Here is a 144,179-nt window from a genome sequence, read left to right on the forward strand (position 1 = left end):
TCAATTGAGTTGAGATAGTGTGATTGTGAAGGCCAGGTCATCTGATGCAGCACTCCATCACTCTCCTTCTTGGTCAAATAGCCCTTACACAGCCTGGAGGTATGTTTTGGGTCATTGTTCTGTTGAAAAACAAATGATAGTCCCACTAAGCTTAAACCAGATGGGATGGCGTATTGATGCAGAATGCTGTGGTAGCCATCCTGGTTAAGTGTGCCTTGAAGTGTGCCTTAAATACATCACAGACAGTGTCAACAGCAAAGCACCCCCACATCATCACACCCCCTCCATGCTTCACGGTGGGAACCACACATGCGGAGATCATCTGTTCACCTACTCTGCATCACACAAAGACACAGCGGTTGGAATCAAGAATCTCAAATTTGGACTCATCAGACCAAAGAACAGATTTCCACCAGTCTAATGTCCATTACTCGTGTTTTTTGGCCCAAGCAAGTCTCTTCTTTTTATTGGTGTTCTTAAGTAGTGGTTTCTTTGCAGCAATTCGACCATGAAGGCCTGATTCATGCAGTCTCCTCTAAACAGTTGATGTTGAGATGTGTCTGTTACTTGAACTCTGGGAAGCATTTATTTGGACTGCAATCTGCAGTTAACTCTAATGAATTTATCCTCTGCAGCAGAGGTAACTCTGGGTCTGGGTCAACACAACGGATTGTCTCAAATGCATTAAGAAGGAAATAAATACCACAAATGAACTTTTAACAAGGCACACCTGTTAATTTAAATGGATTCCAGGTGACTTCCTCATGAAGCTGGTTAAGAGAATGCCAAGAGCGTGCAAAGCTGTCATCAAGGCAAAGGGTGGCTACTTTGAGGAATCTCAGATATAATATATTTTGATTTGTTTAACACTTTTTTGGTTACTACATGATTCCATATGTGTTATTTCATAGTTTTGATGTCTTCACTATTATTCTACAATGTAAAACACTAAAATGAGTAGGTGTGTCCAAGCTTTTGACTGGTACTGTAAATGATACATTCATGCAGAACAATGACATTGAAATACAGTTGCACCAGTAAAAGAAAGAAAAACAAGTCTTCTCTCATCTTTTGTGGAAAGACACATTTTGTATTTTTTTCCTCCTTCAAAATCCTTTTAGCAGGAACATGAAAGGAGTTTATGTAATGGAATAGTGTCGCATATCAGTATCCCTCCAGCTACTTAGAGCATGCATATTCTTAAAAATACCTTCCATGCCAGGGTGTTTTCTAAAACACATTTAATTTAAGATAAATTGTTCAAAGACGCAATGCTTTTAAATGCCTTCATCTGAAGAACATTTGCTACATTACAGGGGTTTTCATCAAAAGTGCATTTCATCATCTAGACTTCTTCTTCTTCTTCTTCCATCTGTTCCCCGTGAAGGGGTCCTTTCAAAAGGCCAACATGACACAGTCAGCCGAGGGGGCCTTGAGACAAGCATCGACTGGCTGCATGGGACTGAAGAGGGAGATGTGAGGAAGGTCTGGTGTTTCTTCAACTTCTCTATGGTTAGGAGGCTTGTAGGGTGGAAAAATAGGGGTTTTCCAAAGCAGAACCAGTGTGTTGCCAGTGAGTATGTTAACTCTAGTGTTATTTTAGTGTCTATTTTAAGTTGGAGGGTTATTTCATTACTTCAGGGTCTCCAGAGCAAATTAGAGCCTTTTTGAATACCTCACATTCATAATGGAAATTGTTGAAAGAATGTCCTTCTGGGGGACCTTTTTGAACGGTAAAGTATGGATACGGATGTACTCAGGGAAAGACAATTGTTCCAGATTTTTTTTGTTGACCAAGTTTGTGAAGGCTATTAAGTAACAGTTAACTTGAGGCCAAGTAAATACTCTGAGTTGTGTAGGCTTAGCTCCCTTACGGAATAATATGTCTGCACAGCGCAACGAGGGAATTGGATGACACATGCTGTATGCTCAGTGATATGACACATGATAAGACCAAGGAGCTAGTGGTAGATTTGAGGACAAATAAATGTGTCTTTAATCCCATTTCTATTCATTTTGAAGTGATTGGCACTGTTGACTCTTGTAAGTACTAGGGTGTACTAGTGGGCAACAAACTGAACTGGAAGGAGTACTCTCACAGTGTCTACAAAGCAACAAAAACAATCCAGACTGTACTTTTTAGGGAAGCTTGGATCTTTTAATGTATGTGACAAAATGCTTTGTATGTTCTATAGCAGTGACAGGGCGACAGGGTAGCCTAGTGGTTAGAGCGTTGGACTAGTAACCGGAAGGTTGCCAGTTCAAACCCCCGAGCTGACAAGGTACAAATCTGCCGTTCTGCCCCTGAGCAAGGCAGTTAACCCACTGTTCCTAGGCCATCATTGAAAATAAGAATTTGTTCTTAACTGACTTGCCTAGTTAAATAAAGGTAAAAAAAATTAAAAAATGGTGAGTGTAGTGACCTATCCCTATGTGCTGGAAAGGGAATTTAGCTAAGTAGGACTTAAAACTAGCTTTACAAAATCCTTAACAAAGCCACTGCTACAATTGGCTGCAGCCTAGACATGTTCATAAAAAGGCCGCCAGTAAAAACAGACACGATCATGGACAATGACACACACCCACTCCACGACACTTTAACGCAACACAGGAGCAGCTTCAGTGGCAGGTAACATCCTGCCCAGATGTTCCACAGAGAGGTTTAGACGGTCCTATTTACCCACACAGCTATGAGGCTTTTTAATGAGTGTAATTGATTAACCGTCTATTGGGAAATGCTGCTTCCTGTTTTCCTTCCAGAGTAGGATGGAAAACAGCACTGGAATCAGACTATTCAATTTGGGATACTATGGTTGGTGCGTGTGCCTTTTGTTTTTTAATCATGTGTTGGTCATCGTTACGTGTCCTGTCATTGCGTCCTGTCAAGTCATTAACGATGCATGAGAAAATAATTTCCCAAATTGGGATTAATAAAGTAATACTCTAAACTCTCTACTTTCCCCAGGCCAATGTTTACTGCCTCTCTTGGGTAATAAATATGGATATAATCCTCGTTTCGAGGTCTACATTTTGTATGATCTCAAATCCTACTTAATTACTTCTCACTATGATTAAAAAATTAAAAATAAGATTTAAACATTTTAATATGTACCATCCATCATTTGTGACATGCCAGCCCAACAGCGGGTGGATGACTCTAGTTCCTTCTTCACAGTAGGGCAGTTGGAAAAATTATCGTTTTCTTTTCTTTTCAGAAATGCCTTGTTGAACATGTGAACTTTATGTGCCTCAATTACAAACGTATATGTGATCCTTAAATATGAATAAAAATGTTAAATGATTAGCCTAGTTTAGCCAAGGAAAAAGCACTGAGCTGTAAAGAAGAAAGACAGGGTCTTTCCTGGCTAGCCATGATTGGCTGAGATAATGGAGAGGTTGACCAGGCTGATGGTTGATCTTGCATTTACATGTTAATTCTTGAAGAGATTGGTGGTGCTATGGTTTAAGAGGGTGTGAATGATCCTGAATGGGCATAAACAAAGAGCTCTCTAGCACTCAGCAAAATCTTTCAAGGGCATTTTTCATCTACTTGTCTCCTAAATGGGATAACGTTGAATCAACTTTTAAAGCAACATAACCTTTCCACGCTTCCTCCAATCACAGTGTATGGAATACCATTTTGGAGCTCTGAATTTGAATTTCTGTAATCCGTCAAAACAAGCCTTTCGGATTTTTCAACCCAAATCCCAGTTCGGATGAGCCGTAACATTTACATGTTCACCCTGTAAGATAATTAACAATGCATTTACTTACACATTACATGGTAATACGTGTAAGTTATAGAGGCTAAATATAAAAGCCTTCCACTTTTCATTATAGAGTAAACATTCGATTTGATGAGTGGGTTTAAACGACGAGATGACCATTAAATCGTGATATATTACCCTGTACTAAAGAAAATGTTAAAAAGCACGCTGCAAACCCTTCTCGATCATAACTATCAAGTGTTCTAGTTATTATACACTGTCATGTGATAAGATTTCTCTAGAAGGCAACTTTCCCTCACCGTGCTGCACATAATTGAATTAGGAACTTTCACAGTATACCAACTCCCCCAATAAAGGCGTGCATAATCAAGATGTATTTTCTCACATTAACCAATAAAACGTAAAGAAGAAAGAAAAAACATGAATAAAGTGTTGACAAATCAGTCCGTGTAGCTGGTTGAGTGGACTGATTTGTCACGGTAAACTTATGAGGGGAGATGGAGAGTGTTAGAGCCTATGCGCACAAGAGATAAATAGAGAGAGAGAGAGAGAGCGGGAGAGAGAGAGAGAGACATTGCGGAGACTGACTCCTACATCCATCATCCACTATTCTAGTCTTCACCGACATGAGGTAGGTGTGAATATCATCCCGAAGACTGCAAAATGAATCTGTGCTTTCTGTCCAAACCGCAGGTGCCACTAGATGCAGGTGTGGTTTAAAGAAAGACATCCAAGGTTTTGGTGAATTCCATCAACACGTTTCGGGTCGTTCAACGCATCAACATCCATCCCCATCTCGTGTTCCTCTATACTTCGTTCGTTTATTCGTATAGAGGTCCTTTGTCAATGCGTACTTCAAAACATGTAGCTTTTCCTCTGAGGAATTATTTTACTGGAGGATCGCGCAATACATTTATTGGGATCTTTCCTTGTTTGGCGGTAAGTGATATAGAAAGCTTTGATTGAGCACGTGAGTGGTCCCTATTTGTTTCTAATGTGCTGGTCTTTTTTTCTACAAGTAGCCTGACATGCGGAGTTGAGAATGGTTATGGGAATGTTAAACCAGCAAAAATGTTTTACTTATTCATCAAACTACTGAATTGTATTCAACCAGCGCTAGGCTACAGCATGCAGGATCTTCATCTGAGCCAGTTTGCAAACAGAAGGAAATTAATCCTGCAGCAACAGGAAATGTGAATTAACATGTGGATTATAAGGAATGGATATATTTTTTGTTAAGGCAAATCAAGTCTGAAATTTCAATGTGGAAATGACAAACTTCAGAAACCTTTATTAAAACTCGAATACACCACACGTTTGCATTTCCTGCTTTGCAGAAAAATTCGCAGCAACAAAAGAGTGATCAAATTATCTAAATGAGCAATAAAAAAGCAGAAGTATACTGGATTTTCGATATTTTGACAATCGTTCTAAATATTATCCTTAAATCGGATACATACTTAGCAGTATGGCAGGTATGCAATTCTGACTCTACAGGTCTCGTTCTATTCTGAACAGACCACTTCTATTTGTCATAGCTGTTAACAGAGCTTCCTAACGATACTTCACATTATCCTCTCTGTCTTAAACATTCTGTTCTGTGAGCTCTGGAAATGACAGGGAATTTGACAGCCTGCTTAGAGGTCTTTTAGAGGTGGTGTTCTTGCAGAGGGATTCTTGTTATAATCCTTGCATCCATAGCCCAAGATGTACTCTTAAGGAGCCTACCATTGGTCCAAGGACCTTATATGTTATTTTCAGAGGTAGACTGCCAAATACTCCATCTAAAGCCAAATCGATTCTCCATTGCAATACGGTTGTAGAAACATTAATCTCTTTACTTTCATATCACATCAAAATAAATGCAAAATATAGTTATTAGGTACACCCATCTAGTACTGGGTCGAACCCCCCTTTGCCTCCAAAACAGCCTGAATTATTTGGGGAATGGAAACGTTACTCAATTGGCATCAAGGGACCTAACGTGTGCCAGGAAAACATTCCCCACACCATTACACCACCATCAGCCTGTACTGTTGACACCAGGCAGAATGGGGCCATGGACTGCTTATGCCAAATCCTGACTCTGCCGTCAGCATGATGCAACAGGAACCGGGATTCGTCAGACCAGGCAATGTTTTTCCACTCCTCAATTGTCAATTGTTGGTGATGGTGTGCCCACTGGAGCTGTTTCTTCTTGTTTTTAGCTGATAGGAGTGGAATCCAGTGTGGTCGTCTGCTATAATAGCCCATCCGTGACAAGGACCGACGAGTTGTGCTTTCTCAGATGCCGATCTGCACACTCTAGTGTTGTACTGCACCGTTTTTTGCCTGTTTGTGGCTTGCCTATTAGCTTGCACGATTCTTGCCATTCTCCTTGGACCTCTCATCAACAAGCTGTTTTCGCTCCATAAAAAGGCCACTGACTGGATGTTTTTAGTTTGTCGCACCATTATCAGGAAACCCTAGACACTGCCGTCCATGAAAAGCCCAGGAAGCCGGCCATTTGTGAGATACTGGAACCAGCGTGCCTGGCACAGACGATCATACCACCACGCTCAATGCTGCTTGGGTCACTTGTTTTGCGCATTTTAATGTTCAATCGAACAGTATGGCCAAGTGTCTGTAGGAGCGAACCCTTTTCAGGAATTGGGCGGTGACCTAATAAACTGGCCACCTTCTTCACAGTTGCAGATTGCAGTTTTGCTCAATGACAGCACATTTCTGGTGGCCTTCTTCCGTTACGCACAGTTGTTCGGAGCATGCTAGATCGCTAATTATCACAGGTGGTCCCTCAGTCTTCCGTCTGTCTTCCACAAACAAAAACGATGCGTGTAGGCCAGTGACAAACAATTTAAATGTAAAGCCTTTTTAAATTCAGGCTGTAACACAACAACATCTGGAAAAAGTCAAGGGGTGTGAAAAACTTCTGAAGGCACTGTACCATGCAATCACCTTATCATGGAAATGTTGTATTCATGAGTTGTTACTGATTGTGTGTTTTGTCTGTTTCTCTGCTCAAGATGGCAGGTCATTTTAAGGCAAGCCGGAACACAGAGTGAGTCGCCATGGCGGCAGGAGTGGCTGCATGGCTTCCCTTTGCACGGGCAGCAGCTATTGGCTGGATGCCTGTGGCCAACTGCCCCATGCCCATTGCTCCTAGAGACCACAGAAAGAGACATGACGAGCTGATCATCCTGAACGTGAGTGGACGACGCTTCCAGACCTGGAGGACCACACTGGACCGCTACCCAGACACCCTGCTGGGAAGCTCAGAGAAACAGTTTTTTTACGATGAGGAGACAAAGGAGTACTTTTTCGACCGGGACCCAGACTCCTTCCGCAGCATTCTCAACTTCTACCGGACGGGAAAGTTGCACTATCCTCGCTACGAGTGCATCTCGGCCTATGACGAAGAGCTAACTTTCTTCGGCATCATTCCGGAGATCATCGGCGACTGCTGCTACGAAGAGTACAAGGACCGGAAGCGGGAGAACGCGGAGCGTCTCCAGGATGACCAGGATGACAACAAGGACTGCAAGCTGCCCAACATGACATACAGAGAGACCATGTGGAGGGCCTTTGAGAACCCTCACACCTCCACCATGGCCCTTGTGTTCTACTATGTCACCGGCTTCTTCATCGCCATCTCAGTCCTCACCAACGTGATAGAGACGGTACCTTGCGGTGCCACGCCTTCACAGAAGGATATGCCGTGTGGCGAGCGCTATACCATCGCCTTCTTCTGCATGGACACAGCCTGCGTCCTCATCTTCACTGTGGAGTACCTCATGAGACTGTTCGCCGCACCCAGCCGCTACCAATTTATGCGCAGTGTGATGAGCATCATAGACGTGGTAGCCATCTTTCCCTACTACATCGGCCTGGTGATGACAGACAATGAGGATGTGAGTGGGGCCTTCGTCACGCTCAGAGTGTTCCGTGTGTTCCGCATCTTCAAGTTCTCCCGCCACTCGCAGGGCCTCAGGATCCTGGGGTACACGCTGAAGAGCTGCGCCTCCGAGCTGGGCTTTCTCCTCTTCTCCCTCACCATGGCCATCATCATCTTCGCCACGGTCATGTTCTACGCAGAGAAGGGGTCGTCGTCGACCAAGTTCACCAGCATTCCAGCCTCCTTCTGGTACACCATTGTCACAATGACCACGTTGGGGTAAGTCCTCCCTATTTCCCTCTTTCCCTCCCTGTCTCACTTCCATTCTCTCTCTCTCTCTCTCTCTCTCTCTCTCTCTCTCTCTCCCTCTCTCTCTCTCTCTCTCTCTCTCTCTCTCTCTCTCTCTCTCATTCTCTCTCTCTCATTCTCTCTCTCATTCTCTCTCTCATTCTCTCTCTCTCATTCTCTCTCTCTCATTCTCTCTCTCTCATTCTCTCTCTCTCTCATTCTCTCTCTCATTCTCTCTCTCTCTCATTCTCTCTCTCTCATTCTCTCTCTCTCTCATTCTCTCTCTCTCTCTCTCTCTCTCTCTCATTCTCTCTCTCTCATTCTCTCTCTCTCTCATTCTCTCTCTCATTCTCTCTCTCTCATTCTCTCTCTCTCATTCTCTCTCTCTCTCATTCTCTCTCTCTCATTCTCTCTCTCTCTCTCTCTCTCTCTCTCTCTCATTCTCTTTCTCACTCGCGTTCTCTTCCTCGCTTTTTATCTTTCTTCCAATCTCTTTGCTTTTTCCTCGCTCTCTCTCCCTCTCATTCTCTCAGCAGTTTGGGTTCTCTCTCTCTCCACTTGTGTGGTTCATAAAACAAATTGTGTGTTCTGCATTGGAATGATGCATGCTGTCCCCAAGAGATCTCAAGATGGTTCACAAATGTTATCTTCAAATCAGGAGCTCTCACAAAACCTTATTTGGCATCACCAAATCACAAATATTGATTCATGTTGGGAGTTTTGGTATTCTATAAAAGTTAAGAAGTCTTCTGAAGAGGCTTTAGTTAGTTATACAACTATAATTCACTTCAACATGATGAATGCACCTTAAAAAGTTGATTAGCAGATTTGATCTGATGCCAAAATGCTTGCCTGTGTTCTACTGCAAACGTAATACCTTGGTCTATTGTTTGGATGTCCTGGATATGTTTTCTGCTGTGTGGTGGAAAATGGAATATGGATAAATGCCAACAGCTTCCTCACTTCTTCAATAGACTAGTGGGTGTATGTATGATGCTGCTGCCCATTTGAGTAATGGTGGAGAGCCACCACTACATTTACAGTACCTACCTGACCTACTAGTATAAACTCTAATGGCAAAGTGTTTACCTCACTGTGGGCTGGCCGAATGCAGTAGCTCCTGGGAAAGTGTGTGTGTATGTATGTGTGTGTGTGTGTGTGTGTGTGTGTGTGTGTGTGTGTGTGTGTGTGTGTGTGTGTGTAAGCACGCATGTGCCTGTGCTCCTGCGGGCATTTGTCCATGTGTGTGCGCTTGCCTGAATGTTTTGCAAGGGTAGCAGGAGATGTGTGTTCCTTTTATGTCTTTGTCTAGTGGGTGTTTTGTTTCTAATGTTATTTAAAAAATGTCCGTAATCTGGTATGCTCTGGGACACATAATCACAGAAAACAATGATTGTAATAAGAATTGGGATCCTGAATGCCGGTGAAAGGGTTTTTGTTTTTCCTCACTAGATTAACGATTGGTTTTAATTTTTTAATTCTAAAAAAATAACTGTACATTATTTTCAAATGTTACATCTATAGGTACAGTATGTAGATGTAATACTTTTTACAACTATTTTCCTTCTATTTATACTTTATCTGTTTCTGCCAGCTTCTCTTTGGGCTTTATCCATCTCCACATTCTGTTAGTCAAGGAGAATGACCTCTGACAACCAATGTCTCCCTGGTAGACTGGTGCTGTTATAGCCTGTCTGATTCTTCACTGGCCAGCTAATACAGTGACCTTGACGCTTGTTTCGCCAAGCAGCCAGGAAGTCTCTCTCCAGGAAATAGTGCCAGGGGAAATAGTCGTTCAACCCTGTTCCTGTTCTGTTCTCTTCTGTACCCACCAGTTGCTTCATGAGTGATTCCTCAAGAAATAAGGTAAAAAATATACCAAAATGTGTTGGTTCCCCTCCCCCCCAAAATATCCATAGAATGGTCCTTTGGAGGACTGATTGTTGACATATATTTGACAGTTGTATCTAAAAGCATAAAAACATTTAAAAGGATATGACTTTAATTTGGCATATTTTTAAATATATTGTTGGACCTAATATACCCTACGGGCATACCAACGTTACAGAGTGGGATCTCTGCTAGTTTAAAAATTGTGTCCCATTTAATACTGAAATATTGTAGCCAATCACATCCCTCCTTTTACTTGTATCATTGCTTATCCTGCAAATCACCAGCAGAGGACAAGCATTTTGAATACATTTTCGAATCAAACCAGATTGTATTTGTCACATGCGCCGAATACGATAGGTGTAGACCTTACAGTGAAATGCTTACTTACAAGCCCTTAACCAAAAATGCAGTTTTAAGAAAAATACAAAAAAAATAAAAAAATAAATAAAAGTAACAAATAATAATAAATAACTAAAGTTTCCGTCCCGGAGCAAGCACCAACTAGCCTGGGGCTAGCCCATGCTAGACCCATCTCCTGGCTAGGGCTCCTGGGCTACTCCTGAAGCCCTCTCCTCGGCTACAATATCCAGACCCCTTCTACTGTCGGTACGGGGCACGGAACCCCGCTGATCCTTCACGACTGGAATACCGACATAATCTGCCCGAGGATCCCAACAGACCCCTCAGGCGCGAAGTCCCCTGAAGGCCCATTCTGCTAACCGCGGCCTGCTAGCTATCTATAGCATATTGGACTGTTAGCTGATCCACTGGCCAGTTTCTTGCGACTACTATACCCATTTGGCCAACTGGACTTGGACCCCTCTGCTACTTGGAACCCTACTAATTCCACGACTGGTCTATCGATGTCACAGCACGAGGAGGCAAAAACAGACTTTTCCCCCATCCCTCTAAGGCCCTTATGCTAGCTTACTAGACCCGGCCTGCTAGCTTTCTAGCACAGGCCTGTTAACTGTCTGAATCGCCGCGTAACCAGCCAGCCCAACCACCACTGGACCTATATGATCACTTGGCTACGCATGCCTCTTCCTAATATCAATATGCCTTGTCCATTACTGTCCTGGTTAGTGATTACTGTCTTATTTCACTGTAGAGCCTATAGCCCTGCTCAATATGCCTTAACCAACCATGTTGTTCCACCTCCCACATATGCGATGACATCACCTGGTTTAAACGTCTCTATATCTCTCTCTCTACATTACTCAATGCCTAGGTTTACCTCCAATGTACTCTCTTCCTACCATACCTTTGGCTGTACATTATGCCTTGAATCTAAGCTATCGTGCCCAGAAACCTGCTCCTTTACTCTCTGTTCCGAACGTGCTAGACGGCCAGTTCTTAAAGCCTTTATCCGTACCCTTATCCTACTTCTCCGAACTGCAGTGCCTAGCTCCACTCCTACTCCCCAGGTGCTCTCATTTGTTGACTTCAGTAACCAAAAAAGCCTTGGTTTCATGCATGTTAACATTAGAAGCCTACTCCCTAAGTTTGCTTTATTCACTGCTTTAGCACATTCTGCCGGATGTCTTAGCCGTGTCTGAATCCTGGCTTAGGAAAACCACCAAAACCCCAGAAAATTCCATCCCTAACTATAACATTTTCCACCAAGATAGAACTGCCAAAGGGGGTGGTGTTGCAATCTACTGCAGAGATAGCCTGCAGAGTTCTATCCTACTATCCAGGTCTGTACCAAAACAATTCAAGCTTCTACTTCTAAAAATGCACCTTTCCAGAAACAAGTCTCTCACCATTGCCGCTTGCTATTGACCACCCTCTGCCCCCAGCTGTGCCCTGGACACCATATGTGAATTGATTGCCCCCCATCTATCTTCTGAGCTCGTGCTGCTAGGTGACCTAAACTGGGACATGCTTAACACCTTGGCCATCCTACAATCTAAGCTTGATGCCCTCAATCTCACACAAATGATCAATGAACCTACCAGGTACAACCCCAAATCCGTAAACACGGGCACCCTCATAGATATCATCCTAACTAACTCGCCCTACAAATACACCTTTGCTGTTTTTAACCAAGATCTCAGAGATCACTGCCTCATTGCCTGCATCCGTAATGGGTCTGCGGTCAAATGACCACCCCTCATCACTGTCAAACTCTCCCTAAAACACTTCTGCAAACAGGCCTTTCTAATTGACCTGTCACTACTGATAAATCCACAATAATTGAGAATATCAATATGCATTTTTCTACGGCTGGCCATGCTTTCCACCTGGCTACCCCTACCCCGGTCAACAGCTCTGCGCTCCCCACAGCAACTCGCCCAAACCTCCCCCACTACTCCTTCACCCAAATCCAGATAGCTGATGTTCTGAAAGAGCTGCAAAATATGGACCCTTACATATCAACCGGGCTAGACAATCTGGACCCTCTCTTTCTAAAATTATCTGCCGAAATTATTGCAACCCCTATTACTAGCCTGTTCAACCTCTCTTTTGTATCGTCTGAGATTCCCAAAGATTGGAAAGCTGCCGCGGTCATCCCCCTCTTCAAAGGGGGATACACTCTGGACCCAAACTGCTACAGACCTATATCTATTCTACCCTGCCTTTCTAAGGTCTTTGAAAGCCAAGTTAACAAACAGATTACCAACCATTTCGAATCTCACCGTACCTTCTTCGCTATGCAATCTGGTTTCAGAGTTGGTCATGGGTGCACCTCAGCCATGCTCAAGGTCCTAAACGATATCATAACCGCCATCGATAAGAGACATTACTGTGCAGCCGTATTCATCGACCGGGCCAAGGCTTTCGACTCTGTCAATCACAGCATTCTTATTGGCAGACTCAACAGCCTTGGTTTCTCAAATGATTGCCTCGCTTGGTTCACCAACTACTTCTCCGATAGAGTTCAGTATGTCAAATTGGAGGGTCTGTTGTCCGGACCTGTGGGCGCCACAGGGTTCAATTCCTGGCCCGAATCTCTTCTCTGTACACATCAATGATGTCGCTCTCGCTGCTGGTGATTCTTTGATCCACCTCTACGCAGACGACACCATTCTGTATACCTCTGGCCCTTTGTTGGGCACTGTGTTAACTAACCTCCAGATGAGCTTCAATGCCATACAACTCTCCTCCGTGGCCTCCAACTGCTCTTAATTAAATGCAAGTAAAACTAAATGTATGCTCTTCAACCGATCACTGCCCGTACCTGTCCGCCCGTCCAGCATCACTACTCTGGACGGTTCTGACTTAGAATATGTGGACAACTACAAATACCTAGGTGTCTGGTTAGACTGTAAACTCTCCTTCCAGACTGACATTAAACATCTCCAATCCAAAATGTAATCTAGAATCGGCTTCCTATTTCGCAACAAAGCATCCTTCACTCGTGCTGCCAAACATACCCTCTTAAAACTGACCATCCTACCAATCCTCGACTTCGGCGATGTCGTTTACAAAATAGCCTCCAACACTCAACAAATTGGAAGCAGTCTATCACAGTGCCATCCGTTTTGTCACCAAAGCCCCATATTCTACCCACCACTGCGACCTGTATGATCTCGTTGGCTGGCCCTCGCTTCATACTCATTGCCAAACCCACTGGCTCCAGGTCATCTACAAGTCTCTGCTAGGTAAAACCCCACCTTATCTCAGCTCACTGGTCACTATAGCAGCACCCACCCGTAGCACACGCTCCAGCAGGCTTATCTCACTGGTCACCCCCAAGCCAATTCTTCCTTTGGCGGCCTCTCCTTCCAGTTCTCTGCTGCCAATAACTGCAAAAATCTCTGAAGCTGGAGTCTCTTACCTCCATCACTAGTTTTAAGCACCAGCTGTCAGAGCAGCTCACAGATCACTGCACCTGTACATAGCTCATCTGTAAATAGCCCATCCAATCTACCTCATCCCCATACTGTATTTATTTATTTATCTTGCTCCTTTGCACCCCAGTATCTCAATTTGCACATTCATCTTCTGCACATCCTACCATTCCAGTGTTTAATTGCTATAATGTAATTACTTTACCACCATGGCCTATTTATTGCCTTACCTCCCTTATCTTACCTCATTTGCACATGCTGTATATAGATTTTTCTACTGTATTATTGACTGTATGTTTGTTTATTCCATGTGTAACTCTGTTGTATGTGTCGTACTGCTTTGCTTTAGCTTGGCCAGGTCGCAGTTGCAAATGAGAACTTGTTCTCAACTAGCCTACCTGGTTAAATAAAGGTGAAATAAATTAAACCGTTTTTAAAAAGCAGCAGTAAAATAACAATAGTGAGGCTATGTACAAGGTGTACTGGTATGGAGTCAATTTGCGGGGGCACCGGTTAGTCGAGGTAATATATACAAGTAGGTAGAGTTATTAAAGTGACTATGCATAGATAATACACAGAGAGTAGCAGCAACTTAAAAGAGGGGGGCAATGCAAATAGTCTGGTTAGACATTTGGCGCTCCAGTACCGCTTTCCGTACGGTAGCAGAGACAACACTCTATGACTAGCGTGGCTGGAGTCTTTGACAATTTTTAGGGCCTTCCTCTGACACTGCCTGGTCCTGGATGGCAGGAAGCTTGGCCCCAGTGATGTACTGGGCAGTACGCACTACCCTCTTGAGTACCTTGTGGTCGTACACCGACTGTTGCCATACCAGGCAGTGATGCAACTAGTCAGGATGCTCTCTCTGGTGCAACTGTAGAACCTTTTGAGGATCTGAGGACCCATGGCAAATATTTACAGTCTCCTGAGGGGGAATAGGTTTTGTCTTGCCCTCTTCACGACAGTCTTGGTGTGCTTGGACCATGTTAGTTTGTTGGTGATGTGGATACCAAGGAACTTGAAACTCTCAACCTGTTCCACCACAGCCCCGTCAATGAGAATGGGGGCATGCTCGGTCCTCCTTTTCTTGTAGTCCACAATCATCTCCTTTGTCTTGAGCACGTTGAGGGAGAGGTTGTTGTCCTGGCACCACACTGTCAGGTCTCTGACCTCCTCCCAATAGGCTGTCTCGTTGTTTTTGGTGATCAGGCCTACCACTGTTGTGTCATCGGCAAACTTAATGATGATGTTGGAGTCGTACCTGGCCGTGCAGCCATGAGTGAACAGTGTGTACAGGAGGGGACTGAGCACACACCCCTGAGGGGCCCCCGTGTTGAGGATCAGCGTGGCGGATATGTTGTTACCTACTCTTATCTAGAGGCGAAAGAAACGCATGCCTGTTTAGGCAAGGTGCTGGCTAGCGGAGTAGAACACTTGAAAAATGAAATGAGAGACGCACACTCTAGGAGCTCAGATGCAATAATTTTATAACCAACGTTTTGACAGACAAGCTGTCTTCATCAGGGTATACCGTTACCACCTGGGGGCGGCCCGTCAGGAAGTCCAGTATCCAGTAGCAGAGGGAGGTGTTTAGTCCCAGAGTCTTTAGCTTAGTGATGAGCTTTGAGGGCACTATGGTGTTGAATGCTGAGCTGTAGTCAATGAACAGCATTCTCACATAGGTGTTCCTTTTGTCCAGGTGTGAAAGGGCAGTGTGGAGTGCAATAGAGATTGCATGAACTGTGGATCTGTTGGGGTGGTATGCAAATTGGTGTGGTCTAGGGTTTCTGGGATAATGGTGTTGATGTGAGCCATGGCCAGCCTTTCAAAGCACTTCATGGCTACAGACGTGAGTGTTACGGGTCGGTAGTCATTTATGCAGGTTACTTTAGTGTTCTTGGACACAGGGACTATGGTGGTCTGCTTGAAACCTGTTGGTATTACAGACTCAGACAGGGAGAGGTTGAAAATGCCAGTGAAGACACTTGCCAGTTGGTCAGCGCATGCTCGGAGTACACGTCCTGGTAATCCGTCTGGCCCTGCGGCCTTGTGAATGTTGACCTGTTTAAAGGTCTTACTCACATCGGCTGCGGAGAGCGTGATCACACAGTTGTCCGGAACAGCTGATGCTCTCATGCATGTTTTAGTGTTACTTGCCCCGAAGCGAGCATAGAAGTTATTTAGCTCATCTGGTAGGCTCGTATCACTGGGCAGCTCGCGACTGTGCTTCTCTTTGTAGTCTGTAATAGTTTGCAAGCGTCGGAGCCGGTGTTGTTATTGTTATTGTTTTTCTTATTGTGTTACTTTTTATTATTATTTAGCTCAGTGCGGATGCTGCCTGTAATCCATGGCTTCTGGTTGGGGTATTATGTACTAGAGGTCGACCGATACTGATACCGATGATTGGAGGACCAAAAAAAGCTGATACCGATTAATCGGACGATTTTTATATATATATAAATTTGTAATAAATGACAATTCTAAAAATACTGAATGAACTAGAGGTCGATGATATTACTAGATATTATCTAGCGTGTCCTATGTTGCATATAATCTGACTGATCATACAAGCATACAAGTATCTAAGTATCTGACTGAGCGGTGGTAGGCAGAAGCAGGCGTGTAAACATTCATTCAAACAGCACTTTCGTGCGTTTTGCCAGCAGCTCTTCGTTGTGCGTCAAGCATTGCGCTGTTTATGACTTCAAACCTATCAACTCCCGAGATGAGGCTGGTGTGACCGAAGTGAAATGGCTGGCTAGTTAGCGCGTGCTAATAGCATTTCAAACTTCACTCGCTCTGAGCCTTGGGGTGGTTGTTTCCCTTGCTCTGCATGGGAAACGCTGCTTCGATGTGGTGGCTGTTGTCGCTGTGTTGTTGGTTCAAGCCCAGGGAGGAGCGAGGAGAGGGACGGAAGCTATACTGTTACACTGGCAATACTAAAGTGCCTATAAGAACATCCAATAGTCAAAGGTTAATGAAATACAAATGGTATAGAGGGAAATAGTCCTATAATTCCTATAATAACTACAACCTAAAACTTCTTACCTGGGAATATTGAAGACTCATGTTAAAAGGAACCACCAGCTTTCATATGTTCTCATGTTCTGAGCAAGGAACTGAAACGTTAGCTTTCTTACATAGCACATATTGCACTTTTACTTTCTTCTCCAACACTTTGTTTTTGCATTATTTATTATTTCATGATCTACTTGAGGCTAAATTGATTTTATTGATGTATTATAGTAAGTTAAAATAAGTGTTAATTCAGCATTGTTGTAATTGTCATTATTACAAATATATATTTTTTTAAATCGTCCGATTAATCGGTATCGGCTTTTTTGGTCCTCCAATAATCGGTATAAGCGTTGAAAAATCATAATCGGTCGACCACACTTTTATTTTAACTTAATATATTATATAAATAAAATCCATTTAGTCTCAAATAATGTTCAATTTGGTTTAAATAATGCAAAACACAGTGTTGGAGAAGAAAGTGAAAGTACATTATGTGCCATGTAAAAAAGCTCATGTTTAAGTTCCTTGCTCAGAACATAAGAACATAAGAACATATGAAAGCTGGTGGTTCCTTTTAACATGAGTCTTCAATATTCCCAGTTAAGAAGTTTTAGGTTGTAGTTTTTATAGAAATGATAGGACTATTTCTCTCTATACCATTTGTATTTCATATACCTTTGACTATATGATGTTCTTATAGACACTTTAGTATTGCCAGTGTAACAGTATAGCTTTATATAGCTTTTGTACAAACAAACATTTTGTACAAAATAAGTTACAAACAACGCGAAAAAACAAACAAAATAGCACGGTTGGTTAAGAGCCCATAAAATGGCAGCCACCCCTCCGCCTCCATTTCTTGTTTGTTTTCCCATATGCTCTGTTGCTAATGCTTACAATTGGATCATACTCTAAATTGCAGCAATCCCACTCTGGATGAACTTGTGGATACCATTTTTATGTCTCTGTGTCCAGTATGAAGGAAGTTTGAGGTAGTTTCGCAAGCCAATGCTAACTAGTGTTAGCGCAATGATTGGAAGTCTATGGGTATCCGCTAGCATACTATTTTTGCCAAAATCCCGAAGTATCCCTTTAAAGTTACACTTTTTTGGGGATATATGGTATTTGAGTTGCCTGTCTAACAAATCCATTTGCTCCCCTCCAAATGTTTTTTAAATTAAAGTTAATTGATGCACACAATCTTCTATAATTTACTCTAAGTGAGGCTTCCCATTATTACAGAATGGATCACCACAGAAACTCAGTAGTCATTCAACCATCTTGTTCCGACACAGCGTTTCTAAAGCCTGCCACTTTGCTCACCTGCTGAAGGGGCATATGCTCAGGTGATGAGGTCATCCATTTCCCATCTGTCTTTTTATGTAAGAACCATGGATGTAAACCAAGCAACCATCTACCCCCCAAACACAAGTCACCAGTAAATCTTCCAATTTAGGTGTTCAGATTAAGATTTGTGGAAGTAGAGATAGTGTTGTCTTTTTAATTTATTTCCCTTATCTTGGAATTACATGTACAAAGAATGTATATGCGGTCATTCTCTGGCAAGCTAAAATCAGGGCCTGTCAGTAGGCTATGCTGGAGGACCCCTTCGGCATACCATCAGCTGTGGTAATACAGTATACTGTATGTGTGGTAAATATTCCTCCCCTTCCCAACTCCGTTATCAATACCAGAAAGACCTTTACCGGGCAAACATGACTATTAGTGTCTACAGTTTAAGGTTTAAGGTTGAATTTATTTGCACCAAATCAAATAATCAAATAAGTGATAAGCAACGACACTGATAAAAACAAATAAATAAATAAATAAAAAGCGGTGTGCAGGTGTGGTTGGAAGCCCAAGGGCATATATAAAAATCACACCACAAAAAAACTACATACAAAACATAAGTAAAAAATATCAGAAAGGTTTGTTAAAACAGATTTTTTAAAAACACTAATCATAAAAGTACAAATGAATCGAACACAAAGAACTGAAAAACGGTATATGCATGTGTGGATGTGAGTGTGTGAGAGTTGGGCTATAAGGAGATTACTGAGTTGACATTGAGGGATGATGAGGTTTTGGCAATGTGAAGATATGAATTCCAGAGTAAGGTACCTCTGTATCTGATAGAGAATTGACTATGTGAGGTGTGACAGAGGGGAGGCTAGAGGTTATCGCAGTGTCTTGTGTTATATAGATGGATTTCAGAATTAGCCTGGAAGAATCCATTGAAGGGTTTAGGTAAACTGTCTGGGAGGTATGAGCATTTGTAGATGAAAATGCATAATTTGCTGGACATTAATGTTGTAAATAGACAAGATATTGTTTCTTAAACAAAGGTGTAGATGGAGCCAGGTAATTAGAGGAGATGGCTAGTCTTGCAAATGTATTTTGTATGATAAGTAATTTGTGGAGGTAAGAGGCGTGTGTACTGGCCCAGACAATATTACAGTAAATTAGATATAGGTAAATTAAGCTACAGAATAGAGTTAGGAAGCAAGCCTGATAAACCACACCGCAAATATTTCTGATGATACCAACAGATTTCATCACTTTGCTGCAGACAAATGGAATATGATCTTTCCAGTATCATTTTTCAGCAATTAGAACTCAGAGGAATCTAGTGGATGCGACTTGTGACTTAAAAATAAAAAAAATTGTGGATACAATAAAGATTTTACATGAAAGATAATTTGTTTATCTGGAACCAATCATACAATTTGTCCATGCCTGGGTTGGCTTCATTAATTAGTCAATCAAAATAATTTTATGATAAAATCAAATTGGTGTCATCAGCAAGAGAATGGGAAGTACGGTGGAAGACACAGCAGCAAGGTCATTGATATAGGGATAGCAAATGTCCAATTATCGAACCCTGTTAGACACCACAGGATATCTTGACCCTGGTAGATGCACAGACATTTGCATAAACAAATTGTTGTCTATCATAAATATAACTATATAACCAATTATATGTATAAATCATGAAAAAACGAAATATTAGAAAGTAATATTTCCTGATCAACCGTGTCAAACACTTTGGATAAATCTAAAAAGATGCCAAGAGCATGTTCATTGTTGTTAAGGGCTGTAAATATTTGACCCACATGTTGCAAAAGAGACATATCTGTGGAGTAGTTTTTACGAAAACCTATTAGTGCTCATATAGAATACAGTGTTGATTTGAAATGTTTCAACATTCTCTTATACACAAATTTTTCTAGTATTTTAGAAGAATACCAGTTTGCATAGATTTGGTGAAAATATACGTTAGAGGCTCAGTGATCGAGGAAGACACTGATTTCACTACAGGCACCAATCTCATCATGACCTGCTGCTGATATCTTTTAAGTTACCAATTACCTCCATCACATGGGCTCCTGAGTGGCGCAGCGATCTAAGGCACTGCATTTCAGTGATAAGAGGCGTTACTACAGACTCTGGTTTGATTCCAGGCTGTGTCACAAACGTCCGTGATTGGGAGTCCCATAGGGTAGTGCACAATTGGCCCAGTGTTGTCCGGGTTAGGGTTTGGCCGGGGTAGGCAGTCATTGTAAATAAGAATTTGTTAACTGACTTGCTTAGTCCAATAAAGGTGAAATAAAAAAACATCAGGACGATCAAACTGGAGAAGACAACGGAAATGTCCCTTAACGTAATCCAAGGGATTTCCATCAGTTTCCTCAATTCGCAAAAAATGTTATTAAATTCACATGAAATAACACCAGGATCACTATAGTTCTTATTTCCAACAATATATTGAGATGGGATAGTTGTAGATCCCATTTTCCTATTCAACAGTTGATTGAGGATTTTGTCTATATTATTTAAGGATTCTGGAATTTCTATTATTAAAATATATTTTTGGGGATCTCCCCGAAGTAGGTGTGTAAATTTGTTCTTATACTTTTTGTAATTTGCAGAATTCAGAGGAAAGGGATTTGTGAGAAACTTTTTATAACATCTTGTTTTTTTTTTAACTGAGGGTTTTTTGAGGACGGTTTTAAACAAAGGTTTCCAGAACCCTTCTGCTGCTCTCTTTTAACTAAGGGAATGCAATGGTGAAGTACAGAGTTGATCAACATCTTAAAGCGCTCACAATGACTTTTCTTAAATATTGTACATGTAATGCTACTAATCTTTCCCACCTGTTCATTCCCAGCTGCCAACGAGAAGTGGAAAATTGTGAGGTGGTCAGAAATGTCAGTATAAAGTATACCTGCATTAGGCACATTATTCAAAGAATTTGTAAAAAATATGATCAATAAGGGTGGCACATGAATTGGTCACTCTTGTGGGCTTATATATGAGGGAATACAGATAGATGGAGTATAAAGCATTCAGCAAGTCAGATATCAGTGAGTGATTCTCACTTTTAAATACATTTATGTTACAATCACCCAACAGAAAACATTGTATCATCATTATCAATCAAATCCAAGGTTCATGCAAGGATATCAATGAAACTACCAAATGTCAGAATCGGCTAGCCGATAGATGCATCCAATGACCACTTTCTTACGCAAGAAAAGGAATAGGAGTGCCTTTCTATGAAAGGAGATTCAACACCAATGTCATCAGTTGTGAGTGTGAGGTCCCTCTCTCACAAAGAGTTGAAAACGTTTACGATCAAAAATGGACACTCCTCCTCCCACTCTTTAGGTTCTACAGTGGTGAACAGCATGATAAGGGGCCATGTCATAAAGCGAGGTTGTCTCTTCAGTCGACCATGTTTCTGAACGGGCAACAATGGGAAATTCACGACTGAGAGAAGACAGACAATGAACAAGGTGGTCATGATTTTTTAGGAAAGACTGCGGACGTTCAAATGAAAGGTTGAAAACAAGCTTGTTCTGGAATGAGATACTGCTATACAGGTTGTTCAATTGCGTAACACTACAGCAATCACAAGTGATATAATTATTTCTAGTAAGTTTCAGGAAATGTGAATCTGGATCAACACAATCATTATATTTATTGTTCGCTTCATTAATATCTAACGGGTTAAAGATCTCATTATCAGGGTTTGACATCTTCCCAACTAAGAGAGATATACAGCCGGGAATTGTATATACAGTCGGAACTGAAACATTGAAATGCGTGCCTCCCATACAGCCATACATGTGTGTTAGTTTTATCAATAGGAGTGCACTTCCTATGGTATGCACATTGAGACAGTCCACGTAACACCACTGCGGACTTCAGAGGGTTATGCCATGTAGAGCAATGTGTGTTTTTTGGTCATGAGGTTAGGGGAAACAGATGAACAAATAGAGTAAATATGCATGTATGGTTGTGAGTACAATCAATGTACTATAGCTGAGTCACTTGCCATATACCTACGAGAGGGAGGGTGAACGACCAGCTGATTGTACTTCAGGTACGTGATATTGCCTTTCTTTTGTTCTTCAATTAGTCGTGGCAGCAGTTTCTTTCTTCTTAGACGTACTTTTTTTCTGAGAAGTCTTCATTGATGAAGATTTTGGTTCCCTTCAGGCACTTGGCTCTCCTGAGAATCTCCTCATCTTTGAACCTGAGCAGTTTCACCACTAGTATGGATCCCAGATTGGACCCAGATTTTCTATTGAAGGAGACATTTTTATTTTTTAACAACCAAATCTCTATTTTTGATGTAAATGGTTTGTCATAGAAGGGTCCAGACACCTTTTGGGGGATTTCCCTTCTTTTCTCATCCTCGTTGTGCAGTATGTTGGCCAAGAAAAAAACATGAACAACGGCTCCAAAAACATCAAAATACGTCCTTTTAGAACTGGCAAAATCTCCCAGTATCATGATGCAGGACTTTTGATGTTGTACACATGAAATTGTGTCATTCCAAACTTTATCCGCAGCGTTATATTACATTGATTTGTGCCTTGAGTGATACTTCGCCGTCCATTCTACAGGTAGTTCCAAAATAAAGGAGTTGATGAGCGATACAAAGTATATTGAAAGCAGGTGCTTCCACACGCAGGTTCCATACTCATGTAGAATCTATGCCAAGGCGCATTGAAGCTGTTCTGGGAACTCGTGGTGGCCCAACGCCCTATTAAGACACTTAATATTGACGTTTCCTTTATTTTGGCCTGTAGCAGCAGGCTACACGGAGTATGGAACAGCTGGATAGGGGAAGCGGTTCGAGTCGTACAAAAGGGAATATACTGCTGCGGATAAAGTTTGGAATTGCACAATTTCATGTTTACAACATCTAAAGACCTGCCTCACAATACTGAGAGCTTTTGCCATTTCTAAAAGGACATAATTGGGTGTTTTTGGAGCGTTTTTCAGGACCCCCATACTGCACAATGAAGATAAGGAAGTGATTCCGCTGTTTTTGGGTGTTGATCAAGTGAAATCACAAAAAAGTGTTATATATATGTTATATATATATATAACATCCCATTTACATACAACATTTAGATGTGGTTGTAAAAAAGAAAACGTAGCCTTTTAAAGAAGCAATTTGTGTGTGTACTTGTGTGTGTGTGTTGTGTGGTGTGAGTGTGAGAGAGGGAGATTGCGGAGCCTGACTCCTACGACAGCGATGGAGGGCTCTGTTCTACAGTGTGTGAATGGAACCATTACATCACTGAGTAGGAAGGGGCCCAGTCTGGTTAATAATGCTGTCACTGATACCCTCTCTGACACCATTATTGGAAGACGTAGTAGGCGATGTGTGATTATCATGTGTGATTATCATATTTACCAACCAGACTGTATTACGTTTGTCTCTCCATTTTGCTCTGTTCAGTTTCCTACACTGTGAAGGGGTTAATATCCATACAGTGCATTCTGAACGTATTCAACCTTAAGTCTTCTTGGGTATGACGCACACCTGTATTTGGGGAGTTTCTCCCATTCTTCTCTGTAGGTCCTCTCAAGCTCTGTCCGGTTGGATGGGGAACATTGCTGCACAGCTATTTTCAGGTCTCTCCAGAAATGTTCGATTGGGTTCAAGTCCGGGCTCTGGCTGGACCACTCAAGGACATACAGAGACTTGGCCCGAAGCCACTCCTGCATTGGGTCATTGTCCTGTTGGAAGGTGAACCTTTGCCCCAGGTCCTGAGCACTCTGTGCTTTGCTCTGTTCATCTTTCCCTTGATCCTAGTCTTCCTATCCCTGCCGCTGAAAAACATCCCCACAGCATGATGCTACCACCACCATGCTTCACCGTAGGGATGGTGCCAGGTTTCCTCCAGACGTGATGCTTGGCATTCAGGCCAAAGAGTTCAATCTTTGTTTCATCAGACCAGGGAATCTTGTTTCTCATGGTCTGAGAGTCCTTTAGGAGCCTTTCAGCAAACTCCAAGCAGGCTGCCATGTGCCTTTTACTGAGGAGTGGCTTCCATCTGGCCACTCTACCATAAAGGCCTGATTGGTGGAGTGCTGCAGAAGTGGAAGGTTCTCCCATCTCCACAGAGGAACTTGGTCACCTCCCTGACCAAGGCCCTTCTCCCCCGATTGCTCAGTTTGGCCGGGCAGCCAGCTCTAGGAAGAGTCTTGGTGGTTCCAAACTTCTTCCATTTAAGAATGATGGAAGCCACTGTGTTCTTGGGGACCTTCAATGCTGCAGAAATGTTTTGGAACTCTTCCCCAGATCTGTGTCTTGACACAATCCTCTCTCGGAGCTCTATGGACAATTCTTTCGACCTCATGGCTTGGTTTTTGCTCTGATATGCACTGTCAACTGTGGGACCTTGTGTAAACATGTGTGTGCATTTCTAAATCATGTCCAATCAATTGAATTTACTACAGGTGGACTCCAATCAAGTTGGAAACAGGATGCACCTGAGCTCAATTCCGAGTCTCATAGCAAAGGGTCTGAATACTTATGTAAATAATGTATTTCTGTTTTTTACTTTTAATACATTTGCAAAAAATGTCTAACCTATTTTCACTTTGTCAGGGGGCTAGTGTACAGGGGGCTAGTGATGGGGGAAGGATGTGAGGGAAGGTAAGGCTGGATAAACACACCTCGGCTTCAGAGGAACAGGGCTGTTAAATCAACTTCAGGTGGCTGATAAAAGGATCTCAATTGAATTCCAGCAAGAGCTACTCCCAGCTGCCTGCCGGATAGATAGATTCCCTGGCATTGGCAGCCAGCAGCAGCAGCAACGGGACTGGACCCAAAAGATTGATGGGGATGGAGGAAGCCCTTTCTCTTCTCTTCCCCCTCTCTCCCATCCCCAAGTGGTTCCCAGGGGGGAGTGTGGCTTTTTTGGGCCCATCAACAGTGTGATATCTGTTTAAAAATGCAATCTGATGGACCCGCGAGTGGAGTGGGGAGAAATCGTTTTACCTGAGCACAGATGACGAGGCACAGGCAGGCCAAGCACAAGAGGTTCACTGGGTTGTGTCATTGACTCCCCAAAACAATAACCCAATAATGAGTGCTATATTAATAATAAGGTGTGCTGTGAACTACACCATGACTCTGGTGTTATAATTAGCCTGATTCTCCCAGTTGTAAAGTCCTGAACCAACGTACTCTGTGGCAGAGCATCGGAAGTGAGAGGAATGTTGTTATGCATGTAGGTCATGTTCCCATCTGCCTTAATCACTGGCTATATATAATCTGCTTCAGAGAGACGTTTAGCCCTCTCTCCTGTGTTGAGTGTCTTTCTGAGACATTTAAAGCAACAAGGTATCACGTCTCACTTCAGTATTCAACATTTGTCCAGCGGGAGGATAAATGCAAAATTTTGACAGTTAAGTTTGGGCATTCATTGCGACTGGTTAAGGTAAGGTTTATGGTTCGGGATAGGGTTAAACCAGAAAACAATTAAATCAGTGCCTGATTTAATTGGGACTGAATCTGCAATCCTCGGAGCCGGATCCCACTTGATGGTAGTAGAGCCCAACAGTGGAGGTGTCATAATACCCATAAAACCTAGCGGTCAAACAGGGAAATGGTTCTAATTGTTTTTCCACCCTTCATTTTTCCCATAGGGTATTTTAGAAACACTTAAAGTTAGGGCTGTGTTTCTTGTAGGCTTACCCTGGCGTGGAGTTTTGATAACCATGTAAATCTCTCTGGTGACTATTATCAATATACAGTATGCGGCTCTATTTATTCTCAGATTCGAAAATGCTAATTAGCATCAAAGTAGACATCATGCAAGAATACAAATCCCTGCCAGCTCCTGCACATCATCTCTATCGGACGCCTTCGCTAACAAGTATTGTGTTAATTTAAAACTTGCAGAAGACAGTTTCACAGAATTGTCCATTTAAAAGACATTTTGCCAATTTATTCATTACAAAATTTAGCTCACATTAGATATTTAATCCAGAGATTCTTACGTTTGCCTCAAATTCGTCAGTCTCGTCCAGATCATCATGGCGTTTGTAGTTGTTTATGACACAAAAGCTGAAGAACGTACGGACATCCAGGTACTTTCCACAGGTGCTGGGGTTGTAGGCCAAACTCATGGAAAACAGGAAGGAAACCGCTGCACACTGCTCCTCATGCTCACAGGTGATATTTATTTACAACAACGTTTTTGACCCTTAGGTCTTCATCAGGCATCCATATACCAGGTGGGGGTGGAATGTCCTATATATAGGGGCAGTTCAGTGACATCACTTCCTGAAACAGGAGGTTAAAAAGGTATGACATAGGTTTCACAATATTAGCATGCAATGTATCAAAATATATGAGCATACACAAGGAATGTAATATACATGCACATACAATATTCAATTAGATTTGGACATATTGAAACTATAAAAAAGGTTTCAAGTCAAACTCCTCGTTAAGGCCAAGAGGAGACAGTGTGTTGAGCCTGTGGATCCAGAAAGATTCCCTTTGAAGAAGTTTCCTCTCAATGTCCCCTCCACTGCTTGATCTCTTGACCATTTCTATTCCAATGTATCTCAGAGAACTAATAGGATGTCCAGCCTGTACAACATGAACAGCAACCGGATTTGTTGTCTCACCTGTCTGTACATTGCTGCGGTGCTCACTGATCCGTGTCTTAAGGCTTCTATGAGTTTTCCCTACATAAGACAGACCACAACGACATTTCAACATGTAAATAACATTGGCGGACATGCAGGTAAAATTATCTTAAATCTTTGTCCTGTGTAGGGGGGTTGTGGGTAAATTAGTTGCACTTATACATGAAGCTGCATTGAGCATATTGGCCACATTTGTAATTAACCTCCGTAAATTTCCCTTTTCTCTGATGGGTAATCAGATATAACCACAATGTCTCTCATGTTTGGGGGTCTTTTAAATATCATATGTGGGGGATGTTTAAAAATGGGTTTAAATTGTGGGTCAGTATCAATAATGTACCAGTGCTTCCTGATAATGATCTTAAATGCCTTCCCCAATGGTGAGTTTCGGGTGAAGCATGATGGGACATGATCTGCTTTTTCTTTAACTTTTGGTCGAAGGCCTTCCAACTGTGTTAGTCTTTCAAAACGATCATTGGCATGTTTTACCCAATTGTCTTTGTACCCCCTTTCCTTAAACCTTTGTGTGAGGTCCGTGGTCTGTTTCTAATAAGAAGCATCAGAGCTGCATATTCTTCTGATGCGACTGAATTGACTTATAGGGAGACTTTTAATGTGGACGTGGATGAAAGCTGTCACCTCTAAGGAGGTTATTCTTGTCCGTGGGTTTCCTAAAGAGATCTGTAGAGAGGGAGGTTTTGTCCTTAACTATCACATCAAGAAAACTGATTTGTGATAGGTCATAGTTAATGGTGAAATTAAGGTGTTCATTCATAGCATTTAGATAAGCATGGAATTCTAAAAGTTGTGTCCCTGGATAGATCACGAAAATGTCATCCAAGTATATCAGAATTAGGAGAATATTGGAGAGAAAAGGGTTAAGGTCTGGATTCAGCACCACCTGTTTTTCAAACATTCCTAGATATAGGTTAGCATAATTAGGAGCCTTAGAGCTCCCCATCGCTGTCCCTTTGGTCTGGAGGAAAAAGTCTCCTCTGAAGAGAAAATAGTTGGAGGTTAGTACCAGTTCAGCCCTGTCCACAATACAATTGGTGCTGGGTAGAGCATTAGGGGGACGCTCATTGAGGTAGAACATGAGGGCCTCTAGGCCTCCCTGATGGGGGATGTTAGTATATAGACTGGTAACATCAAAAGTACACCAAATACAATTTTCAGGTAACTGGTTTCAAATCAGTAGACTCTCTATTAGAGGTCGAACGATTTATGATTTTTCAACGCCGATAGCGATACCGATTATTGGAGGACCAATAAAGCCGATACCGATTAATCGGATGATTTTTAAAAATGTTTTATTTGTAATAATGACAATTACAACAATACTGAATTAACACTTATTTTAACTTAATATAATACATACATCATATTAATCATACAATCAATTTAGCCTCAAGTAAATAATGAAACATGTTCAATTTGGTTTAAATAATGCAAAAACAAAGTGTTGGAGAAGAAAGTAAAAGTGCAATATGTGCTATGTAAGAAAGCTAACGTTTCAGTTCCTTGCTCAGAACATGAGAACATATGAAAGCTGGTGGTTCCTTTTAACATGAGTCTTCAATATTCCCAGGTAAGATGTTTTAGGTTGTGGTTATTATAGTAATTATAGGACTATTTCCCTCTACACCATTTGTATTTCATATACTTTTGACTATTGAATGTTCTTATAGGCACTTTAGTATTGCCAGTGTAACAGTATAGCTTCCGTCTCTCTCCTCGCTCCTCCCTGTTCTTAACTGACTTGCCTAGTTAAATAAAGGTCTAAAAAATACTGATTTCCGATTGTTATGAAAACTTGAAATCGGCCCCAATTAAATCGTCCATTCCGATTAATCGGTCGACCTCTAGTCTCTAGTATACGTGGGGAGGGAGATCGCCCAGGGTTTCACTAAATGGTCTACAAAGGTAGAGATATTTTCTGTCAGAGATCCGTTACTACACACAATGGGCCTGCCTGGCATAGGTGGTGTCATGCTCTTGTGAATTTTGGGTCGAGCGTATATGACAGGTGTGGTTGGGCAGTCAACTTTCATATACTAATATTCTGTCTTTGTAATTTCCCCATCATTCAAAGCTTTAGACAAGTTGTCATGGATCAGAGACTTGAATTGATTAGTAGGGTCCTTTGGGAGTCTTTTGTAAAATGCATCATCGCTAAATTGTCTCAGAATTTCCTATTCATAGTCTGCTGCATTTAGTATCACTAATGCACCTCCTTTGTCTGCAGGTTTTATAATGATACTGGAGTAATTTTTACGTTACATAAGAGATTCTTTCAATGCTTTGGACATATTATGGCATACCTTGTATTCTTATTTCTTAGCCAGGAGATTATGTACATCTTTCTCAAATAGGCGGCAATATGTTTCAAGAAAGGGATTTCGTTTGGGTGGTAAAAATGTGTTTTTCCTCTTAAAATATGTATGTTCACTTGTCCTGTCCTCAGGGCGACAGTCAGGTTCATTGTCATTCAGGTTATCAATGGGAAAAACATGAGCACTATTTCCTGTCTGGTTATTAATATTGTTCAATAGATGAACATTTTTCACCATATTTTGCAAATAAATTCATAAAAAAATCCTACAATGTGATTTTCTGGATTTTTTTTTCTCATTTTGTCTATCATAGTTGAAGTGTACCTATGATGAAAATTACAGGCCTCTCTCATCTTTTTAAGTGGGAGAACTTGCACAATTGGTGGCTGACTAAATACTTTTTTGCCCCACTGTAAGATCTCATGTTATCTCTAGTGGACTGTATTGAAGGCATCTCCCGACGTCCTGGGGACCTGGACAAACGTTGAATACTGAAGTTGATCTGGTGTGATCTGGCTGAATTAAAGATGGGATTGGATGGTTGTGGATGACAAGAGAGAAAGGCCAAGAGAGAAGGAAAGGGAGAGAGAGAGAGAAAGAGAGCGAGAGTGGACCGCTCATGTGCTGTGTGAACATTGCACAGGCCCCTTGCTCCTTGTGGCGGGTTGGGCGCCTGCAAGCGGAATTCGGTTGTCAGATTGCAATTGGAAATCATGAAAAGGGAAGTAAAATAAAAAAACTTTAAAAAAGACAAGTGGCATGCCTGAGTTCTTCGTTGGTCGTAGATGTTTTGTTTATGGAAATGAGGTGAATTGCCTTTTTGACCATTGATCCCCACGGCACTGGGACACTGCGCTGAGCGAACGTGACAGCCTTTAGCCAGGGGTGGGGAAAGAAAAGCAATCATCTCATGGTTAGTTATGATGAAAGCCAATGTGGCTAGGGCATGAATGAAGAGGAATCAAAGGGAATGAGTGAGTGGAAATAGAAGGTGGAAGGTGTGGATTGGTCAAAAGCAATCTGTGAATGGCTTTATTTCTTTCATGTCTTCTTGAACGGCATACACCATTGGTAAATGATTCAGTGTATCAATAGCTAGATGAAACACAATGTTTAATAAGCACAAGGAAGAAGTTTCACCTTGATCATTAGGGGGACGGGACAAACTAAATGATCCGTGATGGCAACCTGCCTTCAAATGGAATTAATGGTGCGTTTTGCTGCCCTACAGCCTCGCGGATCAGAATGAGCAAGCCTAGTAGGAAATTAGAAGTATCCCCTTTATCTGGCCAAGAAACTTGGAGCCAATTTCCCAACACAGGGCTTTTTAATGGGGACCTTTCTAACGATGGCTGTGGAATTTAATTTAGCTCAGTCGGCAGTTCATTTAGCACCTAAACTCATTTTAAAATAATTATACATACCGACGATAGCTGTGTCTGACTGGAATCTTTAACGACCTGTGGCCTGCTGCTCTCCATTTTCTCCTCACTCAGGCTTGGCGCTATGGACCTACAACTTGTAAACCTTACCATACACACATACACACACACCTGCTATCCCCTCTGTCACCATATGGTCAGCTGGTCAAAGAAGAGGTCAGCAATTTCTATTAACATGCCAGGACATTTTCGTAGTTGGAAGGTCAACATGATATAGTATTCTACGGTCACAGAATACATCTTGACCATAGTCAGCTGGTAGGTAATACAGTTCATATGCATTGATGTACTTCACAAAGATATAATACCTGTGGTACCAACTGTATATCGAAAAAGCACCAGCAGGTTGGCCTCCTTAGCTACCTCCTCCACCCGTTTACAGTGTCTGAGTCTGTGAGAGACAAGATGGGGTTAATGTATTCAGATTGCTGCTGGAGGTAATGAGGGTTTGCTTTGTGTTGCATGCAAAATTGGGCCAGTCACCAATGGATTTTCAGACCTTCGGTGGGAATGAATGGGCAACGTTTCCCACCTCCTCAAAAGTATATCTGCCGTTGTGAACGTTAGACTCCACTCTGTGAGGCACATCAATCTGCTGATTGACCTTGGTAAAACCAAAATGTCTGTGTACGCTATCCCTGATGCAGTAAAACATTTGAAACATTGAATAATGAAGTAAGCTTTATGCGACATTTTTGAGTGCCAACCCATTGCACCTCATTGTTTGATTGAATGTAAGATCAGCTGTGCTCTCACTAGATGCTTGTTGGCTTGGTGAGACAGACAGAGGTCATGTCAGAGACTGGGATGAAGAAGGGAGTTAACTATACTGTAAACAGCCAGATGGGGACCAATTATATCCCCATTCAGTCAGTTCAGAAGGATACATTGAAATCCAGTGAACTGATATTCAATTTATCAATTGAAATGACCCATTATTTTTCTGTGTGGACTGTTCAATTCATGAAGAACTTCCTTAGTTGAAATTGAATTGAGCCCAACCCTGGCTTTTTCCCTTCAAGATGTTGACGTTACAGCATCAAGCACCTTGAATTGCAGGCTTTGTCCAAAATAGACAGACTATTTTCAGTTGGAGCCTTATCTTTCCAAACAGCTGGCAGGGGTCAGCCCAGGTACAGAGAAGGTAGAAACCTGGTAACCTCCCATCTGCTACAGTATGGATAAGCATAAGGACTGAGCTAGTGAGCTAGTCTGAAGGAAGGAACCTTCAGGTTTCATAAAGATATTGTTGTCAGGTAAACTGAAATAAACTAGATGTTTTGTTGTTTATAGTAAGGATGATAACTGTGTAGTGAGATTTATCAATGTGAAGTGGTAATGAAAAGGACTGATCGTCCTCATAACTGTTGGGTCTCTTTTCGTCTCTCAGGGCCAAATCCTAATTTGAGAAACGCATGCGCAACACACATATTTGTGCACATCTTTGTGCAATTTGTACAAGTTTTGTGAGCATTTTTTAAGTTATGATTTCACTCTCAGATAGATACAATTCCTATTCAAAACAGGACACCCGATAAACCAAATTTCATCTTTCCACAGCCAGCACCTTGAAGAGAACAAATATGCACTGCTATGCACTAGGGCTATTTTCATTTTCCCCCTGTAGATTGAACTATATCAGTGTAATAAAGTTCATAAATCTAATTGCCCAATTTACAAGATTTTTAATACAGTTCCAAAACTCATCCATCCCAAGGGTACATTACATGGATAGGTGATTGTAGTGTGTGCAATTACTTATTGCTTCTCTGCTCAGCCTTGTTTGTGTGTTTACCTCTGCCCCTGGGGCATATGCCTACCTGATGTTATTATATGCTGCCGTCATGTTTATTCATGGTGAGCGTATGGCTTTTCGTTACCATCATAAATACAGCCAGAGATTCATAAGTCCTCTTCATCGGAGTTGGCGTCAAATATCAATTTATATGCAGAATTTTGCATATGTAAAATGTCTTGTTTTTTCCCTCTATCATTCAAATAAAGTGATTTTCTTTTATGGCCAAATGGATATGATGTTGTGGCTCGGTCTCATTCGACCATTCATGGTCAAGTGTTAAGATCTGTGAACAGTAATGGACTTTCTGATTGGATCAGACTAGTGTGCTTGGCCAATCACCATTATTTACGTCCACTCCTGAGCACACATTTGAATTGATAGATTTCTCTATAGTAAACAAAGACCACAATATCTGCCATCTGTCAGTTGGCGCCGGAGATTTTGACTATTAGAATTAGCTGATTAAGTTGTTTTGGATGTGTCTGGTGGTATATTAGTATCCATAGCTATTGCAGTTCAAGTGTTTACAAACGTATTGGATAAGTGCTTGCAGCAAAATTTCAGGACGCTTCCTAACAACAAGCATTTTAGATGGTGAAAGTAGTCTGAGGCTAGAATTCCATCAAACATGCGCTGAGAGAAACCGAGAAAGCAGAGAAAAAAAATGATCAGTATTTACATCACATAGACAGGTTCCTACCGTCCAGGGCCACACGAAGCCTCAATCTGCCATCTCAATATTCTCCACAGTACATTGAAGTAAATCAGCAGCATTTGTTAATGTATATGCCAATTATATAGATATTTCCAGTATGAAACTGTGACCCTTGTGTCTGTGAGGATCACTGAGGCTCTCTATTTTCTCAGGCGAGTTATTCCTCCAGAAGATACTGCTTGGTGGCTTTGTTTGTCATGACACAGTCCTGTGAAGATGCTGTAACAATACCGCTAGCTAGTGCTGCGTGGCTAATGGGTGTCTGGCAGGATCGCTGTGCTGATTAGATCAATCTCCATACAACAGATGAGACGAGAGACGTTCGATTTTTCATCCATGTCGACATTTCTCTGTCTAAGTTTGTTGCCGTAGCCCACAAAAGACTGGCTCATTACTGGGTATGCTCTTCTATCTTTTTTTGTAATGTGGAATATCGAAAAAGATAGTTTGTCTCACATTAGGAAGCTAAGAAAGCCCGACACATGAAGGTACGTCCAATTTTCCATATGAAATCTTGAAAGCTCAATTTCTTTCACATTCTCCCTCACCCAAATTAAAGGTATCATTTGACAAAGTTAATTTGCTGGGCTCCATCCATTCTCATGACTGCTTCAGGGAGCCTGAAGCATGAATTTCTTAGACTACATCTTCTTTGTTTAAAATCACATCTTAGTGGCATTTGCTGCTGTGGGAATGGATAAGCATTTCGCTACACTCGCATTAACATCTGCTAACCATGTGTGTGTGACCAATAAAATACAATGTGATATGTTAATATAAATAACTATTGAGGAGGACACAGGTCTCACTGTCATCTTACGCCGCCTGAAGCTTCAATGCTTTCAGTCTTAACTAGTTGGCTGTTATACTAGATGGCCGCTCATCTGGCAAGCCTGATGGATGAAAAACTGGGCCATAGACGGCAACCTGAAATTCGCTGGTTATTATTTTTTGCTTAATCACAATCTACTTACGTAGGTGGGTAAATCCAATAAAAGTTTGAACGGAGAAGGTCAACACAAAACAATTATGGCACACTGAGGCCCATCACGTTTCCTTCTGGCATTTTAGTTTTTGAAAAACAAATCTAATTTCTATAAAGGCAGCAATGGAAAAGAGACAGACATTGCTTGTAATTTGCCTGTTCTTTATAATAGACTTGCAATTCTGTTTTAGTAAATACTTTCCCCACTCAACCCAATTAGTTACATGACCTAAGTATGGGATCCATGCAGCATGTGGAATGTCCATGAGATGGTCTAAAACCTCAGCTGCCCATTTCCAGCAGTGACGGAGACAAATCTCCCTCTCTCATCTGTGCTCTCATCAGCTGAGCAGTTTCCCTCAATTTCAAAAGTATTGCCACGGACAACCACCTCAGGAAACAATTTGCATGTACTCATAAGGATGAAACCAATTTTATGTGTTCCAGTATTGAGTCATGGTGTCTAGACCTGGGCAGAAAATAGTTGTATTTTTCAGTTTATTTGAAAATACACAAATACTTGTGTAACGGTAACCGTTGCATGAAGAAGGTGTGGACCAAAGCGCAGTGTGGTACGTGTTCATGATTTTTATTTGACTGAAAACTAAAACACAAAGCATGAATAAACAAAACCGAAACAGTCCTGTAAGGTGCAGAAAACACTAAACAGACAATAACTACCCACAAGGCACAGGTGGGAAAAGGCTACCTAAGTATGGTTCTCAATCAGATACAACGATAGACAGCTGCCTCTGATTGAGAACCACACCCGGCCAAACACACAGAAATAGAAAACGTAGAACAAAAAAAAAACAGAATGCCCACCTCAACTCACGCCCTGACCAAACCAAAATAGAGCCATAAAAAGGAACTCTAAGGTCAGGGCATGACAACTTGCAGTAGTCGAATATAGTTTAGAGTTTCAACTAATAGGCAACTATTTTCTTTTTCATTGATATTCAAATATAGGTCTCAGAAAAACAAATCATTTTTTAAAATATTTTGAAACCAAGTAATATTTGAAAGTATTTGAATATATGCAAGTTATAAAAAATATATATACAAAAAAATGTTTGCTGGCTAGCAAATATTTGATGAAGAACCAAAAACTACAACAGTTAGTTGAATTAGTCTAAACATATGATGATCATAAGCACATGGTTTTGAGGGCTTTTAGATGTGAATCTTAATATAGTCTATAGTAGAGGTCGACCGATTAATTGGAATGGCCGATTAATTAGGGCCGATTTCAAGTTTTCATAACAATCGGACATCGGTATTTTTGGGCGCCGATTTGCAGATTTTTTTACACCTTTATTAAACTAGGCAAGTCAGTTAACACATTCTTATTTTCAATGACGGCCTAGGAACGGTGGGTTAACTGCCTCGTTCAGGGGCAGAAAGACAGATTTTCACCTTGTCAGTTCAGGGGATCCAATCTTGCAACCTTACAGTTAGGTTACAACTAGTTACAACTAGTGCAACGCAATAACGACCTGCCTCTCTCATTGCACTCCACAAGGAGACTGCCTGTTACGCAAATGCAGTAAGCCAAGGTAAGTTGCTAGCTAGCATTAAACTTATCTTTACAAAAAACAATCATAATCACTAGTTAACTACACATGGTTGATGATATTACTAGACATTATCTAGCGTGTCCTGTGTTGCATATAATATGACTGGGCATACAAGTATCTAAGTATCTGACTGAGCGGTGGTAGGCAGAAGCAGGTGCGTAAACATTAATTCAAACAGCACTTTCGTGCGTTTTTGCCAGCAGCTCTTCCTTGTGCGTCAAGCATTGCGCTGTTTATGACTTCAAGCCTGTCAACTCCCGAGATGAGGCTGGTGTGACCGAAGTGAAATGGCTGGCTAGTTAGCGCGCGCTAAAAGCGTTTCAAACTTCACTCGCTCTGAGCCTTGGGGTGGTTGTTTCCCTTGCTCTGCATGGGTAACGATGCTTCGATGGTGGCTGTTGTCTTTGCGTTGCAGGTTGAGCGAGAGGGAAGGAAGCTATACTGTTACACTGGCAATACTAAAGTACCTATAAGAACATCCAATAGTCAAAGGTTAAGGAAATACAAATGGTATAGAGGGAAATAGTCCTATAATAACTACAACCTAAAACTTCTTACCTGGGAATATTGAAGACTCATGTTAAAAGGAACCACCAGCTTTCATATGTTATCATGTTCTGAGCTAGGAACTGAAACATTAGCTTTCTTACATAGCACATATTGCACTTTTACATTCTTCTCCAACACTTTGTTTTTGCATTATTTAAACCAAATTGAACATGTTTCTGTAAGGGATTTCCTCTTCTTCCGAAGAGGAGAGGCGAGAAGGATCGGAGGACCAATATGCGGCGTGGTAAGTGTCCATGGTTCTTTTAATAAGAAATAGTACACATTAAAAACTGAATACAAAAACAAACGTGGAATGAACGAAACCCAAAACAGTACCGTGTGGTGAAAAAACACAGACACGGAAACAAACACCCACAAACGCACAGTGAAACCCAGGCTGCCTAAGTATGATTCTCAATCAGAGAAAACTAATGACACCTGCCTCTGATTGAGAACCATACTAGGCCGAAACATAGAAATCCCCAAATCATAGAAAAACAAACATAGACTGCCCACCCCAACTCACGCCCTGACCATACTAAATAATGACAAAACAAAGGAAATAAATGTCAGAACGTGACAGTTTCATTATCTACTTGAGGCTAAATTGATTTTATTGATGTATTATATTAAGTTAAAATAAGTGTTAATTCAGTATTGTTGTAATTGTCATTATTACAAAAAATAAAAAGTTAATCGGCCGATTAATCGACATCGGCTTTTTTGGTCCTCCAATAATCGGTATTGAAAAATCATAATCGGTCGATCCTCTAGTCTATAGGCTACAATTTAAATGGAGGCGGACATGGAATTTCCTCAACATTAGAGTAGACCCCTTTTGCAGCTTCAAAATGAATAACAAATATGTTTTCAGAATGAGTGAGACATAAGGTTATACAGTAACACTTGACATCAAGTTCTTTTACATATGTAGTATACTTATTTATATTTATCTGTACAAAGTATCATTGGTTTTTGGTTTAACTTGATAATATGCACCTGGGGCAATGGACATTTACAGAATGTTCAGGTAGAAATGTATTGTGGAGATCAAATATGATTGTCAGATATATTGGAATAGTGTAGACGGTTGTGTGTGCTCTATTCATTCTATTTCTATCTTCAACATGCAGTTCCAGATTCAGCCCTGCCAGTAGTTGAAGGCAACCAATCCAATAGTTTCTGAAAAGTAGTCACTTCCTGAGATCTGCATTCAAATATTTGTTTTTAAGCAGTTGCTTTCTCAGATCTCTATTAAAACAGTTTAAAAAAGCAGTTACTTAACTTTTTTTGTTCCCAATTTTTAAAAATGTACTTTCCACAAAGCATTGTTAAATCTATAGTTATCCCAGGTCTGATAGGTATGGCTATACCGTATCACTGGAAACATGCTCGTTACACAGATGTCCTAATTGTAAGAAAAAGATCAGCTATGTATGTGTCCGTTCTGTCTTGGTCATACCCCAGCCAGAGCCCTTCCCCAGACACTCGTTCCCAAAAGGGAAGGTAGAGCCAGCAAATACCTGACTGTGTGAACCAAGCACAGGTAGGAATGGGATGAGAAAAAGAACGTCAGAGCGTAGTGGACTTGGGGTGTACCAAATAGCTTTCTGGGCTGGGCTCTGTTAAGCCCCCCTTTTTCCTCTGATCAAGTAAAGGAATACTGTACTGACCGTCCTATAGCTCGATAGAATGAGTTCTATATTAATAGAGCTATGTTGCCATAAGATTGGCAACAAAAAGATCCAGAGAAACCCAGTGGGTTACGGTGGTCTTCAGAGGGAACCCCCGGAAAATCTGTTTCCTTGTTTATCGTTATGAAAACGGGGCATTGTGTCAGCTCTCTTCCCTGCCTTGCTCACGTAAAGTGATAGCACCTCCTGGTGGCAGTACCAAGGAGTTGCCCACGTGAGGCAGTTTTTACTGTTGCTCACGCAATAGACAATTATAGTAGACATGGCCGTAAGGCAAGGGAAAGGGGCAATCTGTCATCCAGCTCCGTACGTCAGAAGAGACCGGAGGGGAAAGCTGACATGCTGACTTCCATCCCTGGCTAGAACCTGAGAAGGTTTAGAGGGGAGAGTCCAAGGGGGGGATGGCACTTGGAGGTAAGAGTGCATATCTTCCATCTTCCCATATGAAAAATGTCATGAAAGTGTGCCTCCACACAGGGAATCGCGCGATGAGGAGAGACGGCTTACGTTAAACACGAGAGACCGGGTAGGGCACACTCCCCCCCTTAAGGAGTTTCGGAGGGAGCAACCTTGCTACGGCCACAGTGAATGACTGTTTAGCTCCAGGTGTGCCTTTTTATTTGTCTGTTTAGCTCCAGGTTTGCCTCTTTTCAAGAGCTAAGCCTGGGTATTGGCAGTATGCTGTGTCACTGAGAGTTTTTGCCCTCCAAGGCCAGCTTGTTTCCCCCTCCCAACTGTGAGGCTGGGGCAAGTTGCAGTGACTAACGGGCTGCCACAGGACCTGGGTTTGCCTGGCAGGCAGAAGCCAAACTTGTTGTGTTAGCTAGCCTGTTTCAAGCCATGTCGTGGACCGGATCACCGCATAATGGTGCCGGCTCAATTATTAAGACCTGGAGACCTGGGACCTCTTTCTTCTTTAAGGTCGCTGCCCCTATCATCGCCTAGGCTTTCTCTGACCTTTTTAACCTGTCTTTCCTCTTTGGCGAGGTTACCATTGCTTGGAAGTCACCCACGGTGCATCCTTTATTTAAAGGGGGATATCAAGCTGATCCTAACTGTTATAGGCCAAGTTCTATTTTGCCCTGTTCATCAAAAGTGTTGGAAAAACTTTCTTGATGTCTATAGTATTCTCTTGGGTATGAAATCCTGGTTCCACTCACGTTATGGATGTTTCACTGCAACGTTAAAAGTCCTAAATGATGTCACCAATGCCCTTGATTGTAAGCAATGTTGTGCTGATATTTTTATTGACTTGGCAAAAGCTTTTGACACGGTAGACCATTCCATTCTTGTGGGCCGTCTAAGGAGTATTGGAGTCTCTGAGGGATCTTTGGCCTGGTTTGCTAACTACCTCTCTCAAAGAGTGCAGTGCATAAAGCCAGAACATCTGCTGTCATAGCCACTGCCTGTCATAGCCACTGCCTGGGAGTACCCCAAGGCTTGATCCTAGGCCCCACGATCTTCTCAATTTACATCAACAACATAACTCAAGCAGTAGGAAGCTCTCTTATCCATTTACATGCAGATGATACAGTCTTATACTCAGCTGGCCCCTCCCCGGATTTTGTTTTAAACACTCTACAACAAAGCTTCCTTAGTGTCCAACAAGCTTTGTCTGCCCTTAACCTTGTTCTGAACACCTCCAAAACAAAGGTCATGTGGTTTGGTAAGAAGAATGCCCCTCTCCCCACCGGTGTGATTACTACCTCTGAGGGTTTAGATCTTGAGGTAGTGACCTCATACAAGTACTTGGGAGTATGGATAGATGGTACACTGTCCTTCTCTCAGCACATATCAAAGCTGTAGGCTAAGGTTAAATCTAGACTTGGTTTCCTCTATCATAATCACTCCTCTTTCGTCCCAGCTGCCAAACTAACCCTGATTCAGATGACCATCCTACCCATGCTAGATTACGGAGATGTATTTATTTATTTCATTTATAGATCAGCAGGTAAGGATGCTCTCGAGTGGCTAGACATCCTTTACCATTCGGCCTTCAGATTTGCCCCCAATGGTCCTTATAGGACACATCACTGCACTCTATACTACTCTGAAAACTGGTCATATCTGTATTCCCGTCGCAAGACCCACTGGTTGATGCTTATTTATAAAACCCTCTTAGGCCTCACTCCCCCCTATCTGAGATACCTAGTGCAGCCCTCATCCTCCACATACAACACCCGTTCTGCCAGTCACAATCTGTTAAATGTCCCCAAAGCACACACATTCCTGGGTCGCTCCTCTTTTCAGTTCGCTGCAGCTATCAACTGGAACGAGCTGCAAAAGCACTCAAACTGGACTGTTTTATCTCCGTCTCTTCATTCAAAGACTCAATCATAGACACTTACTGACAGTTGTGGCTGCTTCTCTACCTTCTTGCCCTTTGTGCTGTTGTCTGTGCCCAATAATGTTTGTTCCATGTTTTGTGCTGCTAACATGTTGTGCTGCTACCATGTGGTTGTTATGTTGTGTTGCTACCATGCTATGTTTTCATGCGCTGCTGCCATGCTATGTTGTTGTCTTAGGTCTCTCTTTATGTAGTGTTGTGGTCTCTCTTGTCGTGATGTGTGTTTTGTCCCATATTCTTATTTAATTTTTAATTTTTAAATCTAGCCCCCATCCCAGCAGGTGGCTTTTTGCCTTTTGGTAGACCGTCACTGTAAATACGAATTTGTTCTTAACTGACTTGTCTAGTTAAATAAAGGTTAAATAAAAAAGAAATTAAATTAAGCACAAAGCACTCAATGCTAGGTAAACTAAATACAAGAGATAAGCTAGCAATATCCAGAATGGTTAGCTAGCTGGGGTAAGCCGTGAGGACTAGCAGCACTCCTTAGACTTAGCACAGGCCGGGTACTCTGTAAAACCTTACAACACTCTTAGGACTGGTTCGAGAGCTGCATGAGCATGTTAGTTTCCCATTGAAGGGTCCATAATACTCCCGTGGGAGGCTTTTGGTGTTAACTAGCTAGTGTCTACCTAGTTGTTTTTTCGGTCTTGAGTCTCTTTTGACCATAACACCATGAGGTGTAGCTGGTCAGTTTAGCCAATGTAATGATTGAACATTAGGTGTACTAAACGAGAGAAGCAAGCTAGCCAGTAGTACCTGAATTTTCAATATTGCTGTGAATTTGCTTTCACAGGTGTGAGCCAGCTCATTCGATGCAGGTAATGGCTAGCTGAAGTGAGCACTGTGTATGAAATTTTATTTTCAGACATTGTTAGTGTGTATTGTTTATGTTTAGGAATTATTTTCAAATGAGTAACACTTTGGTGTGTTTGATTTGTTTTTTGGGGAAATAGTTTTTATTTTATTTTTGTCTCTGTGGCTCTTGATACATGAGCAGCTACCTGTTGAGCCGGTGGCCTGTGGATGTTTCTGCTCCTCTCCTATCTTGAAATATCTTTCTCTTCCTCAGCGGCATTCAGTCTTCTTATCCTGGAATATCCTTGACATCCTTTTTATGAGGTTACTTGATAGCTTCAAATCGCTCTATATATAGTTGATCCCATAATGATGAATCAGTTGGACTGACAGAACTAAATTAGATAAAACAGCATTTTCGACAGGACCACATGCTCACCAGAGGTGTCCATTGAAGGGATGAATATAGACAGATCTCTTTCATTAAAAACCTTCCGCAGCACCTACTTACCCCCTATCGGTTTATAGCACAAGCTACAGTATCACTGACGAGACCTAGTTTCTCTGCAGAATAACAGACAGGGAAAGATTGACACAAAGACACTTTTTTTTCTTAGATAACTCCCTAAGATACGCTGTTTACTGTTCCAATAACTCATGTTGATCCTAAAAGAGCCCGTGTCTGTCGTCTGTGGCTCTGTGTGTTTAGACTGCAGCGTCCCAGCTGGACTGAGGGGTCGTCATGGAGACACAGGGCTGTGCACAGACCTTTTAGGGGGCAGGTGCTAAAAAACAACAACAACAAAAAACGACTTTAATCATTCATATAATCAAAATTCCTAACAATTTTAGGTCGCACTTTATAATAACTCCAGGTAATAACACATTTGTAATGGATTTGTAAATAGTTTGTTGATAATTGATTATTTATTTATCCATTCATTATATAGGTCCTTATAAAGCATTCACTAATTATTAGTTCATAATTTTTTGCATAGCCTCATCTAAAGTGTGGGCTGTTTATACTTTCTAAATGGTTTGAGTGACCAGTGTAATTTCTCACAAAAAGATGGACGCACCTGATACTCCTTCGTGTCTCAAAATAGCCTAGAACATATCAATGCTAAAAGAATAAGCATACCACACAAAGGAAATATTTGATTCACAAAAGCTGTTGTAAAACAACCATTGCAAAGACTTGAGGAAGAGTTGCAATGTGAACGTTTTGCTAATGTTGTCAACCTAATCATAAAACAGGGAGATGGAACCTAGGTGCAGTTAATACAGGTAATGAGTGGAGAACAGGAGGGCTTGTTAAAGAAAAACGAATAGGTCTGTGAGAGTCAGAATTCTTCACCCGGTATCAATAGAAAATATTTATGGAAGTATATTGGGAGACAGTTTAGTGCCAAAAATAAGGGGTTAATATACATGTAAAAACAATTTTAAAAATATGTTTCCTGATCTTTCTTATATTTCTCAGGACAGACACTTCAGAACAAACTTCCTTTAGATTTTGTTCCATGTAGTGACTCTGTTATTCAATGTGTTTGTATGGGTTAATAGTAGTAAGGCCAAATACACATTTTCATCAAATAATTTTGTAAGATTGTTTTTGATACTTCGAGGGGTCTTCAAATTCAAAATCAAATGGCAAAATTATCCTTGGTATGACCTTCTTAAAACAATTCCATATAGCTTAGTAGAACCCCCCTCACCCAGTTTAGGTAGCGCTTAGACTGTTAAGGGCCAAAAAGAAGTGGTTAAATAAATGTACTTTTTTATGTTTCCTGATCTTTCTTATATCTCTCAGATAGGACAGATGCTTCAGAACAAACTTCCTTTTTTAAGCATAGGCCTATTTATTTCTGCAACAACACACTTGTCACAAATTGTAAGAAGCTAGTTACAGTGCCTCCTAAAGACATGATTGGGGAATGGGGAAAAGAGAGTAAGCTATCAGCTGCTCATTGATGTTGATGATTGAGGTAAATCTGCTAGTTAGCTAGCTTTATATATTGGATATATTCTACAAAAATATTCATAATCTTCTAACTCATGATATATTACTGTCTGGCTAGTGACTTGTGTAGATATTTTAGTATTTGTGAACGACCGGCTCGATTCGATCTTATGTAGCAACATTTGAAATTGTGTTTGTTACATTGGATAAAAATAGAGAGATAGAAAAGAGAGTATATATCATACACTACAGTTGAGGAACAATGGGAAAGCAATTCTGCTTAGAAAGTTAATAAACTTGTGACCTCACTTTTGAGAAAATGGCCCTTGAATATTTTGGTACCTACTGGAAAGCTCTTCTTTGTCTACACCCATTCAGCATCGTTCACACCGTTTCAAGCTTTAGCCACACCCATCTCTTTAAGGATTCACATGTGAGCCTATGTACTAACCAATCAAAGATTTCTAGACTAAAGGCTGGCTTATACTACGTGTGTGTTCTTACATTTGATCTGCAGTGCCAGAGTGTGCTCTGGGCGTTCGTATACTCAGAGCGTTGTCAGATTGGCCGTTTGTAAATTCAGAGCGTTTCGCTCATGGAACTTCAGAGTGCAAACTGGACGCTCTGGCCGAAAAGTAGGCTTGATCCGAATGTTCTGGCCTAACAACAGCAGTCAAGCACCCAATCTAACCGGCTAATGTTGGCTAGCTTGCTAGCTACTTCCAGACACAAATGAGAGAACAGCTCACTCTGACCATTTTACTCGCCCTAGCAGAGCTGGTTAGGCTGTTTTTATGTTATCCAGAGCGTTGGTGACTGCAACTGTGCGTCTGGCAACAATTTAATTACGCTTTTTTTTGCCAACGTTTACTGACACCGAACATATTCAACGGTTGTCGAGTGTTTGTAAATTCGTCAGTTATTCTGCGCTCTGGCACACTCAGACAAGAGTGCTCTGAAATCGGAGTAGATAGCCAGAGCAAATTTAGCAGCTATCGACAGATGTCACAGTGACATCATTCACATTCTATTGAAATAGTTACTCTGGAACCATCAGGCACATTCAGGAATCGCCATGTCTTTTTTTCTCCTGTCAGGAAAGATGCACAATGCAATTTTCCTTTCGCTGTTGTTTATGTCATTGGTCATTGTCACTTTTCCCTATTTTTTTCCATGTCTTTTCCCTTTTTTCCATGTCTTTGTCGTTTCCGTGTCTTTTATACATTTCATACATGCTTGTTAATAAATGACTGTGGTTCTAAAGTAAGTGGTCTCTTTAGACAGTGAGATGATGTCATTGATTCTACCTGAAACCTCGACCCCACCTCTCTACAGTATGTATCCATATAGTGAGGTTTAGTAGCCATCTGTTTCCACTGTCTCCAAACACACCTATTTAATGCATGGCTACACAGAGCAAACATATAGCCAGGATATAGCCAAATAAGCAGAAAGCCAGACGGGCATTGATGGCTAATCCTGGAACCTCTCAATGGGTGAGTCATCATGTAACATGGCCACTCAATATGTGCTCATCCACTCAACCATTGATGCACCTGGCTTGCAGCGGATCTGCCGACTCCATTTTGTTCTCCATTTACCCATAGATCAATGTCAACCCATCATCTCTCTCAGGAAGTAAGCCTTGCTGAGTAGCACAGCTAAATGCTAGAGTGAAGACAGGCGACCTTAGCGTCTTCCGATCGTATGAGAGTAATGATGCCGCATTGTGATTTAAGAGGCCTGCTTATTGAAAACATGGAAAATATCTCTAACTCTGACATGCTCTCAACAGTGACTGAAATCATGGATTGGAGCATGCTGTATCAGTTTTGCTGACTTTTGTGAAGCAGTTAAACCAGTGGGATGTGCATGCATTTTCTCCTTCCAGAAGCCTACAAATCCAGAGAGGTAGCAGACACCTGCGGAGGTTCAACAGTGCATAAAAAGTTCAAATAGGTTGTGCTTATATTTGTCCTGTTTCACACATTTACAAGTGTGTAACCTGTACAGTGGGTGGTGTGAAATGTAAATGTTTTTTTTGCATATCCCCCTCCCCTGAGACAAATCTTAGGAGAGTGGGGTCAAGGCCAGGGATCAGCCATTATTGACAGAAACCAATGGCCTGTCCAGAACATTTTGAATGGGGTGGCCAAGGTAGGGCACAGATCCAGTTTAGGGGGTCCATAACATTTTGAAGCTTGATCAATGCACAGCATATTTTTTTAAATATAATTATGGTGGTTCAACGTAATCAATTCTTCAGCTTGGGTTTGGAACATTTCCCTGTTAAAATAAATCATAAATCAATTGAAAAAGTATTGTTACAGTGTTTGCAGTCAAGGTCATGATTTTATATAATAGTACTAGCATACAGCAGTAAATTCACTTGAAAGTGACACCCAGAGTGCGAATTATACCGTGACATTCGGGGGGTATACATTTTTTTTACGGGACCTCCTATGTCTCCACGCTTCTGAGCATGCACAAATATTTGTTATGGTGTTTGTAGTAAAGACGTAAATTAATTGTAAAAATATTTAACATTTTAATGTGTCATGAACACAACCAGTCATGATGTTTTCATCTGACTGGTTGTGTTCAAACAAATCACTTAAAAAAGTAGATTAAGTTACCTGCGCATGTTCATCTACTCCAAAATAAGTTCAGTATCCGAACAGTGCACTCTGAAGTGTGCACCCGCTATTTGAATGGAAACGGACATCTACAATACATGAACAAAAGTATGTGGAAACCTGCTCGTCAAACATCTCATTCCAAAATCATGGGCATTAATATTTGGCTGGTCCTGTGTTTGCTGCTATAAAAGCCTCCACTCATCTGGGAAGGCTTTCCATTAGATGTTGGAACATTTCTGCGGAGACTTGGTTCCATTCAGCCACAAGAGCATTAATGAGGTCGAGCACTGATGTTGGGCGATTAGGTCTGGCTCGCAGGAGGCAATCCCATTCATCCCAAAGGTGTTCGATGGGGTTGAGGTCAGAGCTCTGTGCAGGACAGTCAAGTTCTTCCACACCCATCTCGACAAACCATTTCTGTATGAACCTGGTGCACGGGGGCATTGTCATGCTGCAACAGGAAACGGCCGCTTTCGTCAAACTGTTGCCACAAAGTTGGAAGCACAGAATGTCATTGTGTCACGAACCGGCTCAAAGCCCGTAACAAAAGGTAGACAACGTGGAGATAAGGAGTAACAAAACATATATTTATTAAATAAAGTAAACTAAGTACAATATACAATGTGTGTGTGTAATCAGTAGTGCAAGTGAGTGTTTTGCGTGCACAAATGTGATAATGCAGGGTGTTGAAAGGTGCCAAAGCAAACAACCAAAAACCACCAAGATACACAACAAAATCTATAAAGGTTTCTGCATGGAGAGAGTCTCTTCCATGAATGGGGAAGTGGTGTATTTATCCTGGGACACACCGGGCCCAGGTGTTTCCCATGTAGCTGACGACCCTCCCAACTCCGCCCACCGGCATCCTAATAAGGAAACAAGAACAAAGAGAGAATACGGCAGACAGAGTGGGAGGGTCGTCACACATTGTATGTTGTAGTGTTAAGATTTCCCTTCACTGGAACTAAGGGGCATAGCCCAAACCATGAAAAACAACCCCAGTCCATTATTCCTCCTCCACCAAACTTTACAGTTGGCACTATGCATTGGGGCAGGTAGCGTTCTCCTGGCATCCGCCAAATCCAGATTTTTTCCATCGGACTGCCAGATGGTGAAGAGTGATTCATCACTCCAGAGAACACATTTGCACTGCTCCAGAGTCCAATTGAGTCGAGCTATTCACCACTCCAGCCGATGCTTGGCATTGCGCATGGTAATCTTAGGTTTGTGTGTGGCTGCTCGGCCATGGAAACCCATTTCATGAAGCTCCCAATTAACAGTTATTGTGTTGACGTTGCTTTCAAGGGCAGTTTGGAACTCAGTAGTGAGTGTTGCAACCGAGGACAGATTATTTTTTACGTGGTACGTGTTTCAGCACTCACCGGTCCTGTTCTGTAAGCTTGTGTGGCCTACCACGTCGCGGCCGAGCTGTTGTTGCTCCTTGCTGCACTTCACAATAACAGCACTTACAGTTGACCATGGCAGCTGAAGCAGGGTAGAAATTTGACAAAGTGACTTCTTGGAAAAGTGTTGAAATGTTGAAAGTCACTGAGCTTTTTAGTAAGGCCATTCTACTGCCAATGGTTGTCTATGGAGATTGCTTGGCTGTGTGCTAGATTGTGTACACCTGTCGGTAACGGGTGTGGCTGAAATAGCCAAAACCACAAATTTGAAGGGGTGTCCACATACTTTTTGTATATATAGTGTATTACAAACACCATAAGTGTAATGACATTCCGCCTACGAAGTGGTGTGTATTCATAGAGGTCAAGGAAAGCCAGGCTTACCTAAAAATGTGAATAAAACAAACTTTTTACAATTATTTCTCATTTGTGTCTGTGTTTCATAATTTTACTTCAGTTTGCTAGAGGCTGAATCTATTTCACCAGAGAAAGCATTCGAGTGAGACAAACAGCTCCCCTCTGTCTTAATATCTGTAGCCCATGTATCTGAGGGTGTCTGGACACAAATACTATGAAATGCCATTGATGAGTCTTGCTGTCGGTGTGCGTCTATTCAGAGACAACCAATCACATCTTAACATTTGGGATGGACACACCACTGACGGTGAACCCTGGAGTAATTAGGGTTGTGCCTTACTCAAGGACAGATCAACAGATATTTAACTAGTCGGCTCTGGGATTCAAACTAGCAACCTTTAGGTTATTGGCCCAACACTCTAACTGCTAGGCTACCTGCTGCCCCATCCATAGTCATAAACTAGAGCAGAGCTAATTAGCCATGTGACCTTTAGGGACGTCTAGACTATCATACTGACTGGTCTGTGAACTTTTATTGCTGAGCGCCAGTCTGTTTGAACGGTCATAATTAAGGCCAGCAGTTTCCCCTGACCATGTAACATTAAGGCTGTTTAGTATATGGTGGTTACACAGGAGGACGGGCTCATGGTAATGGCTGGAGCGGAATTAGTGCAGTGGTATTAAATACATCAAACACATGAAGATAGAAACGCACAGTGGTGAGATATTCTGTAGCTAAAGGTAACGTATCAGCCTATTAATTATGAAAATATAATGCCCTATTACTTGGCTATTCAAAATCAAATATACTATAATTGTATGCTATCTCTGTAAGCTGCCCTGCACATTCAATGAACCAACATCATCGCCTAGGCCAGTGTTCACCAACTGGTCGATCTTCAAGGAATTCGTAGTCGATCACCAAACATTTCTGTAGAAAAGCCAACAATAAAGGCTTTACGCTCCTATTTTGTTATTATTCGTGTTGCGCTATTGGGAGTACGTGCACTTGATTCAGAAGCACTGCGCACCGGGTAGGTAAAGTGTTCCCATTTTGAACCATTACATTTGGCTTAAAAGAAAAATTCTGCCAATCCGTGTTAAATGTTGATGAGTGTCATGAGGTGCTGGTGCACTTGACGATGGTGACAGGTGTGCGGGATAATCAGCAGCCTGATGACCTAGAGGCCGGAGAGGGAGTATACGTGACAGGTATGAAGACCAAAACATTCAACGTTGTGAGATGATACCTCCTCCACTGTTTCACCCACTAAAGGTTTTACTGTTCACCATATTTGGACTATCACAGAGAAGTGGTAAGTGTGTTGATATAATCTGGTAAGTGGTAATATGTTAGGAATGATGATTGATTAATGACCTGGATGTAAATTTGGCCAGGGCATCAGGGTTTCAAAGGTGGGTCAAGACACATCATTAAACCAACCTCTTCTGTTCTTAGGACAGAGCACCAATGCGTCACACTCAAAAGTGAGAAAATAACTATTGTTCAACTGTGCAACCATTGAAAATATGATGTCAATGTGCGGGGGCACCGGTTAGCTGAGGTAATATGTACATGTGGATAGAGTTATTAAAGTGACTATGCATAGATGATAACAACAGAGCGTAGCAGCGGTGTAAAAGAGGGGGGCAATGCTAATAGTCTGAGTAACCATTTGATTAGGTGTTCAGGAGTCTTATGGCTTGGAAGTTGTTTAGAAGCCTCTTGGACCTAGACTTGGTGCTCCGGTACCGCTTGCCGTGCGGTAGCAGAGAGAACAGTCCATGACTAGGGTGGCTGGAGTCTTTGACATTTTTTAGGGCCTTCCTCTGACACTGCCTGGTATAGAGGTCCTGGATGGCAGGAAGCTTGGCCCCAGTGATGTACTGAGCCATTCGCACTACCCTCTGTAAGTGGCTTGCGGTCGGAGGCTGAGCATTTGCCATACCAGGCAGTGAAACAACATGCTCTCGATGGTGAGCTGTAGAACCTTTTGCAGATCTGAGGACCCATGCCAAATCGTTTCAGTCTCTTGAGGGGGAATAGGATTTGTCATGCCCTCTTCACAACTGTCTTGGTGTGCTTGGACCATGTTAGTTTGTTGGTGATGTGGACACCAATGAACTTGAAGCTCTCAACCTGCTCCACTGCAACCCCGTCGATGAGAATGGGGGTGTGTTCGGTCCTCTTTTTCCTGTAGTCCATGAAATATCCTTTGTCTTGATCACGTTGAGGGAGAAGTTGTTGTCCTGGCACCACACGGCCAGGTCTCTGACCTCCTCTCTATAGGCTGTCTCATCGTTGTCAGTGATCAGGCCTACCACTTGTGTCATCGGCAAACTTAATGATGGTGTTGGAGTCATGCCTGGCCGTGCAGTCATGAGTGAACAGGGAGTACAGGAGCGGACTGAGCACGCACCCCTGAGGGGCCCCTGTGATGAGGATCAGTGTGGCGGATGTGTTGTAACCTACCCTTACCACCTGGGGGTGGCCCGTCAGGAAGTCCAGGATCCAGTTGCAGAGGGAGGTGTGCTGTCCTTAGTGCTAAAACATTGTATTGCAATTTGCATCCGACTGGCAATTTGTTTTCCTTTTTTGTGTCTTTCAATGCACACATGTCTGGCAAAGTGTTAGTATATCTCTCTCTGTATGTTTTATTGGACAAAGGCTTGCATGGCTCAATATGAGATGATGACTAATTTGCGTTTATGATAGGCCATATCAGCTATCCTTTAAAAAAAAAAAGATTTGGTCATGAAGGCCCCTCGAGACCGCTCTGCACCCACTGTGCTAATACCCTAGCTCCGCACCTGCATGACGCACTCACTCACGTACTGACGCCACACACACAACCACATTATCACACATGTACACATACACCCACCATATGCGCTGGTGCTTTTTATTCTTATTACTATATATCCTGGTCCCTTTTCACCTTACCCCTGCCTACATGTATATATCTACCTCGATTGCCATGTATCCCTTACACATTGATATGGTATTGGTACTCCTTGTATATAGCTTCATTCTTGTGTTTTATTTCTCATGTGTTCTCCTTTTTCTTATTTAAAGAGCTTGTAAGTAAGCATTTCTTCTCTTGTTTTCGGCGCATGTGACCAACCAATTGTATCATATTTTATTTGCCATGCCAGTAGAGCAAAGGGACGACAATAGATTCTTCATGCTGCTTTTCCAAACACACATCGACTTAGTATCAGGACCACAGTGAATCTGGTGGCTCCTCTTCTTTGAATGGTAGGTTCAATGGCAATTGATGAGCTATCTTCTGTTATTTGCATAAATTATTAGTCTTGCCTTGCAGCAATATAATGTACATGCCCAATTAGGCTTTTAAAGGCCGTTTCTATCATGTTATTCTTAAACAACACAATCAGTTTTTGTTTTTCTTTGCTTCAATTAACGTCCCAATAGATTAAAGTGAACTCAAGCAGTTGTAAGCAAATCGGTTAAACGGAGCGCTTGGTTTTTCCTGCATGCGGTGGGAGACACAGCAATTAAAATGGCTTGTATGTGTTAAAAATAGTACTCAGAAAGCAGTTGTGTTTATGTGGGGGATGGATGGGTCCTGTTTCATAGGTGTAGATGAGACACACATTTTACAATTATTCTCACATACTGTATACTGACAAACTAAGTGAACTGATAAATGGTTGCTATTTACATTTCTTACAAATCAGCAATGTGATAAGTGTAGACCTGGGTTCAAGTACTTTGTTTAATTTCAAATACTCTGAGCGCTTGATTGATTGAGTCTGCATGGAATGCCAGATATAAACAGGATTTGTAATTTTGGGAATATTCCATTGGTTCGCTACCACCAGGCAAGCTCAATCAAGCACAGCTAAAGTATTTGAAAGAAAGCAAACACTATTTGAACCCAGATGTGGTATGACTAGACCGTGCTAGGATGATTGGTAGATAGATCATGTGTCTGGGGAGAAGCTGTACTTCTTATGGAGTGAAAAGCACATTTTCAATTAGCGACAGGCAGAGTCTGAAGGACACAGAGTAAAATAATAGATAATGTATGCAGATTGAAAAAGATTACAATGTGTTGATGGAGGAGCCGAGATTAGAGTGGTGGAAATTTGAACGCATGAATGTAGCTCCTGATAGACCCCTGTTTCTGCTCCCCCACCCCTTTGTTGACTGCTAAGTAGGCAGACACGGTAGTATCGGAATCATCTAGTCTAACGACGTGGTGTTTTTCAGACAAAGCAATGTCAATTAGCTCTTCTGTATATTGTGCTCGGGTTTCTTGTGTGAAATCTATTTCACTGTAAAATCCCATGAACTTTGATTCTTATTATCTCTGTCAGATTACCTGAATGGAGCACATTTTACTCTTCTATATATGACTCATGGACGGCCGTTTGGTCTTATTTCAGTAACAGTGAATTATTACAGGTGCAACATGCACAATATGGAAAACATGAGTCATAGAGAATAAGTGTTTTTAGAGATGTCTTTGAATGTCGCCCAGAGGTGTTTCACCACTGTGATGTACAGAATACAGAAATACCTTTTACATCTCATCTAACCTACATAAGACATGGATGGTAGGACATGGGACGGAGTGGCATATCTACCTCACAACCTCCTAGGCACACAACCTAGTAGGGCTGTGACAATACCGGTATTGCAATATATCTTCCATGGCAAAACAGGAAGCAGACCAAACTCTTTGGTCCTTTAAAAACCTACTGTATGTAAAAAAATGGTGTGCTATAGCTTAGAAAATAAATACATATGACTCTGCATAACAACATAATGATGTTTGTTTCCAACATTAGGGCAATATTAGGGCCCTGTAGGGCTAAATAAGTTCAATCCGCTTTCTGTTTTGTTTCCTTGCCACGATACAAATGAGTATTGCAATACTGGTATCGTCCCAGCCCTCCAACCTAGCCCAGCACACCTCATCAGCTCAGGCAGTGGAGTCAGTCTTTGTTCACCAGGAGTTAACTCATCCCTGGGTCCCCCCTGGGCCTGCAGCCACACAGCCAGATGAGGACTTGATCTGAAGCAGCTGCTGGCTTTTGCTTGATGGACCATATTGAACACTTATTGAACCCAGTCGTGTATTTTTAGATAATGAGCATTGAAATAATGTGTATGCATTGAGGATGGACTATTAAAAAGGTGGATGTTATTGTCATGGAACACGTTATTGTAGAGATATAGCATAGGTGTTACCTGCGCACATATTGGAACCTAGGTCTAATACTTTGCATTACTGGCTTGGGACTTAGCATGACTATATCACTAGGTAATATGTTTTGAGTTTGATTGAATCGAGTCGGACCTTGATAGATTTGATCTAAATCTAAGGCGAGTGATCATATGGTAGCCTACACAACGTTCTAATGAAATGCCTTTGCCCTTGTACCTGGCCTCTCTAGTCTAATTGGAAACCGCTCTGACTGAGGATTGGTTCTATTCCATTTTACATGACTTGCGTTACTGAAAATATATTTTATTTATGTCAAAGAGAGAAGAAGCAAATTGGATTTTCACCAAGAAAACAGAAGATGCTTTATCTGATTTGTATCCGAGTACAAATGAACAAAAACGAATCCAGCTTCAAAACTGGAGCCATTATGCACTGGTTTGAGAGGTATGTTTGAGAGGTACCTGGATAATGAGTTTGAGGCTCTCTGTCAGAACATCGGCCCTGCTAGACTTGGTTAAATCTGTTCAATTTACCAATTGCTCCAGTACATCTGTGCCCTTGACCCTGGTCATCACCACTGGCCTCCTATCTCTAATGGACATCCCATGGAGACTGGCTGGTCCCCCTGAGTAATAGGAAAGCTCACTGGTGTTTCTCAGTTCACAGCCATTTCCATCTCTCCATGCATCTCCAGCTCTTTCCTCTCTCGACTACACAATGTAGCACCACATGCTGTACCAAGAGCCAATATATGTACGTGCAATTGGTATGTAGAGCTTGGACTGTAGCAACAAGCTAGCCAAACTAACCATGTTAGCCAGGGTTCTTTAAGTTGTTCAGTCCCGGTAGTTGAAAAATGTATTTAGCTGGTTGTGGATTTCCGTGTTCTGGCTTCAGATCAGTGCAGCTTTGTTTCAGTGCTAGCCAGCAGCCCAGTAATTGCGCGGCCATATAACATCAGTCAGTAACTAAAGCAATTTAAACTGATGCTGTGCAATGCCCATTAAATGACATTACTCAAGCTGACCCCACCTATCATTGGGTTTGTCACATTGCATTAGCGCTAACAGTCTTGTGTTTTGTTGTTAATCATTTTCATCAGAAAGGCCGGAGAAATACACACATGAAATGGAATGGCCCTCAGCTGCCTGTAAACCAAGATTGAATACAAAATAAATGAACAGCTGTGTATAATTTAATAGCACTATGTTTGATGATTAGTTGTTAAAGCAGAAGGAGATGGGTTGACAGAGTGCCTGACAGGCCTGGGTAGTATTAAAATAAAAAGGCCAGGGGTTCCCAAACTTTTATTTGCGTTGTGACCCACCAATCAGCATCTTTGCCCAGTTTTGTTCCTCAACAAGAGGACCTGCTGCAACACCTCATTAGATGTCATGCAGAATAAAGATTTTATTCATTTTGACATTGTACATATAAAGTTTATTTTTTAAATATATTTTTTGCTTGATTCTAACTCAACTTAATTGTATTTTTAAGTCCCCGCCATAAGGGTTGAGCGGTGGGAAAAAAACAGACCAAAGAATAAGTACATAATATCATTGCAGTTTCAAAGCAAATCTGCTGCAATTCAACACATCCTGCCATGGAGCTGAGAGAACATTTAGCAGTTTTTAAGCCAATTTCCTGCAGTTCTAAACATTTTGCCATGGAGCTGAGAGAACATTTTGCAATTTTTAAGCTAATTTACTACAATTCTACACATTTTGACATGGCTAATGCTGTGTTCTTACGCTCAAACATCACAAAATCAACGGAGGCTTTAGGTTTTATTTAGTTGATTGTACATTTTCAAAGATGATGGGCTATTATTGAAAAATATATTATCATTTTAAGAATGTGAAATATCAGAATAATAGTAGAGTGATTTATTTCAGCTTTTCTTTTTCACATTCCCAGTGGGTCAGAAGTTTACATACACTCAAAATACTTTCTATTTCGTTTTAGTTTACACTGAAAGCGTTTTTCCATCACGAAAATGTATTTACATTTATTTTGCAATGCACTAATAATGTCATCTCGCTAACCACCTGTACCCATGCCGCGACCCACAAGTAGGTCCCAACCCACCGTTTTGGAACCACTGGCCTAGGCAACCAAATCGATGCGGTATTATTTGTGTATTGCTTGTTTTAAATCATTCAATCTCAGAAGGGGGAATGTTAAGTGTCTCTCTGCTCTCGCTCTCTCTCTTTCATACAGTTGTAGGATCTTAACTTGATCACCCCTTTGTTGCTCAGAATTGTTCTGCACTGCAGGTAATGCAGATGAGCTTCATGGTTGTATTAACAGTATTGCACTTTTCATGTATCCAAATTTTGGCCAGCTAATAGCCTTACAACCGATCAAGCAACATTTATGGACTAAACAACAATACTGGTCAAATTAAGATTTCACAGAGACTAGTCAAACATTGAACGCTTCAGCTTTCTTAATGATTACATTTTGTTTACTGCTTCTTGGCCCCTTGTATATCATTGTGGAGGCTGTTATTTAATCAACGACACATGGCACTATGCAGAGAGAGAGACCTTCAGACATTTTTCATTCCGCTAGAAATCTGTTTTGTGAAAGAGAACAAAAAGAAACACAGAGATGTTTAAATTAAGTTAATACGTTCCAACCACAACACCACAGGCACCTTGTTTCTCAGGCAGGGATGAATTAAATGTTTATAATATGTTTTATTAATCCTCCACATATAGGATTGCAAAGCTACAGGTAATTTACGATAAAATTACCGGAATCTTCTTTAATTTAGGTAATTAACCGGTAGTCTATGGCAATCTATGGTAACTTTGGTCATTTTTACTTGAATAACTTAAAACAATTTATTCATACATAGTATTCATTTTTTTTAAATATATGTGGCCATATTGTCCATGAGTTAGTCAGTTAGTCAGTGATGGCATTATTTTGAATTAATTTTGCAAGTCTTTCTTTTTTCACAACTGCCACCAAAACATTTACAACAAAGACACATTGACATAGTACAAAAAACAAGTGTGTATAAAAAGATAGTTGAAGTCACATACTGTACACCTTAGCCAAATACATTTAAACGCAGTTTTTCACAATTCCTGACATTTAATCCTAGTAAAAATTCCCTCTCTTAGGTCAGTTAGGATCACCACTTTATTTTAAGAATGTGAAATATCAGAATAATAGTAGAGAGAATGATTTATTTCAGCTTTACCTTTCACATTCCCAGTGGGTCAGAAGTTTACATACACTCAATTAGTATTTGGTAGCATTGCCTTTAAATTGTTTAACTTGGGTCAAACGTTTTGGGTACCCTTCCACAAGCTTCCCACAATAAGTTGGGTGAATTTTGGCCCATTCCTCCTGACAGAGCTGGTGTAACTGAGTCAGGTTTGTAGGGCTCCTTGCTCTCACACACTTTTTCAGTTCTGCCCACAAATGTTCTATATGATTGACATCAGGGCTTTGTGATGGCCAATAAAATACTTTGACTTTGTCCTTAAGCCAATTTGCCACAACTTTGTAAGTATGTTTGGGGTCATTGTCCATTTGGAAGGCCCATTTGCGACCAAGCTTTAACTTCCTGACTGTCTTGAGATGTTGCTTCAATATATCCACATAATTTTCCTACCTCATGATACCGTCTATTTTGTGAAGTGCCTCCTGCAGCAAAGCACCCCCACAACATCATGCTGCCACCCCCGTGCTTCACGGTAGGGATGGTGTTCTTCGACTTGCAAGCCTCCACCTTTTCCCTCCAAACATAATGATAGTCATTATGGCCAAACAGTTATATTTTTGATTCATCAGACCAGAGGACATTTCTCAAAAAAGTACGATCTTTGTCCCCATGTGCAGTTGCAAACCGTAGTCTGGCTTTTTATGGCAGTTTTGGAGCAGTGGCTTCTTCCTTGCTGAGCGACCTTTCAGGTTATGTCGATATAGGACTCTTTTTACTGTGGATATAGATACTTTTGTACCTGTTTCCTCCAGCATCTTCAAAATTTATTTTGCTGTTGTTCTGGGATTGATTTGCACTTTTCGCACCAAAGTACGTTCATCTCTAGGAAACAGAACGCGTCTCCTTCCTGAGTGGTATGACGGCTGCGTGGTTCCATGGTGTTTATACTTGCGTACTATTGTTTGTACATATGAGCATGGTACCTTCAGGCATTTGGAAATTGCTCCCAAGGATGAACCAGACTTGTGGAGGTCTACAATTGTTTTTCTGAGGTCTTGGCAGATTTCTCTTGATTTTCCCATGATGTCAAGCAAAGAGGCACTGAGTTTGAAGGGAGGCCTTGAAATCCATCCACAGGTACACCTCCAATTGACTCAAATGATGTCAATTAGCCTATCAGAAGCTTCTAAAGCCATGACATCATTTTCTGGAATTTTCCAAACTGTTTTAAGGAACAGTCAACTTAGTGTATGTAAACTTCTGACCCACTGGAATTGTGATACAGTGAATTATAAGTGAAATAATCTGTCTGTAAACAATTGTTGGAAAAATTCAGTGTCATGCACAAAGTAGATGTCGTAACCAACTTGCCAAAGCGATAGTTTGTTAACAAGAAATTTGTGGAGTGGTTGAAAACAAGTTTTAATGACTCCAACATAAGTGTATTTAAACTTCCTCATATTAAACTCAATTGGTACATTATTCACTAATATTTAGGATAACATTTTACAGCTTTGTCATTCTATTCTTTATTTTAAATAATCTTATTAGATGTTTTTATATTTTACATATGATAAAGCCACACAGAGGGACAGAGATAATTACAGACACCTGTGATAATATGAAGTACCTAGAAAAGGCCACTAGATATCATCTGATCAAATTATATATATTCCTTGAACGTTACAAGAATTCTGGTAGTTTACTGGTAAACGTTTTTGGGGGGAACTCAGTCGGGGTCTCAACTTACTGTTCAGAGTTAGAATAGTAGAATACACAAGCTGCAATTTCTTAATTTGTTTGTGAATAAGCAGTTCTTCTCTTGTTATGTCAGTCACTGATAGCCACTTACTGTAATTAGCCTACATTTTTTTTATTGGTAAATTAATCTAAGCAGCTACAGTATCTAAACTTGTAGTAATCATGGGTGAATTACCGACCAGGGGCCCAATTGATTTTGTTAGCCACTCTCAAACCGATATCATATTGAAAACTGATCAACAAAATTTCACTTAGGGCCCCCAAAAGGCTTAGGGCCAGCTCTTACTGCATGTGTTGGTATGGATAAGGGTATGAAAATCTGCAAGCCACTGCGGCCCCTCATGATGAGTTCAATTTTTTTTGTGGTTGTCACACCCATCAAAGTTGCCTATCCCTGATTTAGAGACTGCTTGTTAAAGACCTGTTGTTGAGCCTTGGTCCTGACTGTTGCTCTAACGTTTTTCATGTATCTGTAGAGGAGGTGTAAAGCCTCTCAAAGTGGCCTGATGTAATTGTGGAATCTGCTATAATCTCACCCTGTCTGATTGCAGTAAGCAAATGGTTGCGCAGAGATCGGAACAGCTGGAAACTGCAAGCAGCCAGAGCCCAGACGGGAAAACAAAGGTGATTCACAGATTACATTGCCACTCTTCAGGTAAATTTCAGTCAATGCAATGGAGAGTGGATAGGTTGACTGGCTGATTTAATTGAACGCACACAATTCAAAAGAGCATAACATAATATTTGTAGTTCCAGTTCTCTTTATTTGTTGCCACCGCTGGTTGACACCGAAATGACCTTGCACATTTAACAAACCTTTTAAATTTGTAACAGGCACACAACAGCTAAATCTCATTCAATTAATATGTATTGGAACCTACATCAAAGCCCTTAGAACCATAGAAATATAATCTCTATATAGATTCTATTTCTATGCTCAGAAAAGTGCTTTAGAATAGATCTATTTTGTTCTCTGCATCATTCCTTTACCAGTAGTAAAATGATCTCAATGTCTCTTCATTAAAAACAGAAGTTGAACATTTCACAAGCACGATCTGTCTGTGTCTCTCTTGCCACTGGAATACAGAACATCAGGTTCACAGAGAATTTCATTTATTGGACCCTTCAATTGCAAACCAGAAATGCAGTTCAAGAAGCTTTTACCAAGCCCTCTCTCCTCTGAAGAAAGGAAACACTTCGGTGAAAGTACAGAGATTAAGACAGCTAGTCTCTCCTCCTGTCTGTGTGTGGAAAAGGTTGGGCCAGGCATGAAAGGGGCCGGAGTGAGGCCTCAAAGCCAGGGTGGGATCGGGGCCAGGTGGGGCAAGGCTGGCTGCAGACTCCCCTGCTGGGGCGGGCAAAGAGCTGTGAATAGTATGCTTTTTTTTTTTATCTACCTCTGAACTGAGTGGGATGAAATGAGGAAAAGAGGGAAAGGAGGGATGAAGGGGTTGAGAGAGAGAGAGAGAGGGGAGTCCGTACTCTTCTGAACAGTTCTGCCCCCTCCAAATTGTATACTCTGGAACCCACTGTAAAATACAGTTTAATACAAATATTCCTATACTGTAATGTTTATTTGTGAGAAGAGAAGGCGCTCTCACTACCACACAAATGTAATAGGAAATGTAATGTTTTAAGGCCAGGAACTGCAGCTACAGTGCATTCGGAAAGTATTCAGACCCCTTGACTTTTTCAACATTTTGTTACGTTACAGCCTTATTCTAAAATGTATAATGTTTTTTTTACTCATCAATCTACACACAATACTCCATAATGACGAAGTGAGAACAGATGTTTATACATTTTTCAGAATTCAGTATTCAGACACTTTGCTATAAGACTTGACATTGAGCTCAGGTGCATCCTGTTTCCATTGATCATCCTTGATGTTTCTACAACTGGATTGTAGTCCACCTGTGGTGAATTTAATTGATTGGACATGATTTGGAAGGCACACATGCCTGTCTATATAACGTCCCACAGTTGACCGTGCATGTCAGAGCAAAAGCAAAAACCAAGCCATGAGGTCGAAGGAATTGTCTGTATAGCTCAGAGACAGTTATGTGTCAAGGCACAGATCTGCAGATGGGTACCAAATCATTTCTGCAGCATTGAAGGTCCCCAAGAACACCGGGGCCTCCATCATTCTTAAATGGAAGAAGTTTGGAAGCACCAAGACTCTTCCTAGAGCTGGCCGCCCAGCCAAACAGCAATCGGGGGAGAAGGGCCTTGGTCAGGGAGGTGACCAAGAACCCGATGGTCACTCTGACAGAGCTCCAGAGTTCCTCTGTGGAGATCGGAGAACCTTCCAAGGACAACCATAGTTTCAGCACTCCACCAATCAGGCATTTATGGTAGAGTGTCCAGATGGAAGCCAATCCTTAGTAAAAGGAACATTACAGCCCTCTGGGAGTTTGCCAAAAGGTACCTAAAGGACTCTGACCATGAGAAACAAGATTCTCTGGTCTGATGAAACCATGATTGAACTCTTTGGCCTGAATGCCAAGCGTCACATCTGGAGGAAACCTGGCACCATCGCTACGGTGAAGCATGGTGGTGGCAGCATCAAGCTGTGGGGATGTTTTTCAGAGGCAGAGACTGGGGGACTAGCCAGGATCGAGGGAAAGATGAACGGAGCAAAGTACAGAGATTCTTGTTGAAAACCTGCTCCAGAGCTCTCAGGATCTCAGACTGGGGCAAAGGTTTACCTTCCAACAGGACAACAACCCAAAGCACACAGCCAATACAATGCAGAAGTTTCTGAATGTCCTTGAGTGGTCCAGCCAGAGCCCAAACCCGATCGAACATCTCTGGAGTGACCGGAAAATAGCTGTTCAGTGACGGTCCCCATCCAACCTGACAGAGCTTGAGAGGATCTGCAGAGAAGAATGGGAGAAACTTCCCAAATACAGGTGTGCCCGGCTTGTTGGATCATACCCAAGAAGACTCGAGGCTGTAAGCGCTGCCAAAGGTGCTTCAACAAAGTACTGAGTAAAGGGTCTGAATACTTATGTAAATGTAATATTTCCGTTTTTTATTTGTAGTAAATGTGCAAACATTTCTAAACGTTTTTTGCTTTGTTATTATGGGGTATTGTGTGTAGACTGAGTGGAAAAAACGATTGAATCAATTTTAGATTAAAGCTGTAACATAATAAAATGTGAAAAAAGTCAAGGGGTCTGAATATTTTCCGAATGCACTGTATCACAAAGCTGAACTGAACCTGAAGGCACACACTTCAATTCAGAACCATCTCCTGATAAATGCCACAGGATCAGCTCTTGAGTCTCGCTTTGTCTTTTAGGTTAGAATTCCTCTCAGGGATGAGAGCTAACACTTTGTCCCAATCCCTACATTATCCAGGATGATCTCTGCCATCACAAAGAAGATTTCCTTTCTGATGAGCCAAAGAGCCTTTCTCAGGAGGTTGCTGTTTTTTTTTCTCTTCTCAATTATGTGTTTGTTTTCTATTCTTGTTCGCTCTTCTCCCTGTAGGTTTAACAGACGAGCGCCACCCCTTAGCTGCAACCCTTCTAATTTAGTGTACCCTACGCACAACCCATGTGGAATTCTTGGTCTCCAGCAGCATTTGGAACTGCCAATCTGCGGTCCAGAAGATTGAGTTAATTTCAGCCTATGCTGCCCCTTAGTTTGTACACTTTTTGGCCCTCACAGAGGCATGGATTACCCCAGAGAGAACTGCTGCTCTCGCGTCGTCTGACTACATGTTCTCTCATAGATCGAGAGCATCTGAGACATGGATTACCCCAGAGAACACTGCTACTCCAGCTGCTCTCTCGTCATCTGACTACATGTTCTCTCATAGTTCGAGAGCATCTGAGACATGGATTACCCCAGAGAACACTGCTACTCCAGCTGCTCTCTCGTCATCTGACTACATGTTCTTTTATAGTAAATGCCATTTAGCAGATACTTTTAACCAAAGTGACTTACAGTCATACGTGCATATATTTTCTACGTATGGGTGGTCCCGGAAATCGAACCCACTATACTGTATATGCATTGCAAGAGCCATGGTTCACCAACTGAGCTACAGAATGTCTGAGTTTCTGGCCATCGTGGTGCTGACACGGGGCTACCCATTTCTCCTAAGTGTATTTTTGATATTTTCCCATACGTGAGAATTTAATTTGTGGTCTCACGTGAAAAACTTTCACATGTGAAAATCGAGCTTTCACACGTGGAACTGCATTTTTACATGTAAAAAACTTGAGCATAAAGTCACAAACCATGATGAGCTAGCCAGTTAAGTTTAATTCTGAAATACCTGAGTTTAAGATATTAGTTCAGATAGCTTGCCAATTTCAAGTCTAACGGTAGCTAGCTAGCTAGCTGTTAATTTGACAAAAAAATGTGACCGAATTATTTCTGAATGTTTCTCAAAATTACTGGCTAATTAATTTGATCATGCTTTGTGATACACACAGTTTTATGCTGTTTTAGTCCACACATGTCACCCTGTCAACTAGCTAGAATATGATGAATAGCAGGGGTAACAAAATACAGTGTTGCAAATTGGGTAGCCATAGAGCCATGCTTTTTTTGTTGTCCTACCAGGTCCGCGAGAGGGTACTAGGTAGTGTATCCCCTCTGTCCTTCAAATGTTGTGGGATGTCTAGTTTATTAGGTCCCAGGCTCCCAATGACTGTAATGATTATTTATTTACCATTGCAATTCTCTCTTTAGCGCCATCTGTTGAGTACCTGATAAAGCCAATTCCAGAACCTCGGTGCTCCTTTTTAGCGCCTGAGGACGTTCCCGTTTACTTTGTGCTGTGACCAGAAGCACATCCATTTAATTGGTGCGCCTGACAATATGCTACCTGTCCCAATTGTCTTCCGACAAATGGCGTCACTCCTACACGACACTCTTCCCTCAACCGACCTGTCTTGTAGGACGTGGAACTCATATTCAAATTGTAATATTCCCGAGCATCCGCCATTCAACAATGAGAACATAGTTTCTCATTTGTTACGTCACTGCGCTCTCGTAAGACTCCATGAAATAGACAAAGTATCTTGCCAAATTATTACAAATATTGTGAGAAAAAAAATTGGGGGTTTGCAATTGTGAGAAAATCAAATCAAAACAGTGACTATTTCCTGCAAATTCTGTGCAAGGACGTTGGTCACCAGTGCACTGACTATATCAGTTGCTTAGCTCTAACTGTTGCAGCTAGCTGACTGACATAGTTAAAGAAGTTTCATTTTTTACAACCAAATATCTATTTTTATGTAAATGGAAAGTTATAGAAGGGTCCATACAGCTTTTGTCATTTCACATGCTTTTGAGAAACTTACCCCAAAAAGGAAATCCCTTCCTCATCCTCGTTGTGTAGTATGGTGGCCCTGAAAAAAACATAAACAAAGGCTCCAAAAAGACCCAAATATGTCCCTTTAGAAATGGCAAAGCTCTCAGTATAGTGATGCAGGCCTTAAGATGCTGTACACATGACATTGTGTCATTCCGAGCTTTATCCTCAATATTATATTACATTTTGTTGTAACTCGAGCGATACCTCGCCGCCCAGTCTACCTGCAACCGCCAAAATAAAGTAAACACTTGAGGAAACGAGGGACACAAAGTATATTAAAAGCATGGGGTGCTTCCACATATGAAGATTCAGACAGTTGTAGAATCTATGCCAAGGTGCATTGAAGCTGTTCTGTCGGCTCGTGGTGTCCCAACACCCTATTAAGACACTTTATGTTGGTGTTTTCTTTATTTTGGCAGTTACATGTAGCAGTAGGCTACAGGGAAAATGGAACAGGTGGATAGGGGTAATGGCTGGAGTCACTCAGAAGGGAATATAACCTTGCAGAGGGAGTTCGGAATGAGACAATTTCATGTGGTGACAATTTCAAAAAAGGAAAGGAAACGTGTCCTTTTACTATGTCAGATGCCACATGGTGCACTGTCACCATTAGTGAAGTGTCTCTCTCTGGCTCTGCCCGGCGAGTGGGGGAGAAATGGCAAAGTGCTACATTGCCTTTCCTCTACGACAGAAGAGTCTGTCTTTATTTTCCACTGGCCAAAGCATTTTGCCTACATCACCTGCTTCTCTTCATTCATGTTCTGTGAGGAAATCAAATAACATTTTATTTTATTTGCCACATGCGCCGAATACAACCGGTGTATCCGTGAAATGCTTACAAGCCTTTAACCAATAATTCAGTTTTAAGAAAATAAGAGTTAAGAAAAGATTGACTAAAGTTAAAGAAATATATTTAAAAAAGGAACTACTAAGAAAACAATTTTTATGTTTTTATGGCCAGCCCAAAGGTGGCAATTAGATCCATTTAGTAATTACAACTGGAGCATTCTTTTTTATTTTATTTTAAGAACTTGCTTTTATTTTGCTGTAGCACAGACCTGCATCTACTGTATCACCACCTTCAGTAAAATGTCAGCTATAATTTATTCAGGGAATATTGAGCAGCTTGTGAATCCTAATGCCTAATACTTAACTTATTTCTGCTGTGTAGCTGGTCGCTGAGGGAAATGGCAAAACAAATTATGTTTGTTTTAATGACATTTCCAACCAGATGGTAATGACGAGGAATTACCTCAACATGTGTCTTTTGGGGCACCAGCGACAAAATCCTTTGTTTTGTGAAACCTTTTATGTAACTAATTCAGGCTTTACCACTTTCAAATGCCACTGTCACTCAGCACAGCAGCAATATATATTTTTTTACTCCTCATTGATTTCCTTGTCTAGTCGTCTACAGCTGAACACTACTGATACATACAGTTGAAGTCTGAAGTTTACATACACCGTAGCCAAATACATTTAGACTCAGTTTTTCCACAATTCCTGACATTTAATCCTAGTAAAAATTCCCTGTCTTAGGTCAGTTAGGCTCACCACTTTATTTTAAGAATATGAAATGTCAGAATAATAGTAGACAGAAGGATTTCTTTCTTTCATCACATTCCCAGTGGGTCATACACTCAATTAGTATTTGGTAGCATTGCCTTTAAATTGTTTAACTTGGGTCAAACGTTTCGGGTAGCCTTCCACAAGCTTCCCACAATAAGTTGGATGAATTTTGGCCCATTCCTCCTGACAGAGCTTGTGTAACTGAGTCAGGTTTGTAGGCATCCTTGCTCACACATGCTTTTTCAGTTCTGCCCACAAATGTTCCATAGGATTGAGGTCAGGGCTTTGTGATGTCCACTCCAATACCTTGACTTTGTTGTCCTGAAGCCATTTTGCCATAACTTTGGAAGGATGCTTGGGGTCTTTGTCCATTTGGAAGAACCATTTGTGACCAAGCTTTAACTTCCTGACTGATGTCTTGAGATGTTGCTTCAATATATCCACATTTTCCTCCCTCATGATGCCATCTATTTTGTGAAGTGCGCCAGTCCCTCCTGCAGCAAAGCACCCCCACAACATCATGCTGCCACCCCTGTGCTTCACGGCTCCCCCTTTTCCTCCAAACATAATGATGGTCATTATGGCTAAACAGTTCTATTTTTGTTTCATCAGACCAAAGGACATTTCTCCAAAAAGTATGATCTTTGTCCTCATGTGCAGTTACAAACCGTAGTCTGGCTTTTTATGGCAGTTTTGGAGCAGTGGCTTCTTTGCACTTTTCGCACCAAAGTACTTTTATCTCTAGGAGACAGAACGCGTCTCCTTCCTGAGCGGTAAGACGGCTCCGTGGTCCCATGGTGTTTATACTTGCGTACTATTGTTTGTACAGATTAACATGGTACCTTCAGGCATTTGAAAATTGCTCCCAAGGATGAACCATACTTTTTTTTCTTTTTCTGAGGTCTTGGCTGATTTTTCTTGATTTTCCCATGATGTCAAGCAAAGAGGCACTGAGTTTGAAGGTAGGCCTTGAAATACATCCACAAGTACACCTCCAATTGACTCAAATGATGTCAATTAGCCTATCAGAAGCCTCTAAAGGCATGACATCCTTTACCGGATTTTTCCAAGCTGTTTAAAGGCACGGTCAACTTAGTGTATGTGAACTTCGGACTCACTGGAATTGTAATACAGTGAATTATAAGTGGAATTATCTGTAAATTGTCTGTAAATAATTGTTGGAAAAATGACTTGTGTCATGCACGAAGTAGATGTCCTAACCGACTTGCCAAAACTGTAGTTTGTTAACAAGAAATTAGTGGAGTGGTTGAAAAACGAGTTTTAGTCACTCCAACATAAGTGTATGTAAACTTCTGACAACTGTATCAGATTCACTGTCATCTTACACGGTGTAATGTGTTACAGGTTTTATCTGAGCTTTTTTTAATGTTTTAATGTCAATCAGGCTATGTCGTTGCTGGTATGTGGGAACAATGCAATAACTTCAACCACAGAAAATCTGCACACTGCTCTTGCTCGTATAATTAATTTTATTCAGAATGTGCGTGTCAGCCTTTTGGTCATTGTCAGAGCTTTCAAGGTGAAAAGTGAAGGCCATAAGGCTGGTGCATACATTTGAATAAAATAAGTGATACGAGGAGCAGTGTATAGGTTTCTCTTTCCTTTGATGTTAGCTACCTCAAGACGCACTTTGTAAAGGATTTGATTATTGTCGCTTTATAAAGATGTTCCATTATACTGACATATTAATTGAAACAAAAGTTCATCCATTATTTCACCAATACCAAGTGGTATTGTAGTCTAACATTGTTTGTACATATCTTGGTTGTTATTGAATCCACAGACACTGTTCAAAGAATTACATTCTCGCTGTGACGTTTCTAAAGAACTAGCAGGGATTAGTGAATGAGCTTGATGGCACAGTTTACTGAAACACTGAGCCTGGAGCTGTGTCTCTCTCTTCAATGGAAATACACCACAGAGTCTTAATGAAAGTGGTTTAGAAGTACTAATTGGGAAGCCCTGACTCTAGAGAATAGTTGCTACAGTGATTGAGCAATATGCATGCCTGCTGGCTATTCTAAAATGTAGAATTCAAACAACTAAATGATACTGTGGCAAAAGTGTATGTTCTTCCATTTGCATGGCAAGTACTAGCCAAGCAAGCACAGTGTTTTCGTAGTGCCATTCACCTATTAAAAAGGAGATATGAAACATATATCGCATTTGACAAGACTTGGAAAATAATGGCAACGTTTTGCGTTGCCACCATGGCAACCATAGGTAATATCAGGTATACAATAAAATGCAAATTCATTACTTAAAAATCATACAATGTGATTTTCTGGATTTTTGTTTTAGATTCCGTCTCTCACAGTTGAAGTTTACCTAATGATTAAAAAAATACAGACCTCTACATGCTTTGTAAGTAGGAAACACTGCCGATTTTGCAGGTTATCAAATACTTGTTCTCCCCACTGTATGTTGACTCATATATCATGTTGCCCCCAGAACTACTGTATGCTCAGTGGTTTATTATTAGGTACACCTATCTTTTGCCTCCAGAACAGCCTGAATTCTTCAGGGCATGGAAACATTGCTCAATTTGTATCAATGGACCTAACGTGTGCCAGGAAAACATTGCCCACACCATTACACCACCGCCACCAGCCTGCACCGTTGACACTATGCAGGATGGAGCCATGGAATCACGCTGCTTACACCAAATCCTGACCCGGATTCGGTGGACCAGGCAATGTTTTCCACTCCTCAATTGTCCCGTGTTGGTGATCATGTGTCCACTGGAGCCCCTTCTTCTTGTTTTTAGCTGATAGGAGTGGAATCCGGTGTGGTCATCTGCTGCAATAGCACATCTGTGACAATAACCGACGAATTGTGCATTCCGAGATGCCGCTCTGCACACCACTGTTGTGCTGTGCCAATATTTGCCTGTTTGTGGCCCGCGTATTAGCTTGAACAATTCTTGCCATTCTCCTTCGACCTCTCATCAATGAGCTGCCGCTAACTGGACTGCCGCTAACTGGATCTTTTTTGTTTGTCCCACCATTCTCGGTAAACCCTAGACACTGCCGTGTGTGAAAATCCCAGGAGGCCGGCCGTTTCTAAGATACTGGAACCGGCGCGAATAGCATCGACGATCATACCACGCTCAAAGTCACTTAGGTCACTAGTTTTGCCCATTCTAACATTCAATCAAACAGTAACTGAATGTCTCGATGCCTGTCTGCCTGTTTTATATAGCACGCCACAGCCACGTGACTCACTGGCTATAGGAGAGAAACATTTTCGTGAATGAGGTGGTGTACCTAATAAACTGGCCACTGAGTATATATCAGTAAGCCCTTTAATAAACCTACATGGCGATAATATTGTTGTTTGAAATACAGGTTTTTCCACAGATGTTGAGTAACTCTCCATTATGCAATCAGTTTCATTTGCAGGGAAAGAGCTATATGGAAAGTGACTTAGAAAGGGAGAATGTATTTTTCTTCCTTTTTACACTGATATGATCACATTGTGGGCTCTTTAACAAACCTAAAACAATGGTAAATCTTAGCGATTGCTGTAGCGTTAGAGGTTAGAGGGTGTGTCCGATGTGGTTTGGCAATTTTCACAACTCTAATTATGGGCGCTGTAGTGGTGGTGGTGCAAAATGGTTGGGTTTTGATGAATAAATAAGTTGTGGGTGTATCGAGGCTAGGCCCCTCACCTGCCAATCCGAACTTGTTGTGTTTCAAAGTGGGATTAAAATGTATATAAATAGATTTTTTTTTTGTCAACGATTTACACAAACTACTCTAATGTCAAAGTGGAAGAAAAATGTTAATTTGTAAAAAATTATAAATTGAAAAATAAAACACTAATATACTCTACATTTATTAGATAAGTATTCAAACTCCTGAGTCAATACATGTTAGAATCACATTTGACAGCGATTACAGCTGTGAGTCTTTCTGGGTAAGTCTTTAAGAGCTTTCTACAACTGGATTGTGCATCATTTGCCCATTATTCTTTTCAAAATTCTTCAAGCTCTCTAGGTGTCGGGATCATTGCTAGACAACCATTTTCAGGTCTTGACATAGATTTTTGAGCAGATTTAATTAAAAACTAACTCAGCCACATTCACTGTCTTCTTGGTAAGCAACCCCAGTGTAGATTTGGCCTTGTGCTTTAGGTTAATGTCCTGCTGAAAGGTGAATTCATCTCCCAGTGTCTGGTGAAAAGCAGACTGAACCAAGTTTTTCTCTAGGATTCTATTCCATTACTTTTTTATCCTGAAAAACTCTCCAGTCCTTAACTATTGCAAGCATACCTATAACATGATGCAGCCACCACTATGCTAAAAAATATGGAGAGTTGTATTCAGTAATGTGTTGTATTGGATTTGCCCCAAACATAAAACGTTGTATTCAGGACAAAAAGGGAATTGCTTTGCCACATTTTTTGCAGTATTACTTTAGTGCCTTGTTGCAAACAGGATACAAGTTTTAGAATATTTGTATTCTCTACAGTTTTCCTTCTTTCCACTCTGTCAATTAGGTTAGTATTGTGGAGTAACTACAAACCTCAGTTTTCTCCCATCACAGTCATTAAACTCTAACTGTTTTAAAGTCACCATTTGCGTCCCAATCCCTGAGCGGTTTCCTTCCTCTCCAGCAACTGAGTTAGGAAGGACGCCTGTATCTTTTGTAGTGACTGGGTGTATTGATACACCATCCAAAGTGTTATTAATAATCACCATGCTCAAAGGGATATTCAATGTCTGCTTTGTTTACCCATCTACCAATAGATGCCCTTCTTTGAGAGGCATTGAAAAACCTCCCTGGTCTTTGTGGTTGAAGCTGTGTTATAAATTCACAGAGGGACCTTACAATTACTTATGTGTGGGGTACAGAAATGAGGTAGTCATTCAAAAATCATGTTAGCTCTATTGCACACCGAGTGAGTCCATGCAACTTATTACATTACTTTTTTTTAACAAATCTACTCCTGAACTTGTTTAGGCATGACATAACAAAGGGGTTGAAGACATTTCAGCTTTTCATTTTTATTAATTTGTAAAAATGTATAAAAACATAATTCTACTTTGACATTATGGGGTATTGTGTGTTGGCCAGTGATAAAACAAATCCAAATATAATCCATCTTAAATTCAGGCTGTAACACAACATAATGTGGTAAAGGTCAAGGGGTGTGAACATTTTCTGTATGTGGTTGCTTCAAGTTGTGTATTTACAGTATTTTATGTATTTTGTCATCAACTCCAATTTGAATGTTAGTTAAATAGCCAGCTTCATATTTGCTAAATATTCTGAACATGTTTGCAGTCCACATTGTTCTAATTGTATTGCTTCAATATGGAAATACATTGTTAAACATAGGCTATAGCATTCACACTGATTTATGGGCTAGAACTACTGTAAATTGCAGTCTGAACATGGACATGTCAAATGTAGTCCTTAAGCAGGATTATACTCACTAGACTATTGATAAGGAATGAAAAGACAGTGTATAATCAAATTCTAATATAAATGAAACCACTTGTTTTTAAATAGGCTTTCTCTAAATGCAGGTTGACGTTTGTTGGGAGTCTTGTCCTTGAGGCCGAACTGAGCGATTTCCGCTAGATGGGCCAGCTGCAAAGTCAAAATTGAATATATTGTAAAAATACATGAAAACAAAAATGAGCTTTTGGTCTTAATTTAAAATTAGGGTTAGGCATTAGGGTTAACAGTGTGGTTAATCTTAGGGTTAAGGTTAGGGTTACATTTAAAATCAGATTTTATGACTTTGTGGATGTGTTAGCTAGTGACCATTCTGCAGAGCTGCCTCCAGAACAAGATTCATGATGAAAAACGCTAACCTTCTGTCTAAATACAGTTCCAGGCACCATAATTGCTCCCTATGGGCGTATAATACAGACAGGGCAACTTAGCCTATGGAGGGTTTTACGCACATCCCAAACTTTTCTCTACAGCTGGATAAAGATCCAATATGAAGAGAAAGGGGGAATGTCCACTCACTGTTATACTGCTCCCAAATGTAATGTCTTATAAACATCATGGAACCATTTTACAGATCATATTTGCACTCCAGAAATAGCAGATGAAATTGCATTGCATTTGAGCGATGTACGTTCTCGTCATAAACCCATGGACGGTGAATCTTTCTAATAAGTTAGATTTTTTTACATTGTTTTAAAATAAAATTAAATGAAAGACAATCTGTTTTTCAAACCAACGACAATATGTATAATTAGGATCGGGTCAGAAGCATAATATCATAAATTGCTTTTCTCGTTCCATGGCACTGTGTGCAAACGTAGGCCTAAATGTCTTTACGCGGAACTTCCCATTAGCACTTCATGGGTGTATTTTTAAGGACACACCTAAAGTATTGCCACCCTTCCCACCTCAGCGCAAGCGAGGTGTTGTTAGACAAGTAAATTGCCGAACCTAGCGTTAGGGACAGTGTAAACTTGACAACATTGCAAACTAATGTGCGTTTTACACTTGCGCCTTAGCGCCAGACAAAAATATGGCCCTCAGTCTCACTGCTCTTGTATCTAGAGCTGTCAGAAAATGATATATGTAATTTTACAGATAATGACCAGAGGTCACTCAGTTTGGGGTCCCTCAGAGACAAGCCTAACATGGGTTATTCATGCCCAACTTGCTCATTAAAACTTTTTCAAACCTTTCTCACTGTCTCCCTTACTCATTTAAAAACCCAGTGGAAAACATGAATCTGGAGTCTCTTTTCATGGAGGGGGCAGATGTTAACGTATTGAGTTGGAAGATGGAAGATGGGGAAGATTAGGAGTACTCCCACACACTTTTCCTTTTTGTCCCCTATACCAAGGGCTCCCAAACTTTTTTGCTTCGTGACGCACCAATTGAATTGTCTTTTTGAGTCACGAACCCCCATAGGGTTTTAGCAGTGAAAAAACATACAGACCAAAGAATAAGTAAAAAATATCATCCTGACAGCAGAGAGAACAGCTTGCCGTTTCAAAACTAATCTCCTGCAATTCCACACATCCTGCCATGGAGCTGATTTAAAAAAATATATATATATTTTTTTTTCAAAGCAAATTTCATGCCATTCTATTAATTTTGCCTTAGAGCTGAGATTTAAAAAAATATGTTTTTAAGCTAATTTCTTACAATTCTACACATTCTGACATGGCTAATGCTGTGTTCTTGTGCTCAAACATTATAACAACATCAATGGGGGCCTGATTGTCTAGCTTTTATTTTGTTGATTGTAAGTTCTCAAAGATTATAGGCTATTATTGAAACATTCTGTACATTGGTCCATTATCTGTTCTAAATACTTTCTAAGTTTACACTGAAAGTGTTTTTCTTGAAAATGTATATTTTCTTTTTTTTTGCAATGCACTAATAATGTCAACCCGCGACCCACCTGGACCCCTTCCGCGACCCACAAGAGGTGTACTATAAACTCCCATGCCAAATCGGACTCCTCTCCTCCCCTTTATAGTGGTATAATCCACACTTATTGTGATGTGCATCCCCAGCCAGGCTTTTTGTAGAAAGAGAGGGACTTGTTTTGATCTGTTTATCACACGAGCATGAAGTGTTGGCAGACCGTCTTGTGACAAAGTTGTTTTAGGCCCCGTATCGTTAAAAGCAAGAGGCTTTGATATGTTGCCATGAGAAGCTAGATGATTTGGCCCAATGCCTTTAGGGCTCATGCCAGTCGCCCCTCATGCCAGTCAGCCCATCCCGTCTTCTGCTCTGGCAGACTGGCACTGCTGAACACTGTGGCTCTTCACTGTTCGCATGGTTTGCCAAGCATGGTTTGCTCTAGTCTATTAAAATCTGTACACTGCACAACAGCCGTGGACTGTATATTTTGTATTCTGTTTTGACAGGCAACCAATCTCTTTGTGATATAACATGCATTGGATGTTGCAATTAGTAAACCCACAAGAGATTATCATAAAAGGGTATGGGACCGGGATTGTTAAATTGGAGTTGAGATTGACTAGGTGTTACAAACAGAAGCAGTCAGGGACCAATCAGAATCTTGCCGTTGCTATGCACGGTACTACAGACATGGAGCTTTGAAGCTCCTTTATTGTTTGTGTTTTCCCCCCATCAGATTCTGAATTTTAGTCTGCTCTCCAGCACAATTAATGAAAAAATATATATTTTTTAAACAATCACAGTATCTGTGAACCTGGTTTGTCTGAAGACAAGCCAAGACAAGGGAAGTGGTTATCATTTGATGAGCTTTGTTCCATCTCAAGACTTCAATCAAGGGTTTGGATTACAATATCTCTCTATCGGTTTGTTCTTGGCCTCACGTTTACTGCATTGGTGGCTATTGCTTAGCTTGTTTAACAATTGGAAAATCTAAAAGGGGTTCAGCAGGCAGCATAGTGAAATGTACAGTGTAGTTGGACAGGTCACATTGACCCTCATTGGGCCCCAGAGGGTTTCCTGCGGGTCAAGATGGTGTGTGTGACATACTGGGTGTCGAACACAGGCCTTATGCGCACCACAAGAGTGCTCAGGGAGCAAACACAAGTCTTCCCATCTCAGACAAAGTTACTCGTCACGTGAGTGTGGTTCAACCGATCCACCTCTGTTACCGTGGACAGTACCTACCACATTCTACAGTATATCCTAACGAACATGTCTGAGTGAACCTGCATGAGACACATCTTCTCTTTCATCCAACAACAACAGCTTAGCTTACAGTATACTGCATCACACAGCACCTCTCTCTCTATCTGGTTCCCTCCTTGTCAACTCCTGAAGTGGGATGGGGGCCCTCTGGAGTGGTACAACAGTAGCTCCTCAGGTCTCCTGAGCCTCGCTGGCAGCCTACTTTTGCCTGTAACCTAGTTTAGAAGCTTTTTTAAAAGGCCAGCATGGGAACCCAGGGAAGCTGTTCATCTCTTTTCTCCTCGTTCACCGAGATGAGGGGAGGTGGGAGGTTGAAGAGAGCATTTTTAATTCAAACTGAAATAGTGGTAGAGGGGGGTGGGGAGGGACAGGTGACTGGACAAGCCAGGTGTGGATTGGACAGCGGTCTGTCTCACCCCTGGACAAAGGGGGACATGACATGGGTCACTAATACTGGAGTACACTAAAGTAAATAACAATTGCATCGTCCAGTCACTGCCTCCGCACTGTGGCTGCCTTCGGGTTGTCTCATTTAGTATTCGCTCACTCCAGACACTCACCGGTACAATGTAGATTATTAAGGTGACTTTTTTCACATTTTGTTACCTTACAGCCTTATTCTATAATTGATTTAATTGTTGTTTTTTTCACCAAACTACACACAATAACCCATAATGACAAAGCAAAAACAGGTTTTAGAAATTGTTGAATATTTGTAAGATAAAACGAAAATTTAAATTTAAATAGTTATTCAGACCCTTTACTCAGTACTTTGTTGAAGCACCTTTGGCAGCGATTACAGCTTCGAGTCTTCTTGGGTATGACGCGGCAAACTTGGCACACCTGTATTTGGGGAGTTCTCCCATTCATCTCTGCAGATCCTCTCAAGCTCTGTCAGGTTGGATGGGGAGCGTCGCTGCACAGCTATTTTCTGGTTTCTCAAGAGATGTTCGATCGGGTTCAATTCCAGGCTCTGGCTGAGCCACTCAAGGACATTCAGAGACTTGTCCTGAAGCCACTCTTGCGTTGTCTTGGCTTTAAATTCGTTGTCCTGTTGGAAGGTGAACCTTGGCCCCAGTCTGAAGTCCTGAGTGCTCTGGAGCAGGTTTTCATCAAGGATCTCTCTGTACTTGGCTCTGTTCATTTTCCCCTCGATCCTGACAAGTCTCCCAGTCCCTGCAACTGAAAAACATCCCCACAGCATGATGCTGCCACCAACATGCTTCACCGTAGCGATGGTGCCAGGTTTCCTCCAGACGTGACGCTTGGCATTCAGGCCAAATAGTTCAATCTTGGTTTCATCAGACCAGGGAATCTTGTTTCTCATGGTATGAGTCTTTAGGTACTTTTTGGCAAACTCCAAGTGGGCCTTGCTGAGGAGTGGCTTCCATCTGGCCATTCTACCATAAAGGCCTGATTGGTGAAGTGCTGCAGAGATGGTTGTCCTTCTGGAAAGTATTCCCATCTCCACAGAGGAACTCTGGAGCTCTGTCAGAGTGACCATCGGGTTCTTGGTCACCTCCCTGACCAAGGCCCTTCTCCCCCGATTGCTCAGTTTGGCCGGGCGGTCAGCTCTAGGAAGAGTCTTGGTGGTTCCAAACTTCTTCCATTTAAGAATGATGGAGGCCACTGTGTTCTTTGGGACCTTCAATGCTGCAAGTATTTGTTGGTACCCTTCCCCAGATCAGTGCCTCAACACGATTGCTCTACGGACAATTCCTTCAACCTCATGGCTTGGTTTTTGCTTTGACATGCACTGTCAACTCTGGGACCTTTTTATAGACAGGTGTGTGCCTTTCCCAATCATGTCCTATCCATTGAATTTACCACAGGTGGACTCCAATCAAGTTGTAAAATTACTCAAGGATGATCAGTGGAAACAAGATGCACCTGAGCTCAGTTTCAAGTCTCATAGCAAAGGGTTTGAATACTTATGTAAATGGGGTATTTATTGTATTTTTATGTTTGCAATAATTTCAAAACACCTGTTTTCCGCTTTGTCATTATGAGGTATTGTGTGTAGATTGATTTTTATTTATTTTATTTTATTTTACCTTTATTTAACCAGGTAGGCAAGTTGAGAACAAGTTCTCATTTACAATTGCGACCTGATGAGGACATTCTTTTAGTAAATACATTTTAGAATAAGGCTGTAACGTACACCTGAACACCATGGCCCATTCTTGTTAGTATCCGTCTGCTCCACCATCTGCAGCAGACATAGGACCCTGATCTCTGACCTGCATTCTCGACAGCCACCTGCCTCAAACCTCTATCTACATCTAACAGCTACCTGTCCCAAACACCTACCTGCAACTTTACCCAGGTTCCTATCCACTGTCCCAGCCCACGTCTCTGGATGCCGGTGGACTGAGGTGACCTCAGAGAGATGTTTGTACTAGTCAAGAGACATTCTTGTGAGTGAGTCTGGATCAGAGGGTCCAAACTGATATTGTTGGTGTCATCCTCTTACAACATGATTCATTTCCCTTTTCAAGTGAGCAGGTAAAGACGTCATCTTTAAATGTCTGGGTGGAGTATCCCGTCTAATAGTTCAATAGGGGCACTATTTATCAGCACAGTGTGTGGCCAAGCCAGGTCAGCTGCTAGATTATCCCATTAGACAGAGAAAGGCAGAACAGGACAAGCTGTCTCTTAATTGCCATGTTTTCATTTCTCCCCTTACTTCCCCTGACGCAACTCTGACTGAGGTAAGTCCCCCGTTTTTAATTACTTATGGTTCACTGTCCCATCGTGTTGCGGAGAGATTCAAACTGTCGTCGATTTGTATGGTACAAGTCTTTCGATAAAAGATAAAGATTAGAACCGGGGAGGAAAGAAGAGAAACGGAGAAGAGAAACTAATTAGTTGAGTTCAATCATCTGGAGCAATTAGGAGTTGTCTTGTTCAGTATTAGTCCCACCAGATAATACACTGATTAAGTGATGTGTACCACACTGACTTAGTCCCATTAGATAGCGCACTGCACTGATTTACCCTGGATAAGTCCGAGGAAGAGTGTCCTATGACAGTCTAATGAATTATCATTGGGATAATGTGTGTTTTCTGTAGGCCTGTAGATGGGCATGTACATGAATGAGGATGATAAAATAATGGTATATGGAGATTGACATGTTAGGCTTTTTGTGGTTGAAAGTTATAAGGATTCTGAGGTAACAAGTGATTAAAGAGGAGACAGACGATGTTTTTCACATGCCAAAATTATGGCACGTATGCCAATAATCTAAGTAAATAGAAGCAGGTGCATGATGATGTATCAAGTAGCCAGGCATTCTGCCAATAGCACAGCTAATGTTTAAAATGGTAATGAGCTAGATGTTTCTGGCTGTGTGTGGATCCTGTGACCTGCACAGCGCCATGAGATGACTGACAATGATGAAGAATTCGTATTCAAATCCTAATTAGCCAAACTTTTTTTTTGTTCTTCTATTGAGCCATTGTCCTGCCTCGAGGGGCTACACCGCACTGCCTTGTGGGACAGTATAGTTGCTATGCATTGATGATAAATGCATCCCATTTATAGTCAGTGAAACATTTGATAGTGTATAATGCTTTTCCTTGATACTGTTATACATAGTCATTACACCAACAGACAAACTCAGCAAAAAAAGAAACGTCAATTTTTCAGGACCCTGTCTTTCAAAGATAATTCGTAAAAATCCAAAGAACTTCACAGATCTTCATTGTAAAGGGTTTAAACACTGGTTTCCATGCTTGTTCAATGAACCATAAACAATTTATGAACATGCACCTGTGGAATGGTCGTTAAGACACTAACAGCTGACAGACGGTAGACAATTAAGGTCACAGTTATGAAAACTTAGGACACTAAAGAGGCCTTTCTACTGACTCTGAAAAACACCAAAAGAAAGATGCCCAGGGTCCCTGCTCATCTGTGTGAAGGGAGACAGGACGGACAGCTGATCGTCCTTGCAGTGGCAGACCACGTGTAACAACACCTGCACAGGATCGGTACATCTGAACATCACACAACAACTGCCCGGGTTAGACCAGGAATGCACAATCCCTCCATCAGTGCTCAGACTGTCCGCAATAGGCTGAAAGAGGCTGGACTGAGAGCTTGTAGGCCTGTTGTTAGGCAGATCCTCACCAGACATCACCGGCAACAATGTCTTCTATGGGCACAAACCCACCGTCGCTGGACCAGACAGGACTGGCAAAAAGTGCTCTTCACTGATGAGTCACGTTTTCGTCTCACCAGGGGTGATGGTTGGATTCGCGTTTATGGTTGAAGGAATGACCATAGGCCTGTACTCTGGAGCTGGATGGATTTGGAGGTGGAGGGTCTGTCATGGTCTGGGGCGGTGTGTCATAGCATCATCGGACTGAGCTGTTGTTGAATCTTGTTATGTTCATACAAATATTTACACATGTTTTCAGAAAATAAACGCAGTTGACAGTGAGAGGACGTTTCTTTTTTTGTTGCTGAGTTTACTATAGTTCAGTCCACCACCCAGTCATGTCATTCCAATGCAGTAAGTGAAGGCAGTAGCACCAATAGTGCATGGTTGAGCACCGACACGCATTGCACCTGGGTGTACCCTGGCACAGCATTTCTAGAGCACTGCTCAGAGTAAAACAAAAGACATATACATTTCCATCACATTCTCTGAAAACCATGTTCCATTACCTTGGCTGATTGTCAGCTATGCAATGTCAATGAATACGGTGTGACAGCATGCCTTCCAATTTGATGGGGGGGAAACTCAGTTAAGGAGCTGGTGCAGCATTGGTATTGGATTGGAATAGGACAGAGAATAAGCTTTAGCTCAGCAAGCCGACAGAGTCTCGTGGTAAGTTAACAACCCAGGATTGATACCCGGTTGTTTCTGTAGTGCCCTTGGCCTTGACTCATACAGTTGATGTTTGTTAGCTTTTGGGACATAGAGAGGGAGGTCAAACGGACCTAGAAAACTTGTTGACTTCTATAGCTAAAACCTATAGGATTCAGCTTTAGCTTAGCTCTTGGGACACACCAATGACCTGTGTTTGATACCTGGTTGGTTACAATACACAGACCTCCAGTGTCTCTTGCTTTACCCTACAGCGGAGCTGTCCTTGGTGCTCACTGCTGACCCACACACAGCTGTTACATTGGCCACTAATTTAGCAAGGCTGTTTTTGGAGCCCACTTAGGTTGTGATGAATGAGTCTGCCTCCCAAAGGTGAAAGAGTTGCACACATCCTAATATCCCCCACATGATGTAATAATAGATACACACAAGGTCCTGTTCTGTGTGTTTTTCCTCTGTTTGCTGTTCTCATCCATCCCCTCATCCCTCTCCTCCTCCTCTGCTGAATTGAAAGGAGAGATTTTACGGTGGGGTGGAGACGATTAGCACAGAAGGTTGTGTAACCTGTAATTCCCCTAGGGTTGTCTTTCACTTATAGCTTGTTCACTTTGTTGATGGTCGTTTAGTGGACTAGATTGGTTTCTGTGTTGGCAGTACCTTGAGGAGTGAAAAAGGAACCAATAAGAAAAACGCTGTGGGGGAGTTTTGTTTGACCTGTTCTAGGCTACTCTGGGGTGGAGCTTCAATTTGAGGGGCCCCCAAGAACGTTTATCATACCATTGGAAAAAAAAGTGTCACAAGCAGAATAAAATTAGATTATACATTTAATGTTGTTGATTGCTATATTTAATTTTGAAAATAGGTATTTTGGCATTGATTTATTTCTGCATTTGTTTAACACTAGACAAGCCTGGCCACAACGGTCCCCCATTAAAGCTAATGAGACTTTTGGATTGTCAACATTCTAACAGTCTAATAAATCCAATTCATATTTGCTATTGCAAAAATAATCATTTAATTGTGTTTATGCAGGTCTTAGGTAACAGACTATGAAAGAAAATGTTTGTTAAAGAACACAGTAGCATAGTTTATGTAACTGTAGTCCAGTTGTCACCAACCTTTTCTGAGTAAAGATCACTTTCGCAGTAAAAAGGCAAGCCGAGATCTACCCCTCAGATTCTTTTACCTAATAAAAAACTGTTCTGTATGAATTGTTTTTTTGTGTGCAGTAGGCAGGCCTAATACATTATCCCAGTATATTGGCTACTGTATTTGTGTCATGACTGTCCTGTGAGGATCCAAATGGGTCAGATCAGCTTGGCAATGGATGACTTCAACCAGACCCTCTCTCACCCACAGCAGGGGAGGAGGGGGGAGGGACTGGTGGGGGGTTGACAGCTCACACCCTGTTGTAAATCAAGGAATAAGCATCCCTGTCCAAAATTAACACAGGAATGTGCCTTTGTCTTACACAGACATTTTCCTGCCGAAACTCTAACATGTTCTAAAGCGAATAATGGAACAATATTTCTAACATAGAACGTGGGGAATGGGCAGAGGTGACCTAAAAGAACACTAATGTCATATGGGTTGTTATTTTGTGGTGTCATTAAAAATGTTTTAAAGGAAATGCTTGAAAAGTATACCCACTACATGTATGAAGTTTCCATCCTATATGTTGTGTATGAAATATGAACAATTATGAAAGTGTTTTTGTTAAGCGAGGGATGTGATCTTAGAAACTATCAGAGGAAATTGTTTCTATAACTTTTGTACAAGTAAGTAGTCACCGCCCCCTTGAGTGAGGTCAGAGAGCGTGTCAGAGAGCGTCTGCCTCACGAATCCCCCCTTTTGAAGAACTGCATAAAATTATGGTTTAAGAATTAACATATAAGTCCAGAAAGGTGTCGAGCTGCAGCTCACGTCCAAAGTGGTTTGAACTCTGAAATCTCAACACAAGATAGAGATGATAATCACCTCCCGGATAATCACTGGTATGGCTGATTAGCTGTCCTAAGTAAAGTATTTAGTAAAGCACATTTAAGTGGGACCATTCTGCTACTCTTATCAAATCACTTTTTGTATGCTACTTCTGCATCAACCCACTGAGAACCATTGACATGGCTGGCTACCCTATCTTCAAAGAATCATCTTCCAGAGCGAGTGGAAGCAGAGTGAGCTCTGTAGTTCTGTTTAGGACTACAGGACGGGTCGCCAGATCCCGGGCGAAAGCAGAGGACCGCAACAGTAGAAGAGAAGGGTGGAGACCTATTTTGGACAATCAGAGCCTTACAAGCGTGCTGCGGAAAGGCCCAACACCCTTTCTAAGAAGATCGGCGTCGCCGGCCTTCTAGCTACACCTGGTTCCAATCCCCACTCTGACTTTATATATATATACTCCCTCTGTCATTTGTCTTTGTCGGTAATTGTAAATGTTGCTTGTTTTCCTGAGAGGAATCTCTCCTATTTCCTGAGTACTTTATCATTTTGGGTTTCGTCCTGTTTTTGTATATATAGTGCTTTAATAATCTCAGTAGTTCTAAACCTATGACTACCTCCTGCCTACTCCTCTCTACACTTGTGACATGAGAGTAGTTTCTAAATGTCCCAAAGTATTATGTCTCTGTCCCTCTCTGCCCCCCCCCCCCCCCATCTCCTTTGTAACAAGCCGCCATATTGTGTCAGTCCACTAGGGACCTGTTTTAATGTATTAAGTGTGTATGTTTATCCTGTGTTACTATTTAGTTAGGTAGTAAATAAATAATTAAACCAATTTGTGTAGTACTGAATCATAAGTAAGGCTGGGTTTTTTGCAGATGCAGGAGGTTACGACTGTTCAGAATGATATGATACGAGGTTATGATTAAAACGTTGACTGTTTTATGGATGTGATAGGTAAAAACCTTTTGGAGTTTAATTCGGGAGATGGTAACTCTTTAAACAACAACTGTCGTTTTGCCCCAATTCCTAATGTGTGAATTGTTACATGATTAATTTAAATCTGGTAACAATTAAACATAGTTAGTTTATTAGATAAATAACAGTCGTCAGATTAATGAAAGCAAAGTCACGGCATATGCTTGGCCTGCCAATATTGTTCTTCTCGGGCCAACATTATATTTCAAAACTCAAGCTTTGATATCAAAATAGGTCATCAGTTGGTGTAGCACTTGCAAGGCACAGCTGAGTATAATTTGCAAATAATTATCTTTTTATTTTTACAAGACTGATGGTACCTGCATTTGATGGTCATGGTGTTCAGGTCGGTAAGTTGGGGCTCTAGAAAAATGCCAGCGTTTCCGACTTGAAATTCCGTGTTGGATGACCGTTCAAACTGTTTTTCCCAGTCGGCTCTCATTTTTGTTGCGAGTTCCCAGTTGTCTTGAACGCACTGAAGTCGGAGATGTCAGTGTTCCTAGTTCCCAATTGTTTTGAACACTGCATTAGTCTCAGCCGACGGAGAGAGAGAGCAGGAGCAGTCTCTTGCGGTCCCTGCTCTCTCCTTCCTTTCCTCTGGTGAGACTGACCAGAGAGAGGAGGCATCGTCTTCCACCTGATGGCGAAACTTGAGTCTCACTGCATCCGCATCTGCATCAAACACAAATTCATGTTGTTCCTTTAACCAGAGAAAGTGAAATATTCCTGAATATTAAAATAGACATGACGAGCTGCTATGTTTGGTGATTGACTAGGAATGCCTTGAAGATCGCGATCGACGACCACTGTTGTAGGCTCTATGTACAAACGAAAAAACACTAAACCCCAGAATTCAAGAATTCCATCACAAAGATCATTAATTCATTAAGCGCAGGTCTTAAGGAACATCATGATTTTAAGAAAATGCATTTCAAAAGAATGGAATGGTGTATTTGGAGTTTAAATATACTGTATTACTGTGCTTTGAGTGTAGCGAGTGCAGGTGCATGCAGCACATGGAATTATTGTAATTCTGCCAAAAAGTTAGATTTTGAAATAGAGCTCAAGGGGTCATTTTTAAGAAGTGATTGGCAAGTATAGGCGATTTGCCTTTGTGTCAATTCCAAGCTGCGCTGTTCATCAGGTTCTTCATATAGGTCTACAATTTAACAATTGCTAATATTCTCAGACTGTCAATTTAATCTGGTCTTCAGGCTAACGCATGTTACCGCTGTGCGGGAGCTTCATGAGTTTTTTTTATGTTAGAAGCAGGCCTACAGTGGGTAACGTAAGTATTCAACCCCCGTGGATTTCTTCCCATTTCATTGTGCTACTCAGTGAGATTCAAATGGATTTAATAGGCCCTTTTATCAACGCTCTACAGAAAAAAACTGTAATGTCAGTGGAAGAAGGATTCTAGCATAATTTTAAGATGAATGAAAAATAAACATATAAATGCAATATGTCATTTAGCAGATGCTCTTATCCAGAGTGGCTTACATTTAGTGCATACATCTTAAGATAGCTAGGTGGGATGACCACATCTCAGGCATAACTACTTTTTTGAGGAAAAATTGCCTTACTATCAGCAAAGTGCTATTTGGGGGGGGATGAATTAAGTGTGAGTGTTAGTTCACGAATGGCTTTTCTTTGGGGGTGGGGTGTTGTGGGATTATTTACGATACTCTTTGAAGTGGTAGGGAAGGTTTAACACCAGGCGAGGTGCGACGTACTATGTAGATAAGTTGCAGGCACCACAAGGCAAATGCTATCCTGCTTTTCGTAGGCCCGTGAAACTCAACAAATTGTGTGAGGGGTGGGAATGTGTGGATTTCTCAATTCCCTTCTCTGGCCCATTGTATTGGCCAGTTCAATGGGGAGAAATGTCTCAGTCTCTGGAAAAAAAACTTTGCGCTATCCAGGAGGGGGATCCAAGTCACCATCGGGGCCAAAAAGTATAGGGACAGTAGGGCATCATAGGCTGAGATGAACTCTGCGTTCTTAACCGCAGATCGGCAGTTCCAAACACTGCCGGAGACCATGAATTCCACAGGGGTTGAGTGCGCAGGTTACACTAAATTAGAAGGGTTGCAGCCAAGGGTTGGGGAGCGTCTGTAAAGCCTACAGGGAGAGGAGCGAACAGGTATAAAGAAACACACAGATTTAAAAGTTACAGAAGATCATCTGAAACTAACTAGGTAAGATACTGAACAGAGAGTGGTCTGGAGCCTTCCTCTCTTTCCTTCCTCGAACTCTACAGAACAACTTGACAGAACAGTCTTTGTTTCTGCGACGAGACCACCAGTGACGTGGCCACCGATGAAAAAACGGGAGACTAAAGTACTAACACTAATTGCTAATTGTCTAGCAGAGGTGAAGAGCACACAGCCAGGTACTAATTGCTGATTGCCTAGGAGAGGAAAAACTCCCCCTCCAATACAGCCACTGATTGCCAAAACAGCAGTCACAAAATGCCCTTTCCCTTAATCCTGGTTCATGTGTCAACAATCAACTGCAAGGTATGAGCAGTCAGCAGATCACACAACAAGTAGGTTACTCAGAAGACAGTCATCACTTAAAGTATATGGCCCTAGCTAGCAAAAAGACAGTACTAGATAACAACAAGTCTGTTGACAAAAATTATACTTATCATTTCTGGAGAAATCAGGAGTCCTCTAGCTATAGATTGAAGCACACTGAGATGGAGCCAGCCTGCCCTTCTTAAGGCTTTTCAAAGAAAAAAAAAGTATTCTCTTTGACATATAAGTGGGGGCTTTCTCCTTGAGGAAACCTACTGGACAAATACTAAAAGAGCATTTTTTTCATAACCTGTAGGTAGGTATAACTAGTCTGAATGGATAGTTTAGAGTTTCTGCTTTTTTCTATAACCTGTAGGGAACACAATACGTGGTCTATACTTGGAATGTAGGTTTCTCACTCATGGGTGACATAAATTGGTGTGGTATTAAATGTAATACTGTAGTATTACTATCATAAAAAAATGCTAGTGTTTTAGCGGACACTAGTTTTTTGCGGAAATTACTGTAGTATTTACTGCAGTGGTTTTTTGCAGATAAAACTGTATTTACTACGAAATTCTATAATAAATACTACACATGTTCATGATTTCTTTGTGGGTAAACTATGTCACAAAGGTCAAGAACAGACAGTGATAATTTCTTCACCCGCACATTTGGATTATATCTTTGCTTTGTCGAAAGTACATTCTTATTATTTCAATCCTTTCACATGTTCCAATTCTTTAACGATGTCACGACTTCCGCCGAAGTTGGTTCCTCTCCTTGTTCGGCGTCGCCGGTCTTCTAGCCATCATCAATCCACTTTACATTTTCCATTTGTTTTGTCTTGTCTTCCCACACACCTGGTTTCAATTCCATCATTACATGTTGTGTATTTAACCCTCTGTTCCCCCCCATGTCCTGGTCCGGAATTGTTTATTGTAAGTGCATGTGCACATTTATCTGGTGTGCGACCGGTTTTGTACCCATTGATTGTTTGTTCTGTTTCCGAAGCCCTTTATTTTGGTGATTATTATTTTCAGGCAACTGATATAATCAAGATTATGTTAATTTAATGTAGACAGACAGATCTTCTATTTGTTTCTGGAAAATCTATTATAGAGGGCTTGCAGTTGCATCACAAATCACCTACTGTAGCAACCGCACCAGGCGCCATGTTGGAAGACCGAAGTCTGGTGGAAGTTCTCCAATGGTCCACATGGCTGGCTGTGTTTTGCTACCATCGGAAACTTCGGGAGAATTACCACTTATTTCATTTTTCCAAGGACCCAGAAAACAGAGGCATTGGGAGAACCTATTCAAGTAAGTAAATATATTTAGAAAATGATCCAAAACTATGTATTATTAGCTAGCTAGCTTGCTATAGAAACTTAGTCTGCAGGCTAACTCAAATGAGCTGCTAACCTAATTTTCGCTAGTTAGCTAACTTTACATACTGTATAGCTAGCTAAGTGAATTAAATACCAACTGTTTGCTAACTTCATATTAGCTAGTTAGCTAGCTATCTTTATGTATCGTTGTAACTCTGAATGCATTTGTAGCTAGATAGCTAGCTAACAGCCATGGAATAGGGTGACATGATTAGCTAGCAGTTCCAGCTGTCAGAAGGAAGAGTAAACTACTCTGGATAGGGCAATTACCTTTTGTGGGAGGACATTATGAACATATTCTTAAATTCCCATCCCTAGCGAGAAACTGAAGCCAGAAAGATAGAGCAACATGATATTCAGTGCTGTCTAATTTGAGTATAATGCAGCCTGTTTCTTTTGGGATGTTTTCTGTCCTCTGATACAGAGAGCTGTAAAACCCTGTCTGCAGATGAAGAGGTCCCAATGAATGTTCCAAGAGAACAAGGGTACATGGATTATATGTGTAGCTACATTTTGTGAACAAAAAAATAAGGTTTAAAAGTAACACACAATGTATAAACCTATTACAACTGGAGCAGACCAATCCTTCTGGGTGTGCAGGCTTCTGTTCCAGCTCAGCACTAACACAACTGATTCAATGTAACAAACCTAATTAGTTAGTAATCAAGTGTGCTATTGCTGGGCTGGAACAGAAGTCTGCCCCCCCTCCCGTAGAGCAGGAATCAGTGGAGCGAGGTTGGCCACCTTTGTTTTTGACTTTTTTGTTTTGTTCACCTGAAATTATCCTTTAGTGATAATAGGCTTGTTAGTCAAATGTCTAACCTTTTACATACGAGTTACCTTACTTTTACACTTTGGAAATGATGTGAAATAGTGTTGATTCTTTGAAGTGTTTTAACTTGTTTTAATTGTGAACTATTATTCAAGATGAACTTGTCTATGTTGATTAATCATAGATCACAATCCTGCAATAAAGAGAGGAAGGGAATCTGCCTCTAATTTGTCGGTTTCTGTGTTGTATTCTCAAATGAACATGACCTTTTTGTTCAGTCATGAGCTCTCCAATTAGTGTTATTTGATAGCCTGAAAAATAGTGACAATCAGCCATGTGAACCCATTTAGCAAATGATGCAGCCATAGGCCTACAGCAATGGGTTCCATCTCCAGTCCTTGAGTACCCCCAACAGCACATGTTTTAGTTGTAGCCCCGGACAAACAGACCTGATTCAACTCAGAGGGCCTAATGATTAGTTGGCAAGTTGATTCAGGTGTGTTTGTCCGGTGCTACAATAAACTGTACTGTTGGGGGTACTCGAGGACCGGAGTTGGGAACCACTGGCCTACAATATGATGGCATTAGGCTTATGGACATTGTGCATCTGAAGCAGAGAATAGCTTAACTCACACATTGTTTACATAGTGTTCAGCTATATGTTCTCAATTTTAAAAACAATACCAGCAGATAATGTATATGAGGCTAATCCTTATACTGGATTTTGTACATGCCTTGTGTTGACATGAAAGGATTTAGTGCAAATCCAATCCTTGTAATCTAGGTGGTGAAATGTATGGAAGCAGGAGATGACGGAATCCTTATCTTAAAACATACACACAACTACTACCACCAAGTTCAATACCAGATACTTTTCTCCCAAAAAGTCTGATTGGTATATGGATGTGCTACTGTAATAATGAAGATGGTTGGCCTCAGACTACCACAACAATTACATTGTCTATGCTAAATGTGTTTAAATTGTAAAAGAAAGACAATAGTTGAGCTATAAAACAAATACAGCTCAGAGATGACAAAATACTTTTCTTTTCACCGTACAACAATATAGCATATTATTAAAGTACAGTATGTTTACAACATCATAAAAAATAGTATTTTACACGTTCCAAAATTACATTTGATATATTCATATGGTTTAAAGGGGATATTTTTGTCACAGCGAGAAGGTGAAGGTGCTCTCTACACAAATGGCACAACAGACTCATTTAGGTTGACCAAAGCACAGCATACAGTATGAAAACCAAATTGTATGTCTCCTTTCATATCTGGAAAAGGACGAAGTAGAAAGTGATGCTGCGGCAGCATTGCTCATCTTCACAGTGGGAATCCAGTCGACATGGATGTTTTGATAAGAGGTCAGCTGGTTGAACCTACTGTAGGACATAACAAATGAAAAGCACTCCTGATGTTAGAACATCACTTCCTCAGGTCACCTACACTATCAGGGAACTTAAGTGTTCGGTTGTGTTTCATTTCATTCATTCATTCACATAAAGATTACATCTAGGTTAAGGTTAGGAAAAGGGTTAGGGTTATCTAAGATGCAATTTAAAAAAATACTTTTTACGTTAATTTGACAAAAGCTTGATCCCGTTTAGCCAGGACCCCTTCTCGGGCCTAGATTACATGGTTGCATTCAAGACAATGTCTTCCTGTGCAACGGAAAGAAACTTCTCTATGGCCTATGCGACTACATGCTTATTAATAGCCTATATTATCACAATCCAATCTACTCATTACATTAGGAATAGTAGGCTTACATTAGTCTGCAAATGGGATGATAGAGGCATGCAATCCTTTGTTTGTCATAATATAAAGGGGCATTTTTATGGTGATAAGATAGCGTTCCCTAAACTTGCGACACATGCTAATCGCTAGACTACAAGCTAACTTAATGTAGTGTTTTTATAACACCTGGTTAGCATAACAGCTAAACTAAACTCTAAAGAGAGAGAAATTCTGACTTGATTTACCAGTGATGAAATGGTCATAGCAGACCCTGTACGTCAGTAGAGTTCTAGGCAGAGTTGCAAAGAAAAATCCATCTCTGTCCAGTGTCGGTGTGCTTTTGCCCATCCTAATATTTTATTTTATTGGCCAGTCTGAGATGGCTTTTTCTTTGCAACTCTGCTTAAAAGGCCAGCATCCCGGGGTCGCCTCTTCACTGTTGACGTTGAGACTGGTGTTTTGCGGTACTATTTAATGAAGCTACCAGTTGAGGACCCATGAGGCGTCTGTTTCTCAAACTAGACACACTAATGTACTTGTCCTCTTGCTCAGTTGTGCACCAGGGCATCCCACTACTCTTTCTATTCTGGTTAGAGCCAGTTTGCACTGTTCTGTGAAGAGAGTGGTACACAGCGTTGTACGAGATCTTCAGTTTCTTGGCAATTTCTTGCATGGAATAGCCTTCATTTCTCAGAACAAGAATAGACTTGAAGAAAGTACTTTGTTTCTGGCCATTTTGAGCCTGTAATCGAACCCACAAATGCTGATGCTCCAGATACTCAACTAGTCTAATGAAGTTTTATTGCTTCTTTAATCAGGACAACAGTTTTCAGCTGTGAAATTGCAAAAGGGTTTTCTTAGCCTTATAAAATGATAAACTTGGATTAGTTAACACATTAGTTAACACAACGTGCCAGGTTAGTTATCATTGTTTTAGTTCACAATGGAGCCCCTAGTTCCACTCTTCATACCCCTGATAACTCCTTTGTCCCACCTCCCACACATGCGGTGACCTCACCCATTACTACCAGCATGTCCAGAGATACAACCTCTCTCATCATCACCCAGTGCCTGGGCTTACCTCCGCTGTACCCGCACCCCACCATACCCCTGTCTGCGCATTATGCCCTGAATATATTCTACCATGCCCAGAAACCTGCTCCTCTTATTCTCTGTCCCCAACGCTCTAGGCGACCAGTTTTGATAGCCTTTAGCCGCACCCTCATACTACTCCTTCTCTGTTCCGCGGGTGATGTGGAGGTAAACCCAAGCCCTGCATGTCCCCAGGCACCCTCATTTGTTGACTTCTGTGATCGAAAAAGCCTTGGTTTCATGCATGTCAACATCAGAAGCCTCCTCACTAAGTTTGTCTTACTCACTGCTTTAGCACACTCTGCTAACCCTGATGTCCTTGCTGTGTCTGAATTCTGGCTCAGGAAGGCCACCAAAAATTCAGAGATTTCCATACCCAACTATAACATCTTCCGTCAAGATAGAACTGCCAAAGGGGGAGGAGTTGCAGTTTACTGCAGAGATAGCCTGCAAAGTAATGTCATACTTTCCAGGTCCATACCCAAACAGTTCGAACTACTAATTTTGAAAATTACTCTCTCCAGAAATAAGTCTCTCACGGTTGCCGCCTGCTACCGACCCCCCTCAGCTCCCAGCTGTGCCCTGGACACCATTTGTGAATTGATCGCCCCCCATCTAGCTTCAGAGTTTGTTCTGTTAGGTGACCTAAACTGGGATATGCTTAACACCCCGCCAGTCCTACAATCTAAGCTAGATGCCCTCAATCTCACACAAATCATCAAGGAACCCACCAGGTACAACCCTAACTCTGTAAACAAGGGTACCCTCATAGACGTCATCCTGACCAACTGGCCCTCCAAATACACCTCCGCTGTCTTCAACCAGGATCTCAGCGATCACTGCCTCATTGCCTGTATCCGCTACGGAGCCGCAGTCAAACGACCACCCCTCATCACTGTCAAACGCTCCCTAAAACACTTCTGTGAGCAGGCCTTTCTAATCGACCTGGCCCGGGTATCCTGGAAGGACATTGACCTCATCCCGTCAGTTGAGGATGCCTGGTCATTCTTTAAAAGTAACTTCCTCACCATTTTAGATAAGCATGCTCCGTTCAAAAAATGCAGAACTAAGAACAGATACAGCCCTTGGTTCACTCCAGACCTGACTGCCCTCGACCAGCACAAAAACATCCTGTGGCGGACTGCAATAGCATCGAATAGTCCCCGTGATATGCAACTGTTCAGGGAAGTCCGGAACCAATACACGCAGTCAGTCAGGAAAGCTAAGGCCAGCTTCTTCAGGCAGAAGTTTGCATCCTGTAGCTCCAACTCCAAAAAGTTCTGGGACACTGTGAAGTCCATGGAGAACAAGAGCACCTCCTCCCAGCTGCCCACTGCACTGAGGCTAGGTAACACGGTCACCACTGATAAATCCATGATTATCGAAAACTTCAATAAGCATTTCTCAACGGCTGGCCATGCCTTCCGCCTGGCTACTTCAACCTCGGCCAACAGCTCCGCCCCCCCCGCAGCTCCTCGCCCAAGCCTCTCCAGGTTCTCCTTTACCCAAATCCAGATAGCAGATGTTCTGAAAGAGCTGCAAAACCTGGACCCGTACAAATCAGCTGGGCTTGACAATCTGGACCCTCTATTTCTGAAACTATCTGCCACCATTGTCGCAACCCCTATTACCAGCCTGTTCAACCTCTCTTTCATCTCGTCTGAGATCCCCAAGGATTGGAAAGCTGCCGCAGTCATCCCCCTCTTCAAAGGGGGAGACACCCTGGACCCAAACTGTTACAGACCTATATCCATCCTGCCCTGCCTATCTAAGGTCTTCGAAAGCCAAGTCAGCAAACAGGTCACTGACCATCTCGAATCCCACCGTACCTTCTCCGCTGTGCAATCTGGTTTCCGAGCCGGTCATGGGTGCACCTCAGCCACACTCAAGGTACTAAACGATATCATAACCGCCATCGATAAAAGACAGTACTGTGCAGCCGTCTTCATCGACCTTGCCAAGGCTTTCGACTCTGTCAATCACCATATTCTTATCGGCAGACTCAGTAGCCTCGGTTTTTCGGATGACTGCCTTGCCTGGTTCACCAATTACTTTGCAGACAGAGTTCAGTGTGTCAAATCGGAGGGCATGCTGTCCGGTCCTCTGGCAGTCTCTATGGGGGTGCCACAGGGTTCAATTCTCGGGCCGACTCTTTTCTCTGTGTATATCAATGATGTTGCTCTTGCTGCGGGCGATTCCCTGATCCACCTCTACGCAGACGACACCATTCTATATACTTTCGGCCCGTCTTTGGACACTGTGCTATCTAACCTCCAAACAAGCTTCAATGCCATACAACACTCCTTCCGTGGCCTCCAACTGCTCTTAAACGCTAGTAAAACCAAATGCATGCTTTTCAACCGGTCGCTGCCTGCACCTGCATGCCCGACTAGCATCACCACCCTGGATGGTTCCGACCTAGAATATGTGGACGTCTATAAGTACCTAGGTGTCTGGCTAGACTGCAAACTCTCCTTCCAGACTCATATCAAACATCTCCAATTGAAAATCAAATCAAGAGTCGGCTTTCTATTCCGCAACAAAGCCTCCTTCACTCACGCCGCCAAGCTTACCCTAGTAAAACTGACTATCCTACCGATCCTCGACTTCGGCGATGTCATCTACAAAATGGCTTCCAACACTCTACTCAGCAAACTGGATGCAGTTTATCACAGTGCCATCCGTTTTGTCACTAAAGCACCTTATACCACCCACCACTGCGACTTGTATGCTCTAGTCGGCTGGCCCTCGCTACATATTCGTCGCCAGACCCACTGGCTCCAGGTCATCTACAAGTCTATGCTAGGTAAAGCTCCGCCTTATCTCAGCTCACTGGTCACGATGGCAACACCCATCCGTAGCACGCGCTCCAGCAGGTGTATCTCACTGATCATCCCTAAAGCCAACACCTCATTTGGCCGCCTTTCGTTCCAGTACTCTGCTGCCTGTGACTGGAACGAATTGCAAAAATCGCTGAAGTTGGAGACTTATCTCCCTCACCAACTTCAAACATCAGCTATCTGAGCAGCTAACCGATCGCTGCAGCTGTACATAGTCTATTGGTAAATAGCCCACCCTTTTCACCTACCTCATCCCCATACTGTTTTTATTTATTTACTTTTCTGCTCTTCTGCACACCAATATCTCTACCTGTACATGACCATCTGATCATTTATCACTCCAGTGTTAATCTGCAAAATTGTAATTATTTGCCTACCTCCTCATGCCTTTTGCACACATTGTATATAGACCCCCCCTTTGTTTTCTACTGTGTTATTGACTTGTTAATTGTTTACTCCATGTGTAACTCTTTGTTGTATGCTCACACTGCTATGCTTTATCTTGGCCAGGTCGCAGTTGCAAATGAGAACTTGTTCTCAACTAGCCTACCTGGTTAAATAAAGGTGAATTTTTTTTTTTATAATAATAATAATAAGAAGAAGAAAAATAAAAAAAAATGGAACACAGGTGTAATGGTTGCTGATATAGGGGCCTAAGTACACCTATGTAGATATTCCATAAATAAATCAGCCGTTTCCAGCTACAATAGTCATTTACAACATTAACAATGTCTACACTGTGTTACTGTTAAATTTTATGTTATTTTAATGGACAAAAAAGTAGCTTTTCAAAAGAAAAACATTTCCAAGTGACCCAAAACATTTGAAAGGTAGTGTATGTTATAATAACTTGCATGCTAGTCTGTTAACTCTTGGTAGTATATATTATAACTTTTTATTTTATCTAACCTCTTATTTAACTAGGCAACTATTATGCTAGTCTGTTTATAGCTATCATGCTAGTCTGTTATAACTCATAGTAGTCTATGCTATAACTATCATGCTAGTAACTATGTTATAATAACTTGCATGCTAGTCTTTTATAACTCTCTTGGTGGTCCATGTTATACCTCATGGTAGTCTGTTAAAACTGTCATGATATTCTATAACTATCATGCTAGTCTATGTTATCATAACTCATGCCAGTCTGTTGTAACTCTCATGGTATGTGAAGATGTATGATTACTTGTCACAGTAGTTGAAATCCCAATGACACACTCATGCCTTGGATAGGTGTCCAGATTGGCTACTGATGGCAACAGAGTTTTGATTAGTGATGCTCCAGAGCAGTTTAGAATTCCAGCTAGTAGTTTTGAAAGTAGTGTTCACGAGGAAAAACGAGTCCCTGAAAATTGTGCACATTTGTGTCCTACTTCATCCAATATGTTGCGAATTTGTTAGTGCTTAAGATCCCAGACTGCATCTTTAAGCACATCACAGCTGTAACTATGTTTGACAGATCTCCACTGCTTTCATTCGGTCCCCAAACAATCAGTGAGTTAAATGGATTGTTTTGGTTGTGCGGTTTCTTTTTGAAATGCTGTGACCTATTCAATTTAGATCATTTAATGTTTGTCAGAATACAATCAAGGGGAACCCACTTTAAACTATTTCAATTTTGACGTGGAAACAATTGCCGACGTTTCTTTAATGAAGACCAAGAAATTGGACGGATAAAATTCGGACACAGACCGAATACATTTCTTCACAATTCACTTCCTTGTCCCCATCATCCTCATCTCATTCCTCTGTAAAGATAATACAATACAAAATACCAATATGGATCATCCCACAATTCCAATATAATGTCCGAAGAAGCTCATTCGCTCAAAAATCTTAACCATAGACCATTTGCTCTGCCACATGTTCACGTTATTGACCTGTATGAGTTGGATAAATTAGCATGTTCAAATGTCTAATTTTCTGCTAACTTCCTGATGAATTATAAATCACTTGATTTATGAGGTTCCATTCCAGTGACATTCACAATGTGGTTTAGGGGCTCTCTTTCTCCCTCTCTCTTTCTCTCAGTGTAGCTGTTTGTTTATCTCTCCTAATTCCTTCTGTCATCTTCCATGGTTGTCAAATGGATGCTAGTTCATGTATTTGTGTCTGAAAATCACACTGTAGTTCAGTGAAATTGCTTCACAGTTCCCTTGAACTACTTTAGCCCTGAGTTCCAAGCCACCTCCAATATAATTGTTGCCGTTTTGTAAATTGTTGGTTCGTAAAGTCTAAAAGAAGTCTAAAAGTAAAGAAATTAAACTGACCCGGTCAGAACTGCCAGGAATGTTCAAAATGCCTACTTTTCTTTCACTAAACCCAGAGAGGGAGAGAGAAAACAACTATTCGTGAGGGGTTATTTTTTTCACATTTCTGTCTGACTGTAGAGATGTCATACAGAGACAGAGCCGAGGGGGTGTCATCAATAATAGAGTGACAGACAGAAAGACAGAGAGCACGGACTGAGAGATCCACCACTTGACAGCCAGGACACAACACAACATGCCCGTCTCGATGCTTCAGAGATGCTGCAGCTCTGAGACTCCATTCTGACAGCTGAGAGATTGATGGGAAAGGATTCTATGACTTTGGCTGCATTTCAAATTACACCATATTCTGGATATTTTACTTTAGCCCTGAGCCCATAAATTGCACATAGACAGACCTCTGGTCAAAGGTAGTGCGCTATATGGAAAGGTGGTAGTCGGCAGATAGCCTAGCGGCTGAGAGCGCGTAAAAGGGTTGACTTAAAACGCTTGACTCTGAAAAAGGAGCACAAGACAGAAAGTAGAAGAAAGCTTTTTTAGGAGTACCTGTTGGTTATTAGTAAAGCATACCATTTGCCATCCATCTAGCTCAGAGAAAAGGGAGAATGTCAACTTCAAATACTGCAGGAAGGATTTGAGGGAACATCACTTTTGCTCACACACATTTCTACAGCTGGCAGAATTGGGTTTCTATTTTCCAGAGGTTGGAAGTCGGCGGGCGGTTAACAGTGAGAATGGTAGGCAGGGGGAGTCTGCAGATGACAGGCCATACAGGATATTTGGAAATGGAGAGGGCGTGTGAGATAATGCCCATCAGGAAAAGTTTGATACCAGAGCCCACATCAGTGGTGTTCCTTCAGGCCCAGAGAGTCCCCTGAGGGGCATTGAAGTCAACAGCCTATGGGCTATCTGTTAGGAGTCCAATCTCTGCAGGAAGCAGTGGGGAGGAAAGTTTAAAGGCCCAGTGCACTTCATCTTACCAAAACAAGCAGACATTTCAGGTGGTCTTTTCAAACAGCTCTTACACTAAAATGGCATTATCATAATTTTCACAGTATTATTCCAACCTCAGAACTTTTTGACAAGACTACCTGAAATTTGGTAAGATGGAGTTTTGGCCTGCCTGGTGGCATCACCAGGTGGTAAATTAGCTAGTTTTCAGTTTTCCCCTCCACACTCAGACCACTCCCGGACAGTCTTTGCTAAATTCTTGCTTGAGAAATTGATCTTTGCCAAGAAGCTATTTTTGTTTGTTTTCAGTTAAAATGGTCAAAAATAATCATAGCAACATGCCTAATTGTTACCCAGAAATGATTTGATATTGATATAAAAATGGCTGTTTTGGACCTTTTAAGTCAAAGGATGTGTCTGGCATGAGTACTCTAGTAAAATAGTGAGAGGATGAAAGTCAAATCAAGTGTAATGTACCTGGTCTGTGTCTGTGTCTCTGCATTCTCCCAACTCAGCAACTGGTTTTTGCATTACAGGGCTTTTCCTGGTTTATTGATTCTGAATAGGTCTGCAAACACTCAACACCCTAACCCCCCTAAACACACACACACACACACCTCTGATATGGCTTGCCTTCACGAGAGCTTGTACCTGAAGTGCCCATTGATAAAGTGATTTGTTCCCCTGTGCTCACAACAGGGGACCTGCACTGGCACCTCGCCCGCTGGCATGACTTTGTTGTGCCCTGCCTGAGCAGCCCAGATAGCGCCTCTATCTCGCTGCCTCTCCCCACCTCTTACTGAGCCTGCCTGTCACTGCTTCCTCCACCTGTGTAATCAAATTAGCCCCAGCCTAGGAAACAGAGAGCAACATGTAATTGCATAGAAAGAAACAAAAGGGAAGGCTGGGAATAAAATAGGGAGTTGCTGATATGGGTTTAGCCCCCTGGCCAAATGGTAGAGAGCATCTCAACACAGACACACACACACAGATGCTAACCCTTTGGATGGCCACACGTACGGTGTGAGAACTGTAGACTGCATTTTAAATGTATCCAATACAGTATTTCATCTTTCCCTACTTCCCTCTCTTATCCCTCCCTCTCTCTTTCTCTCTTGCTGTAGTTACGGGGACATGGTGCCCAAGACGATCGCGGGGAAGATCTTTGGTTCTATCTGTTCTCTGAGCGGGGTGCTGGTAATCGCCCTGCCTGTTCCCGTCATCGTGTCCAACTTTAGCCGAATCTATCACCAGAACCAGAGAGCTGACAAACGGCGTGCGCAGAAGGTACAGGTGAACACCATTCACTTATTAGAGGACCCGCTTCCGGCTGTAGGGAGGCGAGGTGTGTGTGTGTGTGTGCATGTGTATGTGTGTGTGTGCATGTGTATGTATGTGTGTGTGTGTGGGGATACGACACCCCTCGCCCCCCCTGACTTCGGAGACTCCACTAACCTCTGGCATGCACTGCAGACAGACAGAGGTGAGCGGTTCCATACTGGAAACTGTTGGGGTCGCAGAATGGATCTGCATGCCCATGGTCCAGCATCACACATTCAAACCACCATTAACACAAAACATCATTAGTTTAATTGCGAAGGCAAAGAAGTACTTTAATACTTACCATCAGACTGTACACATAACCCTCCACAGGGCTGTCCCCAGTGTTGTAGTACTGGAGACCACATATCTAGTGTCTCGATCTTGTCTCGGTGTCAGATACATTTGTACTCTGTCGGACAGTGAGGACTCTTAATATCTTCCTTGGCCAGCTGAGTAAAAAAAACTCAGCTTCCATTCAGTCAGTGCGTGAAACCGCTTTGCGGTCAGCCTGAAGCGAACCTATAGGCCTTCAGTGTGTGACAGGTTCTGAAAGAATTCTGAAAGGACAGCAACCGTAATACCACCACACTCATGTAGGTGAGTGCACTTTTTGTACAACACAAAGGGCCAGTGGTGTAGTGGAGGGTATACATACGCAGGTATAAACCGTATACCCATTTTTTTTTCAGTTTGCATTGCGTATACTCACTTAATCCCTACTGATGCATATCAAAGTAGTGTAGTGGAGGTATAGGACTCAAGTATGTAGTACAACAGAGAAATTGTGCAGGCTACTTTGTGCATGATCACAAAGCATGTGAATACTTCACTTGCGTGCCACACACATACTGTAGCCTAGTTTCAGAGGAATATCATCTGCAGGCAGCAAGAGCATGCAGCTCTCAACTGGTTTTGGCATGGAGCAGAACACAGAAGAATGACATCAGTAGCCGGTAGGGTAGGAAAAACATCTCAACGTATGATATTTACCAGTAAATGGCAACAATGGGTATGCTAACCAGGTGTACAAAAAGTTTAGTCTTAAGTGTTGAGCTGTTTGCATCAGGGGCGTAGACATGGATGGACCTGGGTGAACACAGGCCCACCCATTGGGAAGCCAGGCCCTGAAAGGCCCACCCAATCAGATTTATGTGGTTTAAGCATTCTTTAATTTAAAAAATAAATAATTTAAGTGTGATTTTGATAGTAAAAATCGGAAAAATGTACAGAAACATTTCGGATTTGGGGCCTCCCGAGTGACGCAGTGGTCTAAAACACTGCATCGCAGTGCTAGCTGTACCACTAGAGATTCTGGGTTCAAATCCAGGCTCTGTTGCAGCCGGGGAGAACGATGGGGCGGCGCACAATTGGCCCAGCGTTGTCCGGGATAGGGGAGGGTTTGGCCAACAGTGATGTCCTCGTCCCATCGTGCACCAGTGACTCCTGTGGCGGGCTGGACACAGTGCACACTGACACGGTCGCCAGGTGTATGGTGTTTCCTCCGACACATTGGTGTGGCTGGCTTCCGGGTTAAGTGGGCATTGTGTCAAGAAGCAGTGCGGCTTGGTTGGATTGTGTTTCGGAGGACGCGCGGCTCTCGACCTTCGCCTCTCCCGAGTCCATACGGGAGTTGCAGTGATGAGACAAGACTGTAACTACCAATTGGATACCATGAAATTTGGGGGTAACATTTTTTTTAAATAACAAAAAATAAAATAAACATTTCAAATTTTTCCCACAGGGTTCCTTTCCTTGGCAGCCTGTTTGGGAATTTTTTGGCTCCAGGCACCACTTCACCACTGCATGGGGCTGACGGAAAGACCGCAGTCACACACAGCATGATGTTAAAGGATAAGCAGTCCATAAATATGTACATAAGCCAGTAGGTCCCAATCATAAGAATACAAAAACACAACCAATGGAAATGTACAACTATTACTTCCCATTGCAAATAACATGTCATGTTTAAGCACAAAGTAACCGGTGACCTAAAGTTTAAAGTGGAACTAACAGTGTTTTAAATACTTTGCTGAAATGGAACAAGCAGACAATCATAATATCAGTCAAAAATATCAAATTCCCAGTTTATGCTACATAACCAACTATATGAGTTCACCAGTAGCATACCACCCTGCATACCACTGCTGGCTTGCTTCTGAAGCTATGCAGCGTTGGTCCCTGGATGGGAGACCAGATGCTGTTGGAAGTGGTGTTGGAGGGCCAGTAGGAGCCACTCTTTCCTCTGGTCTAAAAAATATCCCAATTCCCCAGGGCAGTGATTGGGGACACTGCCCTATGTAGGGGCATGTCTTTCAGTTGGGATGTTAAACGGGTGTCCTGACTCTGAGGTCATTAAAGATCCCATGGTACTTATTGTAAGAGTAACCCTGGTGTCCTGGCTAAATTCCCAATCTGGCCCTCAAACCATCACGGTCACCTAATTATCCCCAGTTTACAATTGGCTCATTCATTCTCCTCTCCCCTGTAACTATTCCCCAGGTTGATGCTGTAAATTAGAATGTGTTCTCAGTCAACTTACCTGGTAAAATAATGGAGAAATACCTTTTTTTTTTTTTTTTAACGAGGTTATAAAAATAGGTTATATTTGACTCAATGTTCCATGGTGTACACTAAGGCATAGATGGATGCAGTTCAATGCATGATTAATATGATTCACCAATACATTTGTTGGTAGTCCAAAAAATATTGCCACCAGGTTGTAAATCACAGCTGGCCTGTTTGCTGCCTCCATTTGGGATGCACAGTTTCACAGTTTCAATGACTCAATATTCTGGACAAAAACGGACGAATGTAACTAAGGCTGGGAATGTCAATACAATCAAACTAGCAAGGGCAATGATCACAAGTCAGTCATAAGGCTAGCATATCTATTTATGTAGCGAGCTAAAAACACAGAGCCTAACGTTAGCTAGATAGCTGGCTAGCTGCTAGCAGGATGCCATGCCATTGGAGGAATGGGTGAGTGACTGACTTTTTCCCCTCAAATCATTTTTCGGTGACTATAGTCACAGCTAGAGATGCAGATGTCATGTGGTTAGCTAGCCAGAACTTGAACGACTGTTATCCAGTTAGCATATCTCTTGCGTTCGGGAAGATTCACTCTGGCTATGTACCACTCAACTCCGATTTCAGAGCACTCTCGTCTGTGTACTAGAGTGCAGAACAACTGATGAATTTACAAACGTGCAACACCCGCTGAATATGACCGGTGTCAGTAAACGTAGGCAAAAAGTAATAGTTAGTCAAGAACGCTCTAGATAACATGTAAAAAGCCTAACCAGCTCTGTTTAGGGTGAGTAAAATGGTCAGGGTGAGGTGTTCTCTCGTGTGTGTCTGGAAGTAGCTAGCTAGCTTGTGTGCTTGGTTGGGACATGCTTGCATTGGCAGGCAAGCTGCAGAAGGACGAGGAGGCTACAATTCCCCATCGTTTATCAGTGCAATGTTGACAGCCAACTAGCTGAACAAGTTTGAGAGGGTTTGTCTAATGTTCCTTCGTTAGATTTTAGCTCATCTTGCTCTGGCTAGGATTAGTTGTTGATCTTGTTGTTGTTGATGTGCATAACTGAGGGAGAGAGAGCCTACCTTTTTATGGTTGTTTGATCAATAGGACTGTAAAGTTCCCAAATGTAAGAGCACTCCCGTGGTGTTTGCATATTTGCAGAAATCCATTCGGATGTATTTTGTGGCTTTTGGCAAATGCGTTTTAATGCTATAAAGTCGCGCTGTTGCAACTGCCTGTAAACACACATTCCAGTTCAAAGTGAATGATGGCAGGCCGTGTGGCAAATGGCTTGTTTGTATAAAGGCCTACAGTAGTTCTGTTTAGCTATAGCGCACCGGTCTGTGTGGACTCCAGTCCTGGACAAGACAGATGTTTATATTTGGTTTTATTTACTACAGTGTCTTAATTGTCCAACACACAGCCGCTTTCCCACTCTATTGCTGTAGAACTTTCACAAATGCCTTAGTATACGTAATTCCCCAAAATTTTAAGAATTTATGTAAATGTGAAAATGACCATATCTAAGTGGTCGCTTGTCAGAAAATGTTTTAAAAGGAGTCATATTCTTCCTGGGGGTGTAAATGAACCGATTTTAATAAGATTTCATTTAGCTAAAACGCTGTCAGTTCCACTTGAAATGCAACAATGTTTCACACACACAAATTATTTTCAAAGAGGTGGCTAACAGCAAGCGCGCTGCAATAAAAAACAGTTGCACTCACCAGATCATTTTAAACTTAACTTCTTGTTGAAAGTTATTATTGAAAAGGGAGAAGCTAACAAATTAGCCAACAGACCTGCCGCTGCAAACTAGCCGACAACAACGCTAGCTCTCTATTGCCCAGCGACCTGGCCTTCAAGAAAGCAGACGTTTCCATAAGCTTTTGTAAAAACGGTCCCACCCATTCAGTCAAAATGTGATTGGTTGATTCCAATGTCACTCCCAAATGTTGTCCTAATACAGTTGAATGGCAGATGCCTTTATTAGCTTCTGATGGCCTAGCCATTGGCTGACTTAGCTAGCTAGATGTATCTCCCCAAAGACCAGCAAAGAAAAATCCTGATTGGATTTAATGTATGTCTAAACAGACTTTGTTCACTTGCTGTTTGAGGTGAAGAAAAAATACTTTGAGAAGCTCCACAGCGCATTAGTGGTGGTGAGTTAAGATAATCCAAAATATTATCAGACATCCCTAAATGGGCACCTTTTACACATTTGTGCGCAGGCCAGATAGCCTGCTTCTATACGTAATCAGGTGTGTGTCCCTACTCAACATGGACAGGAGCACTCCAAACAAAATACAATGGAATTCAATCATTGATTCTCACAAGTGTAGCATAGGTTACGAGCTCTGCAAACAAGTGTCCACTCTGACAATGATAACGATAAACTACTGTATTAATAATATATTGAATGCATTAACAGAAATGACTGTAACACGAAAGAAACATTGATAAAAAATGGTGGGAATTAACGGTAAATGTACAACTGGTGATGTATTTACTGTATGTAATGGTGAATTCATCGACGCTAACAATCAAAGGGCAAACAATTCACACAATGAAGTTATGAAACAATGAATTTACACAAAGTGATGGTAGAGAGCGCATTTTGGAGAGAGACGCACCTTGTGCATCATAGCCACACTCCCCTTCTTAACTCAACATTTTAAATTATACCCAAGACGCATTGTCTTCACACGTACTGTAGTCCTAAGGAATACTGTCACAAATGTATTAGGTCCAAAGCAATAGCAATTTATGCAGTTTCGAAACAAATGCAATTTCACTTATTTTATCAAATAGCCTTGCAGCACTCATGTCTTAGGTTGTCGATACCTGTCTTGGACCGTGCCGTCCCTGCGGCCTCCGCAAGGAATCAGACAGGTGTCTCGTGTGCCACAACATGTTGTGTTGTTGTGACTGCTCAACTAAAAAAAATCTCAGTCGACCAACAGCCTATCGACCAAGCAATCCACCAGTCGACTAAATGTGGTCAGTCCTAACACTCACACAAACACACACACCGAGCATTTAGTGGTGGCTAACTACTCTCACTGCAGCCTCCGTGGGGTTGACCTTTCCTAAGAAAGATAAGAGTCCATCAAGGCAGAGTGCAGGTGAGTCCAGGAAGAGGCATGGAGACTGAGAAACAGACTCCTTTCATTCGATGCCCTCTCCCTCTTTAGATACCTGTCCTTAGAATGACCTTGTGGGAGTAAGGGCAGATTAAAGAAAAAAAGTAGATGCAGATTAGCTTTTATGGTCACTCCTGAGGTCAACTGTTAAGGCAAATTGCTAGTGTACACTTTCCTCTGTTCTTCTACAGTGAGTAACATCATGATTTATATTGTGTTAATTGCAGTGGAAACCTGTCAAGAGTTCTAACGCTGCAGTGGTTAATCTCTAATTTCCTGGTGCCCCTCACGGCCCTTACCCCCTATCTGCGAACAGTTATTACTCACTTATACCAGGCTGCTGAAACGGAGACAGGAGGGGAGGTGCACTGCATGCACCTTGCTCCACGTGCGCTGACGAGCCAGAGCGGGTGTCTCTCAAATTAGCCATGTTCACCCCTCCCTCCCCCTCATCCATCTTCATTTCACTCTAATAGTGGGCTGCTCCAGGCTCCCAGTACAATTAGCTGGCCATCTGGGGCCAAAGCTGGGAAAAAAATAGCTTCTCATGTATCCTATCCTATCTCCCTCGTACAGACATTTAAATATACGTCTATCAGATATGTGCTTCCCGCACAGAGATAGGCTGGTAGTCCATCTATTGTCATAGAAAAGTACAATAATATGTGAGAAGGGTATCAAGAAGAATGTGCGGCAGTCTCCCCTAATGCAACCTCCCCTTTGCTTTAACTGAGGGTCACCTCTAGCCTGGACAGCCCCTGGTGACGTGCTACCGAAGTCTAGAGTCACGGCGGCTGAGGTTTTATTGTAGTGTAACACAAATCACACATCTTATTTGCTAGACTAATTGGGAGGGCTCTCACCAGGAGCACAGCGGGCTCTGAATGGTCTGGGGTCACAGTGTTAATGAAATGGCAAAGTCAGGTGGAGCCACACAGAGAGAAACAGTGTGCCGTCAGAGGCAGAGAGACGAGGGAGTCCAGGGGAGAAGGAACACTTCAAGCACAGAACGGAGAATGGCTTCTCTTCAGAGAAACTCCTGGAACTTTATCCTGTGTCATTTGTGGATGGCTGCAGTCCAGCTGCCTGTCTGATTGGACAGAAAGGATGCTGGCTCCATTAGATCAGATTAGACACACTACTCAGAGGTTACTATTATTTTACTCCTGGGCTGTGGCTGCAGTATGGCCACAGCTGAATCGGTGAACCATCCACTCTCGTCAGACAGCACAGAGTGAAGCGATACGGAAGGAAGTTGAACAGGATTAAGTTTGAAAGTTTATTCTCTTATTTTTTACAAAACCATCAGCACACGTCAACCAACATTTTCAAAGACTCCTCTCAGTTAGCTACTGCTCCAGTCTTTCATTTGAGTTTTTTATTTAATTCTTTCATGCGATGAACGAAGCCTTTGATCAACATGTCAAGTAAAGCAGATGTCATGAGCCTGCTCATTTAAATTAAAAGTTTTCTTTTATTTCCCACTGGTGACAGGCAGAGAGGGTAGCAGCAGCATAGAGGTGCTAGCTTGATCCCAGATCGGTTTGTGCTGTCTTGTCAATTACATAGGAGTTGGCAAGACAGCACAAACCAATCTGGGACCAGGCTATAGGTGCTAGCTCAGTCGCAACATAGCCTGGCGCCCTAGAATCTCCAAGGACAACATAGCTTGTCTCACAGGTTGAATCACTAAACCCTAACATGTCAAGAGTCTTCAGGGAAGGCAATGCTACTCTTTTTGGGGATATCTAAAAATGTGTTCGTGCAAAGCAATCACCCGAACCAAGGTTAAAGAAAGTACTCTCGCCTTGAACGATTGAAAAGCACTTTAGTCTGTTGTCTCAGAGTAGACACTTGAATCTCCTCTTTAATATCACTCTTAGATGTCCCCTGGGATCTCAGTGTAGTCTTTTTTTAAACCAATAACCAATTCACTTATAATTCAGTCCTAGAAGGTGGAGAAAGAATCATGACGGCTGAGAGAAATGGATAGGATTTAAAGAGGATATATAATAGACATGCTGCTTTCGCTGTGGGTAAGACAAAGACTGATGGATAGCTTGATACCTTGTGATATGAACAGGACTGAAAGTGATCACCACCACAATGTTTACATGGTGAGCCCACTCTAGCCCGACAAATCCATGGTGACACACTTACATCATCCAAGGAAGGGGTGATGACGAGGCTGCAAATTCTCACCACTAGATGATGATAAGACATATCTCATCCCTGCCTGGGTTTGACATGTTAACCTCTCCCTACGCAGAAAGCCAGACTGGCCCGGATAAGAATAGCCCAGACGGGCAGCTCCTGCACGGGCTTCCTCCAGAGCAAACGCAACGACCTCCTCAACGAACTGCTGGAGCTCACGGTAAGGTTGCCCTTTGGACCTCTGAAGGCCCCATCCTAGTTTGAGATATGCACGCAAGTGGTGCGTACCACAAGGTTGAGTTAGCCCGCTGAGCTGAAACTCAAGCATTAGCTCGGGGCGGGGCTAATGCAAGTTTTCAGATCTCAGGCCGAACAGCAGTGATTCGATTCATTGAGGCACCATGTGGCTGTAATGTCTTTGGCTCGACTGATTATTGTGATTGTCTGGACCAGACAGTACCTCCTCTCTCTTTACTAAATGTCTTGGCTTGCTCCCATTTCCACCTGCTGTGTGTTTTCGTTCTCTCCTCTGTGTTGTCTTGTTTCAGTTCACAAGTCTGTTGTGTCTCGTTCTACAGGTCATTAAGCTGAGCCAGGCATTTATCTTCTCTATAGCCTAATTAAACATGGTTGAAAATGGAGATGGAAAACTGTTATTGTGTTCTGAGTGCCACAGTCACGCCTGTGTTGCTTTTGTATGTGTTACGCTTTGTTTTTGACCATGATTGTGCCGGCCGCTACATTGAAATATTCCATTAGCAAATGGCTCAAAACGACCCTATCAATTATCAGGCATTAGTATTCATGTTGTGGGATCAATTAAAAGATGGGGCGCGTCAGAGCAGGTGTTCATGGACAGACCTCCCATATCTCTTCACGTCTTCTCCATTAAGGTAGTGGTGGATGGATTACAATAACAAATTGCACACATCCATACAAACTAACATAACTGACGTGCTCACAGCAACACTGTTATACTGCGGCACGGGCTGAAATCCATTCACATCTCCTCTGTAAATGACTTGGGAGCTGAGCGTCCACGGGAGTTTTGGAAGTGTCAAAATTATCATAAAAATGGTAACGCTTTCAGAGGCTTAATTTAGTCAGTGGTTTTACCAGGGCTATGATGAGTCACAGCGCTCTGGCACTTATAATTATGTTCATGTCACTGCAGCCAGCCAGCCAGGGCTGCGTGGGTCCACACATCTGACAGAAGAACTGCACTGTTAAAAAAAAAAAGATTTTGATTCAACGTACAATTGTAAGGCAACCAGTTGCAATAGATCTGTGAGTTTTGGACATAGAGCTGAACCAACATACATTCTCAAGTTGAATTATATCTTCAATGAACTTTACATTTTTGGTTGAGTGAACATACAATTCAACTTGAGAATTAATTTAACCATATTTGCATATTTACCAGAGTGCTTTGCCTATCGAGTGAATGGTAGTTACAACCCATGACTGTTTGTTAGCAACATGGGTGTTGTATTCCTTGGTGTTTAGTACTGTAGCCTACACCAAGTGAGTGTCTAAGTGAGTATGTTATCTTTACATTAAAGTCTTCATGACAATACATATACAGTTGAAGTCGGAAGTTTACATACACCTAAGCCAAATACATTTAAACTCAGTTTTTCACAATTCCTGACATTTAATCATAGTAAATATTCCCTGTCTTAGTTCAGTTAGGATCACCACTTTACTTTAAGAGTGTGAAATGTCAGAATAATAGTAGAGATAATAATTTATTTCAGCCTTTATTTCTTTCATCACATTCCCAGTTGGTCAGAAGTTTACATACACTCAATTAATATTTGGTAGCCTTAAACAATTTAAACTTGGGTCAAACGTTTCGGGTAACCTTCCACAAGCTTCCCACAATAAGTTGGGTGAATTTTGTCCCTTTCCTCCTGACAGAGCTGGTGTAACTGAGTCAGGTTTGTAGGCCTCCTTGCTCGCACATGCTTTTTCAGTTCTGCCCACACATTTTCTATAGGATTGAGGTCAGGGCTTTGTGATGGCCACTCCAATACCTTGACTTTGTTGTCCCGAAGCCATTTTGCCACAACTTTGGAAGTATGCTTGGGGTTTGGAAGAGCCATTTGCGTCCAAGCTTTAACTGATGTCTTGAGATGTTGCTTCAATATATCCACATAATTTTCCTACCTCATGAATCCATCTACTTTGTGAAGGGCAACAGTCCCTCCTGCAGCATAGCACCCCCACAACATGATGCTGCCACCCCTGTGCTTCACGGTTGGGATGGTGTTCTTCGGCTTGCAAGCCTCCCCCTTTTTCCTCCAAACATAACGATGGTCATTATGGCCAAACAGTCCTATTTTTGATTCATCAGACCAGAGGACATTTCTCCAAAAAGTAAGATCTTTGTCCCCATGTGCAGTTGCAAACCATAGTCTGGCTTTTTATGGCGGTTTTGGAGTAGTGGCTTCTTCCTTGCTGAGCGGCCTTTCAGGTTATGTCGATATAGGACTTGTTTTACTGTGGATATAGATACTTTTGTTTCCTCCAGCATCTTCACAAGGTCATTTGCTGTTGTTCTGGGATTGATTGCACTTTTCGCACCAAAGTACATTCATCTCTAGGAAACAGAACGTGTCTCCTTCCTGAGCGGTATGACGGCTGCATGGTCCCATGGTGTTTATGCTTGCGTGCTATTGTTTGTACAGATGAATGTGGTACCTTCAGGCATTTGGAAATTGCTCCCAAGGATGAACCAGACATGTGGAGGTCTTTAAAATTTCTTTAGATTTTCCCATGATGTCAAGCAAAGAGGCACTGAGTTTGAAGGTAGGCCTTGAAATACAGGTACACCTCCAATTGACTCAAATTATGTCAATTAGCCTATCAGAAGCTTCTAAAGCCATGACATCATTTTCTTGAATTGTCCAAGCTGTTTAAAGGCACAGTCAACTTAGTGTATGTAAAATTCTGACCCACTGGAATTGTGACACAGTGAATTATAAGTGAAATAATCTGTCTGTAAACAATTGTTGGAAAAAGGACTTGCGTCATGCACAAACTAGATGTCCTAACCGACTTGCCAAAACTATAATTTGTTAACAAGAAATTTGTGGAGTGGTTGAAAAACTATTTTTAATGACGCCAACCTAAGTGTATGTAAACTTCCGACTTCAACTGTATCATAAAACCTTTCTTTGGGGGTCTAGTTACACCCTAACACAGTGGTCTGAAACTTCTGGTTTACAGGCCAGATCAAGCCTGCAAGTCACAATTTGCTGCCTTACAAAGTGATATGTAATTGGAATCCAACCAGAGTGAGGATATCCAACAATTAGAAGTTTTAATCACCCGCAACCATTCAGAATGATTGCCGGGGAAGATTGATTATTGAGACTACCTAAATCAAATAAACTGGAACAGCCATCTCAGTAACAGGTGCAATAAGTCCAACTACTAACATATTGGATTAGTAAAACATGTATTTTAAGTATTTTATTTATGTTTGGGTAGAATAAGATTGAAACAAACAATTCTGAAAAATCAACCTGCACCAGAGCATAAGCTGTAACGAAATTCGTCCTCTTCTGATGAGGAGTATGAGAGATCGGACCAATGTGCAGCGTGGTAAGTGTTCATATTTTTAATAAAACAACTGAACAAAACAACAAAGCGACGAACGAACAGTCCTGCAAGGTGACGAAAAGCACGAAACAGAAAATAATCACCCACAACTAAAATGGGGAAAACAGGCTACCTAAGTATGATTCTCAATCAGAGACAACGAATGACACCTGCCTCTGAGAACCATACCAGGCCAAACACATAAACACAACATAGACTACCCACCCCAACTCACGCCCTGACCAAACTAACACAAAGACATAATGAAGGAACTAAGGTCAGAACGTGACAGTACCCCCCCCCCCCCCCCCCCCCCCCCCCAAAGGTGCGGCTCTGGCGCGGGACGTGGACCCCACTCCACCATAGTCTCGGCCCACTTAAGTGGCGCCTTGGGAGCGGTGACCCTCGCCGCCGACCTCGGACTGGGGACCCTTGCCTCGGGTCCCGAATGGACGGGAGACTCCGGCAGCTCCGGAGTGAAGGGCGATTCCGGCAGCACCTGAGTGAAGGGTGGCTCCTGACTGACGGGCAGCTCTGGCAGCTCCTGACTGACGGGCGGCTCTGGCAACTCAGGACAGACGGGCGGCTCTGGCAACTCAGGACAGACGGGCGGCTCTGGCAGCTCAGGACAGACGGGCGGCTCTGGCAGCTCAGGACAGACGGGCGAACCTGGAGGGAGGAGACGGAGAGACAGCCTGGTGCGTGGGGCTGCTGGGGAGACCTACAGGAGGCCTGGTGCGTGGAGGAGGCTCCGGATGGACCGGGCTGTGGGGGAGCACTGGAGCCCTGGTGCGCAGCCTTGGCACCACTCCTCCAGGCTGGATGACCCCTTTAGCCCGGACCCTCCAGAGTGCAGGCACAGGTTGAACCGGGCTGTGGGTGAGCACTGGAGATCTGGTGCATACCACTCGCACCTCTCCCTTAGGCTCAATACCCACATACAAGCCTAAGATCACCATGTGCAATGCCAACCGTCGGCTGGAGTGGTGTAAAGCTCTCCGCCTTTGGACTCTGGAGCAGTGGAAGGGCGCTCTCTGAAGTGATGAATCACACTTCACCATCTGGCAGTCCAACCGATTAATCTGGGTTTGGTGTATGCCAGGAGAACGCTACCTGCCCGAATGCATAGTGCCAACTGTAAAGTTTGTTGGAGGAGGAATAATGGTCTGGGGCTGTTTTTCATGGTCCGGGCTAGGCCTCTTAGTCCCAGTGAAGGGAAATCTTATCACAGCAGCATACAATGAAATTCTAGAAGATTCTGTGCTTCCAACTTTGTAACAGCAGTTTGGGGGAAGGCCCTTTCCTGTTCCAGCATGACCCCGTGCACAAAGCGAGGTCCATACAGAAATGGTTTGTCGAGATCTCTGTTGAAGAACTTGACTGGCCTGCACAGAGCCCTAACCTCAACCCCATCAAACACCTTTGGAATAAATTTGAACGCAGGGTGCCCAACCTCACTAATGCTCTTGTGGCTGAATGGAAGCAAGTCCCTGTAGCAATGATCCAACATCTAGTGGAAAGCCTTCCCAGAAGAGTGGAGGCTGTTCTAGCAGCAAAGGGGGGACCAACTCCATATTATTGGCCTTGATTTTGGAATGAGATGTTCGACGAGCAGGTGTCCACATATGTTTGGTCTTGTAGTGTATCCCTCTCACAGGAGCTAGGCTATACTTCCAGATGAATTCATCCAACTGAGAAAACTTCAAAGAGTATCATTCAGAGACATCAAACGCTGTGTTACTGTCCACCATTGGACTGACTGTGTGTGTAGTTTGATTGACAGTAAATGGAACAGATCAGACTCGAGTATTTCCAGCTGTTGTCCTAGCCGCATTTGTTGCAAACAGGTGTGTCGGCATATTTTAACATGATTGTTATTGAAAGAGGTTAAAATGTTTAACTGATAGATACAAAAAAAAAAATGAAATTGAAATTGAATCAAGTCCAGTCATTTTTGTGAGACTAGGATGAGTCATTCACAAAATAAATGTAAAGAATTATCCAGATGAGTAAAAAGCACTTTCTGCCTTTTTTGTTTCTGTCTGTCTATTCTATATTTTTCAACTCTCTGAAGCAACAACCTTACAAACAAAACAATATCCACGAGGTATTTAAATCAGCCATCACATGATGTTACAATGAAATTCTACACATGCAGCATTCTCTAGGCGCTTGATTCTGTCAGAAAAGACTGTGTGTGCCACTGATGTTTCAGTCTTAACTGTTTGTTTGGTAGCCATGTTAATAATGAAACAAAATACCTGGAGCTCAAATATTAACAATGTTTGTTTGCATTGTATGTTTTTTTTCCTCTGTTTCTGTGTGTTTTCTGTTTGTCCACCAAGGGATCAGAGGAAGAGGAACAGCAGCTCAACAAGGGCATGTCGTTATTAGAGAGCCAACACCACCACCTATTGCACTGTCTGGAGAAGACCACTGTGAGTCTCTAGTCCAACCATACTCTACAGATGTAGGATCTTCATTTGATCGCCCTGTTGCAGGAGAACTGTCCTGCAGTGCTGGAAAACAACAACTTTGTAACTTGAGGTTTAAAAAGGCCTCTGAAGTTTGTAATTTCCACTTTGAAACTTGATTTTACCTTAGGAAAAATGTATCAACCCCTATGAAAATGTCAATGAATTATAATCCACGTAATAATTAGCATTTCTTGTTGCTGCGGGATTATTTTCCTGCTGTAGCAAACACTCTTAAATTAAGACCCTACATCTGTATGAATAGAAAACCATACTCTAACCATAGTGTACCATCCTCAATAAATAGAAAACCATACTCTAACCATACTCTACCATAGTCACCAAATAGAGAACCATACTCTACCATCCTCAATAAATAGAAAACCATACTCTACCATACTCACCAAATAGAAAACCATACTCTAATGTACTCTGACCATACTCTACCATACTCAATAAATAGAAAACCATACTCTAGCCGTACTCTACCATACTCAATAAATAGAAAACCATACTCTAACCATAGTGTAACATCCTCAATAAATAGAAAACCATACTCTAACCATACTCAATAAATAGAAAACCGTACTCTGACCATACTCTACCATACTCAATGAATAGAAAACCATACTCTAGCCGTACTCTGCCATACTCAATAAATAGAAAACCATACTCTAACCATACTCACCAAATAGAAAGCCATACTCTACCATACTCACCAAATAGAAACCCATACTCTGACCATACTCTAGCATACTCAATAAATAGAAACCATACTCTTGCCATACTCTACCATACTCAATAAATAGACAAACATACTCTACCATACTCAATGACTAGAAAATTAGGGCTCCTCTGTACAATTATTATTTTATTTTTTCTAATAATGGAGAAGTGTTTGTATTTATTATGAATCCCCATTCATCTACTCTTCCTGGGTTCCAGAAAAATTAAGGCAGTTATACATTTTTTAAAACATTACAATACATTCACAACAGATTTCACAACATATTAAGTGTGTGCCCTCAGACCTCACAGTGCCCGCTGTTCCATAAGGTGTATTTTTATCAGTTTTTTTTAAATCAAATTTTACTGCTTGCATGAGTTACTTGATGTGGAATAAAGTTCCATGTAGTCATGGCTTTATGTAGTACTGTGCGCCTCCCATAGTTTGTTCTGGACTTGCGGACTGTGAAGAGACCTTTGGTGGCATGGCTTGTGGGGTATGCATGGGTGTCCGAGCTGTTTGCCAAAAGTTCAAACAGACAGCTCGGCGCATTCAAAAAGTCAATACCTCTCACAAATACAAGTAGTGATGACGTCAATCTCTACCCAACTCTGAGCCAGGAGAGATTCATATGCATATTATTAATGCTAGCTCTCTGTGTACATCCAAGGGCCAGCCGTGCTGCCCTGTTCTGAGGCAATTGAAATTTTCCTAAATCCCTCTTTGTGGCAGCTGACCACACAACTGAACAGTAGGTGCGGAAAAAATAGGGCTTGTAAGAATTGCTATGTTGATAGTGCTGTTAAGAATGCAGAGTAGCACTTTATTATGGACAGAATTCTACCCCCTCCTAGCTACTGTTGTATCAATAGTAGACAGTTTACAATCTCATTAACTTACTCAATTACCACCTTATTCATTAAAATATTTAGCTGAGGTTTAGGGTTTAGTGAATGATTTGTCCCAAATACAATGCTTTTAGTTTTTGAAATATTTAGGACAAAATTATTCCTTGCCACCCATTCTGAAATGAACTGCAGCTCTTTGTTAAGTGTTGCAGTCATTTCAGTCGCTGTGGTAGCTGATGTGTATAGGGTTGAGTCATCTGCATACATTTACTCAAAGCCAGTGGCATGTCGTTAGTAGAGATTGAAAAAAGTAAGGGGCCTAGAAAGCTGCCCTGGGGAATTCCTGATTCTACCTGGATTTTGTTGAAGAGGCTTCCATTAAAGAACACCATCTGTGTTCTGTTAGACAGGTAACTCTTTATATAGCAGATGGTATATCCTCCTTATAATACAAGCTTTGTTTCCAGAAGGTATCAAAATTGTAAATAAATGTTACACTCACAGAGCTGCAATAGCCTCGTAGACAGTTATGGAGGACTAAAAGTCTGCTGAACCATTCAATGTCACGATTTAGGGAGGGCAGAGGGCCAGATATTTGTTGGTGTCAAGTAGTGACCCAATCAGTTCTTTTAAATCCATCTTCAGCTGTTGTGAGTTGCCCTTCATAATGTCATTCGACCCCCACATGAACCATGACAGTATCACCCCCGGTGACTGACACACAGCCTCAGGAAGCAACCTGGTGATATCCTGAACTTTTGCCTCAGTAAAACACAAAGTCTTTGCCCCAGGTACAGATCTATGCCTCACCATTGAACTCCCTATCACAATAGCTGGAAGGATCCGGCCTCTGACGTGTCTCGAAGTTGATTGCGAGGCCAGAGCCACATAACGCACCTGTGAAGAGGGATGCTGAGACGCCGGCTGCGTGCAGGCCACAACAGCCAAAGGGAAAGAGCTCTGATCGAGAGAGCACGGCCCAGCGGAGGGGGGCCGCGGTGGTCCATTCTGTGCCCAGGCAGTTGATTGACTAGGACAGGGAGAGGTAGCTGGAGGGGCATCCATAGCCATGGAGAGAACACCCAAGTCCCCGGCAAAAGATAGCTGGTACAGGGGCTCAAAGCGATTTCAAAGTCTTAAGTCCGGATGCGGGGGAAGAAGGCAGGCGTGCCGAGAACAATTCCTCTTCTTTCTGGTTCCGAGACGAATCCATTTACACTCACCTGGAGTCGAACAATGAGCAGCTATTTTCTGGTTCAAGCTTGTAGAGGCGTGCAGTGACGGAAATTGATCATAGTCCAGGAAGGTCCCATTATGATCTTCTTGGATGTTTTGAAAGGAAGCATTTGAAGATGCCGATAGGATCATGGAATTCTTATTCAGTTCAAGGCGCTTGGTCAATTTTTTGATTTGTTCATGAAGATTAATAATCCTTTCTTTAGCTGCATCAAGTTCAATACATTTTTCACAAATGGACCTTTCCCCGTGACAGCTATGAACATGTCGCAGATGATACACTTAATAGCACGCGAGTCCCCAGCAGATTCAAAGGAACTTTCACTGCTGAATGCTGACAGTCCAAGAGAACAAACATTTCCCGGTGCTGCCAGGGACTTAGATGCTCCCTCTATGGCCGCGCCCCTACCAGTGCCTCGCACAACTGTGATGTTGTCGGTCTCTTTGAATGTGAAGAGTGAGAGAGAGAAGTGCAGGGGGGGCGGGTGATGGCTGTGTCTGTTGTTAGTGCCAGGTCGCCGGCTGTTCCTTGCTACGCACCGGCTGCATGTTAGCGTTTGGTGTAGCCTCTCAGAGCTGTGTCGGGCGTGTCCCCAGTGTCTAGTCGTGGGGGATATAAAACATACAATTATAGCAGGTACTGGCCAACAATTGGAGTCACACTCACACGCTGGAAATAAGCACTTTCCTTTAGTAGTTCCATAGAGAGCGTTGTAGGAGTTGAGCTCTTGGGAGCCTGGCTCTGGGAGGCGAGGGAGTAAAAAACTAAGACGTTAGGTGTGTTACTTGCTTTGATTAAACGGTTATTCAAAGTTTAAAAAACAAAGTTTGGCAGGTAGCCAAGTTGCAACAAACAGCACAGCAGAAGCACGTCCCCAGCACGTCCCCACCCCCCGAAAATAGTTTTTAAGATGACTAAAACCAAATATAGTGTATGTAGAGAAGATAATGAAACCTATATGTTTTTAAATAAGATCATCTTTGAGAATAATCCCCAAAATAAAAACTCTACAGCAGGGAGAATCTAAAATGTCCAAAATGTCATGGCTTGGGGGCCATCAATTTTGTTATAATGTTTGAGTCACTCAGATAGCATAAGCACACGGCATAAGCACACGGCAAACTGCGTAGAATTGCAGAACATTTTATTTAAAACAGATTTTTGTTTCTCAGCCCCATGGCAAAATGTGTAAAATTGCTGGAAACTAGCTTTAAACCCATAAAATGTTCTCTCCCCCCAGCAAAAGGATGCCCCCGGAGCACCCCACCAATGCTAACTTTACCACTGCTGCTGAAAACAATCCTAGGGGAAACACTGGTTGACCTGTTACCCAGCATGGCACACATCCTCTGAGGTCTGATTTTATATAGTGATAACATCTATTATATCACTATATAAACCTTATATATTCACTTATCTAGTGTGAATATATAATCAACCCGGCAGCAGCTGTCTTTTGATCCCTCTCCTCCTTCGCAGGCCCATGAGTTTGTGGATGAGCAGCTGTATGAGCAGAACTGCCTGGAGACCACGATCCAGAGCTACACCTCCCGCAGCCCCTCCTTCTCCAGCCAGGATGGGCCCATAGGCACCTGCTGTACCCGCCGGGGGAAGATGAACTCCCCACTACCCAACTCCAGCCTGCCCCTCCAGCCCAGCCATCAGCAGGGCTCACTACAGGAGCTCAGCGCCCTGCACATCCAGTGTGGGGATAAGCTGCCCCATACCACCAGGTTAGAGACCGCAGGCAGCCAGGCACATGGACACAGGTTGGAGTTGACTCTCCTTAGGCACAAATCTACAATAAACTTATAAAGGAAATCCCTTACCATTAATATACTAAACTGATCTTAGATCAGTGTCTTAGGGCAACTTCATCATACTCAGCACAGATGTGGGTCATGCACACATGCGGTCCCCATAGAATACACTAGAGGGCACTGTAGGATCGTCTATTGCTTTTGTTACAACAAGTTGTTGGGTCGTTTGTAAAATGACTGCACTTTTACAGTATTTTCCCACCCCCTTTGTCTGTCTATCTCATTACTCTCTCATTCTTCTCTCTCACCCTCTCTTTCTCTCAGTCGCTCCAGTCTCAACATGAAGACAGACGATGTGGGCCTGATCAACTGCAAGGGCAGTCATATCACCACGGCGATCATCAGCATCCCCACGGCCCCCTCCGACACCACTGACGGGGGCGCTCTCCACGGACCCCCCCAGCGCAGACCCCCCCCACCCCCCACCGGCCCACAGGCCCCCAGCATCAACACCACCGCCAGCTCCAATGTCATCAAAGTATCCGCTCTGTGACTGTGTGACGAACCCAATCGACAGACTGACTGAGCAGGAGGAGAGGTGAAGGGGACTTTCACTTGAACTCTGCCTTGAAGGACCCTGTCGCCTGTTTAGAGGAAGAGAAATGGGAGGGAACTCCCATTTTCCAAGGAATGTACTTGGCCTTTTGAGAAGCCAGGGGATAGGCTACTGTATACTGAGAGAAATGTTGAAACGCAAGTCAGCTGATAGGCTACTGTGTGCCCATTTCCCAAAAACGGGCCAGTACATTTGAATTGCGGGAATCAACAGGACAAAGGAAGTCACTGTGTCTTTGTGCACTTCGCACCTACTCTTTATTTTCTTGATCTGGCTACAGCTCAACCCTAAATGTGTAAAAGATATTCTTCTTACACTTACAAGGTTCAAAGGAGGATGAAGACAACGATCAATGTTTTAACTCGAGTTTGGTTGGTCTTCTTTGCATTTTTCTGTTTGTCGTATCTAGTTTCACCTTGATTGATACAGTTTTGGAGTTTTTTCACTTCTCCAGTGGACGAGGTGTGTCGGTTAATATGATTGTGGTGATTTTTGTTTGTTTGTGTATGTACGTGTGTGATGATACTTTTATGAAATGTTAATATTTTAGTGTTTTTTTTTAATCTGATTAGATTTTCATCAGTCCACAATGCCCTTACAGAGCGACTGCCCCTAAAAAGCCATTTCTCGTTTTGAAAATGGCCTATAGTGGGATCGATATGAGTCAGACATTTATTCTACTGTCAAAATCGAATACAAAATGTGAATAGGATAATTTGGGTCATAAATTTAGTCTCATCCAGATTTGTGAAAAAATGTATGTTCTGGAATGAAGGGTACCATAACAGTTTTCATTGGGTTTGGTAATGCCCATGGTCAGTTTTGTTTGACATTCGATATCCCTATGGGGCTTGTTAGGAACCACAACATTCTGAAGGTGAATAGCTCCAAATTTCAATCAATTTTAAAACCTCAAACCAATTATACACTGCTCAAAAAAATAAAGGGAACACTTAAACAACACAATGTAACTCCAAGTCAATCACACTTCTGTGAAATCAAACTGTCCACTTAGGAAGAAACACTGATTGACATTAAATTTCACATGCTGTTGTGCAAATGGAATAGAAAACAGGTGGAAATTATAGGCAATTAGCAAGACACTCCCAATAAAGGAGTGGTTCTGCAGGTGATAACCACAGACCACTTCTCAGTTCCTATGCTTCCTGGCTGATGTTTTGGTCACTTTTGAATGCTGGCGGTGCTTTCACTCTAGTGGTAGCATGAGACGGAGTCTACAACCCACACAAGTGGCTCAGGTAGTGCAGCTCATCCAGGATGGCACATCAATGCGAGCTGTGGCAAGAAGGTTTGCTGTGTCTGTCAGCGTAGTGTCCAGAACATGGAGGTGCTACCAGGAGACAGGCCAGTACATCAGTAGACGTGGAGGAGGCCGTAGGAGGGCAACAACCCAGCAGCAGGACCGCTACCTCCGCCTTTGTGCAAGGAGGAGCAGGAGGAGCACTGCCAGAGCCCTGCAAAATGACCTCCAGCAGGCCACAAATGTGCATGTGTCTGCTCAAACGGTCAGAAACAGACTCCATGAGGGTGGTATGAGGGCCCGACGTCCAGAGGTGGGGCTTATGCTTACAGCCCAACACCGTGCAGGACGTTTGGCATTTGCCAGAGAACACCAAGATTGGCAAATTCGCCACTGGCGCCCTGTGCTTTTCACAGATGAGAGCAGGTTCACACTGAGCACATGTGACAGACGTGACAGTCTGGAGACGCCGTGGAGAACGTTCTGCTGCCTGCAGCATCCTCCAGCATGACCGGTTTGGCGGTGGGTCAGTCATGGTGTGGGGTGGCATTTCTTTGGGGGGCCGCACAGCCCTCCATGTGCTCGCCAGAGGTAGCCTGACTGCCATTAGGTACCGAGATGAGATCCTCAGACCCCTTGTGAGACCATATGCTGGTGCGGTTGGCCCTGGGTTCCTCCTAATGCAAGACAATGCTAGACCTCATGTGGCTGGAGTGTGTCAGCAGTTCCTGCAAGAGGAAGGCATTGATGCTATGGACTGGCCCGCCCGTTCCCCAGACCTGAATCCAATTGAGCACATCTGGGACATCATGTCTCGCTCCATCCACCAACGCCACCTTGCACCACAGACTGTCCAAGAGTTGGCGGATGCTTTAGTCCAGGTCTGGGAGGAGATCCCTCAGGAGACCATCCGCCACCTCATCAGGAGCATGCCCAGGTGTTGTAGGGAGGTCATACAGGCACGTGGAGTCCACACACACTACTGAGCCTCATTTGGACGTGTTTTAAGGACATTACATCAAAGTTGGATCAGCCTGTAGTGTGGTTTTCCACTTTAATTTTGAGTGTGACTCCAAATCCAGACCTCCATGGGTTGATAAATTTGATTTCCATTGACAATTTCTTTATGATTTCATTGTCAGCACATTCAACTATGTAAAGAAAAAAGTATTTAAGAATATTTCATTCATTCTGATCTAGGATGTGTTATTTTAGTGTTCCCTTTATTTTTTTGAGCAGTGTAAATTATAGAAATTAATTTACAAATATTGAAAGCATTTAATGAGAGAACTAAAATATGGGCAACATGCAAATATTGTCCCATTTATATTGTGTATTTAATTGACGGTCCCTAACTATCCCCAGAGATAGGCTGTCCAAAGTCAAACCAACTTTGCCACAGTCAAACACTAGTCTGCTGAAACTAATTACCAAGATAATTTGTCTAACTCTTTCCCCATGCAAACAAACACTAGCGACACCCACAACAAACCACAACCTGAAACCAACTGACGTTTGAGTTCAGTCATGGCCGCTAGCATTTCTAAATGAACCAAATCTAAAACAAGGCCAAAGCAGGAAGTGCAGTCCCCCTTTAAAATCAAAGGAACATAAATGACTACTCAGACAAATATTTTATGGGCTAACTATTTTTTTGCTAGAATATTTTATCAGACACACTACAGTACCATTGCTGTTACTCGGCCTCTGTCTCTCCCTTGCTCTCTCACTTTCTCCCATGCTCTCTATCTCTCCCTTGCTCTCTCACTTTCTCCCATGCTCTCTATCTCTGTCTTTCTCTCTCTCCCAGAATGTCCTAATTTTTAAGACTTTAGAATAGCAGTTTAGTCGTTGTTTTTTCAGCTCAGTGGCAGACAGTATAATCACCATTGTCCCATGCAACCATGGATGTCATTAGCTAGGTTTCCATCTAATTGGCGACAGAGTTTCATGCGAATATTCAAAAATCTGCATCAAGAAAATATGCGCATTTCCCCATCAGTGGTGTGTTTCCACCAAACGGACTTGTTACGGATAAAAATCAGGGCGTGATGACGTAGTGCACACACAAAGTCATGTACCGAATAAAAATCTGACGTTCAATGTGTTTCCATCGCATTTTGCACTCTACCGATAGTATTGTTAGTGCGGGTAGGCTAGTTTACATGATGAGATTATTATGGATAAGAGCAAGAATTTTTTTGTTGTTGTCAAACACCAGTCAAGCATTGATCATCATGTCACCAGAATAAGACCCTCGATATTTACTGGAAAGGAGAATCAAGCTCATCACATTGTGAAGTTCATCATAAATCGTAGTGGGAGGACCACACAACATGTCATCGCATGACTCCAAGTTTACTTCGATATGATGGTTATTATATCAATATTTGCGCATAAAAGCGTGTCCACTGACATTTCTCGCATTGTTAACTTTACCGGCACAAAAAGATCCCACCTTGTCCAGCATATTTTTTTATGTTGACATTTAGAAAGTTTACCCCAAAAACGTTATCCGACATGTACTTTATTTGCAAAAAAAAGGGTTGGATTGAAACCTGGTTTGTGCCCTACTAGGATGTGACCAGGCCTCCTCTACATGTTACATTAACTGTTGTCCATTGGAGGTCCATGCTGTAGGTGCCTGGCGTTTGGAATAGCTTGTGACAACTGCAGTATAATTATAACAGATAAACAAGCCTTTTTGTTTGGTTCTTTACGTGTAAAATGATTATTCCACGCTGTAGGTTTTTGAACAATGAAAATGAAAATACCGTGTTGCATTTGAGGAATCGGTATGTTTTTGGATTGACTTTTGTGCTCTCATCCATGTACTAAACAGAGGTTAGGACATTCAGTTATACTAGTCCATTGTGGTGAGCCTATGTGTAATTATTAAAAAGAGCTAGTTAACTTGTTGCTGGCCATGTCAAGAGAAAGATGAGTTAAAATCATATCAAAAGTATACTAACCCTATAATCACACAGAGCGTACAAAACATTAGGAACACCTCCCTAATATTGAGTTGCACCCCCCTTTTGTCCTCAGAACATACTCAATTCGTCAGGGCGTGGACTCTACAAGGTGTCGGAAGCGTTCCACAGGGATGCAGGCCCATGTTGACTCCAATGCTCCCCACTGTTGTGTCAAGTTGGCTGGATGTCCTTTGGGTAGTGAACCATTCTTGATACACAAGGTAAACTTAAGTGTGGAAAAACCCAGCAGCATTGCAGTTCTTGACACATTTACAGTTTTTCTCAGTCGCTTTGGTGCATTTTTCACATCATCATGTGCAAAATAATAAGTGCATTTCTCAGAACAATTTGTACAAACTGCAATATACAATAGATATGTTTCTAAAGCTAGTCAGTCACTAAAATCCTTAGTACATCTCTCAAAAGTAAATATTCATGCCAATGATCATGTCAGTGTCATCAGAATGATAAGTCATTGAGTCATTGTTCACGAACAAGGTCGTCAAAATGTTTAGGCATGTTGTCAATGTAACTGTGTACTTTGACAGTATTACCTGATGTAAACTTAGGCTACAGTTTGGATGACAGCTACTGTATTGAAAATGCACAAGGCTGCACTTCTATGGCATATATCAATTTCAACAGTACTATTTACATATTACTGTATGTGGGTTATTGATTGAAAGAGACTGGACAACCCAAGGGGCACAAAGGGAAAAAAAACTATATTAGAAAGAAACACAGGAAACCTCCCCTAAGGCACAACTTTGCCCGCAGCACTGTTGTGCTGTCTCTACACATCCAGACGTTCCTGTCTGTCGACCCACATATTCTCATTCACATCACACCGGATATTTTCCCTTCCAATGCAACGTGGAAAGAATCTTTTGGAATGCCTTATCCATCCTCTGCAGGCATCTACTGTGATGTCCTCACATGCTGCATCCATTGCAGCCAGCAGGGTCATCTGTGTGTGTGTGGCTGACGATCGTACACCTTCCACCTCCATGCTGAAAAGAACTCCTCAATTGGGTTAAGGAATGGTGAATAAGGTGGGAGGAATTCTATGAGCATCCTCGGGTGGGTCACAAACCATTGCCTTATGATGTTTGATCGATGGAAACTCACATTATCACAAATTACCACATACTTTGGCAAATCCTCTCTAAACAGACCCCTCTCATCATCAGGGATGAGAGTCTCTAAAAAGTTGAATAGATGCTGGGTGTTGTATGGCCCTATAAGGGGGATATGGGTTAGGACACCATGCTCCGAAATAGCAGCAGTGATATTTCCTCCCTGTTGGCCTGGCAAATCCACAGTAGCTCTGTGACCGATGATATTCCGACCCCGCCTTCTGCATTTGGTCAGGTTGAAGCCAGCCTCATCCACGTATACAAAGTTGTGAGAGGGTTAACTTGATTCCAACTCCATTATACGCTATATCCCAGAACACACAGTTGAATTTGTTTTGGTAAGGAAGAGTGACATAAAATGTACATATATTGCATGTTCCTTTCACAGCAATGGAAATGTGTGCAGTTTATGCTTACTGTACTATGTATCACTATAAAATGTTGCTGTAAAGTAGTTACATAGATATATGTTTTACCTGTACATACTGGTACCGTAGCTCCTTAACTCTGTCCTCATTCCTTTGGAATGGTACACGGTACAGCTGTTTCATACTCGTGTGGTTCTATGCAGCACCCTGTCGATGGTTGAGATGCTAACCGTATAGATGTTTTCAAAGACATTGTTGTCTTCTATAATGGTCCTTTGTATTTCCCTGAGTCTCAATGGCATTGTTTGCTCGGACCATGGTGCAAATAGCCTCCTCCTGTTGAGGTGTGAAAAGACGTCCTCTGCCACCGGTTTGAGGTAATCTTGCAGTCCTATGTGGGGAAAAATGCAGTGATGCATCGCACACTTTCACATAGTTTTTGTCTATGCGAACACACATTTTACTGTAAAACATACAAGTGGGTGCATGTAAGGTGCAGTATGTATCTGTATAGAGTATATTTCTGTATGATGTGAAATACAAGTGGACTACTGTAATATGAAGTATTGTAGGAAGTATACAGTATACTGTTTATATACAGTAACAGTGCACTGTACATTGGTGGACATGCCTGTTCTCTCTTCGAAACGTTTGAACTATTGAGGATACGGTTGATCTCCCAATATTCGGCTGCACCCTTCGACCCGCCTCAGCCATTGTAAGGCCATGATTGACAGCATGGTCTACAATAGTGGCCATTATGTCATCAGATATGCGCCTATGTCCTCTTCTGCTTCTTCCTCTGTTTTGCCTTCCACCACACATCCTTGCTCCTCTTCTTCCTCCTCTTGGCTGTTGACCCTGTTAGTTTCCTGGTCCATCCATTATTGGAAAATTGCAACTCTGTGTTGTGGTCTGTCTATATATACTTGCCAATTGATTCTTCATGAGATGCACCTTTGAGCAATTTAGACAACTGGTTGGTTGAACTAACACTTTACATTCCTTCATGAGTGAGGGTCAATTTCACCTGCACGATCCATCAATTCACGTTTTTGTACAAAAGGTCTAATAGAAATGTGTAAAACTATGCTTGACAGTTTATGACAAATAGTTCAAAAATTTTGCATGTAATGGCTTATGCAAGGAACTAATGCCTAGATGTTTTGAGGGGTAAGACTATTCAACAGAGAACCATCTACTATATTTTGATCAACATGACATGAGCAATTGATAATGTGGAAAAAGCTGACACTTGTACATTATCAATTGCAATTTGTTCAAAGGAATAAGAAATTGCTTTAATGATGTGCACAAGTGACTAAATTATTTGGAATTTGTACAAGTAGTATCAAGAATTGCACTTTTGATCTAAGAAATGCACCAAAGCGACTGAGAAACTGTAAACCGGTGTGCCTGGCACTTACCCTATTCAAAGGCACTTAAATATTTTGTCTTGCCCATTCACCCTCTGAATGGCAGACATACACAATCCATGTCTCAATTGTCTCAAGGGTTAAAAATCATTATTTAACCTGTCTCCTCCCCTTCATCTATATTGATTGAAGACTCCAAGTTTACTTCGATATGATGGTTAATATATCAATGTTTACGCATAAACGCGTTTCCACCGCCTTTTCTCGCATTATTAATTTTACCAACCCAAAAAGATCCCACCTTGTCTAGCGTTTTTCGTTTTGTCGACATTTGGAAAGTTTACCAACAAATGTTCTGCTTCCATCAGGCCTGTCATGACATTTTGTTCTTTACTCGCATAAAAAGGTTGGATTGAAACTTGGTTAGTGCCCTACTATGACGTGAACAGGCCTCCTCTACATGTTACATTGACTGGATTCACCTGGTCAGTCTATGTCATGGTGTTCCTAATGTTTTGTACACTCAGTGTATTTGGAGGGGGGAGTCTCAACGATGCTCATTTTGTCCCCATGCAGGTTAAGGCCTTGTCACATTTACCATACCCTTTAATAAAGAATGCTGCCTGAATATATACTGTAAGCTGACCAGGGTTCATACTCAAGGGTTCACATTATAGTCTATGGCTTGGAGCATACAGTGCCTTCAGAAAGTATTCATACCCCTTGACTTATTCCACATGTTGTTGTGTTACAGCCTGAATTCAAAATGATTTCAAAGTAAATAAAACATCTCACCCATCTACACACAGTCCTCCATAATCACAAAATAATGTATTGAAAATGGAATCGAAAGAAAATAGAAAACAGAAATATCTCATTTGCATATGCATTCACACCCCTGAGTCAATACTTTGTAGATACTCCTTTGGCAGCGATACAGCTGTGAGTCTTTCTGGTTAAGAGCTTTCCAAACCTGGATCATGCAACATATAATTTGAAAGGAAACACTTTGAAGTTTGTGGAAATGTGAAATGAATGTAGGAAAATATAACTCATTAGAACTGGTTAAAGATAATACAAAGAAAAAAACATGCGTTTTTTTTATTTATTTTTTGTTCCATCATCTTTGAAATGCAAAATAAAGGTCACAATGTATTATTCCAGTTTAGGCGCAATTTAGATTATGGCAGCAGTGTATGTGCAATGTTTTAGACTGATCCAATGAACCATTGCAAAATGTTGTATCAAGTGTGCCCAAATGTGCCTAATTGGTTTATTTATACATTTTCAAGTTCATAACTGTGCACGCTCCTCAAACAATAGCATGATATTCGTTCACTGTAATAGCTACTGTAAATCAGGCAGTTCAGTTAGATTAACAACAATTTAAGCTTTCTGCCCATATCAAATATGTCTATGTCCTGGAAAATGTTCTTGTTACTTACAACCTCAAGCTAATCACATTAGCACACGTTAGACCCCACTCGTCCCGTCCCGTGGGGGGGATCACAAATCCCGCTTAAGTCAAAACTGTCACTCCGCCACTCAGGAACATTCACTGTTTTCGTAGTAAGCAAATCCAGTGTACATTTGGCCTTGTGTTTGAGGTTATTGCCCTGCTTAAAGGTGAATTCATCTCCCAGTGTCTGGTGGAAAGCAGACTGAACCAGGTTTTCCTCTAGGATTTTGCCTGTGTTTCTTTTTTATCCTGAAAAACTCCACAGTCCTTAACAATAACAAGCATACCCATAACATGATGCAGCCACCACTATGCTTGAAAATATGGAGAGTGGTTCTCAGTCATGTTTTGTATTGGATTTGCCCCAAACATAACACTTTGTATTTACGACAAAGTATTTAATACAACACTTTGCAGTATTACTTTAGTGTCTTGTTTGCAAACACGATGCAAGTTTCAAGCCACTTAGTTATCTGTACAGGGTTCCTTCTTTTCACTCTGTCAATTAGGTTAGTATTGTGGAGTAACTGCAATGTTGTTGCTCCATCCTCCGTTTTCTCCTATCACAGCCATTATACTATTAACTGTTTTAAAGTCACCATTGGTATCATGGTGAAACCCCTAAGTGGATTCCTTCCTCTCCGGGCAACTGAGTTAGGAAGGACACCTGTTTCTTTGTAATGACTGGGTGTTTTGATACACCATCCAAAGCCTCATTACTAACTTCACCATGCTTAATTCAATGGCTGCTTTTTATATTTTTACCCATCTACCAATATGTGCCCTTCTTTGCGAGACATTGGAAACCTCCCTGGTCTTTATGGTTGAATCAGTGTTTGAAATTCACTGCTCGACTGAGGGATCTTACAATTATCTGTATGTGTGGGGTACAGAGATGAGGTAGTCATTCAAAAATCATGTTAAACACAGAGTGAGTACATGGAACTTATTATGTGACTTGTTAAGCACATTTTTACTGCTGAACTGTAGGCTTGCATAACAAAGGGGTTGAATACTTATTGACTCAAGACATTTCAGCTTTTCATATTTCATTAATTTGTAAATATATATATTTTTTTATATTCCACTTTGACATTATGGGGTATTGTATGTAGGCCATTGACAACAAACAAATCTCAATTGAATCTATTTTAAAATCAGGCTTTAACACAACAAAATGTGGAATAAGTCAAGGGGTATGAATAATTTCTGAAGGCACTGTATATACAGTCGTGGCCAAAAGTTTTGAGAATGACACAAATATGTTTGTATTTTTTGCTGCTTCAGTGTCTTTAGATATGTTTGTCATGTTACTATGGAGCATTTTCATAAGTGTCAAAGGCTTTTATTGATAATTACATGAAGTTGATGCAAAGAGTCAATATTTGCAGTGTTGACCATTCTTTTTGAAGACCTCTGCAATCTGCCCTGGCATGCTGTCAATTAACTTCTGGGCCACATCCTGACTGATGGCAGCCCATTCCTGCATAATCAATGCTTGGAGTTTGTCAGAATTTGTGGCTTTTTTTTTTGTCCACCCGCCTCTTGACGATTGACCATAAATTCTTAATCGGATTAAGGTCTGGGGAGTTTCCTGGCCATGGATCCAAAATATCGATGTTTTGTTCCCCGAGCCACTTAGTTATCACTTTTTCCTTATGGCAAGGTGCTCCATCATGCTTGAAAAGGCATTGTTCATCACCAAACTGTTCCTGGATGGTTGGGAGAACTTGCTCTTGGAGGATGTGTTGCTACCATTCTTTATTCATGGCTGTGTTCTTAGGCAAAATTGTGAGTGAGTGAGCTCCCAAGGCTGAGAAGCAACCCCACACATGAATGGTCTCAGAATCCTTTACTGTTGGCATGACACAGGACTGATGGTGTAGCGCTCACCTTGTCTTCTCCGGAGAAGCTTTTTTCCGGATGCCCCAAACAATCGGAAAGGGGATTCATCAGAGAAAATGACTTTACCCCAGTCCTCAACAGTCCAATCCCTGTACCTTTTGCAGAATATCAGTCTGTCCCTGATGTTTTTCCTGGAGAGAAGTGGCTTCTTTGCTGCCCTTCTTGACACCAGGCCATCCTCCAAAAGTCTTTGCTTCACTGTGCGTGCAGATGCACTCACACCTGCCTGCTGCCATTCCTGAGCAAGCTCTGTACTGGTGGTGCCCCGATCCCGCAGCTGAATCAACTTTAGGAGATGGTCCTGGCGCTTGCTGGACTTTTTGGGCGCCCTGAATCCTTCTTCATAACAATTGAACCACTCTCCTTGAAGTTCTTGATGAGCCGATAAATGGTTGATTTAGGTGCAATCTTACTGGCAGCAATATCCTTGCCTGTGAAGCCCTTTTTGTGCAAAGCAATGATGACAGCACGTGTTTCCTTGCCGGTAACCATGGTTGACAGAGGAAGAACAATGATTCCAAGCACCACCCTCCTTTTGAAGCTTTCAGTCTGTTATTCACACTCAATCAGCATAACAGATCATGATCTCCAGCCTTGTCTTCGTCAACACTCACACCTGTGTTAACGAGAGAATCACTGACATGATGTCAGCCGGTCCTTTTGTGGCAGGGCTGAAATGCAGTGGAAATGTTTTGGGGGGATTCAGTTCATTTGCATGGCAAAGAGGGACTTTGCAATTAATTGCAATTCATCTGATCACTCTTCATAACATTCTGGAGTATATGCAAATTGCCATCATACAAACTGAAACAGCAGACTTTGTGAAAATTCTCAAAACTTTTGGCCACGACTGTACTGTATGGCCTGGACTAGGGCCTGGAGTTTTTCTTTTGCCCCTAGTAATGTGATTTGAACAGTAGGCCTATTACTCATTCTCTCTACTGTTTCATGCTTAGCGAAGTCATTAGACATGGCTAACCTCTACAGTAAACACTGATGTTGTCTTATTACTGTGTTATGTTGGAAGGCTAATGGACGCATTTATCCATTTGAGAAGTAATGGAAAAAGGTCACTTGTCAAAAAGTGTTTGTTTCTTACCTTTCGCCTCCTTAGGTTTGGTTCTTTTTTAATTGGGCTTTTCTGTCTGCTCCGTATTCTCTGTCCGATGATGTTTATCATGTGACTTTGTATTGTATCTTAATGACTATAAACTAGTGTCAGATAAAGATTTACATCTGCCACCCAAACCTGGCTTGTGTCATAATGACTATAAACTAGTGTCGTGTCTTTGGCGTCATGAAAAGTGAAGACTTTTATTTTAGCAAATCAATTCTCTGTAATTATTATTACGTGACTAAACTAATCATGTAAATGTCATTTACTAGGATGTCAGGGCAACATGGAAAATCTTTGGATTACAAAGTTATAATTTTTCCGAATATAACTCTTAAGATATTTTAATGATTTAAAATTATCTGTATGTGTATTCTATTCTATTAATGAATTATTCTTTACCTCATGTCAGTCTCATTGTAAAACATTGTAAATAGTTGGTTATCTGCACGAACCCAGCCTTTACTATGAATCACCCATACACCAATTGGCTTAATCATTTATTCACTAACTCACTAAATAATCACAGAAATGCATCAACAAACTAACAGTAAATATATGTTACTAAAAAGGATAGGGAAGATTCCCTAGTGGGCTAAGCCGATATGACGGCTTGGTGGACAAAGGGAAGTGGGTGTGGACTGAGCAAGAGCTGGAAAGACAAAAGGGGTTACTACCCACAGTTGATAATTATATTAATTGAAATGCTAATCCTTTGCACAAGAAGGCTCACTCATTCGGGAAAAATTGCAATCAATATATATTTACGCCCATGTGTCGATCTTTCTGTTGGAATCGGGTCCGTTTGCCTGAGAGTCAGTTAATCCGCGTCTCTTTCTCTCTCTCTCTCTGTTTCCCTGAAGATCAAAGTCTCTCATGGTTAGAACGGATACTTCAGAGTTACCATTCAAAAATGTTCTCATAGAATAGCTGTTTCGGCAGTTGTTGGTATTCGCATCCCAGGTTCACATAATTTCTAGCTGCAGACTAGTAATTAGTATCTAAGATTTGCTCTTATTATGTAGGGATTGATAGTATCGTAGCTTAACCATTTCCAGCCGTGTAGCCAATGCTCTACGTGGTATGGTTAGGAATTCTATAACTATTCACAATCACAGCTACGACTGTTATGGTTTTCACGGTTATTGTTTTTGTAGTTTGTTCATGTTTGAGTTTTTCTGATTAAAGAACCATGAACTATAACCACGCTGCGTTTTGGTCCGCCTCTCCTTCCCAGGAAGAAAGCCGTGACAGAATCACCCACCACAACAGGACCAAGCGGCGTGGTGACAGGCAGCCGCAGGAGGAGCAGCGATGTCAGGATTATTGGACTTGGGAGGAGAATCTGGACTATACGACTTGGGAAGAGATAGACAGGTGGGCGGTCGACCCAGGGAGAGTGCCGGAGCCCGCCTGGGATTCGCTGGAGCAGTGCGAGGAGGGTTATAGGAGAATGGAATTGGAGAAACAAGCTCAGCGGCGCAGTAGGAAGCCTGAGAGTCAGCCCCTAAAATTTATTGGGGGGGGGGGGGGGGGAGACACACGGGAAGTATGGCGAAGCCAGGTAGGAGACCTGCGCCAACTTCCTGTGCTTACCGGAGAGCGAGAGAGACTGGGCAGGCACCGTGTTATGCTGTGGAGCGCACGGTGTCCCCAGTGCGGGTGCACTAGCCCAGTGCGGTACATACCAGCTCCTCGTATAGGCCGGGCTAGAGTGGGCATCGAGCTAAGTGCCATGAAGCCGGCTCTACGCATCTGGTCTCCAGTGCGTCTCCTTGGGCCGGCGTACATGGCACCAGCCTTACGCATGGTGTCCCCGGTTCGCCTGCACAGCCCAGTGCGGGCTATTCCACCTCGCCGCACTGGCAGGGCGACCGGGAGCATTCAACCAGGTAAGGTTGGGCAGGCTCGGTGCTCACGAGCTCCAGTGCGCCTGCACGGTGCGGTCTATCCAGTGCCACCTACATGCACCAGCCCTCCGGTGGCAGCCCCCCGCACCAGGCTTCCTGTGCGTGTCCAGAGCTGCTAGAGTCTCCCGCCTGTCCAGAGCTGCTAGAGTCTGCCGCCTGTCCAGAGCTGCTCGAGTCTCCCGCCTGTCCAAAGCTGCTAGAGTCTCCCGCCTGTCCAGAGCTGCTAGAGTCTCCCGCCTGTCCAGAGCTGCTAGAGTCTCCCGCCTGTCCAGAGCTGCTAGAGTCTCCCGCCTGTCCAGAGCTGCTAGAGTCTCCCGCCTGTCCAGAGCTGCTAGAGTCTCCCGCCTGTCCAGAGCTGCTAGAGTCTCCCGCCTGTCCAGAGCTGCTAGAGTCTCCCGCCTGTCCAGAGCTGCTAGAGTCTCCCGCCTGTCCAGAGCTGCTAGAGTCTCCCGACTGTCCAGAGCTGCTAGAGTCTCCCCGCCTGTCCAGAGCTGCTAGAGTCTCCCGCCTGTCCAGAGCCGCCAGTCAGCCAGGATCCTCCAGAGACGCCATTCAGCCAGGATCCTCCAGAGCCGTCAACCAGCCTGAGCTACCTCAGTCCGGAGCTGCCCCTCAGTCCAGTGGGGCCATTTAGTAGGGTTGCCAATCCTAGGTCGGCGGCGAGGGTCGCCGTTCCTAGGATACTATAAAAAACGGACTAAGACTATGGTGGAGTGGGGTCCACGTCCCGCGCCAGAGCCGCCACCGTGGACAGACGCCCACCCAGACCCTCCCGTATGGGTTTAGGTGTGCGGCCGGGAGACCACACCTTTTGGGGAAGGGGGGGGGGGGGGGGTGGTACGTACTGTCACGCCCTGGCCTTAGTTATCTTTGTTTTCTTTATTATTTTGGTTAGGCCAGGGTGTGACATAGGTGATTTATTGTGTTCGTCTTGTCTAGGGGTTTATTAGATTAATGGGGTTGTGTGCAGTTTAGTTGTCTAGGTAAGTCTATGGTTGCCTAGAGTGGTTCTCAATCAGAGGCAGGTGTTTATCGTTGTCTCTGATTGGGAACCATATTTAGGCAGCCATATTCTTTGGGTATTTTGTGGGTGATTGTTTCCTGTCTTTGTGTTTTATGCACCAGTTAGGACTGTTACGGTTTTCACGGTTATTGTTTTTGTAGTTTGTTCATGTTTGAGTTTTTCTGATTTAAAGAACCATGAACCATAACCACGCTGTGTTTTGGTCCGCCTCTCCTTCCCAGGAAGAAAGCCGTGACAGTTATGTGTGTTTCCTGTCCTCTCTGAGGTCACCAAATGAAACGCACTCATCATACCCATCCCTTAAGTGTCCACGGACCATTCCCACCTTCTCACAAGTGGACATTTTACTTCATTTTCCCATTTGGGGGATTTAGAAGTTCGGCCACGTGAAATCCTTTGTTTTCTCTGTGTCTTTTTCACTGCATGACCAGGGGGAGAACGTCTCCGCCAGGAATTTATGGCCTGAGATAACAGAACCTGGGTGTAGGAGAGAGTGAGGGGGAAGCCACGATCTATACCCAGAAAGGGCCACATCATGACACTAGTGTCAGATAAAGATTTACATCTGCCAGCCAAACCTGGCTTGTGAGCTTCTTTTGCTCAAACTAGTGTTGCTTTATAGCCCTAATAAAACATGGTAGATTGGTCCTACTGCTGCTCAAATGTAAAACAAAATGTATTTTGAATTTAGCCGTACACATCAACAACCGTTGTTTTATAGAATACACAAGAAAGATATGCGCCCCACTATCACATACACTTGTATCTGCTGCTGTAGGCCTACACATAATTTGTACCTACCAACACGCGCAGATCAGCTCCACAGTATGAGCAAATCTATAAATAGATTCGTACACTTTGCAAGCATGTGTGAGACACAATGAACTCTGCCTCCACGAGTTCAGTTCTGGTTAGATTCAACAGGCCTTCAGGTGCTAGTGGCAAGGGTAATGGAGGTGCGGGTGCTGGTTGTGATGTTACCCTCGTGATCCTGGTGCTAAGCCCTGGCTGATCTCGATCTCGTTGGTCAGCAGGTGGCATGGGGGATGGGTGGGTATTAGATTTGCTTCTAGGCTCCTAAACTTCGGGGATTGAGCCTACAGGCTGGTCGGTGAGCCCGGCATCCCTTGGTGGTTTTTCCTCTTGGCGGTGCCCAGCCATGTTCGGATATCTATGCTGATCAAAGCTTAGCCAACTATCTATAATTATTCAGCTAGCCACTACCAAAACTTAACAATGCTAGTAGCTACTAGGTAGCCTATAGCTGTAGCTGTCTGCAAAAGTGAACTTTCCCCCTCTCTAACCAGGTTTCCATCCAAACATTTCATGCTGATGAATGACCTGACTCATGAAAACAGTCTGGGCTGATGGAAACAGGATATGCGTTGCAATTTATAAATGCCAACAGACAATTTGTTAATTCAACATACAGTATGTGGTATCTTTTTTGTGTCGATAAAATGTATGATGCGAGAAATGGCGTGTAAACTTTTTTTGAATGCGCAAATATTGATATATTAACCGTCATATCGAAGTAAACTCGGAGGCATCCGATGATATGTTGTGTAGTTCTCCCACTACTTTTAAATGTTTTCTTTTTCTTTAGACAAGGAGGGCACCAGGGTCTCATTCTTAACGGAGCGCTGTGAACACAAAAACACAATTCAATACAACATAAAGCAACATAACAACAACACAATACAATAAATACCCGCAAGATTCATCAAAACAAACAACTATCACATATTATCTCCCTCAAAATGTATCTAAACTGTCCAATGGAGACCAGCTAGTCTAGCTTCAAGGTGGCCTGAAGGCTATTCTATGAGCTGGGGGCATAAAAACTAAAAGCATTTTTTCCCCCAGCTCAGTGGAGACCCACCGGACCCTCAGAATAAGTCAGTCCAGAGAGCGGGACTGAACATTTCTGGATCTCCAATTAATAAGTGAGCTGAGGTAGTGGAGGAGTCTCAGAAGAACCTCTTTATATACAAAAAGTAGCCAATGATGGGCCCTTCAGGTAGTCAGAGACTCCCAATCAACAGAACTATACAATGTCGGGATTTTTTTTTTATTACAGGCCTGATGGAAACAGATTTTTTTTCTGTAAACTTTGCAAATGTCGACAAAACAAAATACGCTAGACAAAACTTTTTGTGTTGGAAAAAAATGAAAGATGTGAGAAATGTTGGTGGAAATGCTTTTATGTGCAAATATTGATATAATAACCATCATATCAAAGTAAACTTGGACTCATGTGATGACATGTTGTGTGGTTCTCCTACTATGACTCGTCAGGGACGCATACAGTTTATTAGGCAACAAAAAAGATAAATGGTGATGAAATTCACAGGATGGTGAAAGTGCACCGTGATGAGCTTGATGCTCATTTCCAATAAATATCTTATTCTGGTGTAATGATGACCGATGCTTGGCCCAGATGCACTGTGTTTGCGAACTGTTGGCTAGAGCACACGTGCCAAGACTAGTAGGTGCCTTTTCTATAATATAACACAACAGTTTTTGTGACAAAAAACATAATTTGTGTTGAAAATTAGCTGGAAACCCATTTAACTTGTATTTTTCATTCGGTACATGGAAATTAAACAGCAAATGTTGTTTTTATATGCCCTATGTCATCACGCACAGACCTTCATTCACAATAAATCAGTTTGATGGAAACTCTTCTCTGGTGGGTAAATGTGGATATTTTAGAATATTTGCATGAAAATCTGTTGCAAATTGGATGGAATCCTAGTTTGTGTGAGAGAAAAAAATGCCTTGGGACCCAATGAGCTTCCTAAACAAGGTAATGAAAGCGATGCCTTATGACATTGCATTGCTAGGTGCCCAATCAACAGTGGTGGAAAAAGTACCCAATTGTCATACTTGAGTAAAAGTAAAGATACATTAATAGAAAATGAGTCAAGTAAAGTGAAAGTCACCCAGTAAAATACTACTTGAGTAAAAATCTAAAAGAATTTGGTTTTAAATATACTTAAGTACCAAAAGTAAATGAAATTGCTAAAATATACTTTACTTTAGATACCTATTTTCTTGTTTTTTTAATGTATGGATAGTCAGGGTCACATTCCCTCACTCAGACATCCTCCGCCCGATCAGAGGAATAAGGGATAACCACAGATGTCCTCATGATAAGTGTGTGAATTAGAACATTTTCTGTCCTGCTAAGCATTCAAAATGTAACAAGTACTATTGGGTGTCAGGTAAAATGTATGGAGTAAAAAGTACATTATTTTCTTTATAGGAATCTGGTGAAGTAAAAGTAAAAGTTGTCAAAAATATAAATAGTAAAGAAAAGTACAGATACCCCCAAAAACTACTTAAGTAGTACTTTAAAGTATTTTTACTTAAGTACTTTACACCACTGCCAATCAGAATGCATTTTTGGATTTTAACTATTAAATATTATTACATCCCCCCTCCTCAGATAATGAGCACACATGGCATATAGCCTCTACTGGCAGGCCCAGCAGCGCTACATTGGCAAAACCAGGCAAGGTCATTCATATACCATTTGTTAAGTTTATGGGGGCACAAATTCCATCTGGGGGTTCCATGCTCGGCTTTGCCACCCGTAGAACCAGCCATGCAGTCATTGCGTATCTCCAACTCTATGTGGTCAGATTGTGGCTAACTTGACAGTGTGACCACACAACTACTGATCAGTTTGTTAAGTATATAAGAGAGAAAACTGAAGAGAATTCAATGAAAACCACAAATTCAGAGGCAATGATTATAAATGATTACTAGTGGAGAGACATATGAAGATATTTTGCATGTGTTTTTCCTCTTTGTGGTTTAAATGATTCATTTCATGGTTGAAATGGTTAGAGTTCTCGTTCAATGTGAAATAGTGTTATCAATCTCAAACTGTGTTATTCCAATTATAGCCACAAGGGGTCAGGCTTGTCTTCAACCATTGCGCCAACGCTCCTACATTTTAGAAAGTTGTTTGTGGAGATCCTATTAATTTCAAAACAAGGTAACATCTGATCAGTCCCTATCAATTCGCTTAATCCAGGAACAGTCAATTGATGATGAGGAGAAACTGTGCAAGACAATGATGGCGCATTGGGCCAATTTAGCTCAAACTGGGTGAGCATGCACTCCAACGTAAACTGATGACAATCTGGCTCCTGGTTCTAGCTCACACAACAGTTCAGCACAGAGCACATAAATTGAAAAAGACTCAGAGGCTACTACTGCAATGCGTCACAAATGAATGCTAACTAAGCAGCATGCTGATATCTGGGCACTAACTGTTGACTAAGTGTGACCCTCAACTCGCCAAACGGGGAGTGGCTGATGCAGTGACCCATTTAATACCAGAAAGACGAGTACATGGAACTGGGTTTGAAGCAGGTGGTTGGCAAGAAACTGAAGACAAGATGCACTTCCCAATACTCAACTCAATAACGCTATATAAAAGCATGCTCTTTGGCTTTGCAGTGGGATAGTGTATGGAGAACAGTTGCTGCTGCTGAATGTGTCTGCGGTAGTGTGTGCTGTGTGGTCTGGCACTGGATAAGTTTCCACAGATGGCATAGTCCTGGGGACAGCTGGGGGGAAGTGGGGACATGCAGGAGGGCAGCTGCAGGTCAGGGTCAGGCATGGGTTCACATTCTTCATTAAAAGAAAGCCAGGTTGTCATATTTAACATACATCTCATTACACTACTCTGCTGGGCAAGAAACTCTGCATAAAGACATAAACCCAACAAGGGTAACAGAGCTTCTCCTTGCACACGAATGAATGCAAACATATTTGCATAATACTGTAATAACAACAGTGGGAAATCAAGCTGTCTAATAAAAAGAGACAGCGTGTTGAAGGCAGCCTCTCTTCTTCTCCCTAAAGTACACCGATGTTTCAGATGATTTATTTATACATCCAGCCCCCTTTCCTTGCTTTTGGAATTGAAGTCAGAGCTACTTCCTCCTCTCATCCATCTGGGAAAGCCCAACATGTGGCAGATACAAGACGATAACAGTACTAATTTAGATGGAATCAGGTCATACACAAGAAGCTCTAGAGCTCCGAAATCCAAGTTCCATTTCTGAAGTCTGGTCCAAGTGTCTCAATTCTGCAAGAGAAGGATATTTACAGGATCAAACCCCTTCATTCCTCCAATGAGTAATTGTATCCGGGTCACACAACAAAGGACTGTCGCTCAGGTGCTTCCTTGCTGACTGTGAGGGTGACAATACTTTGCCCTCCTGAGATAACCGACAGTATGTGCGGCTCCTTTTAGCAGACCCTTTGAGGTTCTAGTCATATAGCAGAGCAACTTACAGGAGCGATTGGTGTTAAGCGCCTTTCTCAAGGGCACATCAACAGATTTTACACCTAGTCAGCCTGGGGATTCGAATCCACATCTTTTTGGTTACTGGCCCAATACTCTTAACCACTAGGCCACTACCTACCTACCTTCCTACCTTTTTGCAGTGCATACAATGACTAGGAAATGTTGTGTGTATGACTTGAGTGGCAGGACTCCAGCACTGGTCATGTGAATGATGCATTTTTTTTGTTTATTTTTCTGAGGAACACCAATTCAATGCGTAACCCAACTCGCCTTTCAACCAATCCTCATCTGTGTATCGAAAGTGGAGGCTTTGAGTTGTACACATTTTTGGTCCAGTGTTACATCCCGTCCTTGGAGAATATATACAATTCAGTGGAGGCTGCTAATGGGAGGACAGCTCATAATAATGGCTGGAATGGAGTAAACAGAATGGTATCAAAGAAGTACTTTCCATGTGGATGATACCATTCCATTGACTCCATTCCAGCCATTATTATGAGCTGTCCTCCCCTCAGCAGTCTCCACTGATACAATTAAATGTCAATCATTTCAAACGAGCAGGTGTCGACACACCAGTGCAATTGCTAGTTCATCCGAATGTGTATTTTCTCTAGTCTAAAACACTGTCAACGCCTAACTACTTTATATTTCAAATTAAATGTAGATCGAGTTATTTGAATACCACATGGCCATAACTCATAAAGTCCCTTGAAATATATTCTATTTTTTTTCCATTACAGCTATAACGTCAGCACAGTGCCAAAGAAAAATAAACATCGCAATCTCATTGGAGGAAATTGAGTGGTCAACGTAAGCGCTCCCCGTGAATGAGAAGAAGAATAGGTTACAAAGCAGGGGATGACAAGTCAGAGATATCGACAGGCAATCGTGCAAACCTAAATAATCTTTAGGACTAAACAATCAATCATATTTGGAGTAAATATACCCAACACAGAGCGACAGATTCGAGAGTTTGTGCTTTTGGAATCCACATCCAAAACTAGACGAGGGCGCGCATTCCAGAACAAGCTTGGCGTTTTTAGCTTGTTCCATCATCATGACGCTGACAATTGAATAGCTTAGACTATGTGACTTTTGTGATAGGCATGCTTGAAATAATGAGCAAGTATTTTATTTGAAAAAGCCTACTTACGTTTACAAAAATGGAACGACAGCTTTACATGTCAGAGCGCAAAAATATGGATACTTGCTTGAGACGTCTGAAGCAGGAACTGGTATGTCATCTTATTTGAGTTTTCTGATTATACAATGTTTGTTTTCTGTTTCTACTTCCACTGTTGTTCTGATATCCAATTTTAGTATATGCATTCAGATGTAGCGTGTTTTGGACATTTTTAATGCCAATGCAACTGGGTCACAAAATAAGTAAACAGCTACGAAAATATAAATTATAATATTTAGTTATTCATATTTAGTTGTTATACAGCTGAGGTTGCATAATACTGCATAGTTCCATTGACGTTTGTAAATAAGTTAAACTCAAGCAAATCAAATGCTCAGTTCGAACATTCGATCCTATGATTCTTGCAGACCGTTGTTCATGCGTCTGGGATGGACGGGATGAAATGGTACAGTCTAATGAATGGTCAAGCAGTTTCCTGCTCTCTTTTCTTTCCATGAGATGCTCAGTGTTCTATGAAGACTATTTCCAAAACGCTATGGCCAACAATTTTCTGCAATAGTGTTTTTTAGTCAGACATGATTGCTTATGGGTACTTTCATGTGTGTGTAAAAAAATTACTGTTCTCAGATTTTTCATTCATAGATTTTAGATGTGTATGAAATGTTAGTTTTTTTTGTGTGCAAAATGCTATATATCCATTGTTTAGCTGGAATGGAATGATTGTATCCTATATATTTGACTGTGATATGTGCTTGTCTCACGCTATCTTAAGATGAATGCCCTTACTGTAAGTCGCTCTGGATAACAGCATCTGCTAAATTACTACAATGTCAAAGGTAAATGTTTTACATACAGATCTCATATTACTGTATTTCATTATTTTGCAAAACATTTTTTTAAACATTGATGTCACAAATATAGCATTTGTACAGTTCTTTAGTTATTTGTTACATTTGACTGTGTAAAACCAAGCAGTACTACTTCTTTATCTGAGAATGATGCGGATATATAGCATTTAGCAAGAAAACATAATTATTTGTCTCTCTGAAATCATCAAGTGATAGATTTTAAACAAATACATGTTGAACAACCCCATGTCATGATTAGATATCGAAAAAGCACACCAATCTTTCATAATTTCTTGAAAACAATAAAAGCTCATTTATCAACATTTCTGAAAATGGATATATAGTGTTTTGGAATGAAACTTCATATATTCACCTGCTGCCTATATTAATGGTGCAATATGCAGAAATTGCCTGGTTGCAAAGATTCTAACAGTTTGCCTAATTTCAGTTTATGTGACAAAGCAAGTGTAGAGATTCATTGTACCATCTAATCCGCTGTGAAATATATTTTTCAATAATCAAAAATATTGTATTTTCAGCTGTTTGAAGCTGGTGTACCAACCCGAAAGTAAAAGACATAAAAAAACTAAACTTAACTAAAGAAGCATAGAAATAGCGCACATAGAACAGATCTACCGCTTCTTATACTTGCTTTCAATGAGAATGACAGTCTGTAAATCACATTGCAATGTGAATTTGGAGGTGTCGCCTAAAATGTTACACATTGCAGCTTTAACATTGCTTTATTAATATTCCTAACTTTCATACACAGAGGCATGTCTAGGCTATACACTCCCTTGACACTGTGATGGGTTTTGAAGACAGTCTTCTGAAATAGATAGGCTATTGCTGTAAATCTATTCTGTTTTCATAGGGCCGTTGTTGGGGACTCTGTGATTAAAGATACTCAGGGAAAAAAACGGTATTCTCAGTTTGAAGTGTACGATTCACATTCTGGGTTCTCACTGCTCATGTTCCCGATCCTTTGGCAGATGCACACACAGCATTTTCAAAGCAGCATTAACTGGCACAACTCCTATTGGAACGCTCTTCAAACGGGTAGAATGTTCTTTAACCCACATGCCCAGGGCAAGGCATGCACGGTCTGTAACATGACACTTCTGTGGCTTCTGGGTTGTCTGCACTGAATTAGCTCCACGTCTGTCAACTGGCCTGGCACTCTGATCACAACAGGAGGGAGCCATGGAACGGCGTGTTGTGTGAAGTGATGGTTGCCATATCACAGTTTGCAAACCCAAAAGAAGAGGGAGTCTGTCATCCCTGTGATGAAGCAGAAACAGAGAGCAGATGCAAGTTTTTTTTTTTTACTGTTCCTGAGTCTGTCCACTCCTGTACCATGCAGAGCACAATCTGTTGGAGTGTCTTGTACCCCTAAGGTGTTGCCGATGCCAAAGTTCCCACATGTCTGTCTGTGTCTGCCTACGCTGGTTCCCCTGAACCCCCATTTACCATTATACCAGTACAGAGAACAAGCAAGGGGGTGTGAATAAGCAATAGAATAGAAAATAATAGAAACTAATGAAACTAATGGGATAGAATAAGGACTGTAGCTTAGCCTAATTATCTAAGTCTAATCATCTTATTGTGAATGTTATATATATATATCATGCTATGGACTGTTTTATCATCAGCTTTCAACACCATAGTGCCCACAAAGCTCATCACTAAGCTAAGGACTCTGGGACTAAACACCTCCCTCTGCAACTGGATCCTGGACTTCCTGACGGGCCGCCCCCAGGTGGTAAGGGTAGGCAACAACATGTCTGCCATGCTTATCCTCAACACTGGGGCTCATCAGGGGTGTGTGCTTAGTCCCCTCCTGTACTCCCTGTTCTCCCACAACTGAGTGGCCAAACACGACTCCAACACCATCATTAAGTTTGCTGACGACACAACAGTGGTAGGCCTGATTATCGACACCGATGAGACAGCCTATAGGGAGGAGGTCAGAGACAAAAATGTACGCAAGACAAAAGAGCTGATCGTGTACTACAGGAAAACATCGAAAACATTAACATCGATGGGGCTGTAGTGGAGCGGGTTGAGAGCTTCAAGTTTACATCACCAACGACCTACCATGGTCCAAACTCACCAGACAGTCGTGAAGAGGGCACGACAACACCTTTTCCCTCTCAGGAGAGGCGCTACATAGGGTAGTGCGTATGGCCCAGTACATCACTGGGGTCAAGCTTCCTGCCATCCAGGACCTATATACTAGGCAGTGTCAGAGGAAAGCCCAAAAAATGGTCAGATTTTCACCTAAGTCACCTAAGTCATAGACTGTTCTGTCTGCTACCGCACGGCAAGCAGTACCGGTGTGCCAAGTCTAGGACCGAAAGGAGCCTCAACAGCTTCTACCCCCAAGCCATAAGACTGCTGAACAATGAATCAAATGGCCACCTGGACTATTTACATTGACCCCCCCCCCCCCCCCAACACACACACACACACACACATTATTTTTACTCTGCTGCTACTCGCTGTTTATTATCTATGCATAGTCACTTTACCCCTACCTACATGTACAAATTACCTCGACTAACCTGTACCCCCGCACATTGACTCGGTACTGGTACCCCCTGTATATAGCCTCGTTATTGTTATTTTAATGTGTTACTTTTTATTCATTTTTACTTTAGTTTATTTAGTAAATATTTTAGTAACTTTTTTTAACTGCATTGTTGGTTAAGGGCTTGTAAGCATTTCACGGTAAGGTCTACACCTGTTCTATTGGGCGCATGTGACAAATGAAGTTTGATTTGATTTCACGTGAAAGTCCTGTATGGCAAAACAAATTCTTGGGTGTATAACAATGCAACATTGCTAAGCACAACGGCGATGACACCCCCCTCCCCCCCGAGTACCTCCTGAACATCTGCATGGTGATGTAACTTCAGCGCGTCAAAGGATATCAAAGCTTTTGACATCAATACTAACACTAATTTCACTTTTATGGTTCTTCTTTATCTTTTATTCGCCTCAAGACATTTCAAACATAACCATCTGTCAGCTTGGAATGCTATTCTAGGGAGGGTGTGTGTGAGCTGTGAGGTCATGGAACTTCTGAGAGAACAACTATGCCAATGCCGTTACGTCCTGAGGTGGTGAACCAAGCTACTGTGCTCACGGAGACTCTCCTTGTTCTCGGTTACCTTCAGGGCGTAGGGGTAGCGGTGGTACGGAGCAGTGGTCTCAGTTGGTTTGTTTGGAGCATCTCTTGTGGTTCCATTCTCCAGCCGGTTCCTTCCTTCCCCTTGGCTAAAATTGCCCGGGGTCACATTGGCAGGTGGTTTGCATGATGTGATCGTTGAGACCGGATGGAAGCGGTTCACAGTGAAAAATAAATTATTCAACTCCGAAAACATAAACAAGTTGCTCAAGACCTACATAACGAATGTCATGGTAGTAGGTCATTACAATTATCTTGAGCATTTGCAGTACAATGATCAAGTAAAGTTTTCTATTTTTATTGTTAGGGATTTTGGTGAGCACTTGCACAGCACGCAACATCTACAGACTTCTGTTCAAGAACAATCTTTCAAAGATGTCGCTGATGTTCTCTAAGGCTTAAGCAACCCACTGCTCCCTTCCAGCTTTATCATTTAATGCAGAAACAAGGTCTGCGAGGGCCAGGAAACTGCCCATTAGACCACCTCCCAGTGTTAAAGGGCCCCAGAAGGCTTGGCCTGGCTCACCCCACCTCTGGTCTATGGGCAGCGTAGAGCCCTGGCTCACCCCACCACAGGGCTCTGCTATATGGGCAGTACAGAGGCATGGTCTGTATGCCCTGGATACAGATCCCAGTAGTGCCCTTGACCAATACAACCTACCATTCATACTCAATAAGAGGTGTGTGCGTGTGCACGTGTGTGTGTGTGTGTGTGTGTGAGAGATAAATGCCCTCTCTAATAACCTTTCCTTGGCCTCTCATTTCTCCTACCTCTGGCCATTAACACTGAATGGCTCTCTTTTAAATTCATTACATGAAGTACATGTGTTTAGTTGACACTCCCTTATTAGGCTGAACTGCCACTTAAAGAAATGTGTTTGGGTGCTGTTTATTTGTTCAATAAATCCAGTTAAACCGTGTTAATAAGGGTTCTGTGTACGTGTAGGGAGACAGATTTCATTCTTTTTCTCCCCAATTTCGTGGTATCCAATTGTTTTAGTAGCTACTATCTTGTCTCATCGCTACAACTCCCGTACGGGCTCGGGAGAGACGAAGGTTGAAAGTCATGCGTCCTCCGATACACAACCCAACCAAGCCGCACTGCTTCTTAACACAGCGCGCATCCAACCCGGAAGCCAGCCGCACCAATGTGTCGGAGGAAACACTGTGCACTTGGCAACCTTGGTTAGCACGCACTGCGCCCAGCCCGCCACAGGAGTTGCTGGTGCGCGATGAGACAAGGATTTCCCTACCGGCCAAACCCTCCCTAACCCGGGCGACGCTAGGCCAATTGTGCGTCGCCCCACGGACCTCCCGGTCACGGCCGGTTACGACAGAGCCTGGGCGCGAAACCAGAGTCTCTGGTGGCACTGCGCCACCCGGGAGGCCAGGGAGGCAGATTTCACCGTAACAAATGCGCCACACTTGCTCAGATTTTGTTTCCCCCTCAACTGAATGAAGAGAGAACACTCAAGAGCCGCGACCCTAATCTCAACCGAGTGCAAAGATAGTGTTCATTTATTTATGCTGGGTGGGACTTAATTCACATTCATGCATATTCAAAGACTAGCGCAAATGTTAACTGTGTGATAGTTGTTGAGCGCTCCTTTGCACACTTGATATGACGTGGCACCTCATAGCCTTTTTCAGAGACATAACTTTTAATGGGTAATCATCCAACATTAATTCCGGACTGCCAGTGATTACTCCCCACATTTGAAGCATTCAGAACTTAATTGTCAATTACGGTCCGTTTGCATCACTGCATTTGTTGCCTGAGGATGGCTGGATTGTCCTTAACCTGCACTTTTTACTTCCTAATACGTTTTCAGTCGCTAACCAACTGTCTACAGTCTACAGGTAGACCCTGACGGATCAAACTGCTGAAGTGATGCTAACACACTAACATTACAGAAAGCTGATGACTTAGCTCCAGTATTTGAGATATGGCTTTAATAAGCTAATGGTACCAGAGAGACAGTGTTCGATGCCCTGCAGTCCCGTCCCCCCCCAAAAAGGAACCATTTCCCTCTCCATTTGCTGAGTTTAAGATCTGTTATCAGCACATTTCTATGAACCACTGACTCAAGCCGTCTCTGCAACACAATACAGTAAACATTTGGGGTGGTAGAGTACACTGAGAGTACACTGCCCTGGGGAGACAGTCAGTCCAACAACAAAAAAATGTGACTTGATTTGATCCGGCAGAAAGCTGATTCCAGCTCGTCTGACCTATTTGGGCCGCAAGGTTTTGGGGTCATGTGAGGTCAATTAAGTGCCTTAGTTGGCACAGTGAAGTCAACAGTGGGTCTGAAGCCTTTGAGGACATTGTGAATCATTTAAGAGAGCCAAATGGAGTAAACGGCGTGTGCTTTTGGATAATTGGAGTGGATGAGTGTATTTGGGAGGGAAGAAGGATTGCATGTTGAGGAGTAAGCATGCATGAACAAGTCAGCCAGATAGATTCCATGTGAATAGGAATGGTAGCATCTCCTAACAAGAGGTTGCAGTACAGCTGTAGAAGGGCAACTTCAGCCCCTTGTGATGTGATCTTTCGAATGATTCTGACGTAATGTTATTGACAATTCCACATGTTGTTTTATGGAGATAATCGGGAAAAACCCAACCGTGTGCACCATGTGGCAATGCTGGTTGAACCTTGATGTGGTTTGAGGTAAACAGTAATTATATAAAGCCTGTTCACCAGCTTCTAAAGACTCCGGCTAATTACACCTAATGAAGTCAGCCATATGTTTTAGCGCCTAGAACCGCAGGAGAACACAGAGACGACCTCATTGTTCCAATTACCTTCACCTTCTATAATGGCTACTCAGGAACACAGACTCCTTTTGTCTCTCTGCTGATGTTGCGTTTCATTTTTTCGGGTGGAAATGTCAGCTGAGCTGCGTATGGATTACGAGATCTTCTGTGAGACCTTTTCAAGTGCTTCTTCATGCATCATTTTCTTTGTTTGAATATGAAGGGATGAAAGGCTAGTTTAGGGTTGGTCAGTACAGTGGCTCTTGCAACTGCTGAACGATTGACCATGTTGTCTTATCAGTTCTAAACAAGAGTGTCTGCAAAATGTTGAATGATTTTTCAGGCAAATTATATTGATTTATTCTTTTGGTGTAGGCCTGCAGGTTTTCTTTTAAAAATATGATTCACGAGGTCGCTCTTTGTATTAAGCATTACAACATGTTATTAACATATTGTAAACATGTTGTGACGTCACACATCAGGACATACTGCAGATTATTATGTTCGCCTCTCACATCTCAATCACTTCTTGCTGATACTTTCCTGTCTGTCGTTAGCTAGTGTGTTAGTTACTGAAGTTACTGATCCAATGCTTTCCCACTTGGCACTTATGTGTACCACAGTCAACAAGTACAATATCATTGACCTTGCTACTTATGATACCCATCCCCCCTCCTGTTCTTCAATAATTGAATCCCTCTAGACATCTAAACATATGGCAAGGCCGCCATAACACTCACCCCCCCCAACACCAACTCACACTGCTGTTACCCCAAACACCACTTCCACTGCTGCTGACTCTCACCCAGTCTTTGTCAATTAATGCGTGCTTGAGTGAACCCACCCCCACGGTTAGGGATTAACGTCTAGACAGACACAACTGATTGGCTGCCAGGACAGAGACTGGCCCTGATTGGCAGGGGCTACATATAGGGGTTGGCAGGAAGGGCTGTTTGAAAGGTGAGAGTGGAGAGTAGAGACGGACTGAGCAGCCAAGAGAGAGGAACAGACTTGTGTAAAAGTTATAACAAGGTAAGGTGATTTATTAGGATCTTAGACTGATGGATAGATTTAATATCTTGGACGTGTAGAGCGAGGTATAAAGTTGATGTTTTCTATATTTCATTTAATTGAACAGCATTTTATCCAACTTGTTCGGATGTTTGCAGTCTACTGTGAGTTGGAGCAATCTTATAGAGTGCACACAAATAATGTTACATTGTTGGTATGGTGGACCAATTGTATTACCCAGCTGTAATAGCTGTCTTTGAGTGAAGGCTGTCTCTATTCAGAGAGACAGTGAAAACAGTCAAAGCACAGTTGGTCAGACTACTGAAATATGATCTGTTATTCCAATCCCTTATTCAAATGTTCAACTGCAACATGGCATTCTCCAAACTATATCAACGTGGATTGAAATGCTTTTTTTGGTGGTGTTCTATTTCTGTAACATCACACAGTTTTGCGTTTTAAGGAGGAGCATTCGCATCTGTGTATTCTTAATTCCGAAGACACATCTGTCATATCAACAGCCAAGTTCAAAGTAAGTCCGGGTGCATGGCTTCATTTTTAAAGACACTCTATTGCCTCAGGGACTGCTTGGCTGCGGGGGAAACGGTTATAGCTTGGTCACATGACATAAGCTCAGTCCCACAGGATGCTGGAACAGAGAGAGAGAGAGAGTAGTTTGAGAGAGAGAAAAAGAGAAAGAGAGAGCGTGGGAGAGATGAAGCCAGAGATACTCCTCCCTACAGCTGCTGAGCGACAGGGTCCT

The 144,179-nt window shown here is 42.1% G+C and overlaps 2 protein-coding genes and 1 non-coding gene across 4 annotated transcripts in view; 2 read left to right on the top strand and 1 right to left on the bottom strand.

The window, feature by feature from the left end:
- Positions 1-6,757: 6,757 nt before the first annotated feature.
- Positions 6,758-115,578, top strand: LOC109890155 (potassium voltage-gated channel subfamily D member 3-like). Its single transcript, XM_031824799.1, has 6 exons — positions 6,758-7,899; positions 95,325-95,493; positions 103,454-103,558; positions 109,290-109,382; positions 113,710-113,963; positions 114,315-115,578. The coding sequence occupies exons 1-6, from the start codon at positions 6,797-6,799 to the stop codon at positions 114,541-114,543; spliced, it is 1,953 nt and encodes a 650-aa protein (XP_031680659.1). The 5' UTR covers positions 6,758-6,796; the 3' UTR covers positions 114,544-115,578.
- Positions 83,385-83,439, bottom strand: LOC116374258 (U7 small nuclear RNA). Its single transcript, XR_004210127.1, has one exon. It is a non-coding gene; the product is annotated as a U7 small nuclear RNA (small nuclear RNA).
- Positions 115,579-135,026: 19,448 nt separating the features above from the next.
- Positions 135,027-144,179, top strand: part of LOC109890854 (PAK4-inhibitor INKA2) — a 12,405-nt gene continuing 3,252 nt past the window's right edge. Inside the window, exon 1 of one of the 2 annotated variants that reach the window (XM_020482926.2) lies at positions 135,027-135,698. In XM_020482926.2, the coding sequence (XP_020338515.1) occupies positions 135,627-135,698 (72 nt within the window). In that variant the 5' untranslated portion in view covers positions 135,027-135,626. Of the gene's footprint in view, positions 135,699-143,353; positions 143,438-144,179 lie in introns of those variants that run through there. The other variant, XM_031824800.1, reaches the window with a different exon arrangement.

Source organism: Oncorhynchus kisutch, linkage group LG5 (genome assembly GCF_002021735.2).
Source record: "Oncorhynchus kisutch isolate 150728-3 linkage group LG5, Okis_V2, whole genome shotgun sequence".
Lineage (NCBI taxonomy): Eukaryota > Metazoa > Chordata > Actinopteri > Salmoniformes > Salmonidae > Oncorhynchus > Oncorhynchus kisutch.

Excerpts from the sequence above, each read along its gene's own strand:
- LOC109890155 (XM_031824799.1), top strand. The coding sequence starts at position 6,797 with ATGGCGGCAGGAGTGGCTGCATGGCTTCCCTTTGCACGGGCAGCAGCT. Across the intron at positions 95,494-103,453 it reads GGCGTGCGCAGAAGGTACAG|AAAGCCAGACTGGCCCGGAT; the intron begins GTGAACACCATT and ends CTCCCTACGCAG. Across the intron at positions 109,383-113,709 it reads ACTGTCTGGAGAAGACCACT|GCCCATGAGTTTGTGGATGA; the intron begins GTGAGTCTCTAG and ends CCTCCTTCGCAG.